This window comes from Chanos chanos, chromosome 3 (genome assembly GCF_902362185.1).
Source record: "Chanos chanos chromosome 3, fChaCha1.1, whole genome shotgun sequence".
NCBI classification, from domain to species: domain Eukaryota; kingdom Metazoa; phylum Chordata; class Actinopteri; order Gonorynchiformes; family Chanidae; genus Chanos; species Chanos chanos.
Genome location: NC_044497.1, coordinates 58,235,965 through 58,348,464, shown reverse-complemented (window position 1 = coordinate 58,348,464; position 112,500 = coordinate 58,235,965). Strand labels below are relative to the sequence as shown.

Genomic DNA, 112,500 nt, shown 5'->3' with positions numbered 1-112,500 from the left:
AGTCATTGGGAAACTTAAGTCACTAAACTGTTTACAGTTCACATCTGTTTCACTTACTCTTCTTCTTCCTCTTCTTTTAGTGTTATAATCCATATTTTACACAAAACTGTCATCTCAGTTTGACACCATGTCTCATACGTACATTTCCCTGTGTTCACCTCTGCCCTACTAACTGTGATCTATTATATTGGCTTGGAGGGAAATGGACAGTCTGGACTGGGGATGTCCTGATCCGATCTCAAAGATCGGTATCGGGGCCGATTAAGGCATTTTTAACTGGTCGGTGTCCGCTTTATTGAGCACTAACCTACGTCCGATCCTTTGTTTTACGTCAGCTGTCACTCAGGTGTCGAAAACGGAGAGAACAATTTGTGGCAGGACGCGGCTAAAATGTCTGTAGTGTAGATATATTTTAAATTGGGAAACAAAAGCTGTCGAACAGCCACTTGTAATTTCTGCAATGAAAGCATTTTGCACAGCGGTAGTTACAGAGCTGTGTTCAGTACTACCAATTTGATAACCAATCAGTCAACGGAACACAGTGAGTTCACTCAGGTATCTCAGGCAAAGGCTGCACCAACGCAACACACACGAGGAAACTTTTAAAAGGAGAAAGAAATTTCCTCGAGACAGCGACTGGGTCAGAATTCATCGGGTTGGATGACCAGCCAATCGCAGTAACGAATACAGAGGTGCGTTCAAATTCGGCTGAGGCGAACGGGTTTTCTTTGAACTTTTAATTTTGAACGTTTTTGAGGTCAGCATACTCCGACAACATTAATCCTTTAGGCTACTAATAACGACCCAGGTATCGTTTCAAAATTTCAATACCTAACACTTTAGCTGTGTGTGATGTATGCGAGTTAGCCTAAACTAACGACCAGAGAGCAACACAATCACTTGGCTAACCCTAAGGATTGATGACGATAGCACACAACAAAGACACATTCAGAAAAAGTATCTATGTAACTGACAGACAAGTTAGCCACTTGAATCGGCGTAAGAAGACTAAATAAAATCAAACATTTACATATATTCTCTGGGACAATTCCCATCTGGACACGCATCTTCCTTAGTCCAGCATCCACGTTTGTTGTGTGTGTTCGCAAACGTTCGCAGTGAACTCCAAGCAAACGAAAAACTATTTGAAAATGTCTGCGAATGTCTGTTTTTGTTTGCTAATTTGAACGCACCTCAGGTTTTCGCCTCTTTTGGAGCCACGATACGGCCTAACCTATCGACACTACATTTCAGACACTGCCCTACCGGGATTTTACATCGAGGTTTACTTTGTTATTTTGTAAAAAAAAAAAAAAAGAAAAATGAAGGAACAGCTCGGATGCAGGCAATTTTTTTCTTAATGCATTGCAGAGCTATTCAACTGTCAAGCATATGGATTGCTTTTAATAACTTTAATGTACTCGAGGTGTGCATTGTGCAACTGTATCTAGGAAAATACAAGTATCAGATCAGGACTCAGTATCAGCAGATACTCAATATTAAATGACTCGGATTGAGATTGGGGGCAAAAAAACTTGATCGGGACATCCCTAGTTTGGACAGTCATGCCAATGAAGCACTTGAGCAGAAATGAACTTAGAGAGAGAGCAAGAAAGACCAGTGTAAATATTTCACAACACTGACCACACAGCTCACAATAGGGTGTATGATTTGGGTTTGTTTCTTACACTGTGGAGTTCTGCAGCAGTGAGACTGCATTGTGGGCAGATGGATTATTCTGGACCAGGCCAAACCAGCCAGACAGGTCATACCGGACCGGATCCCGACCCATTAGGTGAGCGATCTCGCACTGCAAGGCCTGCTCACACTGCCGAACTGAATCAGGAGGAAGGAAGAAGAATCAGGAGGAGCAGACTCAGCGGAGGAAAAACAGCTTCTCTGATAAGATCTCTCACGTCTTTAAGGAATACAGATCAGATGCATGAATAACACAGTCTTTATTTTTCCACTTCAGTACCTGAATCACTGAAGAACTGACACACTCTCTCCAGAACTGTGCTCTCTGTGGAACCTGGCGTGACCATCTCCTCATCCAAAACCCAGAGCAGCCCGCAGCAGTCACCCTCTGGCCCCCTCACCTGCCAACAGCACCTGGACAGGTTAGCATGCTCTTCCCTTTTGTTTATACATGGTCATGCTTTAGGAATGTTAAGTTCAAACTGTGAATGTAAAGCCCAAGGACTGGATGCACATTTGTTTAGTGATGTAGTGTGGGGGGCACAGAGATGGAAGAAGGACCACTGGCTGGCTTGCTGGCCTGCACCATCAGGCCGCTCCAGCTCGTGCAGAACGCCGCTGCACGCCTGGCCTTCAACCTCCCTAAACACTCTCATGTCACTCCACTGCTTACTGCACTCCACTGGCTTCCGGTAGCAGCCCGCATCCAGTTCAAGACACTGGTGCTGGCCTACCAGGCCACTAGAGGCTCTGCCCCATCATACCTTCAGGCTCTTATAACTCCATACACCCCAACTAGGACCCTCCGCTCTATGACGTCTGGACAACTGACGGTCCCCTCACTTCAGGAACCCGGCAGCCGCTCCTCCCGACCACGCCTCTTCTCCGCCATTACCCCGAGGTGGTGGAATGACCTCCCCCATGCAGTCAAGACTTACCATCTTCCGCAGGAAACTGAAAACCCACCTCTTTAGAACCCACCTGTCCCCCAATGCCTAACCTCCCTTTCCTAAAAAAAAAAAACCCTTTGTCTTGTATCTGCGTTTGTCAAAGTATTCCAGGGGCGCAATACGAAGGGGCAATTTTACGCTCGGTCTTATTGTGATCTCTGCTCACAAGGTATTAGAAATCTGACTCTGACTGATGCACTGATTGTAAGTCGCTTTGGTAAAAAGCGTCTGCCAAATAACAAAATTGTAAATTGTAGAAGGAGGCACCTGAAGCCCAGGCTGGTCAATAGCACACACCACCTCCGCGGGACTGCTTTCTGGAGGCACAAAATCGACTGGGACCTGCTCCTGGAATGAGACCAAACTCAGACTGCATGCACCATCTTTCAGAACAAAACATTTGATCATCATATTTCGGTCTGTATCTGAAGAAAAGTTGTTTGCGGTCATTTTGTTTCATAATGTTCCATGAGTATCATGCAGCACTTCATTCAGAAAACATATAAACACAAAAGAACCCTCTCTATTACCCGTGCATAGCGGTCCAGTGTGTGTGTGAATGTGTGTGTGAAGTAGTATTCCAGAAGTCTCTCCTGTAGGTAGTTGTGACAGAGCTCAGAGAAGCCAGCTGCTCTGTCCTGACCACTGTGCCGGGGATTTCGGAGGCCTGGAGCGTCCACCACCATCACCGATGCCAGGATCAGCTGCTGTGAGCCAAGAGCTCTGGACATACACATTAGGAAAGTCTCAGGCTTCAACACTCAGCAGGCCTCAGGACTCAAGCAGAAACCTCTCTAGCACCATGTGTCCAGTATGAACCTAAATTCACACAAGTACTGACAAGACCCTACCTATTGATGAGGGATACGATGGCAGTGAAGAGCTCTTCATAGAGACCAAAGGCCATGCCGTCCACACACTGAGCAGCACTGAGTCTAGGACCTGAGACACACACACACACACACACACAAATACAGATGTGCACACACACACATACATGCTCACACAAATAAATACACACAGACAGACACACACACACACACACACACAAATACAGATGTGCACACACACACACACACACGCACAAATACAGATGTGCACACACACACATACATGCTCACACAAATAAATACACACAGACAGACACACACACACACAAATACAGATGTGCACACACACACATACATGCTCACACAAATAAATACACACAGACAGACACACACACACACATACAAATACAGATGTGCACACACACACATACATGCTCACACAAATAAATACACACAGACAGACAGACACACGCACACACATACAAATACAGATGTGCACACACACACATACATGCTCACACAAATAAATACACACAGACAGACACACACACGCACACACATACAAATACAGATGCGCACACAAATAAACACACACACACATACATGCTCACACAAATAAACACACACATACAGAGACAGACACACACACATATGAAGACACACATGGACAGATGGACACACATACAGATTTGCAAGTACTGGAGTACACATACAGAGGGGCTCTATGTATATAAAAGCTAACTAACCAAAACTAACACTCCTTCAGACCCAAACAGTGAGGCAAACGATTCATATCTTCCCATGTACACATTCATATTTCCATGTGTGCACAATGTTTCTGCTCTCTGTCTCACTCTGTCCTCACAGTTTACCTTCCTCTGAATCCACGAAGCGCGTCTCTCTGCTGCCCCCAGTGGCTCTCTGCAGTAACTGTCTCAGGTGGTGTTTGAACACAGCGGTGTGGAGCTCATCCCCTTCGCAGCCCAGAACAGCACTGGCCACCTGTGCACTGTCAACACTCAGAAACTGCCTGCGCCCCACTGGCACGGCATAGAGGGCAAGAGTGAGAGATGTGTTCAAAGGCATAACAAATTACACAAAATCGCACCTCATTCAGCTCAGGCCAGCTCTCCTGTTCACATGGATGTCCAAACAGATTAAGCCTTGTCTAGGTCCGAAAAGGATTTGCTCCCATTACCAATTAACAGCAAATTTTACTCATTGCCAATTAACAGTGAATTTTACTTTCATTGAGAGGGTTAGTAGCACCCAGCGACTCATATGAGTAGCACAACCTACAGCTGCCTCACAGTCAATGGCCAAATGAGTGTAAAAGGTTCAGACCTGTGCAGGCCCCAGCAGCGCCCAGGTGGAAGATCCCGGCCAGAACACGCCAAATGGCTCGCTGCTCGTCCGCCGAGAAGCCCAGAGTGTTCATAGCAGCCAAGAGTTTTCCAAAAGCTACAGATGCTCGCTGCCTCTCCTCCACCTGTGAGCCGAAGGAACGGACGTCTGAGTGAACGGCTGTTACACTCAGAGATAGTAGTGGTAGTAGTCTTACCTTGGTAGGGCACACAATCCCAAATGCATTGGCCTCACTCAGCTGGTGGAGCTGGAGCTCTGTTCTGAAAGAGTAACGGCAAGTTTCAGTTTCAGGATCCAGCACAAATTCTGTATTCAACTCCCCTGTAAACCTAACTGTAAACCTAACTGTAAACCTAACTGTAAAACTGTAAACCTAACTGTGAAACTGTAAACCTAACTGTAAAACTGTAAACCTAACTGTGAAACTGTAAACCTAACTGTGAAACTGTAAACCTAACTGTAAACCTAACTGTAAAACTGTAAACCTAACTGTGAAACTGTAAACCTAACTGTGAAACTGTAAACCTAACTGTAAACCTAACTGTAAAACTGTAAACCTAACTGTAAAACTGTAACCGCAGTAACGGTACGTTTCCACAGCAGCCAATTTTGCATCTCTGTCACTCAGGTTGAATGGATGTGAAATTCACACTAATTATGTGAAATCAGGGCGAATTTGCAGAAGCATGGAAAATTGAGATGGCGAATTTTCAACTTTATGCAAATGAGAGCCACGTGAGAACCAAACAGTTCAGCTTGTGATGTGTCTGGTATGTGACGTTCTCTTGAGAGGCAGGAGTAACAAAAAAAGTCTGACCAAGATGGCGGAGGCTAAAGGCCACATGTAGCATGAAAACATGTATATGATTAAAAGATGTATGGGCAACCATTTGTGTCTACATCAACATAGGTTGTTGTTTACATGTTACGTGAACTTAGTCGGGGCCAGAGCGGTACAAAAAACCTCTCTCAACGGTTCTGGTCGGGGCAAATAAACCACTATAGACCTTCATTTAAGTACTCAAACTTTTGACATTAGTGACTTGCTTGCTGTTTTCATGACCACGCCCCCAGAGGGAAATTTGCAAGGTGTTTTGCTGTGTGGAAACCAAGCAGAACCCTTAATCCCAACCATAACCATGACTAAGAGAACTCTCTGCCTTCACTGACCTCAGCTCTGCACTCAGACCTGCCAGCATCTGAGAGAAGATCAGAAAGTTACTCTCTCCCTCCAGTCTGTGGCAAACTCTCCATTTCTCCAGCATCACTGTCTGGTCCAGGCAGCAGGCGATCAAACAGAGATTCAGTTAGACTGACACAGTCACAGCTGACACTGTCATAGCTAACACAGTCACTGCTTTGTGTAGAGGTATTCCAATTTCAGTTATTATGATAAAGAATGACAGGGAGATAGAAAAGAGAACAAACAAAACAAAAGAAAAAGGAGATGGAAAGAATGAGAGAGAGATGGTCAGAGAGAAAGCGAGAAAGAGAGAGTGAGACAGAGGGGTACCTGCAGATGCCCTGCTGCGGCCACTCCTGCGTGATTGAAGTCCAGAGAGAGCACCATAGCAAACCGGGATGAGGCTTCACTGTGAGGCGAGCTCACACAGCCAAAGGAACGCAGGACAGTGAACACTGCCTGAAGTCGCTCCACTACGGTACCACACACAGGAAAAAACACTATCACTCTGTCTGCTCTAAGCACACACATCCAAAACAATGGCTGGGTTTTCAAAAGTCTTTTCGTTGTATGGGGATTTCTCTAATGGAGTATGTTTACTGTTATTAATATTTAATACAAATATACAGTAGAAAATATTCCTAATTATATAGACATAAACATTACACTGCCACTGAAATACTACACAGACCAGCTGAACTGTATTTTTTCCCAAATAATTCCATAACTGCTCCTGTACAAGTATTTTGTTTTATGAATACAAGTGAAATATTAATGTAATCGTGAATGACACAGAGCATTCATGGTCTGATACTCACAGGTCAGACTGTCTCCGGCAGTGCCTGCCTGTTTCAGCAGCTCCTGAGCAAACGACTGGCATGACGTGGTCTTTCCTGTACCGCTACGGCCCAGCGCCAGTAAGCACTGGTCTCGCCGCTCTGTTACCATGGAGACATACACCTGTCTCACCAGAGCCTGCACCTGAGGAGACGCCTCCAAAGTACCCTCCCACCGTCGAGTCCGGTGACTCTGAAACAGAGAGGGAGAGAGAGACAGAAAAAACAAATGTAACTGTGAGCAAATCACTCTAAAGATCCAAGCCATTCATTGGTGGAAAATACCGTATGACTGTTGGTGGAAAACACTTTGTGATTATTGGTTGAAAACACTTTGTAACTATTGGTTAAAAACACTTTGTGACTATTGGTTAAAAACACTTTGTGATTATTGGTTGAAAACACTGTGTGACTATTGATTGAAAACACTGTGTGACTATCTCTAAATTAACATCTGGGTCACACCTTGCCTGGCAGAGGAAGAGGAGGCCAGAGTGCAAACAGGTTGGGTCCAGCACGTGTGAGGGGCAGATGGGCCTTGGCCCGGCTCAACAGTGTGTGGAGGACACTGGACTCATTTACGCTGATCAGCTCACAGATATCCTCACAGAGGTCCAGCTCAGCTGGATTCACCTGAGCCCACAAAAACAGTCAGACATCAGGACATGCAGAGATGACACAGGAAATCACACTAAAATCCCATCTCTGCATTTGGGACAATATGCAATTCTAGCAAAAACATAACAAATTTGATATGTAAAGATGAGCCTTGGAAACATCACCTTTTCCACGTCATACTGGGAAACGTCATGGACAGATCCATCAGTCTCCAGTCGAACTCGCACTTGGCTGTCAGGGAGGTCGGGCGTGCCTTCATCTGGCTTCAGCTGAGTGGCTGAGAATCCAACCAATCAGATGATGAGCTTATATGAATTGGCAAAGGCACACTATCATCCAAGCCTTCATTTATGTAATGATTTTAAAAGTGCCTGAGAGGGTCAAAAGAGGGGTGAGGATTTGACCTGTGACCCTTGGGAAATCCCCTGGAAATAATAATAGTCCCCTCCAAAGGGGCCCACTATTAATAACAAGTAATTCAACACTGCCCAGTGTCTGTGGCTCAAAACTTGGACTCTGTAGCACTGGATATATTTATGACAAACTGACAGTGTTTAATGAGGAGTGATATGGGGAGTGAGAGAGCTCTTATGGATGACAGTCTTACCAAGAGTGAATCCATCTTTATGGATATACCAAACCGGGCCAGCTTCAAACCACACATCCCTCTGCAGGATGCACACACACAAAAGATTGTGAGGGAGGAAAAAAGAGGCGGAACAGACAGCACTGCTGGGATTGAGAAGAACAAAGTAAAAACAGTTCTTAAGGTGCGTCTGCATTGATCGATGCTGCTCTGATTGAACAGAGACGGTCCTGAGTCAGACCATGGGTCTGCGGGTCAGGATATGACTCGCATCTTCGATCAACACACACTGACAACCAGAACACACAGGATCCGCTATGGAGGTACCAGACACATACTGTTGCTATGGAGGCACCACATACGTACTGTTGCTATGGAGGCACCAGACACATACTGTTGCCCAGCAAGCTCAATGTTCGGGCTTTAGAAACAAGGGCCTTGACTGAGAGTCAAAGCCTACTGTTAGTGTGAGAGTTTCTGTTTGAGTCAAGTTTTTCTGTTACAGTCAGGGTTTTAAAGACCAGGTTTTCAGTTAAAGTCAGTTAGTGTGTTGGGTGTTGTTGGACTGAAGTCCCAGTGGGTTTTTCCATATACTGCAGAGGTGAGTATACAACACACTTAAACAGCCCATTGCTTCATGGCTTCATTTTTTCTCTAGCATTGAAAGGGAATTGAGAGTGTGACTGACCTCTGGTTTTCTGGGCTCCTCTTTAACAGTGGTCTCAGCGAGCTCACCCTCTGGTTCCTGCCTCACCTCCTTCACCTGCTTCACCTCCTCTTCTAACATCTTAATCTCCTCTCGTTTCCTCCCTCTCTCCTCTGCTGACTCTGGCTCCTTCCCTTTGTCAAACCCATTCTCACTGCCCGAGTTCTGATGCTGTCTCTGGCTGCTGATGTCTGGGGTGGTTGGTTTGGAGCTGCTGGTGTCTGGGGTGCTTGATTTGGAGCTGCTGGTGGGATGGGGAGATGTTATCCTCTTGGGTGAAGTTTTCTTCTCTGTCAGTGCTGTGACTCTGCCTCGCTCTCCATTCACCAGCTGCTCCGTACGCAGGGCCATTTCTGCCTCCAGGATGGGCGGCGTCTCGTCGGGAAGGAGGAACTGCTGGACCAGGTTGTCACTTAACTTGTTGGGCTGAGGAGGAAATCAAGAGCACCAATGAGGTAATGTGTTCAAACGTCAGCAAAAAGAAACTATTCACATTACCCACAATGCCCTCTCACCGCCTTCTCCTCTTTGGGCTCTGGCTCCTTCTGCCGCGTTTCTCTCTCTGTCTCTCGCACGAGCTGTTTGAGGAATCCCCCGGGCACGGCGGACAGCGGCGGAGGAGGCTGTGTGACTGCAGCTGGTGGTTTTTTTTCCTCCTTTATCTGATCAGATGGGACATTCACGTCACAGCTATTGTTTGGGCTGTAATCACACTGACATGAGCAAAAGCAAACCATACAGACCAGTTTTCAAAAATCTGAATATCTGAGATCTGAATATCTGAGATCTGAATATCTGGTCAAGACATACAACATGCAACAGTGTTCACTCTGCTGTTGTTTTATTGGCAAGAGGTTGAGTCCCTTTCCGCTGGTGTCCATAGTAGTCTGTTCACGACAGGTATGACCAGACACTGACTCTTCATTACTGGCTATGAGCAGCAGTTTCTGCATGGTTGTAAATAAAGAGAAGCTTTCTGTCTTGTCTCAGTCTGAAGCCAAACAGTGTTCTGTATCACTGACAGTGCCTGTAAAGGTACTGCTGACAGACTCTCTTCAATAGATTAGTTGTGCGGCCAGAATATATTTATGTGGCTGATTTGCCAACCAGCAGACAGAGTCTATTTCAAATCTACACAAAAAGCAGTCCTGTGGTGCACACACTGGCATGAACACTTCCACAACTTCACTCTTTAGCAGATGCTACAACATGGACACGTGGAGTAAACAGTGGAAGCCGATGCAGCGACACTCCTGTTCAGACTGACTGTGAATGGACCAACGCGTAACTCTCCACAGACAGCGACGCTGCTCATAATGTCTGCCTGAAATATTACATTCACTCCAAATTTGATGACCGCTAGTAAATACAGGTATGATCATGCATTGTTAAACATTAGCTAAAGTGACACACCAAACAAAGCGGCTTTTTATTTCACAGCCGAGACGTAGAGCGTCAGTTTACCGGGCTGAGCCGCGAGCACTCTGGCATTAGTGCACAAGCGGGTCAGGCAACATCGCTGTTTTGTGAATGCACAGACAACATGGTACTGCCTCATAGCTAGACGCGGCTGTGAGTTGAAATGGAGGTGAGGTGAAAACACGGCATGCAGACGTATTGGGCCTGCCTTCTGTTCCCACAGCTTTAAGCGAGAGGATAACGCCATGATGAAATATGAAAACACTCAGCCGTGTGTGTGGTGCAGGTGGACGAGAAACAACAGTCAGACACAGTGACACTGTGGCCCTGTCAGGGAAAGGACAGAGGGAACAGCGGAGAGAGAGAGAGAGAGAGAGAGAGAGAGAGAGAGAGGGAGAGAGAGAACTTGGCTGAGGGAGAGAAGACCAGAATTAGGAAAAATCTTCAAAAAATCAAGATGGAAGATTTAACATAGTAGTAACATCAGTTATAAGAGACAACACACCTTTCTGTCAAAGTCAGAAGAAACTCATCTTGACTCACAAAGTGATTTCAGTCTGAATCAGCTCAATCAGTGTTTATGTTAAAAGTTGCTATGTTAATTTGACCTTTTATTTTTGAGTTGCACGTGGAGGAACGTTGTAGAAAACCTGGTGACACTCATAAAATTAGAACCAATCAGGACCCAGAGATCTCACCAGGAAGGGCAAACAGTCTTTTAATTAGAACCAATCAGGACCCAGAGATCTCACCGGGGAGGGCAAACAGTCTTTTAATTAGAACCAATCAGGACTCAGAGATCTCACCGGGAAGGGCAAACAGTCTTTTAATTAGAACCAATCAGGACCCAGAGATCTCACCGGGGAGGGCAAACAGTCTTTTAATTAGAACCAATCAGGACCCAGAGATCTCACCGGGGAGGGCAAACAGTCTTTTAATTAGAACCAATCAGGACTCAGAGATCTCACCGGGGAGGGCAAACAGTCTTTTAATTAGAACCAATCAGGACCCAGAGATCTCACCGGGGAGGGCAAACAGTCTTTTAATTAGAACCAATCAGGACCCAGAGATCTCACCGGGAAGGGCAAACAGTCTTTTAAGCAGCTGAGCAGTGCCATACGAAATTCTGTCACAGCTGTGATGTGAACTGTTCACACACTGGTAGACACACGAGGGAAACGGTCTGGCGCTGTTCTACATACAGTAAAAGCCATTTAAACCCATCGAGACATCGAGAAAACTGCAAAGCAAATCAAACATCTAACATGCAGGGATGTGCCTGAAGGATCAATTAGAGGACTTCACAGAGAACAACACAGGTATCATGTGTACACAATGACAGAGTGGACTGTGGTGTTATGACTCAGCGTAGAGTGTGAGCCATGACGCCAGAGGTTTAGCATGTTGTTGAGAAGTCAGATTTCAATATAGACACTTGACCCAGTCTGTCATAAAAATGGGGACACTGTACGGAATGTTTCACACAGAAACCAGTTTATAATATTATCCAAAGGTACACTGTACACTGTATACTGTACACTGTATCTATTTTTCTTGGAGTGTAATTCAAAGGAAGGATCTAGAACTTCTCTGTTTTAGACACTGAATCTGTGGTTTAGGACTCGCCATCCACGTGAAACACAGAGAAAAAGACATTTTTGTCATTGAAACATTACAACAACAGTGTCCTCCAACCGATTTCTTGAACTTAAGGGACAACATAAGAAATTAGAGCTTGACTCAGGCTCTTGTCCACTGTTCTCACATTACCACCCAAGTCAGCTCCAAGTTTGGCTGGGAAGAATTCTCTAAAGAGAACCCCTGGTTTTTCCACCAGGACAGGGCCTTCCAACAGGTCCCAGAACACCAACCAATGTCAAACCACCAGCTTGTCTGAGCAAGGTTGAGCAAACTTTACTCGACACTGTAAATATAGATATGTTCTATAATCTATAAATAAGTGTTAAGTATCAAAATTCTCACATTATTTCTCAGATAGTTGAAAAAATTTCAGGTTTGCCTTCAAAAACAAAGAACCTAGGACATACCTTGTGATGGCTCCCTCTGTAGTTTAAGGTCCAAATGAAGTTTGTTTTTAAAAACTTGTAACTTGACCAAACTCAAGGAACAGTCTCACTGTGAGTCAGTAGGAGAGACTCGGCTACAGTCTGAGACAGAGTGAAACAGACAGTCCTGCACACTCACACAGCACAAACCACCACACACACACACACACACACACACACACACACAGATAAGCATGGCAGCTGAGTTAACAGAAGACCTTGCTATAAATATCCTGCAGCAAGAGGAGGTGGTGGGAATAACTGCCCTGTTTGGGAAAGAAGACAGAGAGAGGAGAAGACAGAGAGAAGGGACAGAACACAAGCAGAGGAAAAATAATCAGTACTGATCTGACTCCTGTTAAATGATCTATTTCAGTCCTGGAGTGATTGATCAAACTAACACAGACACAGGAGCTGTGTGGGCGACAGACAGAGTCGGGGGTGGAGGTCACAGAGGGTCACAGAAAGTTAAAAAAACAAACTACTGAATAGACAGTGACATCGTGTTTAACATCTTCACCAAACTTTTCTTAAACATAAACTCCAGATTTACAGACTGATATGTTCACCGACCAATCCCAAGGCAACAGCCATTTGAAGAGCACCTCCCATGTGTCTGTAAACTGCCACATGGCTGCTAGCCTCCTTTGACAGACAAAACCAGCTGTAGGAGTAAGAGGAGGAGCTTCCCATGGTGAGATGGTGAGATGGGGTAGGGTGGGGGGCAGAGGGAGAGAAATAAAGATAACACTGAGGGGCACACATGCTACAGAGACATGGAAAGAAAACAGCCAGAGAAAACCTACGCTGTACATTGGTAATGTTGTTTTCCAGGTTGACCCATTGTTCTAGACCTGAATCTATCTGATGATCCTTGGAGGAATCAACTGAACATGTAGTAGCAGGTGTGAGACCCAAGATTCAATCACCCAAATACTATTCAATCCGACTCAAACTCAACAAATCTGTCCTAACCACCTCAGTGCTGCAGCGTGGACGACAGGACAGAGGAGTGAAATGCATCTGTCTGCTCTCTGGTTTCAGCTGGAACAGGAGCGCTCCTCTAACATGCACTTGACTGTAGCAACCTGGAGCACCTCAGCAAAGCAGTACAGTTAGTGTGAATGTGGTAGTTGGCATGTGTGTTAGCCTGAATGTGGTAGTTTGTGTGGTAGTTGATGTGTATTAAAGTGAATGTGGTAGTTGGCATGTGTTAAGGTGAATGTGGTCGCTAATGTGTGTTAGTGTGAATATGGTAGCTGGCATGTGTTAAGGTGAATGTGGTAGTTGGCATGCGTTAAGGTGAATGTGGTAGTTGTCATGCGTTAAGGTGAATGTGGTCGCTAATGTGTGTTAGTGTGAATGTGGTAGCTGGCATGTGTTAAGGTGAATGTGGTAGTTGGTGTGCATTAAGGTGAATATGGTAGTTGGTGCGTGTTAGTGTGAATGTGGTAGTTAATGTGTGTTAGTGTGAATGTGGTAGCTGGCATGTGTTAAGGTGAATGTGGTAGTTGGTGTGTATTAAGGTGAATATGGTAGCTGGCATGTGTTAAGGTGAATGTGGTAGTTGGTGTGTATTAAGGTGAATATGGTAGCTGGCATGTGTTAAGGTGAATGTGGTAGTTGGTGTGTATTAAGGTGAATATGGTAGCTGGCATGTGTTAAGGTGAATGTGGTAGTTAGTGTGTTAGTGTGAATGTGGTAGTTAATGTGTGTTAGTGTGAATGTGGTAGTTAATGTGTGTTAGTGTGAATATGATAGCTGGCATGTGTTAAGGTGAATGTGGTAGTTGATGTGTGTTAATGTGTGTTAGTGTGAATGTGGTAGTTGATGTGTGTTAGTGTGAATGTGGTAGTTAATGTGTGTTAGTGTGAATGTGGTAGTTGATGTGTGTTAGTGTGAATGTGGCACTAACAAACATCTCTTTTCAGTGAAGTAAACAAAGCATGGACACGACAGACAAGACAACACGAAAAAAGGGACTTTTATTTCAGACTGTTTTTATGAGCAGTCCAACACATATGTTCCTAGCTGTTCTGGAAAAAGAAATAAAATAACTTTTTATAACAATCATTCATTGAGTAATATTATCAATAATAATCATTATAACCTCTATGGTGATAAGCCCAAAGACAGTAGTATTTGCGTTTGTTTGTGGCACATGAAAGAAAAACAAAAAAAACAAAATCGTGGTGAGGGTAGACAGGAATTCTGTGGGCACAGAGGGCTCCTGCAGAACACAATAAATATGAAAGAGAGAGGAGCCCAGTATGAAACCCACCAAAATAATCATCTGCAACCTGGAGATACAATAGTCAAACTTTTATGTGCAAGATCTGAGCTGATCCATCACCACAAATATTAGAACTCACATCAAACCCAATCCCACCCCCCGCTCATTTTCTGTTTTCTACACTTTTAAAATATTTTAAATAAACCTAGTTCATTTTGTCATTTCAAATACATACATATATATACTTATATTTCATTTTCCGATAGTTTGTTTATTTTCCTATTTACTGTCTTGTCTCTGACTTTTTGAAATCTGTTTTTGCCAGACGATCACATTTCTACCGCAGACACATGAGCCACTGAATCAAGCAAAACACAGACAGAGAAGAAAAAGCTCCTATTAGAATCAAATGAAAAACCAAAACAAAACACACAGACAAACCCTGAAGAGGAGACGCAGTTGGGAATGATGGGAGTATCACCACAGTGGAGAAATGGGGCAGATCACTCTTCTAATTGCTCAGTGCCAGGGCAGGAGCACCGTGTGGGCTGGTCTGACGTCTCCTCACGGGTCGGCATGTTTCTGTACTCTTTCAGAACCCTCTGCTCACCTCACAAACGTACCGGTTCTGCTGTGGGTTGAAAACAGATGGCTGGACACTTGTTTGGCACATGTTTGTTTGTTGGTGAAGTCTTGGGGTAAAAGTGCAGTGAAATCATTCAAATAAATCATTTTGGTTTTAAAGTGAGACCCCTGAAGGGTAACACATCCTGTCCAAGGATCAAGGATGGCACTTCCCCTGGCAAACACAACACAAACCAAAAGACCAAACCCTACAATTTTTCAAAAACTCAAGGTCACAACAAATCAAATGATCCATTCAAAACAAGAGGCATTACAAAAAAACTTACTGCATGAAAAAAAAAAATTAAAATTAAATAGAAAAAGCCGCGCTCTCAACCCTTTCCCTCTTTCAAACAGCTCCTTATTCAGGTGTGTGCTTTTCTCCTCCAATCAGAAAAGACAAAAACATTGACCAAAATTAATGCACATAAAGATACTCCAAAAAATATGTCATCTATAGAAATCTGTATTCCATGTCACATTCAAAAACAATATAAAAATGAAAACTGAAATCAAGCCTTTTACAACAAATGGTTTAGAGTCGTCCTCCCAAAAGTGGCTCACATTCCCTCCTCACTCAGCACACACGCACACACACACACACACGGATTCACACGCATGCACACCTGTGTGTGAGTAACAGTCTGTCTGCCAGTGTGAGGTGGTGGTGATGCAGGGTGACAGTAGACACTCTCTCCTTCGCAGGGACAAAAAGCCTGACAGACACCACTCACCACACTTCACCAGGAGAGAAATCCTGAAATCCACACACCTACCCCCCCCCCACCCGGCGCCGAGACATGGGGACAGAAACACAGACAGGCAGACAGATCATTCCCCAAATATGCAAACATTTTTCAACAAGAGTATACGGTGGATGCACAGAGAAAAGATTGTTTCTTTATATACAGTCAAATCAAGACAATTTTTGCTGATATCTTTCCAAGTGGTCCCTCAACCAGTGTGCCCATTGAGAGAGGACTTCTGTGCAGGCAGAGACGGTCGGTTTAGAAGCGCGGGCGTCCGCTGACCTAACACGTCCTGCCGAGGAGACGGCCATTCACCTTCTCGTGTGGCCTCTGAACGCATCCCAGTGTGCAGTGCAGGTCCTCAGCAGTCTGAACACATGCGAGTGTGCAGTGCAGGTCCTCAGTCTGAAGTCACATGTTTCTGTTGGCACTTCATGCACTTAAGTTAGGGGGAGGGGGCGTGTCTGGCTGTAGGAGGCAGAGTCAGGGAGGGGGCGTGTCTGGCTGTAGGAGGCAGGGTCAGGGAGGGGGCGTGTCTGGCTGTAGGAGGCAGGGCCAGGGATAGTGGGCGGGATGTTAAAGTAAACGTCCAACTACCATCAAGCAGCGTAATTTCTCTCCTCAGACAAAAACAAGCAAACAGAAAAAAAATACATTCTAGGTAAGAACAAGGGAGTGCGTCCTGTTGATCCTCCCGCTGACGACCACCGTAAGCCTTCTCACGACAGTACACACACTACACACACATCAGCACAAACCAGCATTCACAGAGTAACCAATCACATCTGGTCTCTCAAGCAGGTTCAGCACCAACACATTCCTTACTTAACTCTTCTGTATGTGAGACAAGGAAGGAAACCAAGCTTAAAGATCCCAGTAACATACCAGTAACATAAATCCCCAAACCCTCTCACTAAAGTCCACTCCTCTCCAACCGGCCTTTTCAGGAAGAGGGAGGAACCTTCATTGAAGGAGGTGGAGAGGACAGTGAGGAGGTGGAGAGGAGAATGAGGAGGTGAAGAGGAGAATGAGGAGGTGGAGAGGAGAATAAGGAGGTGGGGAGGACAGTGAGGAGGTGGAGAGGAGAATGGGGTGGTGAAGAGGAAAATGAGGAGGTGAAGAGGAGAATGAGGAGGTGGTGAGGACAGTGAGGAGGTGGAGAGGAGAACGAGGAGGTGGAGAGGAGAATGAGGAGGTCGTGTCTCAGTCCAACAGCCTCCTTCCTTTGTCTTTTGTTTGAAGATATTTGGGAAAAAAATCATGAGATTAAGTTACACTGAGAGCCAGTGAGACTGACAAGTGGTTAAGATTGTGTACAGTTAATTAATGGCACAGTCACTGAGGTGGGCACGGCTCTCCCAAAAACAGCATCCCCTGAGAGATGTTTTCCTTTGACTGAAACTCCAGATAAGCATGGTTCTAGTTTAAGTGGGACAGAGGGGTGGACTTGCTGACTGTGCCTAGAGAGAGGAGCAGTTTCATTGACACAGGCTTCACACGCAGAGGAGGAGACACACACACGCTGAGCACAGAGGGTCATCAGCGCCGACTCCTGCCTCAGTCTGCCGCGGCCACATACACACCAGTCTCTGTACACGTGCGGAGGGCCGGTCCGGGCGGAGTCCTGCTGGATGAGAATGGAGGGAATGACCGGGAGCTTCACAGAAGGAAAGGAAATGGCGGTCAGGAAAGGTCAGAGGTCAGGGCAGGTCAGAGGCCCACTGCTTGTCCTTTTTTCTTCTGAGTCAACAACCTTGAGACCGGGACTGAAAGCTGGACCACTAACATTACCCTGGGATGCCACCTGACCCAGTGTGTCAGGCTGTGTGTGCGTCAGTGTGAGCGTGTGTGTGAGCGGGTGTGCGCATGTGTTTGTGTGTGCGCGTGTGTTTGTGTGTGTGTAGCAGAGAGAGAATTGGAGGGAGCAGGAGCACAGGCCTTGGTCCAGCAGCACCATCCAGATTGATGACAAGGGTGAGATGTGACTTGTGTCCCTGGGTGCTGGGGTGGAGTTGGGGAGGGGCAAGCGTGGGTCTGTGTGGGGAAGGGGGAGGGGGGGGGCACAGTGAGTGGGGGTCTCACAGGCCGTTGCTATTGCGGTGGGTGAGTGGGGGTTTGGACAGCTCCACCACACTTGCACGGCCTTTGCCGATCACTTTGGGAGCTCGACGCAGAAGTTTCTGGGCCTCGGTGAAGGCCTCTGTCAGCTCTTTTTTCCACTGCACAAACTCCGGATCACTCTGTGGACAGATCAGGAGAGAGTTCAGGGACTAAACTAAAAAACTGAACTTAATCAGTGGATTTTCAGCTCAGCAGAAATCTGGATAAAGCCTGTGACAATGACAGACAGAAATCAAAGCCAACAGACAGGAAATGCCCTACCTCACACTGCAGGACGAACTGTTTGCCTCCTTTAATCCTTAAGAGGATGCACTTTTTCTCCTTAATCTGCGTCTCCTCCACAGTCACAATCTGCTCCATCGTCAACAGGTTTTGCTGAGGATTAAAGAGGACAATTAATCAAGCCTTCTCAACACCACCATCCGCACAAACACTCCACGACTCCACCATCTCCACAAACGCTCCACAACTCCACCATCTCCACAAACACTCCACCATCTGCACAAACACTCCACCATCTCCACCATCTCCACAAACACTCCACAACTCCACCATCTCCACAAACACTCCACCATCTCCACCATCTGCACGAACACTCCACAACTCCACCATCTCCACAAACGCTCCACAACTCCACCATCTGCACGAACACTCCACAACTCCACCATCTCCACAAACGCTCCACAACTCCTCCATCTCCACAAACGCTCCACCATCTGCACAAACACTCCACCATCTCCACCATCTCCACAAACACTCCACAACTCCACCATCTGCACGAACACTCCACAACTCCACCATCTGCACAAACACTCCACCATCTGCACGAACACTCCACAACTCCACCAACGCTCCACAACTCCACCATCTCCACAAACGCTCCACAACTCCACCATCTCCACAAACGCTCCACAACTCCACCATCCCCACAAACGCTCCACAACTCCACCATCCGCACAAACGCTCCACAACTCCACCATCTCCACAAACGCTCCACAACTCCACCATCTCCACAAACGCTCCACAACTCCACCATCTCCACAAACGCTCCACAACTCCACCATCTCCACAAACGCTCCACAACTCCACCATCTCCACAAACACTCCATACCTCCACCATTTCCACAAACACTCCATAACTCCACCATCTCCACCATCTCCACAAACACTCCATATCTCCACCATCTCCACAAACATTCGAGGGAACAAGTATTGCTAGAACAGGGGTAGAACACATTGGTGTCTGCTTAAATTTTTCCAAACTCAACGCACTACAGCACAGAAACAGAAACATGACTTTGGTCTATGGTGGGTGTGTGTCTAGCCCTGCTGTGTCTGATGGGGGAGGGACACAGGGAGCTAGGGTCACTGAGGAACTCACCAGGCTCTCATCGGCAGGGCCGTGAAATATCGCTTCATTATAAAGACATTTCTACTTTGTGAGCAGAAAACAAATGGAATCAAACAGATGACATCTGTCAACTTGTTTTATGTCCGCTCTCTAGTCAGTCACCCTCACGCTTTTCCAACCTGCGTGTCATAACACTGTACAGGAAGAGCCCTCCTTCCACCACCATAAAGAACGGCTTTAAGTGGAAGTCCAGGTTGCTGCCGAAATTTGTGTTATTTTGTCTTCTAAGGTCTAGGTCCTGACAATGTCATCATGACTCCAGTTCCGCTCTCTTGTCTAATGCATTTTTCCCCCGAAGCAAACACTGGGCCGCTGGCCAGGTGCTACGCAGCTCCCGGGCCAGGAAACACCAGCCCGAAGTGGCCAATAAAGCAGATTTTCTGGGCTTCTGAGATGATGATCTAGGCAGGGGAAGCTGGGCTACTGCTGGTCTCTACCATTTGCTACAGCACTGGGGGCGTCCCCTGCACTACTGCTTCTGCAAAGCAGGTCCTCTGTCACGGCTGGACACAGCTCAACTTACCACCATTCTCTGTTTTTTAAACACTTTTTTCCAGCCATCCTACAGAGTAAGGACAGATGGCATTCACTTTCAGACATGAACAAGAACACACACATACACACGCTCACCCGCACACACACACTCATTCACGTACGCTCACGCACATATGCACGCGTGCACACACTGATTGATGCACGCACACACACACACACAAACTCACCCTGGACTCTCCCTCTCCTCTCCACTCTACACGGTTGGGAAACAGGTAGAAATATCGGCGTTGCCACTGTGTCAGGAAAGGGTTTCCCAGCTTCAGCATGTATCCATGCATAATACAGTCCTTCCCCAGCGCATAGTCTACACATCACAAAACAACCACAGCTTACAGCACCAGTCAGCAAACCTGCTAGGCCATATTCAAAAGTAGCCTTCTTTACTCAAAGAAATTTAGTGCATCTGAGAGACAGAGGGACGGATGAGTGTGTGTGTGTGTGTATCAGTGTATAGTGGGACTGGTGTGTGTGTGTGTGTGTGTGTGTGTATATCAGCGTATAGAGGGACTGGTGAGTGTGTGTGTGTATCAGTGTATAGAGGGACTGGTGAGTGTGTATGTGTGTGTATCAGCGTATAGAGGGACTGGTGAGTGTGTGTGTGTATATCAGTGTATAGAGGGACTGGTGAGTGTGTGTGTGTGTGTGTGTGTGTGTATCAGTGTATAGAGGGACTGGTGAGTGTGTGTGTGTGTGTGTGTGTGTATCAGTGTATAGAGGGACTGGTGTGTGTGTGTGTGTGTGTGTGTATATCAGCGTATAGAGGGACTGGTGAGTGTGTGTGTGTATATCAGCGTATAGAGGGGCTGGTGAGTGTGTGTGTGTGTGTATCAGTGTATAGAGGGACTGGTGAGTGTGTGTGTGCGTGTGTGTGTGTGCGCGTGTATATCAGTGTATAGAGGGACTGGTGAGTGTGTGTGTGTGTGTGTGTGTATATCAGTGTATAGAGGGACTGGTGAGTGTGTGTGTGTGTGTGTATATCAGCGTATAGAGGGACTGGTGAGTGTGTGTGTGTGTGTGTGTGTGTGTGTGTGTATCAGCGTATAGAGGGACTGGTGTGTGTGTGTGTGTGTGTATCAGCGTATAGAGGGACTGGTGAGTGTGTGTGTGTGTGTGTATCAGTGTATAGAGGGACTGGTGAGTGTGTGTGTGTGTGTGTGTGTGTGTGTGTGTATGTATATCAGTGTATAGAGGGACTGGTGTGTGTGTGTGTGTGTGTATATCAGTATAAAGAGGGACCGGTGAGTGAGTGAGTGTGTGTATCAGTATAAAGAGGGACTGGTGAGTGTGTGTGTGTGTGTGTGTGTGTGTGTGTGTGTGTGTGTGTGTGTGTGTGTGTGTGTGTGTATCAGTGTATAGAGGGACTGGTGTGTGTGTGTGTATATCAGTATAAAGAGGGACCGGTGAGTGAGTGAGTGTGTGTATCAGTGTATAGTGTATACAGTGTGTAATAGACTGCATCACTCATCACTGGTCACCCATGTGAATTATCTCTACTGCCGGACAAAAGAGCTTTTCTCTGTAATCTTAAATTCTAAATAAACCTAACACTCCCAGTTGAATGTAAAAGATCTGAGTTTTGCATCAGGATACGGACTGGGCTTTTCATGTTTTTTAAAGGGAGGTGTTTTGGGGGGGGCTGCTGGTTAATGTTTTGTTAGAGGGAGGTGTTTTTGGGAGGCTGCTGGTTAACGTTTTGTTAGAGGGAGGTGTTTTTGGGGGGCTGCTGGTTAACATTTGTTAGAGGGAGGTGTTTTTGGGGGGCTGCTGGTTAACGTTTTGTTAGAGGGAGGTGTTTTGGGGGGCTGCTGGTTAATGTTTTGTTAGAGGGAGGTGTTTTGGGGGGGGCTGCTGGTTAACGTTTTGTTAGAGGGAGGTGTTTTTGGGAGGCTGCTAGTTAACGTTTTGTTAGAGGGAGGTGTTTTTGGGAGGCTGCTGGTTAATGTTTTGTTAGAGGGAGGTGTTTTTGGGGGGCTGCTGGTTAACATTTGTTAGAGGGAGGTGTTTTGGGGGGCTGCTGGTTAATGTTTTGTTAGAGGGAGGTGTTTTGGGGGGGCTGCTCACCCTCCTCGTGACCCTGTTGCTTGTTCTTCGCTCTCTTGCGCGCCTCGATTTTGTCTGTGTCGCTGTTTACAGCTTCGTAAACCGTCTCAGCCACCTCCTGCTGCCAGCGCTCCGATATCACCAAGGGGAAGTTCTTATACAGCTCCTGGTCACTGTCCAGCAGCTGGGAGAGGGAGAGAGAGAGAGAGAGAGAGAGAGAGAGAGAGTGAGTCTTGGTGAGTCATGATTCATTCACATGACGTGCGAAGCCTCGAACATCCGTATTACACAGGCATGTTGGCCCATCACATCTGGGCTGCAGTGTGATCTCTCTTTCACAAACAATACCAAACAACTCTTGTCTTGTGCCCTAGTTGAGCCTGTTTAAACAGACTTAGACAGACTGAAGACCAGTAAGGCCTGCAGTGGAATACAAGATGCAGGTATTACGGAGGTCGGCGCATAGAGCCACCAGACCAAGACCCACGTCTGAGTCCACACACTGAGAACATATGGCGGGAGACCTACCTTAATGCCCTTGGTATCCTCTTCATCAAAAGAGCCGATGTCAAAGGCATCTGCAGCATTGACCTCCCCCCTTGGAGGAATTAAGGGTGGAGGGTACTAAACAAAGAAAGAAAGGGTAAATACAACATGCCAACTACAACAAAGCTGCTCATTGGCTTAAACAACACACTTTACTGTAGTATTATTTTATTGTATAAAACTCAGTGGTGATGAACTGTCCTACAGTGTCACTGCTATGTTACTGGGCAAGTAAAAATCAGTCCCCTGATTTTCCACAGAGCTGACAGCAGGGGGCACTGCGCTGGGTTAGAGACACAGCTGGGACCTGTGCTGATGGGTCTCACCTTCTGCAGGTACACCTGCTGCCAATCAATGCCTCTGAAGAACTGGTGCTCTTTCACCTCCGTCGCTCTGTTTACGGAAGAAAAAAACCCCATTGAACTACTATCTCTGACCAGCAGGGGGCTCTCTTTAAGAGAGAGCAGGAATCTCCTTAATCACAGAGCGTCTCTGACAAATATAAAAGATTGCTTAACAGTGTGTGCTAGACTCTAGTCCCGTTAAAGACAGTCAGAGATTAACAGTCTATACCACAGACTACTACACACATCTTAGACTGTGCACAGACAGACTAGTACACCCTTTTGACTGTCTGTACACAGATTAGTACACCCTTTTGACTGTGTGAACACAGACTAGTACACCCTTTTGACTGTCTGAACACAGACTAGTACACCCTTTTGACTGTGTGAACACAGACTAGTACACCCTTTTGGCTGTGTGAACACAGACTAGTACACCCTTTTGTCTGTACAGACTAGTACACAGTCTACAGTCAGGACAGTTTATGAAAAGCATACCCCTGGCCACGGCATCCCAGCCTCTTGGCCACGTCTCTCTGTAAGAGTCCTTCCAACAGGTCTTTCAGCTCGGCAGAGAAGGAGTCCGGCAGCTCCACATTCTGGTGCAGGAAGGAAAGCAAAGGAGACAATTACACAATCAATCAATCAATAAAACTCATCTACCTGACAGAAAGGCTATAATTCAGTCCACTGTTACACTACCCTGTGCCCCTGACTGATTCTAAACCATAGCAAACATTAGAGTTTGTCATGTTGTAACAGAAACATATTAGGATACAGTCCGAGATGTGCTGCAGCCTTAGTCTGGGCCATGCAGATACTAAACATTCTGCACTCATACAGGCAATCTGGATTCATAGTCACATCCGATCACAGCTGAGTGGGAAGGGATGCAGGGTGCCTGTCCCAGGGAAGCAGGGACTGAATGAGTGCCTGTAGTGGAGGTTATTGGTTCACACCTGACAGAATCAGAGGCCTCTCTTTATCTGAACTGAGGAAAAAGTGATTAACTAAAGAAGCTGAACTATAACACTGCCCTTTCTGTCAGGGTCACAGAAAGTTCCGGTAAGTGACTGTTTCCCGTCATTAAACTTGGTGCAATTTGAGGGAAAAAAAAAAAACTTCTGCCAAACTGACAGTGCTGGTGACCTTCAGGAGAGTTGAGATAATTCAACACTACTCCATCTATTACTTTCCCCTTGACAACCTCCGCTGTCCAACGCTAACAGAGCCAAACAGACAGTAAAATGCAAAAGCTTGAGTGCAAATTCCTGCTAACAATGTGTCTTTATCATCCACAGATTTAACACATGATATAAGCACATACACACCCTTCCAATAAGACAAGACAGAACATTTTCCCCAAACCCCATATCAGAGCTGTACGCCGTGTCTGAAGTTGCTAAAACCAGTGCACAGACATATTATCCTGTTTAGAGAATAGGTAACAGTGTGGGCTATGGGATATATGAATGTGTCACATGGCACCAGTATGTTTACCATAGTAAGGGTCATGCGGTCGATCTCATGTTTGTCTTTGGTCTTGTGCTGCCGGAATGGACTGTGCCTGAGGAGAGACGAGTCACAGTTAGTCTCACTGCAGTCACAGATGGTCTCACTGCAGTCACAGATAGTCTCACTGCAGTCACAGATGGTCTCACTGCAGTCACAGATGGTCTCACTGCAGTCACAGATGGTCTCACTGCAGTCACAGTTAGTCTCACTGCAGTCACAGTTAGTCTCACTGCAGTCACAGATGGTCTCACTGCAGTCACAGATAGTCTCACTGCAGTCACAGATAGTCTCACTGCAGTCACAGTTAGTCTCACTGCAGTCACGCTGACGAACAGCCTCCCCTTTCGCTGGGGCAAGTGGGCAGGACGTCCACACACACACACACACACACACACACACACACACACACACACAGACACACACACACAGACAGACACACGCACAGACACACACAGACACACACACACAGACACACACAGACACACACAGACACACAGACACACACACGCACAGACACACACACACACACACACAGACACACACACGCACGCACAGACACACACACGCACGCACAGACCCACACACACAGACACACACACACACAGACACACACACAGACACGCACACACAGACACGTGCACACACACAGACAGACACACAGACAGACACACACAGACACACGCACGCACACGCACACACACAGAGACGCGCACACACACAGAGACACAGAGACGTGCACACACAGAGACACACACAGATACACACACACAGAGACGCATACACACAGACACACACACACAGACACGCACACACAGAGACAGACACACACACAGACACACACACACACAGAGACGCATACACACAGACGCGTACACACAGAGACGCGTACACACACACACACACACACACAGAGACACGTACACACACAGACAGAGACGCGTACACACACAGACAGAGACGCGTACACACACAGACACAGACGCACACACACAGACACAGACGCACACACACAGACACAGACGCACACACACAGACACAGACGCACACACACACACACACACAGAGACGCGTACACACACACAGAGACGCGTACACACACACAGAGACGCGTACACACACACAGAGAGGCGCACACACACACAGAGGCGCACACACACACAGAGGCGCACACACACACAGAGGCGCACACACACACACACAGAGATGCGTACACACAGAGACGCGTACACACACAGACACACACACACACAGAGACGCGTACACACAGACACACACACACACACAGACACACACACACACAGAGACGCGTACACAGAGACGCGTACACACAGAGGCGCGCGCACACACACACAGAGGCGCGCGCACACACACACAGAGGCGCGCGCACACACACACACAGAGGCGCGCGCACACACACACACAGAGGCGCGCACACACACACAGAGGCGCACACACACACACACAGAGGCGCGCACACACACACACACAGAGGCGCGCACACACACACACAGAGGCGCGCACACACACACACACAGAGGCGCGCACACACACACACACAGAGGCGCGCACACAGAGACACACACAGAGGCGCGCACACAGAGACACACACAGAGGCGCGCACACAGAGACACACACAGAGGCGCGCGCACACACACACACACACAGAGGCGCGCACACAGAGACACACACAGAGGCGCGCACACACACACAGGCGCGCGCACACACACACACACAGAGGCGCGCACACAGAGACACACACAGAGGCGCGCGCACACACACACACAGAGGCGCGCGCACACACACACACAGAGGCGCGCACACACACACACACACAGAGGCGCGCACACAGAGACACACACAGAGGCGCGCGCACACACACACACAGAGGCGCGCGCACACACACACACACAGAGGCGCGCACACAGAGACACACACAGAGGCGCGCGCACACACACACAGAGGCGCGCACACACACACACAGGCGCGCGCACACACACACACACACACAGAGGCGCGCACACAGAGACACACACAGAGGCGCGCGCACACACACACACAGAGGCGCGCGCACACACACACACAGAGGCGCGCACACACACACACACAGAGGCGCGCACACACACACACAGAGGCGCGCACACACACACACACAGAGGCGCGCGCACACACACAGAGGCGCGCACACACACACAGAGGCGCGCACACAGAGACACACACAGAGGCGCGCACACAGAGACACACACAGAGGCGCGCGCACACACACACACAGAGGCGCGCGCACACACACACACAGAGGCGCGCGCACACACACACACAGAGGCGCGCGCACACACACACACAGAGGCGCGCACACACACACACACAGAGGCGCGCACACACACACACAGAGGCGCGCACACACACACACACAGAGGCGCGCGCACACACACACAGAGGCGCGCACACACACACAGAGGCGCGCACACACACACAGAGGCGCGCACACACACACAGAGGCGCGCACACACACACACAGAGGCGCGCACACAGAGACACACACAGAGGCGCGCGCACACACACACACAGAGGCGCGCGCACACACACACAGAGGCGCGCGCACACACACACAGAGGCGCGCGCACACACACACAGAGGCGCGCGCGCACACACACACAGAGGCGCGCGCGCACACACACACAGAGGCGCGCGCACACACACACAGAGGCGTGCACACAGAGACACACACACAGACAGAGACAACAGAGAGATGCTGAGAGATGTGGCCATTACTGCCTCCCCGCCTAGCAACAGCCATGCGCCCCCGACTCCACCTCCCACACACACACACACACACACACACACTCACACACACACACACACACACATCAATGCCCTGTGATGTCTGGGAGATGACCTCCTGGGTTCGCACCTCTGACATTTAAACATTACACTCCACATCAAACAGACGCAAGACACACAGAGACACACACATGCGCGCGCGCACACACACACACACATATACAGAGACACAGAGAGAGAGAGAGACATGCACTGAGGGAGAGATAGAAAGGCAAACTATGAAAGGGAGTCAGGGGAGAAGGGTATGAGGGTGGCAGACTTACCCTCTCAGGAGTTTGAAGAGCATACAGCCCAAAGAGAACCAGTCCGCGCTGCTGTCATACGCCGTGCCCTTCTGCAGAACCTCAGGTGCCATATAGCCATGTGTACCTCTGCAGAGACAGACAGTCACATTAAATCACATCCAATCAACAGCATGCAACACACAACGGCAATTTAACCACACCCACTGCAGCCCTACAAAGCAATCTAAACATTTAACCACACCCACTGCAGCCCTACACAGCAATCTAAAGATTTAACCACACCCACTGCAGCCCTACACAGCAATTTAAACATTTAACCACACCCACTGCAGCCCTACGCAGCAATCTAAAGATTTAACCACACCCACTGCAGCCCTACACAGCAATCTAAAGATTTAACCACACCCACTGCAGCCCTACACAGCAATCTAAAGATTTAACCACACCCACTGCAGCCCTACACAGCAATCTAAAGATTTAACCACACCCACTGCAGCCCTACACAGCAATCTAAAGATTTAACCACACCCACTTCAGCCCTACAAAGCAATCTAAACATTTAACCACACCCACTGCAGCCCTACACAGCAATCTAAACATTTAACCACACCCACTGCAGCCCTACGCAGCAATCTAAACATTTAACCACACCCACTGCAGCCCTACACAGCAATCTAAAGATTTAACCACACCCACTGCAGCCCTACACAGCAATCTAAAGATTTAAGAAAACAAACTAAAGAGCATTGTCATAACACAATAATGATCAGAAAAACCTAGTGAACATAATGTAAGAGCTCTAGTTCCAGATGAGACATTCCTACAGTGACGGTCAGGCCCAACGTGGAGACAGGGCGCCCTGGGTGGGGAACTCCACGACTACGGCTCTGACATCTGACCCTCAAGGTCAAAGGTATGGACGGCAGGAAAGAGACGACTCAAAGGACACGGCCATTTTTTTCCATCTATAATGAATATTTCTATAAAGCAACTCCAAACACAAGAACTCTGCAGTACAGAGTAACCTAATATGGGCTACACACAGCCTACAAGAGTACACACACACACACACACCCCCTACAAGAGTACATACAAACAGGTACACACACACACAGAGAGCCTACAAGAGTACATACAAACAGCTATACACGTACACACAGCCTACAAGAGTACACACAAACGGGTACACACACACACACACACACACAGAGCCTACAACAGTACATACAAACAGGTACACACGCACACACACACACAGCCTACAAGAGTACATACAAACAGGGACACACACACACAGAGCCTACAAGAGTACATACAAACAGGGACACACACACACAGAGCCTACAAGAGTACATACAAACAGGTACACACACACACACAGCCTACAAGAGTACATACAAACAGGTACACACACAGCCTACAAGAGTACATACAAACAGGTACACACATACACGGGCACAGAGACACAAACATACACAAGCACACACGGGCACATAGACATGAATGTACACACACAGACACACACACAGACACAAACATACACACACAGGCACACCGACACAAATGTACACACACACACACACACAGGCACACCGACACAAACGTACACACACACACAGACACACACACAGGCACACCGCCACAAACGTACACACACACACACACACACAAACAGGCACACACACACAGGCAAACAAACACAGACACAAACGTACACACACAGGGGCACATAGACACAAAAGTACACACACACACGCACAGGTAAACACTAGGCTTGGGACTGACTGCCTTTTCATGCATTGATAATCAGAAATTTTTCCTGATGATTATCGATATATATCCGAATTTTTCTGACAGAAATAAATAGGTACCAGCTGCATATCTCCCACTCTAAATTTCCCTGCACCACCTGTCCCCTGCACCACCTGTCCCCTGCACCACCTGTTCCCTACACCACCGGTCCCCTGCACCACCGGTCCCCTGCACCGCCGGTCCCCTGCACCACCGGTCCCCTGCACCACCTGTCCCCTGCACCACCTGTCCCCTGCACCACCTGTCCCCTACACAATCCGTTTGCTTTTAGGCCTGTGCTGAATAAGTTGGTAAGTTCTTCCTCGTGATCAAATTTTCTGCAGTTGCAGTTTGGACCGATGCGCTGCCTTTCACTGTGTGTCTCTGCCATTCGCTATGACATTTGTTCATATGTGATATTGGAGTGGTTGCGTTGCTGGAGAATGGCAATTCTGCCTTGCACCTTCTGCACACAGCTCCATTAACCCCGAATCCAAAACCAGTCCAAATCTGCCTTGCACCTTCTGCACACAGCTCCATTAACCCCGAATCCAAAACCAGTCCAAATGTTGCTTCGTTTCCTCTTTCCCCAAAACTGTCCAAATTTTTTTGGTCTGTGGTAACATTAGCCTTGCCTGGTGTACATACAGCGGCAGCACAAAAGTAGGGACAAGAAAGATGAGCGAGGTAAGGTAATAATAACTATACATATAACAAGGCCAAGAGATTTTATATCGCCCCCTTGTGGTCTCCAAAAGCATTCCAGACTACATTAAATGGAAGGCAAACTGAATGAACATACATATTAGGCGTCTAATTTAAATCTCAGCTCATTTTAATCCGTCAGTGCCTCAAAAACACGTCGATAAAATAACGCGCCGGTCAATAATCGATATTTTATGACATACCCAGTAAACATACACATGTAGACATATGGGTACACAAATCTGCATGTGCACACACGGGTACATGCACAGCAACACATAACGGCACGGGAATGCACACACACACACACACACACACACACACGCACACACACACACGCACACACACACACACGCACACACACACACACGCACACACACACACACGCACACACACACACACACACACACACACACACACGCACACACACACAGAGACAAAGTGAACTGGCGGTTGAATCCATGGTCTTACACGCTAGCATGTGGTTTTTTCTTGGAGAAATCGCAGGCCAAGCCCAGGTCAGAGATGCGAACATGTCCGTGTTCATCTAAGAGAATGTTTGCCGGCTGAGCAAACAGAGAGAGAAAGAGGTGTGTCACATGACACAGCACGGCCAATCTCATTTAAGTATAATGACAAAAATAAAGCGAAGATCTGGAAACCAAATTTTACTTTAAAATGCTGTTTGTTAAAAGGGCAAATTTGTACAAATCAAAACAGCAACACACAGCTCTGAAAGTAAAATTGAATTTCTCACTAAAATACGGGCAAAAATCAAAGCAGTGCCAATGGTAAGTCAGTGAGGGAAGGACAAAATGACGTGCCCATTGTCCAGCCTTTACCTTAAGGTCTCTGTAGACAACAAACCGGTTGTGCATGTGCTCCAGGCCCAGGATGATCTCGGCTGCGTAGAAACGCATTTCCTTCTCACTGAAGACACCATGCTGGGAGAGGTGATAGTGAAGGTCACCACCTAAAACAATCAGAAAGTCAGACAATGGCCGTCATACGGCGTAACAGAGTCAAGCACTGACCATCATACGGCATAACAGAGTCAAGCGCCAACTGTAACAAGGCGTAGCAGAGTCAGGCGCTGACCGTCATATGGTGTAGCAGAGTCAGGCGCTGACCGTCATATGGCGTAACAGAATCAGGCCCTGACCGTCAGACACTGTAACAGAGTCGGGCACTGACTGTCATATGCTGTAACAGAGCCATAGAGTGTCAGAAACTGACTGTCATATGCTAGGGGTGCTCCGATCAAGGTTTTTGTGACCGATCGCCGGTAACTGGAATCAGAATCAGCCAATACCGATCACCGATCGTAGGGTGGGCGGGGCGGCAGGGGTGGGCACATCCATTTAAAGTGTTCTATTTATTGTGTAGTGTTATTTATTTATTTACTATCTATAGCAATAAAAGTAACTATTCTTAACATTACTGCAGAAATATTACAATTAGGAGCTAAGAAAGCATCATAAATTGTCAATTGTTTCTCTGTTTCTAGGAAGGCAACAGAAGCAACATATTCCATTTTCTCACTAGGTCATGTAGGCCTAGGTTATGAAGAAACTGAAACCAATATAATAGCCTATGCTTGGCTAAAGACCAGTTTAGCCAATATTTGAGACTTCCTATGGAATACAAGCTAAATGTGCTCAGCACTATGCACTGTTTCAAAACATAAGAAACCATTATAGCCTATAGAAGGCAATACAAATCACTTCCCATAGATGGAACAAAATACAGGGCCTTTCTAAATTTAGGCCTACTACAATTGTAGACAATATAAAACGGCAACAAAGAAAGGGCATCCCCAAATACTGTATAAAGCATTCCACAACATCACTGCTTTAGGGTTCCTGCCGTTTAAATGTCTCCCTGATAGGGATGGGAATCACCAGGGACGGACCGATACTCTATTTGTATTGCGATTCTGTAAGTATCACAATTCTATAAATATCCTGATTCAATATATTTTTTCCCAATTTTTCATTACAATTTTAAAACCTTGAACCATGTAAGAAAAAAAAAAGTTGAGTCATACCTCTAAAGCTTTATACCTTGAAAGCTTTACTCAACAGCTGCACAACTGAACATGAGTAATTGATTGCAACGTATTCCTTATAACATTATTTTTTTACCCCTCTAAAACCATGGGCAGCATTTACTCACTCACTATCTAAGCCGCTTATCCTGATTAGGGTCGCGGGGGGGTGCTGGAGCCTATCCCAGCGCTCATAGGGCGAAAGGCGGGGAAACACCCTGGACAGGTCGCCAGTCCATCGCAGGGCAGACACACTCACGCACACATTCATACCTAGGGGCAATTTAGTGTCCAAGTCACCTGACCTGCATGTCTTTGGACAGTGGACATAGCTCCCGGAGGAAACCCATGCAGACACGGGGAGAACATGCAAACTCCACACAGAAAGGACCCTGGCCACCCAGCCGGGAATCGAACCCGAGACATTCTTGCTGTGAGGCGACAGCGCTACCCACTGCACCACCGCACCACGCCGGGCAGCATTTAAGCAATACAAAATAACTTCAAATACAACAGTATAAAATTTAACTTCAAATCAGAAGTAAACAAAAAAAAAAATGACATTTGCTGCTGCCATAACATAGGCTACATCTAGTTAGTGTTTAGGTATGGTTAAGCTTTTACGCAAAAACAAGAGCTGGTCGACATGCTCTCGGGCAAGACTGCTCCTCTGGGCAAGACTGCTCCTCTGGGCAAGACTGCTCCTCTGGGCAGTAATTATATCATATAACACATGTTCAGCAGCAGCACTTGTCTCTGGCACACACAAATAGGCGCTGGGCCAGTTTAGCAAGGAAAGGGTAGTGAGAGTGACATCCTCTCCACCCATCCACAGGATTTTCCCACAATGGCAAAGGAGCAGCATCCTTGTATTTTATTTTATTTTTTTTTACATCTTTGTATTCTCTGCTTTGTCAATAGGGGACTTTTCTGGTGCCTTCTTGACATCCCCAAAAGTGTTACCAATGTCTCTTTTCCACTACAACGGTGCTGGTGCCCGTGCCGGTGCGGAGCCAGTGCTGCCTTGGTGCCTTTTGAGAACCGGCCCGCATTTCCACTGGTTTGGGAACCGAACGCTACATAGCGAAAGTTTGGGTAATTTCCGTGGGGAAAAAATAATGTCGGACAGAACGCATTGCTTGCTCTTTATAAATTTACTTTTACGCTAGGCTTCCACACAGCAAAACACCTCACGAATTTTGCTCCAGAACTTTTCGCTCTGGGGGCAAAATTCATGAAAATAGTAAGTCTGTCACCTAGCTCAAAAGTTAAGACGAGTGTTTAAATGAAGGTCTGCATAAAGTGGTTTAATTGCACCAGCCAGAGCCGAGAGAGAGAGTGTCTTTTTCTACCACTCTGGGTCCGACTACGTTCATGTAACATGTAAACAACAGCCCGTATTGATGTAGACACAAATTGTTACTCATGCATCTTTTAATCATACACATATTTTCATGCTACAAATATCCTTTAGCCTACCGCTACTTGGTCAGACGCTTTTTGTTACTCCCGCCTCTCTAAAGAACGTCACGTATCAAACGCTGAACTGATTGGTTCTCGCGTGGTTTTTATTTGCATAGCCTCTGACATCAGCGGTTCCAACTTTTGGGACCAGCAACTCTGCGGTGCCGTGCCGGTGCCAGCTTTTCGGCTCCGGCACCAGTATTTTGTCAGTGGAAAAGCGCGGGTGCCGGTGCTCGATCGAGCACCGGCACCGGCAACGCGGCAGTGGAAAAGGGGTACAAAGGAATTAGCCAGGGCACAGCGTCTCTTTGCATGTGGGGGACCCTGTGGCACCTACTCCTCTTCTGAAGACTCATATTCCCTGAGCTCCTCTTTATGCAAATGAGAACCAATCGGTTCAGTGTGTGATGTGTTTGGTATATGATGTTCTCTAGAGCAGTGGTTCTCAATCCTGCTCCTGGGGGGATCCCTGCTCTGCATATCTTCTATCTATCCTTGCTCCAAACACAACTGATTAGTGCGATTAACATGCTCTTGATTAAATCAGAGAGGCAGGAGTAACAAAAGTCTGACCAAGATGGTGGAGAATAAATGCTACATGTAGCATGAAAACGTGTGCGATTAAAAGATGTATGGGCAACCATTTATGTCGACATCAACACAGGTTGTTGCTTGCATGTTACGTGAGCTTAATCGGGGCCAGAGCGGTACAAAAACTCTCCACGGCTCTGGTTGGAGCAAACAGACCTCTGTGGACCTTGATGTAGGTACTTGTACTTTGGAGCTAGGTGCTTTTGCAACCACGCCCCCAGTGTGAAATTTCACAGTGCAAAATTCACAAGGTGTTTTGCTGTGCGGAAATTTTGCGTGAGTGACAGACGACTGAGGTGCTAAAGGGTAGAGATGAAACGGTATGAAAATTTAATACCACAATTATAATGACCAAAATTATCATGGTTATCAGTATTATCACAATATTCTCAAAATGTGCTGAAAATGTTCAAAAAGTACTGATGGACAAACTGAAATCATTTCACCAAGTTTTATATTGAAAATCACAAAGAAAGTTAGCAGCTCCATGCACTTTTTCTTCATCAAAATCACCAACTTGCGTACTAGATCCCTTACCTACACGTTTCCTTAAGCAGATACTGCCAGTAGTCATCGAACCGCTTTTAAAAATAATCAATTCCTCCCTTAGTACTGGCTATGTACCTAAATCTTTTAAACTAGCAGTTATCAAACCCCTAATTAAAAAACCTGACCTTGACCCCTGTTCATTGTCCAACTACAGGCCAATATCTAACCTCCCCTTTATTTCCAAGATCCTAGAAAGGGCTGTAGCACAGCAGTTATGCTCATACTTACATAAGAATAACATCCATGAACTGTATCAGTCAGGATTTAGGCCTCATCACAGCACAGAGACAGCACTGGTTAAAGTTGCAAATGACCTCTTACTGGCCTCTGATCAGGGTTGTGTCTCCTTGCTTGTGCTACTTGACCTCAGTGCAGCCTTTGACACCATTGATCATACCATTCTCCTTGATAGACTAGAAAATGTTGTTGGAGTTAAGGGAACGGCCCTCTTATGGCTTAGGTCCTACTTAACTGATCGTTATCAGTTTGTTGATGTAAATGGTGAGTCCTCTGCACATACTGAGGTAAAGTCCCGCAAGGTTCTGTTTTAGGCCCACTGCTTTTCTCTTTATATATGCTACCTCTAGGTAATGTTATTCGTAAACACGGTATTAGCTTCCACTGCTATGCTGATGACACACAGTTGTATGTCTCAGCGAAGCCAGACGAGAGACACCAACTTAACAAAATTGAGGAATGTCTAAAGGATATTAGGCACTGGATGCTTACGAATTTCCTCTCACTCAACACTGAAAAAACAGAAGTACTTGTACTAGGATCACATGCAGCTAGGAGTAAGCTTTCCGACCACATAGTTACTCTGGATGGCCTTTCTCTTTCATCAGGTGCGGCAGTAAAAGATCTTGGTGTAATTATTGACTCCAGTCTTTCATTTGAAGCTCATGTAGATAATATTACCAGGATAGCCTTCTTTCATCTTAGAAATATTAACAAGATAAGAAATGCATTGTCATTTCAAGATGCTGAAAAATTGGTTCATGCTTTCATTACCTCTAGATTAGACTACTGTAATGCCTTACTGTCTGGATGCTCTATTAGGTGTATAAATAAGCTACAGTTAGTTCAGAATGCAGCGGCCAGAGTTCTTACTAGAACCAAAAAATATGATCACATCACCCCTATCTTATCCACACTGCACTGGCTCCCAGTCAAATCTCGTATTGATTATAAAATCTTACTATTAACATATAGAGCATTAAATGGTCTTGCGCCACAGTACCTGCGCGAACTCCTGGTCTTTTATGATCCACCACGCCTACTTAGATCAAAAGGTGCAGGCTATTTGTTGGTACCTCGAGTTATGATGGCTACAGCAGGGGGCAGAGCCTTCTCTTACAGAGCCCCACAGTTATGGAATAGCCTCCCAATTAATGTTCGAGACTCAGACACAGTCTCTATGTTTAAGTCAAGGCTGAAAACTTATCTGTTTAGCCAAGCCTTTTGCTAATAGCTCTTTACTAGGCAAAGGAGCAGATCTGGAGGGTTCTCGGGCATAGATTGTTTGGTGAACTGGGATGTTTGGATGCTGTCGCCCCCCCTTTAACATGTTCACTCAGGTTTGTTGACTGTGGAGTGGGTGGCCGCCTTGTGTCCCAGAGTGCCATCATGTTCATATTACCTTCTAGCTCTCCCTTTTAGCTATGCTGTACTAGTTAGTCTTGCTGGAGTCCCTGCCTGCACTCGGCACACGATGTATATTTACCTTAACCATTATGTGGAAATGAACATCTAACAATGTGCCTCTCTCTCTCGCTCTCTCTCTCTCTCTCTCTCCCTCTCTCTCTCTCTCTGTCGAGCCACACATGTTACTCCTGAGACACCAGTGATCCTGACTCCTCCCGCCCTGTGGACTGACCCATCCTGGTGTTATCATCTTCCATCCCCCGTCAGCCTCCTGTCTACATCACCATCCCCTTTGTTCATGCCCCAATTTACTTTCAGCTGTAACTGCCCACATGGTCGGCACCTATTGCACACCTGTCTGACTAAGGAGGGGTCTCCTCTCTCTGTGGTCCTCCTCAAGATTTCTCCCATTTTCCCATTTCCCTCTTGGGTTTTTGGGGGGTTTTTTCTTGCCCGCCATGAGGATTAAGTCAGGGGGTGCCGTCATATTTTGATTTGACTGTTGTGGCCTGTAAAGCCCTTTGAGACTGTAAACAGTGATATTGGGCTCTAAATAAACTTGAACTTGAACTTTTTGTTTGCATAAACATTAAAATAAAAACATAACTTCTGAACCGTTTGTCCTAGGGTTCTGATCTTTCTTCCCCTGAATCCTTGGGTCATCTCGATTCAAATGCATTGCGCTGAAAGTCCGCCATATTGGCTGTTTTTTGAAAAACCTACTATTGCAAACTAGTTCTAGATCACTGATCCTATCACCGCCAGATGTGGTACATATCATCTACAGAGGGTTCTGACCACAAGTTATTCAAAGAACTTGCTAGGGCAAACTATATGGCTGCTGTTGTCCAATGAAATTCGATGGAGGAGACACCAAAACAGGAAGTGGGCCATATGTCAGCAATGCTTGGTTGGAGTTGCGCCAAACTTGGTATACTTTGTCGGGGGAATATTGAGTGCCCAACAAGTCTCGTGAAATCTGACCACATGGGGGCGCTATACCAGAAAAACAGAGAAGAAAGTTCAAATGCCTATCACTTTGGAACCAAAGCAGATGTTTCAACCAAATTTCTTGTGCATCATCACAGTAAAGGCACCTCACAGAGCACAGACCAAGGTATCCAGGCACCACATTTGGGGTCAATCTATCATTCCCTGTAGCACCACCAAAAGGCCAAGTTCGGAGTACATTTTTGCTTATAACTTTTGAACCATTTGTCCTACAGTTGTGATTCTTATTTCCCCTGAAACCCTGAGTCACGGTGAACTGAATAGACTGTATTGGAGGGGGGTGGTATGAATTTTTCAAAAAACCTACTTATGTAAACTTGTCCTAAGCCGTTGAAAGTACAACCATCATATTTGGCATGAATCATTAAGAGAGGGTTCCAACAGTGGGTGTGAATGTGTCTGGTCACCCTACGACAGACCAGTGTCTTGTTCAGGGGTTGTTCTGATTAGTTGTTGACCTGGCCCCTTCATCGCTGCTTGCAGCTACATTTATTATTGTTACTGTTACTATTATTATTATTATCATCATTTTTCTTATCAGGCCTATTACTGTTATTGTTGCTAAATATCCACGTCAACAGGAGATAGGGTAGCCTACATATATTTTGCCCATTGAAATGAATTAACATCCAGTAGTCTACTAGGTCTTTTATAGGTGACATTACTTACTCAGGCTACAAAAACACATGAAGCGCAGATATGCATTTTTAAATGCAAAAGTTAAGCTATCTGGTTCAACATTCCCACGCATGGCTCTACCTGGTCCAACATTCCCATGCATGGCTCTACCTGGTCCAGCATTCCCATGCATGGCTCTACCTGGTCCAGCATTCCCATGCATGGCTCTACCTGGTCCAACATTCCCATGCATGGCTCTTCCTGGTCCAGCATTCCCACGCATGGCTCTACCTGGTCCAACATTCCCATGCATGGCTCTACCTGGTCCAACATTCCCATGCATGGCCCCAACATTCTCCAGTTGCTTAAATGAGCTTGTAAGGAGGACACGAATTTCCAAGTGAGGACGCTGATGATGTGTTATTCATCACAAATCAAGCGCAAAGGGAGGAGTTCAGTCTGCTTGTGCGTTTTTCTAAAAGTCTTGGTTTAATATAGGCTAATTTGTCGGTCATTTCAGAATATCATGGTCATGCTGAAGAGGACAAATTAAGTAACAGTTTTCCGATGCTCAGTTCCCCCTAACAGCAAAGTGCTAATTCACTGAAGACTTCGTAAGAGTTCAACGATTTGTGAGAAATGTCTCACATATTTTGCGTCATCTGATCAGCCTTTATAGAGAGCTCTGATCAAACTATTTAGAACGAATATCAGCCGATCGACAGCCAAATGATCAGGGCATCCCTGTCACATGTATCAGACCCATAGACTCAGGCGCTGACTGTCATATACCCTAACAGACCCACAGAGTCGAGTCAGGCACTGACTGTCATATACCCTAACAGACCCACAGAGTCGAGTCAGGCACTGACTGTCATATACCCTAACAGACCCATAGAGTCGAGTCAGGCACTGACTGTCATATACCCTAACAGACCCACAGAGTCGAGTCAGGCACTGACTGTCATATACCCTAACAGACCCATAGAGTCAGGCACTGACTGTCATATACCCTAACAGACCCATAGAGTCAGGCACTGATTGTCACATACAATAACATGACATGTATGGCTGTGTGTGGGGTGTGTGAGCTCAGAGTATTTGAAGAGCAGAGCCAGAGCTGCAGTGTCTTACCATTCATCAGGTCCAGGATAAAACACAGCTTATCAGGGGTGTGAAACGCATAGGTCATGCATACAATGAACGGGCAGTCCTGGGTGGAGAGACAGAGAGACAGAGAGAGAGAGAGAGTGAGACCCCTGAGGAGAATACCACACTGATGGCGGTTATTGTGTGTTAGTGAAGACTCACCCCTGTGCTGACCAGTGACAGCATAATTCTCTCATTAAGTGCCAATGTCTCCCCCTGCTTCATTTTAATCCTTTTTTTGTCCAAACACTTCATGGCATACCTAAGAAACACATCACACAACTCTTTTCAACTTCTCAACTGTAGATATTGACATTTTCAATTCTACATTCATTCATACGGTTTGTCGTATCTGTAACGTCCCCTGACCATCTGACCATACTTACATTTTCCCTGTATCTGCCTTTCGACATCCGTACACTTCCCCAAACCCGCCCCTGCCAATGATCCGATGGACACTGAAATCGTTCATCGTCAACTGCACAAATATAACAAAACATAAACGTGGAAATGCTTTAAACAATTAACAGGAAAAATTCAGTCATTAACACATGACAACTTTCAATCTTTTCTGGAAACTACATTAAAAGATTCCAGACACGTAGATCGGTTTAACGGACATTGCCATGTGTCAGTCAACAGTTTGGACATACTTCACACATATCACACACACCTACAGGTGTAGTCGTTCTTCACACACATACAGGCACAGGCACACAGACACACACACACAGACTGACAGACCCACTTACATGGATGTTGAGTTCTACATTCTTCCACTGACAGAATCGCGTGAACTTGTCGCTGAAAGGGAGAATGAAAACCTGTGAGAAGGGAGCAGGGAACAAAACCCATTCTGTAAGTTACAAAGATCTGTCTCTGGCTGAGCTATGCTAACCCCTCTTACCTTTCAATGAACTTCTGAAATATTTTCCCACGAAGACTGTCGCAGATTTCCACTATGTACGGCTGTACCAAAAGACCAGATAAACACACATCAGGAAAAAAACCACCTTTTTTGCCTTTAAAGTACATGTCATCCACTCTGTGGCTCTATATGAGACGACAGACACGTGGCCATTTAGTGCACACCTGAAAGAGACTGGGCGGGACCTGCTTCTTGGACAGGTGAGTCTGGACGTGGTCCACGGCCTTCTTTGAGAAGGGCTGCAAGGAACACAGGTAGAAATATGATCAGTGATGTCTCAGGGGACCACAACTGTGGAAACACCAACATGACGGACTTTTTCACTGACAAAATGGGGTGTGTTAGAGTTATTATAATAACAGAGTCATAGTGTAACGTGGTGCATTAGAGCTATTCTAATACTGTAGTCATAGTGTAATGTGGTGTATTAGAGTTATTATAATAATGTAGTCAGTGTAACGGGGTGTATTAGAGTTATTATGATAACGTAGTCATAGTATAACGGGGTGTATTAGAGTTATTATGATAACGTAGTCATAGTATAACGGGGTGTATTAGAGTTATTATGATAACGTAGTCATAGTATAACGGGGTGTATTAGAGTTATTATAATAATGTAGTCATAGTGTAATGTGGTATATCAGAGCTATTATAATAACGTAGTCATAGTGTAATGTAGTGTATTAGAGTTATTATAATAATGTAGTCATAGTGTAACGGGGTGTATTAGAGTTATTATAATAATGTAGTCATAGTGTAATGTGGTATATCAGAGCTATTATAATAATGTAGTCATAGTGTAATGTGGTGTATTAGAGTTATTATAATAATGTAGTCATAGTGTAATGTGGTATATCAGAGTTATTATAATAATGTAGTCATAGTGTAACAGGGTGTATTAGAGTTATTACAATACTGTAGTCATAGTATTACGGGGTGTATTAGAGTTATTATAATAATGTAGTCATAGTGTAATGTGGTGTATTAGAGTTATTATAATAACGTAGTCATAGTGTAACGGGGTGTATTAGAGTTATTATAATAATGTAGTCATAGTGTAATGTGGTATATCAGAGTTATTATAATAATGTAGTCATAGTGTAACGGGGTGTATTAGAGTTATTATAACAATGTAGTCATAGTGTAATGTGGTATATCAGAGCTATTATAATAATGTAGTCATAGTGTAACGGGGTGTATTAGAGTTATTATAATAATGTAGTCATAGTGTAATGTGGTATATCAGAGCTATTATAATAACGTAGTCATAGTGTAACAAGGTGTATTAGAGTTATTATGATAACGTAGTCATAGTGTAACGGGGTGTATTAGAGTTATTATAATAATGTAGTCATAGTGTAATGTGGTATATCAGAGCTATTATAATAATGTAGTCATATACCACATTACACTATCAGAGTTATTATAATAATGTAGTCATAGTGTAACAGGGTGTATTAGAGTTATTATGATAACGTAGTCATAGTGTAACAGGGTGTATTAGAGTTATTATAATAACGTAGTCATAGTATAACGGGGTGTATTAGAGTTATTATAATAATGTAGTCATAGTGTAACGTGGTATATCAGAGCTATTATAATAATGTAGTCATAGTGTAACGTGGTGTATTACAGTTATTATAATAATGTAGTCATAGTGTAACAGGGTGTATTACAGTTATTATAATAATGTAGTCATAGTGTAATGTGGTATATTAGAGCTATTATAATAACGTAGTCATAGTTTAATGTGGTGTATTAGAGCTATTATAATACTGTAGTCATAGTGTAACAGGGTGTATTAGAGTTATTATAATAATGTAGTCATAGTGTAACAGGGTGTATTACAGTTATTCTAATAATGTAGTCAAAGTGTAATGTGGTATATTAGAGCTATTATAATAACGTAGTCATAGTTTAATGTGGTGTAGTAGAGTTATTATAATACTGTAGTCATAGTGTAATGTGGTGTATTAGAGTTATTATAATAACGTAGTCATAGTATAACGGGGTGTATTAGAGTTATTATAATAATGTAGTCATAGTGTAACGTGGTATATCAGAGCTATTATAATAACGTAGTCATAGTTTAATGTGGTGTAGTAGAGTTATTATAATACTGTAGTCATAGTGTAATGTGGTGTATTACAGTTATTATAATAATGTAGTCATAGTATAACGGGGTGTATTAGAGTTATTAGAGTAAGGCAGTCACTGTGTGATGGAACCTCACTATTTAAAGGGTAAAGAACTGGGGGGGGGGGGGGGGGGGGGGGAGCATGTCACAGAGGTCCTGACTCAGTTTCACTGTATTGACAAGAGGGTCCTTGTCATACAACTTCCCTAGCCATGTCCCAAAACCAGAAATAATTCTCATCTGATATATTTGCTGGACCACTAACATGGGCATTAAGAGACTTAAGCAATTATTACCCAATATCTGTAAAATTCAATGAAAAGTCATAACTTAAAGTCACTAGCTGAGTGGCTGTTTAATGGTAAAGGGTGAATGGTGATTAACTGGATTAGAGTGAGTGGTGATTTCATTGTGATAGTATAAATGGTGATTTAACAGTCAATGAAAATAGCAGTTTCTTTTTTATTTTAATGGTGACTGAGAGGTGATTTAATGGTTATTGTGTGAGAAGTGATTTAATGGTGATTGTGTGAGGTGATTTAATGGTGACTGTGAGTGGTGATTTTTTTATTTTATTTTTTTATTTATTTATTTTTTATTTTAATGGTGACTGTGTGAGTGGTGATTTAATGGTGATTGTGAGAGGTGATTTAATGGTGACTGTGAGAGGTGATTTAATGGTGATTGTGTGAGGTGATTTAATGGTGATTGTGTGAGGTGATTTAATGGTGATTGTGAGACTGGTGATTTAATGGTGATTGTGTGAGAGGTGATGTAATGGTTATTGTGTGAGTGGTGATTTAATGGTGATTGTGTGAGAGGTGATTTAATGGTGATAGTGTGAGAGGTGATTTAATGGTGACTGTGAGGTGATTTAATGGTGACTGTGTGAGTGGTGATTTAATGGTGATTGTGTGAGAGGTGATTTAATGGTGATAGTGTGAGTGGTGATTTTTTAATTTTATTTATTTTCATTTCAATGGTGATTGTGTGAGGTGATTTAATGGTGATTGTGTGAGGTGATTTAATGGTGACTGTGTAAGGTGATTTAATGGTGACTGTGTAAGGTTTATTTAATTGTGATTGTGTGAGTGGTGATTTAATGGTGATTGTGTGAGAGGTGATTTAATGGTGACTGTGAGTGGTGATTTAATGGTGATTGTGCAAGCTGATTTATTGGTGATTGTGCAAGGTGATTTATTGGTGATTGTGTGAGGTTATTGTGAGAGAGGTGATTTGGTGACCGAGCAGTGAATTAACAGTGACACTGTGAGTTGTCACCATGGGTCTTACATGCGAACAGGACAGAAGTTCCTTCATGATGTAGCCATCGTATATCTGTCGACTCCGGGTCAACCTCTCCTCCTCGCAGTCCAACTTCTCATACTCCTTTATCTGCACGAAGAGGATTAATGAAATCTGAGAGACAATCACGCAACCTTTCCTCTGACACGCACACACGCACACACACCCATTTCTCATTTAACATAGAAATATTTGTACATCTGAGGCATTGTCATGTCAGAGCAGAGAAAATTGAACTTGGGCTTGGTGTTAGGCCAGCCCAGACAAATCACTCCAAGGCAAAGCATCAGAGTCAACTGTTTCTCACCTCCTCATAGAACTTCAGCTGGGGCACTGCTTCATCGATCTCATTCATACAGAAATCCTTAAACAGAAGGAATCCTGGACAAGACAGAAAGAGAGACCAGACAAATTATTTGTAGAAATGTTTTAAGAAATGCTGACAGGCTCTTGTATTTGGTTTTCAGCAATGCACTGAGATTGAATGTGTTCTGAAATTTTCAAAACAAAATCTCAAGTCATTGCTCCAGAGTGCGACCATTTTGGTCGCACCATGTGACCAAAAATCTGTCAAGTGCGACTAAACATTTTCACTGGTTGCACTGGTGCGCCCGACATTTAGCAGGTCTGTCTCTGTGTATGTGTGTGTGTGTCTCTGTATGTATGTGTGTGTGTGTGTCTTTGTGTATATGTGTGTGTGTGTATGTGTGTGTGTGTGTCTTTGTGTATATGTGTGTGTGTGTGTGTGTGTGTCTTTGTGTATGTGTGTGTGTGTGTCTTTGTGTATATGTGTGTGTGTGTGTGTGTGTGTGTGTGTGTGTCTTTGTGTATGTGTGTGTGTGTGTCTTTGTGTGTATGTGTGTGTGTGTGTGTGTATGTCTTTGTGTATGTGTGTGTGTGTGTGTGTGTGTGTGTGTATATCTTTGTGTGTGTGTGTGTACGTGTGTGTGTGCGTGTGTGCGTGCATGCAGCGTTTTTTCTTTTTTTCCCCACCTGCTCTCTGCAAAGACCCACCCTACACTGCCTCTGATTGGCTCTGACCCTGATATTCTTCTTTGCCGAATGCGGGTGGTGAAAAAAATAAGGCATGTGTGTATGTGTGAAAGCGCGCGCTGTGCTCCTGCTCAAAACATCACAACCTTAAAACATAACAGTAATTGAAAATGAAGAGAACTATTTATTGTTTTTTCATCAAGAGAAATGCTGCGGTGACCGTTACACCTGTCCCCGGCCCTGAAGGGCCCAGCCCAGACCCCACATCATAGGTACCACTCCACCACCTGTGCCCACTGTCCCCGGTAAGATGCCTAATCCTGACCCAACGTCTTCAGCGGAGATGGCCCCTTCTGACTCCGAGCCAGAGCTTACTACATACAAAAAGGCCAGAATATCTGCCTTTTGTAAAGAACAGCTTGTCCAACTTCAGTGGCTCAGATATGATATAATGGCCAACATTATTCTTTGCGTTTATTGTAAAGAGTGCAGCCAAAGCATGGCTGGGAACAGCGCTTTAGCTATCGGTGCATCGGCGTTCCGAATCAAAATGTTAAAACATCTCCGAGAAACACGTCCTGCAGTGGTGTAGCCGGAGATTTATTTTCGGACAGGCCTCGGCAAAAGTGAGCGGGAATGACTTTCACTCACGGTCCATCACTGGCCTACACATTCTATATAACCTACTGCTGAACTGAATGACAGGTCAGACACCCCCAGTCGCAACTGCAGCGTACTCAATAACCAAGCCAGTCCAATGTTCCGTTCTTTGTTTACACTGAAACTGAATATGTGGTAAACCACAAAATACTGCCGCATTTTTAGGCTATTCACCAAGCCCACTGTCACCAAGCCCACTGTCACCAAGCCCACTTTAACCAAGCTCACTGTCACCAAGCCCACTGTCACCAAGCCCACTGTCACCAAGCCCACAGTCACCAAGCCCACTTTAACCAGAAGTAGCGTAAAACGCATGCCCCGTCACAACAAACGCACAATATAACGCTGTCACAACACTGGCTGAGTTTCCACCCAACTGTTTCATACAAATTTAACACTTAAACTTCTCATCAAATCTTTTAAGTGGCATAAGAAATGCATTGGCTGGAAAGAGGTGATTAGCGTAGGGTACAATGATACTGGTCTAGGGAAACAGATTTAGTCACATCAGCAAGGGCTTTGTTGCGATTTTATCACGAATTTCCCTTAAATTTGCCTTCAAGCTGTAAACCCATAGTTATTCACAATTCCTCCTGTGATGAGGAGGGTGTACATTTATAATCCGCATAACACAGCTGATGGAAACATGCACAGACCTTTCCTTAGCCGAATTTTCACGAATGCGCTTAAAACATGCGAACGTGTTGGATGGAAAACCAGCCGCTATCTCCTGTTGAAGGTCGCTGGAACCACAAAGTCGAAACCAAACTTGTTAATTGGCTAATACAGCTGTCAGTCAAACCCATCAAGCATTATACAAATAAAAAATTAGATCACGTCTTCTTTATTTCAGGAGGATTTGTGATATTTTAGTTAGGCCTACATTATCAACCAGTTTAACAAACAACATTTTTGTTTTTTAGTATTAAATTAAATAATTCCATCCTAACTCGGGGGCCTATCTATCTTTTGGGCGGGGCCTAGGCCCGTCAGGCCCGTCCATTGGCTCCGCGCCTGCCGTCCTGTGCCGTGACAGGTGCGTGACCGGCAGAGCAGTCCCCCTCCCCTGAACCTTTATTCCTGTTTACAATCATTTACTTAAGAAATTAGCAATGTGTATGGGAACTGACACAAAAGGTAACACTTACAATGTTTTATTGCGGCGACAAAAGGCACAGTGAAAAATTTTATCATTCATAAACCACAGTCAGCAAACCCTGGGAACCTCCATCAATCAGCTTTAGAATGTAAACCCCACTACAGTTATTCCTCCATCAATCAGCTTTAGAATGTAAACCCCACTACAGTTATTCCTCCATCAATCAGCTTTAGAATGTAAACACCACTACAGTTATCTCACCTGACACCAAAATCACAACCTGACAACTCTGATGTAACAGTGTTTGGGTTCTGGTGTTAAAAAAAAGAAAAACAGTGTTAATCTGGATCAGCCCCACTCAGCGTCTCAGACTCGCTTTCTACGTAGGAATGCAAAGCAATAAGGGAGAAGAGCTGAATGGAAGAGGACAACAATGACAACGACAGTTAACCTGACAAGCCCAGATTAGTCAGATTGTTGAGAGGATTAGCTCTAATCACGAGAGAGATGCGACATGTCCAATTCAAGCAATCCGTCACTGCGCGGCCTCCCCCGCCAAACCTGCTACAACCAAATGGCCTCTTCCTCAAAGTCCGGACCACCACACAACACCCAAACAGAGAGCAAAGACTCTGCAGAGGTCCCAGTGCTAAAGGACTTCTGCCTTCACAGGCTCGTGAGGTGGTGCTCACTGGAAGGGAAGGAGAAGAAGCAGAAGGAAGAAACAAAGAAAAAAATTTTGATCAAAAACAGTCAGCAGAGATGAGCCATGTTGTTCCCATAGCAACACTGGGCCCCAGTCACTGTGAGAGGAGGGGGAGGGGAAGAGGAAGAGGGAGAGAGAGAGAGAGGAGTGAGTGAGTGTGCACACTCCGGTGTGTGTGTGTGTGTGTGTGTGTGTGTGTGCGCATGTACCCATGTGTGCATACTCAGGTTCACAACAGAGCGCTTAACATGCACAAAGAGGCATTTTGTAGTGTGACTTTTATAGTTCCAAACTTTTTTTGCTATTATACTGAGTACATGGTACAGTGAGCTTTTATAGTGAGTACATGGTACAGTGAGCTTTTATACTGAGTACATGGTACAGTGAGCTTTTATACTGAGTACATGGTACAGTGAGCTTTTATACTGAGTACATGGTACAGTGAGCTTTTATAGTGAGTACATGGTACAGTGAGCGTGCGAGAGTACAGTGCAGCGAGCATGCGATGCAGTGAGTGTGAGAGTGCCTGGTGCAGTGAGCGCGTGGTGCAGTGAGCGCGTGGTGCAGTGAGCGCGTGGTGCAGTGAGTGCGTGGTGCAGTGAGCGTGAGAGTGCGCGGTGCAGTGAGCGTGCGGTGCAGTGAGAGTGCGCGTGGTGCAGTGAGAGTGCGCGTGGTGCAGTGAGAGTGCGCGTGGTGCAGTGAGAGTGCGCGTGGTGCAGTGAGCGTGAGAGCGTGTGGTGCAGTGAGCGTGAGAGCGTGTGGTGCAGTGAGCGTGAGAGCGTGTGGTGCAGTGAGCGCGTGGTGCAGTGAGCGCGTGGTGCAGTGAGTGCGTAGTGCAGTGAGCGTGAGAGTGCGTGGTGCAGTGAGTGTGTGGTGCAGTGAGCATGAGAGTGTGTGGTGCAGTGAGCGCGTGGTGCAGTGAGCGCGTGGTGCAGTGAGCGCGTGGTGCAGTGAGCGCGTGGTGCAGTGAGCGTGAGAGTGCGTGGTGCAGTGAGAGTGCGCGTGGTGCAGTGAGAGTGCGGTGCAGTGAGAGTGCGGTGCAGTGAGAGTGCGGTGCAGTGAGAGTGCGCGGTGCAGTGAGAGTGTGGTGCAGTGAGTACGTGGTGCAGTGAGCGTGAGAGTGTGTGGTGCAGTGAGTGTGAGAGTGCGCGGTGCAGTGAGTGTGTGGTGCAGTGAGCGTGAGAGTGTGTGGTGCAGTGAGCGTGAGAGTGTGTGGTGCAGTGAGTGTGTGGTGCAGTGAGCGTGAGAGCGTGTGGTGCAGTGAGCGCGTGGTGCAGTGAGCGTGAGAGCGTGTGGTGCAGTGAGTGTGTGGTGCAGTGAGCGTGTGGTGCAGTGAGCGCGTGGTGCAGTGAGCGTGTGGTGCAGTGAGCGTGTGGTGCAGTGAGCGTGAGAGTGCGTGGTGCAGTGAGTGTGAGAGTGCGTGGTGCAGTGAGTGCACGGTGTAGTGAGTGCACGGTGTAGTGAGTGTGTGGTGCAGTGAGTGTGTGGTGCAGTGAGTGTGTGGTGCAGTGAGTGTGAGGTGCAGTGAGTGTGAGAGTGCGTGGTGCAGTGAGTGCACGGTGTAGTGAGTGTGTGGTGCAGTGAGTGTGAGAGTGCGTGGTGCAGTGAGCGCGTGGTGCAGTGAGCGCGTGGTGCAGTGAGCGTGTGGTGCAGTGAGCGTGTGGTGCAGTGAGCGTGAGAGTGCGTGGTGCAGTGAGTGTGAGAGTGCGTGGTGCAGTGAGTGCACGGTGTAGTGAGTGCACGGTGTAGTGAGTGTGTGGTGCAGTGAGTGTGTGGTGCAGTGAGTGTGAGGTGCAGTGAGTGTGAGGTGCAGTGAGTGTGAGAGTGCGTGGTGCAGTGAGTGCACGGTGTAGTGAGTGTGTGGTGCAGTGAGTGTGAGAGTGCGTGGTGCAGTGAGTGTGTGGTGCAGTGAGTGTGAGAGTGCGTGGTGCAGTGAGTGCACGGTGTAGTGAGTGTGTGGTGCAGTGAGTGTGAGAGTGTGTGGTGCAGTGAGTGTGAGAGTGCGTGGTGCAGTGAGTGCACGGTGTAGTGAGTGTGTGGTGCAGTGAGTGTGAGAATGCGTGGTGCAGTGAGTGTGTGGTGCAGTGAGTGTGAGAGTGCGTGGTGCAGTGAGTGCACGGTGTAGTGAGAGTGTGGTGCAGTGAGTGTGAGAGTGTGTGGTGCAGTGAGTGTGAGAGTGCGTGGTGCAGTGAGTGCACGGTGTAGTGAGTGTGTGGTGCAGTGAGTGTGAGAGTGCGTGGTGCAGTGAGTGTGTGGTGCAGTGAGTGTGAGAGTGTGTGGTGCAGTGAGTGCACGGTGTAGTGAGTGTGTGGTGCAGTGAGTGTGTGGTGCAGTGAGTGTGTGGTGCAGTGAGTGTGCCCTGTAATGACAGCCCACTGAGTGCACGGTGCAGTGATTTGAGATGGAGACAGTGTCAGAGGCTGTTACGTGTGCTTGGCCAGTTATAATACCAGGGCTGGAACTGTTTTCACCTCTTCCGCACTACATCACCTGTGGCATTAACACAAGCTGATTACTGTTGTTAAAATAGGTGGGCAATGTAAGGACTAATTGGATCACAGCAGAATTATCTTTCTGGGGATTAAGAACAGACTGATGCTGACACACAGACGCAGCAGTGAACAGCGATCAGAGAGCGAGGGCAGGCAGCACTAAGGCTAAACCTGCACATCACACAATCAAAGGCAAGTGTTCTCATATTTGCCAACAACTTTTATTCTGAAGATTTCCTTTAGATCAATGACACACAGACACACACAACACAAACACACACACACACACACACACACACACACACAAATAAACAAGCAAGGCCTTCTCTCCCAACTTTTTTCTGTCCTATCTTCCTGTGTCCCTGTCTTCCTTTTCAGTCTTATCTCTCCTGCAGTCTTCTCCTCTAGTCCTCCACACTTCCGGACCATTGCTCTACACAGACACCAATCCCTGATACAAACCATGTTTGTCAACTTGTTTGGATACAGATGGTGTCCGCTTCATGCAACACATCAATAAATGCAATACATCAAAAACAAGAGAGGCCTGTTTAGACTGTTCATTGGCTGTTAGACTCTTTACATATAAAGCCAGGCCACACATGTTCTCCCAGTGGTGGGGTGTTTGTACGTGAAACATCTCTGAGTGTTCCCCCTGTGTGCATGTGTGTATGTATGTGACACATCTCTCTGAGCATTCCTCCTGTGTGTGTGTGTGTGTGTGTACGGTGAATCTCAAAGTGTTTCCTGAGTGTGTGTGTATTCCCAGCCTAAATATGCCAGAACAAGCTGTATTCACTGAATCACTGGACCATGCTTATGATGTCTCAGCATACATAAACAACAAACCACAAAAGCAAAAAGGTGCCAACTCACAAGTACACAGCCACATACAAACATTACTACAAACACAAGTACACAGCCGCATACAAACATTACCGCTCACACAAGTACACAGCCACATACAAACATTACCGCTCGCACAAGTACACAGGCACATACAAACATTACCGCTCACACAAGTACACAGCCACATACAAACATTACCGCTCGCACAAGTACACAGGCACGTACTAACATTACTACTAACACAAGTATACAGCCACATACAAACATTACCGCTCACACAAGTACACAGCCACATACAAACATTACCGCTCGCACAAGTACACAGGCACATACAAACATTACCGCTCACACAAGTACACAGCCACATACAAACATTACCGCTCGCACAAGTACACAGCCACATACAAACATTACCGCTCGCACAAGTACACAGGCACATACAAACATTACCGCTCACACAAGTACACAGCCACATACAAACATTACCGCTCGCACAAGTACACAGGCACGTACTAACATTACTACTAACACAAGTATACAGCCACGTACTAACATTACTACTAACACAAGTATACAGCCACGTACTAACATTACTACTAACAAAAGGACAGAAGCCACATACTAACATTACCGCTCACACAAGTACACAGGCACGTACTAACATAACCACTAACACAAGTACAGAAGCACGTACTAACACTACCACTAACACAGGTACACAGGCATGTACTAACTGTCCCCACACACGCCACCAGCCACATGTTGAGTGAGAGGAAGTGTATGAGCAGGCCAAACATGCCTCATTTATCACACCAGCACACTTCCTGTGCTCCCAAGGGCCCTTACCCAGAACAAGACAAACAGACAGGACAGCAGAACCCTGCTACAGCACTCAAAATACTCAACTACACACAAATACAATCAACTACACACACAACCCCCCTCACACCACCTCAACTACACACACACACAAACCCCTTCACACCACCTCAACTACACACACAACCCCCTTCACACCACCTCAACTACACACACACAAACCCCCCCTCACACCACCTCAACTACACACACAACCCCCTTCACACCACCTCAACTACACACACAAACCCCCCCTCACACCACCTCAACTACACACACACACACAACCCCCTTCACACCACCTCAACTACACACACACACACACACACACACAAACCCCCCTCACATCACCTCAACTACACAAACACAAACCCCCTCACACCACCTCAACTACACACACAACCCCCTTCACACCACCTCAACTACACACACACAAACCCCCCTCACATCACCTCAACTACACACACACAAACCCCCCTCACACCACCTCAACTACACACACACACAAACCCCCCTCACACCACCTCAACTACACACACACACACCCCCCTCACACCACCTCAACTACACACACACACACCCTCACACCACCTCAACTACACACACACAAACCCCCTTCACACCACCTCAACTACACACACAAACCCCTTCACACCACCTCAACTACACACACACAAACCCCCCTCACACCACCTCAACTACACACACACACAAACCCCCCTCACACCACCTCAACTACACACACACACAAACCCCTTCACACCACCTCAACTACACACACAACCCCCTTCACACCACCTCAACTACGCACACAACCCCCCTCACACCACCTCAACTACGCACACAACCCCCTTCACACCACCTCAACTACACACACAAACCCCCTTCACACCACCTCAACTACACACACACAAACCCCCTTCACACCACCTCAACTACACACACAACCCCCTTCACACCACCTCAACTACACACACAACCCCCTTCACACCACCTCAACTACACACACACAAACCCCCCTCACACCACCTCAACTACACACACAAACCCCCCTCACACCACCTCAACTACACACACACAAACCCCCCTCACACCACCTCAACTACACACACAAACCCCCTTCACACCACCTCAACTACACACACACAAACCCCCTTCACACCACCTCAACTACACACACACACACCCTCACACCACCTCAACTACACACACACAAACCCCCCTCACACCACCTCAACTACACACACAAACCCCCCTCACACCACCTCAACTACACACACACAAACCCCCCTCACACCACCTCAACTACACACACACAAACCCCTTCACACCACCTCAACTACACACACACACACCCTCACACCACCTCAACTACACACACAACCCCCTTCACACCACCTCAACTACACACACATACAATCAACTACACACACAACCCCCTTCACACCACCTCAACTACACACACAACCCCCCTCACACCACCTCAACTACACACACACACAAACCCCTTCACACCACCTCAACTACACACACAACCCCCTTCACACCACCTCAACTACGCACACAACCCCCCTCACACCACCTCAACTACACACACAAACCCCCTTCACACCACCTCAACTACACACACACAAACCCCCTTCACACCACCTCAACTACACACACAACCCCCTTCACACCACCTCAACTACACACACAACCCCCTTCACACCACCTCAACTACACACACACAAACCCCCCTCACACCACCTCAACTACACACACAAACCCCCCTCACACCACCTCAACTACACACACACAAACCCCCCTCACACCACCTCAACTACACACACAAACCCCCTTCACACCACCTCAACTACACACACACAAACCCCCTTCACACCACCTCAACTACACACACACACACCCTCACACCACCTCAACTACACACACACAAACCCCCCTCACACCACCTCAACTACACACACAAACCCCCCTCACACCACCTCAACTACACACACACAAACCCCCCTCACACCACCTCAACTACACACACACAAACCCCTTCACACCACCTCAACTACACACACACACACCCTCACACCACCTCAACTACACACACAACCCCCTTCACACCACCTCAACTACACACACATACAATCAACTACACACACAACCCCCTTCACACCACCTCAACTACACACACAACCCCCTTCACACCACCTCAACTACACACACATACAATCAACTACACACACAACCCCCTTCACACCACCTCAACTACACACACAACCCCCTTCACACCACCTCAACTACACACACATACAATCAACTACACACACAACCCCCTTCACACCACCTCAACTACACACACAACCCCCTTCACACCACCTCAACTACACACACAACCACACACCTCTGTGTAAGCACACATAGGCTCCTACACCCCCAATCAAATACGTACAAACACCCACACCTGTTCTGAAGTCTCTCACTTAAACAACACGCCCCCTCTGACACCCCCTCCCCAAAAAATTCAGCTTTATTCACCCTAAGTCAACTACACACATGCTCAGAGCACACACACAGTGAACTCTGCCAACAGTCTCAGTTTATTTTAGGTCTAATTGTCATCACTCCAACCCACACACAGCTCGCTCTCTCAAACACTGCTCTTACAGCAGTTTCACTCCTAATCATTCACAGCAAAGACAGGAGAAAACGCACACAGACTCTGATCTCAGGTCCCCACATCACCACACACAGGCTGAGCAGAACATGAGCTCTGAGGCGCTGAAGTCATGTTCAGAAAGAAAGGCTGCTGATCTGACTCTTCTCACAGGCTGACGAAATGGCATCAGTCCAACTACATACACACACACACACACACAGACTGACTCCCTCCATCAGTCCAACTACATACACACACACACTGACTGACTCCCTCCATCAGTCCAACTACATACACATACAGACTGACTCCCTCCATCAGTCCAACTACATACACACACAGACTGACTCCCTCCATCAGTCCAACTACATACACACACAGACTGACTCCCTCCATCAGTCCAACTACATACACACACAGACTGACTCCCTCCATCAGTCCAACTACACACACACACACAGACTGACTCCCTCCATCAGTCCAACTACACACACACACACTGACTCCCTCCATCAGTCCAACTACACACACACACACACTGACTGACTGACTCCATCAGTCCAACTACATACACACACACTGACTGACTCCCTCCATCAGTCCAACTACATACACACACACACTGACTGACTGACTCCCTCCATCAGTCCAACTACATACACACACACACAGACTGACTCCCTCCATCAGTCCAACTACATACACACACACACAGACTGACTCCCTCCATCAGTCCAACTACATACACACACACAGACTGACTCCCTCCATCAGTCCAACTACATACACACACACAGACTGACTCCCTCCATCAGTCCAACTACATACACACACACACTGACTGACTGACTCCCTCCATCAGTCCAACTACATACACACACACACAGACTGACTCCCTCCATCAGTCCAACTACATACACACACAGACTGACTCCCTCCATCAGTCCAACTACATACACACACACACAGACTGACTCCCTCCATCAGTCCAACTACATACACACTGACCCCCTCCTTTAGGCCTAAAGATGGACCCACTGTCCTCTGCTGTGTGGTGAACAAATGCCTCAGCAGAACAAAGTTACGTATTCTCCATGACAAAGGAGAGAAATGACAAGTTGTATATTATCCATCAAAAACAACTATTAAGCATACAGTCCTTTCCTATTCAATCTGAAACCTACCACACCCACAGGGTAACTGCTCCACCTACAGTCTCCACCCTCAAAACCAATTTTAACCCCATACAGCACAAACTTGCACCCAACCCCCTCTCTCACCTCACGGTTTGACAAGCAATACAGCCACCATCAAATAACATGATTAGTGGTAGGAAATAGTCGCAATCCACAAATGTAGTCATTTCCAGTGGCTGATTCGAGCGCCTACAGTAAACTGTACCCAGAGAGCAGCACGCTCTGTTCCAGGAAACTGCTGGTAGGTCTGGGCTGTCTGACAAAGGATGGTGGACAAAGCCATTACTGAACACTCGCAGGTTCCAGATAAATAAACAAACTTAAATCAACCTAACTCACAACTGTGAAGCAAATACAGAAGTTCCACTTTGGCCAGTATTACTCTTGCTTTTCTAGAATGACAAATTACAGAGAACAATGGGTGAAAGTCTGTGTTTTTAGAGAACCCCTCAGAATGGTATATTTTTCACCTCATCCAAAAAGTTTCACGATCTGTCCTCAAAAATGCAGCAATGTATCGTGGGCAGCATGTGTATGTGGCTGTGTCTGCATTACATTCATAAAAATGAGCTTCTAAGACCAAGACTTATCTGCATGTCTAGATGAGCTTTGCTGAGTGAGAGTTTAACATGTTAATGGCTACCATTATCAGGTTAACATGTTAATGACCCTGAGACTGCCTGAGGAGCAAACAGTCCAATGAGAGAGAGAACTCAAACACACCTGGGCCTAAAGCCAACGACACAACCAACCCACAGAGTAAGTGAGGGAGGGGAGAAGGCGGCACTGACAGAAACAGAGCGAATCAGAGAGAGACAAGACACAGAGACTGGCATGGGCACAAGTGTTCTGGATGAAAGAGCCTGTCCAATGATGGGTCCACCGGGATGTTTATAGGGACCGGGTCCAAATGGAGTCATTTGGATGTGAAGCTCCCTCCCCTCCCAGGTCCAGGCTGCCAGTGTGACTGGGTCTTGTAAGCCACTCCCACGGGTCCGGGCTGCCAGTGTGACTGGGTCTTGTAAGCCACTCCCACGGGTCCAGGCTGCCAGTGTGACTGGGTCTTGTAAGCCACTCCCACGGGTCCAGGCTGCCAGTGTGACTGGGTCTTGTAAGCCACTCCCACGGGTCCAGGCTGCCAGTGTGACTGGGTCTTGTAAGCCACTCCCACGGGTCCAGGCTGCCAGTGTGACTGGGTCTTGTAAGCCACTCCCACGGGTCCAGGCGGCTCTGGGAATTGAAGAGTAGTCTCTCAGAGTAGCAGGCCAGGCGGTTTGTTCCCACTGTTGTTTATATAACTGACTCTGGTCAACACAGAGGCAATGTGAGGGCCACGGGGGGGGGGGGGGGGGGGGGGGGGGGGGCAGTGGAGTGGAAATAATGACATTGACTGGCTAATTAATCCTCCCAATCCCAGGGCAATTAAGGGTTCTGGTGGATCAAAGCACCGTCAATTAACGTGACATTACAATGCATACGCATACACACACGTGCATTCATATCACAATCACCAGTCATAACAGAAACACACACACACCCTGATTTCTGATGAGGACAAACACCTTTTGTTTTTTTCAAATTCAAGCACAATATCCGGAAAAAAACAGCACTCATTTAACGTGCAGGAAGCAAAACTGAACACTGACTCGGGTCGGGCTTTAGGTCAAGCCTGACAACGAATGTCATTTATAAAGCAGATAACAGGCTTTATCTGTGAGTCTAATGTAAGGACTATTTCCCTTGCTATATCTCCTTTTCCATCAACTTTTTATTCATACTTTAATTAATTTCATTTTCCCAGTTGCAAAGCAAACATGGGATTTCTTCAAGGTTCCCATGGCAACAGCAGTTGCTAAGCAACACAAAACTCTCCAATATCCATTCCAGAACTCTAACAGATGGAAAAGGAGAGAGATGTGGAGGAGGGAGGGAGGAGGAGTGGGAGAGAATGAGACAGGAGTTGGACTTTCCCAAAACCTGTGACACTTCCAAACCATTCTCTGCTCCCGATTCCCAAAACCTGTGACACTTCCAAACCGTTCTCTGCTCCCGATTCCCAAAACCTGTGACACCTCCAAACCGTTCTCTGCTCCCGATTCCCAAAACCTGTGACACTTCCAAACCGTTCTCTGCACCCGATTCCCAAAACCTGTGACACTTCCAAACCGTTCTCTGCACCCGATTCCCAAAACCTGTGACACTTCCAAACCGTTCTCTGCTCCCGATTCCCAAAACCTGTGACACTTCCAAACCGTTCTCTGCTCCCGATTCCCAAAACCTGTGACACTTCCAAACCGTTCTCTGCTCCCGATTCCCAAAACCTGTGACACTTCCTGATTCTTGCTGCAGGAGAGTATTTAAAAGCACTGTGCTAATTAGTGTGTGACCTCTATCTAGCATGTAAGAAAATCTGCCCAAACCAAGAGAGGAACATGAAGCCAAACGATGCTGACAGTACGTCTGTGTGTGTGTGTGTGTGTGTGTGTGTGTGTGTGGACATGGGCTGTCTTATGGCTACTGAAGATACATGAGTAAATACAGGGGGAGGGGTAAGAGGAGGGCAGAGACAGGAGTAGAGAAAGGAGGGACACAGTGAGGTAAACAGCAGAGAGAGGAAGGCGAAAAGCAGACAACAGCTGTATGCTCCTACTGCTTGCACTGCCAGTCATTTGATGTGTAAAATGCAGGCTGTGATTGTCACTAAGAGAACACACAGCGTTAACCCGGTGAGTGACTGCAGCTAGAGTATTATGACTGACTAGGCCTTACTCATGTCACCCATATGTAGGGCTGGGTACCTGACTAAACTGCTTAGATACAATCGAGTATCGAAAAACGCCTTGTCATTTGGTACCAAATTTCAATACCTAAGGAGTAAATCTTATCAGCGTCAGTGCGCCAATAAGCATGCAGCATGCTTGCATCAAGATCTAATAATGCTGGTGATTGACTGTCACTGTAACGTTACATGAGCATGTCAGAGAGGCACGCAGGAAAAACACTACGTTACGCCCAGAGATGGGGCTTGTGTGTGTTTTTGCATTTTGGGAGGCTTGACTACATTGTGCGTCGCATAGTAGGTATAAAAATGTCTAAGGGTGTGTTCACATGTAGCGACCTTTTGTGATGAAAAACGCTGGCCAGAGCAATTTGTTCAGGTAGAGAAAAAACACTGGCATGGTTTGTTCCAAAAAGCAGTTCAGAGTGTCTTTTGTTGCCAGAACAACAACAGCTAACAGGCTAGTTTTGCTACGACAAGCAGTAAACACAAACTCTTACCAGAAACTCCAAATTTGGGATCCAATTTGACTCCAAACAGCCTCTTTATGGTGAATATTATCATACAGTTTAACTGTCATGTCATACAGTTCATTGTGCCCAGAAACTAGTACAATTAACTTTTCCACTGCTACCCCCTCCATTTTTGGTGGTTGTTATGGGAAACAACAAGTCTCACTACTCTGCATGTGATTGGTCAGCTGTCAAAAAAGCGCTCAGCTTGGAGCGCTTTGTACTCTAATACTTTTTGTTGGGGCAGCAGTGGTTAAGGGGGTACAGCAGTCGTCTGGTAATCTGATGGTTCCCAGTTTGATTCTGGCTTTCATACATTTTTATTTATTGATATTACGGTAATAGACAACTTCAAGTTGTGGTAAACAGGTTTATATTTTTTATGTTATGAAACTGCTTTGAGGGTGTAAAAATGCTAAGGAGCTGAAAAATAAAACTAAAGATTTGTACTGTAATGTGTCATGTAATTGTCTTTTTGTTAAAATGGTTTTCATAAAATTGGTATCGCAAGAAGTATCGTTAAGGAAACAGCATCGAAGTCAAGGTATCAGTTCTGGTATCGAAAATATTTCAGTGATACCCACTCCTACACATATGAACTGTTCAACATCACTGACAATGCCATCAGCCACCCCTGCATTATGCTTTCAGTGTTCAGTGACCAGTTATTTTGGTCTGGTAGTTTTCCAATAAGGCAACACTACTCCCCCCACAGCTGCCCAGCACACCCTGCCCCCCCCCCCCCCCCCCCCCCCCCCCCCCTTTCCCAAGGAGTGAGGTGTGAGGCCAGTGTAACAAATCAATTGAACGAAAAGTTCAATGAGGTATCCTGGGATAAGAAAAGCGAGACTGAATTTGGATTTGAAAGCCAGAGCCAACAACAGCAATAATGTCCACCCTTGTCCATAAAACATCTTAGCTCTTTAAAGCAACGTTCCTTAAAATCCTCTTAATATGTCACTCACACTGGATAAGACAGAATGTGAATGAGCTTGACACTGCAGAGCTTTGCCCATGTACATGTTCACTGAGCATTAACACAGACGCGCTGGATCCTGCAACCTGCTCATCTCCTTCCAGTATTCCTTCTGTGTGAAGGGGAGTACAAGGCCAGGCTGGCTGGCTGCTTCATCAGAGTTGTCAGAGTATCACAGTGCGTAAGAATACAGAAAAACCATAGAGAACTGACAGAAAGGCCTGGGAGGTCTACAGACGTTAACTCTGCAAATGCAGAGTTCTTCAGGGATGTTCCAGCAGAACCAAAGTCCAGTCACGTTTGGACCGAGCGCCAGAATGGGCAAAACCAGTGATCTAAACGATTCTGACCATTCTTTCAGAAAACCGCCTTCTCCCTAAGCACCTCAGGTAGGACAGTCAGGGCTTACAGAAAGCTGAATACACTTACAGAGAGCTGAATACACTTACAGAAAGCCGAATACACTTACAGAAAGCCGAATACACTTACAGAAAGCCGAATACACTTACAGAAAGCCGAATACACTTACAGAAAGCCGAATACACTTACAGAAAGCCGAATAGGCCTACACTTACAGAAAGCTGAATAGGCCTACACTTACAGAAAGCCGAATACACTTACAGAAAGCCGAATACACTTACAGAAAGCCGAATACACTTACAGAAAGCCGAATAGGCCTACACTTACAGAAAGCTGAATACACTTACAGAAAGCCGAATACACTTACAGAAAGCCGAATACGCTGCAGGGAACTACAACTCATTTGTATCAAGGAGATTGCCGAGTTTCAGTAGTTTTCATAAGTAGGGACACGACAAGCAGACTGTTACACAGCCCAAACTGTGCTGACCTGAAAAATGCTTAAGATGTGCATGGCAGTGCTTCTTATCAATGCCACTGTGATCTATCAGAGAGAAGGAAAGAAGGGCCCACGTGCCTGTTAATCTCTCATTAAAACGTCAGGTAATCACAGCCGTGCAATTGCCTCAAAATATTTAAAATGGCTTCTCCAGGCTCCCATAATCTTCTTGTGAAGAAGATCAAGTGGAGAATCATACATACAGCGTAGAATCTGGTGCATAGTTTTTATAAAATTTCCCACTGTACCTTAGTTTGTCTCTTTAGAAACAAAATCGTGTCCTGTGTGAACAGCTTCTTGTTCTGTTTAAACAGGTTTCAGGTGAGCAGGGAGGAATTATAGGTGGCAATGATAACTAAACTTTCTGCAGGTCCTTGGTATGAACGACCACAGTAACTCAGGACGACTATATGGTAACAAGCAAAAGACCTGGGCATGTATATGACCAACTGCTCAACATGACCCTTTAATGAGCTCCTCTACAATATACACATCTGGAGTTTGTTCACTAAAACGGGCAAACAACTACACTGCAAAGTGAGTGCAGGGTTTGGGCCTGCTGTTGTGTATCGAGCTGTTTGAAGTAATAGTGCTTACAGTCTGAGCATTATGGCTCTTTGATCCACTGTGTGAATTGCTGTGATGTCAGTTCCTCTTGACAAAGACTGTGTGCACCAGTGTACGCAACAGGCCAGGCTCTGCATCCACTGCCCTATGGGTCGTCCCTGCGCTCGCCCTACTGGTCGTCCCTGCGCTCGCCTGGAAACACCTCCACAGTGCTAAGAAAACATGGCCTATGAGTCACACTTTAACCATTACAATTAAAGCACTGTTCATCTGGAATGATTAAAATCGACTCAAAAGCAGGACTCTGAAGAAGAGCAGCCGTGAAACACGATACAAAGAACAGTGCTGCTGAGCCAGAAAAATACACCCACTTCAATAAGAAAAGCAGAGAAAGATAACAGGGAAAGTGTCCTTATCACTCCTTACTGGTCACATGCAAAACCTGGACATTTGGCATTCAAATTCACACACGCTATACAGTAGTGCAGCGGGCAGTTTGGCTTTTCATCTTCATGCTCCATTAGCATAAGTCACTTACCAAAGAGAGTTTAAACTGTACCACAAGAAAAGGGAGTGTCATTCTTCACATTTAGTAGTACGGCTGGGCGATATGGCATATAAATAATATTGTGATATTTTTAGGCTATATCGCGATACATGATATATCTCTTGATATTTTGAAATCTCCTCTAAAGCACTTCATAAATGCTCAATTTAACCCTTTGATGCATACAGTCACACCTGTATGATGATTCTGCTAGTTCCAGCAACATGTGTTTGCATCAAACCACTCTTGTTTATATTCGTTAGTGGTTTCTACTGAAACAATTTTAAACTTGCATGCAAAAAGGGGAAAATCACAACCAAGTCCGCCTCCATCGTCTATTACCGTTTCTGAACTCAGCGCACATAAACTCGCTTTGGCGCTTTACTTCTTTTGCTCTCTCCAGGCTCTTTCCCTGTTCCCTCCAGATACAAAAACACACGTCTCACCTATAAACATCACACACACTCGCCCAGGAGGGTGGTCTGGCTGGGCGGGCGAGTGTGTGTGATGTACGTATGTGAGTTTTTTTCTTTTTGTGTCTGTGAGAGGGAGAGGGCGAGTGAGGTGATGAAAAAGCAAGGCTCATGCCGGTGGCTTAAAACAATTCTGTGACAGTTTGTACTCGATGTTCACGATATCGTCATTTACTACATCCCACGTGGAACAGGCTGCAATACATCAAGTATAATCGAAACATCGCCCACCCCTATTTAGTAGTGGTCGAATTTCCAGTCAACAAACTCTGAAACTGAGGATTTTGAGATCATAACTGTCCATGCAATGAAGTACCTAATTTCAATACTAGAATGTTACACAACTTAAAACCGTACCATACTCCACAGTAGTCACAGAGCGTGCGTACATGTATACGGTTCCATTTCATATTGTCTCAACTGACCAAAGACTGCGGGTTCCCGGTTTGGACTCTCTCACTCAAGTGCCTTTCTGTGAGGGCTGTGAGGAGTTTAGACTACAGCAATTCAGAGCTGTCAAAAAAGGGGGCCTGTCAGTTCTATGACAGTTGTGTCCCTGTTAATGTCTAAAATATGACATTTATGAAAAATGATCTTGCAGAATCAGATATATTAAAAAAAAAATACCAGATGTTGAAAATACATTGTTTAGCTATGTTAGAGCAAAGAAAACCCTTTACAATGCAGTAACTCATGAGACACAAATTCATCTACAATTAATCTCAGATTTGTGGGCGATTCTATTTTTTAAATGAACAGAAGCTTGACCCTTGACCCTCCCAAAAGGACTCTGTTTCACGCTACGTCCAGCTCCTGCAGAAATGTCTTCAGTAAAATAAATTCTTCTATGTAAAAGTGAAGACAGAGTGAGGGAGACGGTGGTGGAGACACAGAGCGAGAGAGAGGAGAGCATGCTACAGCAGACTGTTCTCCACTGGGACTTGCGACCTAGAAGTAAGTAAAGTTAATCAAGGCCTGCAGGGCCGCTGGGCTCCCATGGTGCACTGTGAGTCAGTATTTGAATGACTACAACTTCTGCTATAGGCCTTAGAGGTGGTTCAGACAGGATGCATTCTAGGTCTACGGTACGCTGCTTTCTCCTGGGGACACGTTTTCAGGTGATTATCTCCTAACTATTTTCATTTCCCTCTGCATGTTTCTTCCATTACCCTGAAAACTCAAAGTAATTCTATCTAAAGCTACGTAACCACTACCTAGTGGTGATGTGCCATTCGTGAACGATTCGTTCATTTTGAACTCATTTTTTGTATGACTCGGGAGTAACGAGTCATCTCAGTGAGTGATTTGTTCATTTTTCCCTGGGCCACACACGCGTGCCACTCATTTCGCTTCGTTCGTCTGAAACAGCTACAGGCTCGTTCGCGATTCGTTCACGAACAGGTCTTTCGGCTCTGAGTCTTCCCTTCACTTGTCACATGACTGCTGCTTATTCATTCACAAATCATAACTACGGGTCGCCGGGCCTGAGTCTTTCGTTCATTATTCACGTGGTTACAGCAGTAACATGACCAATGCCACTATTACTGGTGAGGAGAGCTTGCTAACGTTAGCTGGTCGACCAGAACATTTCCGTAGCTAGCTGTGTGTAATGTAGCTGCTGAATGGATATTTAATTTGCCTTTCCATTGGAACGAGTTCATACACTACAGGTCTTCAATGATCAGGTAGGCTAAAGTGAATAGGTATCGTAGGATAAACAGAAAGATATTTTTTATCGATAGGTGCAATGTTCCTGTCCGGGTAACTGAAGCAGTCATTTTAGCTGGATAACTCAGCAGGCTATGGTCCAAAAGGCTGCATAAGAGCTTAACAAAACTGAGCTTGTGTGCTATACTTTACCACGTGAAGCAAACCATGTTTCTCTTAGTGTTTGAGAACCATGCTCTTCCTGTCGTCACTCAAAGGACAGCTACAGGGCCACACTAGCTCAAATGAACGAAATGAATGGATGATTTGAAAAAAAGATTCATTCATTTTACTGAACGAGATTCAAAGATCTGTGTCAGTAAAAAGATTTGAACTTCCCATCACTACTACCTAGCACTGCTGGTGTCCATAGCGAAAGATCAAGCATGAGGTAAAATTCATTCAACACTACTAAACGGACATCATAAATGCCATTATTACGTTTTCGCTGTTGCCTTGTCCTTCACAGGCAGGTTATGGTAGTCAGGACACCAGATTTGGGCAGTCAAGAAAAACCCAAATCAATTATTTTTGGGAGCATTGCAATAAACTGTCATTTTCATTGAGACATTAACTGCCATTTAGTCCTGCCTTTCTCCTCCTGTGATTGGTCCCTTTCTCCCTCTCTGACTACTCACCGCCCTAACAGTTGCTCTGACTGGCTGCACTACTCCACAGCAGCTAAACACTCTGTGACGGGAAGCAACGGGAGAGTTTCGTTCTTGAAAAATGGAGGCTTCTATACAACAGCCTGTCTGACGTGTCCCCACATTTAAAAACAACTGAAAGGAGGCACAAGTAGGTCACGGAGCATGTTCCTGAGCCAACAGTCACAAAACGTCATAAACCAAGACATGGGCTGGTGCATGCCGCTTCACAAAAACAGAACTGAGTGTGCTGATACGCCCACCCAGGTCTCCCAAAATCCATCAGGAGGAAGGTATAAACATTTCATCGCTTCTTTTCTTTTTTTTTTTTTTACAATACGCGTCTTCGTTGAATGTTTTCTGAAACTGTCATGGCAATGAATAGAATTTACAGTTTATAGTAGTAGTGATCATCTACTAAAATCTTTCATTTCACACTTTACATACAAACATGACATGTGATGGAAGAAACAACAGTGTCCATGTGAAATGAAGACGGTAAGGGCTTTACCCCTCCCAAGACTCTCTGCACACATTACTCTCCTTAAGGGTAAAGGCATTACTGATACACATTACTCTCCTTAAGGGTAAAGGCATTACTGATACACATTACTCTCCTTAAGGGTAAAGGCATTACTGATACGCATTACTCTCCTTAAGGGTAAAAGGCATTACTGATCTAAATGTAAACTCAACAGCGTAGCTTTGTTACGGAGTGCTACAGAAAGCTGAGGGAACTTGGGAGAATACGGTAGTTTTTTGTCACACTCAGTGACAAACAATGGACAGTTAGACAAATGACGATCAAACTGCTCCTGTGAGAGGCTCAGTGACACTCAATGTTGGAGTTTACAGACAGTGCTCATCTTACTTCACCTAGACGCTGGTTTGAGGACAAAGCACACATGCATATACTGTACCACTCCGTGACAGAAGGTCTCAGGTCAGACTCTGTAACTCTGTCAGTAAGCATGTGTTATATGAGTTTTTTAAGGTCGGAGTTATGTATTGTATTTATCTGAAGGTTTAAGGTTGTGTGTTGTGTTAATATGCTGAGGCTATTTCATGGTTTAACAACTATTAGTGGACAACAGCGAATTAAAGATGAAAAAGGATAAAACTCACCGATCTTCTGATTGAAGATTTTGTCAAAGGTCAGCTCATCTCTCTCCTCCAGGTATTTCTGCATCACACTCCGAATACTGAACAAGAGACACAGAAAGGACATCAATTACAACTTCATCCTACATCAGACATTTACCTCATCCATGAGAAACACAGACATGGCACTGACAGTGTGTTGGTCATGGCACTGACAGTCTGTTTGTCTTGGTACTGGACAGTCTGTTTGTCTTGGTATTGGACAGTGTGTTTGTCATGGCACTGACAGTCTGTTTGTCTTGGTATTGGACAGTGTGTTTGTCTTGGCACTGACAGTGTGTTTGTCTTGGTATTGGACAGTGTGTTTGTCATGGTATTGGACAGTCTGTTTGTCATGGCACTGACAGTGTGTTTGTCTTGGTATTGGACAGTGTGTTTGTCTTGGTATTGGACAGTGTGTTTGTCATGGCACTGACAGTGTGTTTGTCTTGGTATTGGACAGTGTGTTTGTCATGGTATTGGACAGTGTGTTTGTCATGGCACTGACAGTGTGTTTGTCATGGCACTGACAGTGTGTTTGTCATGGCACTGACAGTGTGTTTGTCTTGGTATTGGACAGTCTGTTTGTCTTGGTATTGGACAGTCTGTTTGTCTTGGTATTGGACAGTGTGTTTGTCTTGGTATTGGACAGTGTGTTTGTCTTGGTACTGGACAGTGTGTTTGTCTTGGTACTGACAGTGTGTTTGTCTTGGTACTGGACAGTCTGTTTGTCTTGGTACTGGACAGTGTGTTTGTCTTGGTATTGGACAGTGTGTTTGTCTTGGTATTGGACAGTGTGTTTGTCATGGTACTGACAGTGTGTTTGTCTTGGTATTGGACAGTGTTTGTCTTGGTACTGACAGTGTGTTTGTCTTGGTATTGGACAGTGTGTTTGTCTTGGTATTGGACAGTCTGTTTGTCTTGGTACTGACAGTGTGTTTGTCTTGGTACTGACAGTGTGTCTGTCTTGGTATTGGACAGTGTGTCTGTCTTGGTATTGGACAGTGTGTTTGTCTTGGTACTGGACAGTCTGTTTGTCTTGGTACTGGACAGTCTGTTTGTCTTGGTACTGGACAGTGTGTTTGTCTTGGTACTGGACAGTGTGTTTGTCTTGGTACTGACAGTGTGTTTGTCTTGGTATTGGACAGTCTGTTTGTCTTGGTACTGGACAGTCTGTTTGTCTTGGTACTGGACAGTGTGTTTGTCTTGGTATTGGACAGTGTGTTTGTCTTGGCACTGACAGTGTGTTTGTCTTGGTATTGGACAGTGTGTTTGTCATGGTACTGACAGTGTGTTTGTCTTGGTACTGGACAGTCTGTTTGTCTTGGTACTGACAGTGTGTTTGTCTTGGTACTGACAGTGTGTTTGTCTTGGTACTGACAGTCTGTTTGTCTTGTTACTGACAGTCTGTTTGTCTTGGTATTGGACAGTGTGTTTGTCACGGTACTGACAGTGTGTTTGTCACAGTACTGACAGTGTGTTTGTCTTGGTATTGGACAGTGTGTTTGTCTTGGTATTGGACAGTGTGTTTGTCATGGTACTGACAGTGTGTTTGTCTTGGTATTGGACAGTGTGTTTGTCTTGGTACTGACAGTGTGTTTGTCATGGTATTGGACAGTCTGTTTGTCTTGGTACTGACAGTCTGTTTGTCTTGGTATTGGACAGTGTGTTTGTCTTGGTACTGACAGTCTGTTTGTCTTGGTATTGGACAGTGTGTTTGTCTTGGTATTGGACAGTGTGTTTGTCATGGTACTGACAGTGTGTTTGTCTTGGTATTGGACAGTCTGTTTGTCTTGGTATTGGACAGTCTGTTTGTCTTGGTACTGACAGTGTGTTTGTCTTGGTACTGACAGTGTGTTTGTCTTGGTACTGACAGTCTGTTTGTCTTGTTACTGACAGTGTGTTTGTCTTGGTATTGGACAGTGTGTTTGTCTTGGTATTGGACAGTGTGTTTGTCATGGTACTGACAGTGTGTTTGTCTTGGTATTGGACAGTCTGTTTGTCTTGGTATTGGACAGTCTGTTTGTCTTGGTACTGACAGTGTGTTTGTCTTGGTACTGGACAGTGTGTTTGTCTTGGTACTGACAGTGTGTTTGTCTTGGTACTGACAGTGTGTTTGTCTTGGTACTGACAGTGTGTTTGTCTTGGTACTGACAGTCTGTTTGTCTTGTTACTGACAGTCTGTTTGTCTTGGTATTGGACAGTGTGTTTGTCACGGTACTGACAGTGTGTTTGTCACAGTACTGACAGTGTGTTTGTCTTGGTATTGGACAGTGTGTTTGTCTTGGTATTGGACAGTGTGTTTGTCATGGTACTGACAGTGTGTTTGTCTTGGTATTGGACAGTGTGTTTGTCTTGGTACTGACAGTGTGTTTGTCATGGTATTGGACAGTGTGTTTGTCTTGGTACTGACAGTCTGTTTGTCTTGGTATTGGACAGTGTGTTTGTCTTGGTATTGGACAGTGTGTTTGTCATGGTACTGACAGTGTGTTTGTCTTGGTATTGGACAGTCTGTTTGTCTTGGTATTGGACAGTGTGTTTGTCTTGGTATTGGACAGTGTGTTTGTCACGGTACTGACAGTGTGTTTGTCACGGTACTGACAGTGTGTTTGTCTTGGTATTGGACAGTGTGTTTGTCTTGGTATTGGACAGTGTGTTTGTCATGGTACTGACAGTGTGTTTGTCTTGGTATTGGACAGTCTGTTTGTCTTGGTATTGGACAGTCTGTTTGTCTTGGTACTGACAGTGTGTTTGTCTTGGTACTGACAGTGTGTTTGTCTTGGTATTGGACAGTGTGTTTGTCTTGGTATTGGACAGTGTGTTTGTCTTGGTATTGGACAGTGTGTTTGTCTTGGTACTGACAGTGTGTTTGTCATGGTACTGACAGTGTGTTTGTCATGGCACTGACAGTCTGTTTGTCTTGCTATTGGACACTGCATGCTGCCCCTCCACATCACTCCCTGGCCTACTTTCACATTTTCCTCTGCCACCTGCTCCACCTGCTCCATCAGCCCATCCCTGCACCTCTCCTCCCCAAAGAGGGCACTGCCACGCCACCCGGGGAGAGAGTGTTAATGAGAAACACGTTTGGGAGAATGAATCAATTAGCACTCCCCGACGGGCTCATTATCACACAAGCATGGGCCTGCAGAGGACAACCTCCCACCACAGACGCTAACACAGCTGCGGACTTCAACAGGTAACAGCAAACACTGAAACCCATGTAGCAAATGACAAATCAAAGCCTTATAGCAGCAAAGGCTATGTGTAGTTTGTGTGTGTGGTAAATAGTTCTGCACCAGTCTTCTTCAAGTCTAATCCCAGTCTACAATGAGATTAATCTCCAACTAGTGCATAATTTAGTCTAATCCCAGTCTACAATGAGATTAATCTCCAACTAGTACATAATTTAGTCCAGGAAGCAAGTCTGTAGCATGGTGTTTAAATCCTGACAATTTACTGAAACAGGCTTGTACTGGGTATGTACAGGTTCTTTATCAACCGGCCACATTCAAAGGTCCTCCATTAACACCACAACCTCTCTCACTCCTCTCCTCCCATCCACTCCACAACTCTTCTCAAACAGTCCACTGTTCCTTCCACTCACTCCTCTGTCAAACAATACAGGCCGCTCCCCTCTACGCCATGCCGTCAAAATCTCACCTCTCTGTGAGCAGGGCCTCCACTCAGGCTGGAGAGAATGTAACAGAGCCACGCTATCTCCAGCGTTACACATTTGACTGATGACAACGCTTTCTATTTAGTAACATCCCTCTTTTCTCAAAGAAGGACTGTCAACATATAGCTGTCTTATTTTATTTTCCCCTTCCTCATTCTTTCTCCAGTCAGATCCGTGTCAGTACAGCGGAACCAGAGCATCTCACATTTACAAAGCAGCCCTTTCATGAATCCTTAAATTACAAATATCAACACTGCATTTCAAAAACGACAGCATCTCAAACATACCAAGCATATGATTCCAGAATTCAGTGGCGGTGAGTCAACTGTATGTTTGCTTCAGACAGGCTTTATGCAAAGGACAATGCAGAGCCTGATGCTGCTGGTGCTTTGAGTCAGCCTGCATTAATACTGTGTGGTAAGGTAATCCCTCAGCACAAGCACAGGCACTAAAGCCATCTAATCACAATGAGAGATGATGTAGGTTATAGCTTACTGTTTTACCCTATGATCAACTCTATTCAGACAGAACATTGACTTGTGGTAATGTGGAGATAAGACTATGTCTTCCAGCTGATTAGGAATCAAATTCAAATCTGTCCTAAGCTTATTGCATGAACATGCACCACATAAACACAGGCTTATGGAATCATCTAAAGTCCTGCTGAGGTAATTACAGGGCAGCTGGGATTAGCCTCTGATACTTTCACTGAACATGTAAATGCTGCCTTATAATCAGGAATAGGGTGATAAGAAAGACATAAAAGACAGAAAGAAAGAAAGAAAGAAAGAAGGAAAAACAGAACTTAAAGACAAACCAAAACAGAAATCATCAGAATCTAAGGTATGTTCACCTCACTATTTTCAGTTTAGCTGCATGTTATCACACTACAGAGACGGGGATTTGGCCTTAAGACACAACCAGTGCACAGAAGAGCATTTAAAACCTTAAACTACTACTCATTAAACGACAGACAATAAAGATCCAATATACTGTGGCAGGCAGCGCATGTGTAAAGAACTGAAACCTTGCAGACGTGGACGCAGACTTCACATCATTGCGTTTATACAGCCTTTAAGGTTGTTTTTTAGATGTAGTGACACTGGTAATTGTCCACATCACTTTTTTGATGCCCTCTGAGGGCCATTTGGAAAGTCTAACGTATGTTACTATTTTGCTTCAAGGTGTGTGGAACAATTCATCTGGTGACAATCAAATTTTGATCTTGTTGAAGCGTCATTGTTATACACCACATCAAACTCTGAAGAGCTCTGACAAACAAACACCTATATCAGTGATGATGGAACCATAAAGCTTCGCGAGTGTCTAGGCCATAGCACATTCAAGGTGCACCTTAAAGAGCCCGCGAGTGACTCTCATGAGGGTACCATGATTTCCAAATGTGAAATTCTGTTACATAGGCTGTAAAACCTGTTATTACTAACTGAATATTGCTGGGTGTGGGTGGAGTTCGCGTGTATGTCAGCGTGCTGCAAAAGTATGACGCCAAATTCATAAACATAACGACTACTTTTTTTTCTTGATCCATTTTGTTAAGCTCCAGAGCACTTCAGAGGGTCAAAACGAAGCAGCACGAGCCTAAGGCCTCCACGTTTAACCATGTCACATTAAAAAAACAGACATTTCAGAATATGTCATCTATCGAACACAAGACTGTGCCTTCTGAGAAAGACTGATTTCAGAGATATTTCGTTGGTTCTGTTGCTCGCGAGAGACCAGTCAGTCAACACGAACCGTATCTAGAGCCTAAAATGTATTCATTAGTTTAAGGTCTAGGTAATTTCATTTAAAGTCTCGAAAGTCTTTGAGATACCATCCACTTGTCCTGCAGCGGTGCACTTGTCAAGCGTGAAAACAAAACGGTAAATGTCTGATGAAAACTGGGTAGACCATATCTAATGGATATCTTCTACATCTGAGTAACTTAAACGTCGATGTTGACAAAAAATGAACCTATAATTACTCCCGCGATCTATGCACTTCAATTTGGGCACAAACGATTTTTGTTGGTTTTCTTCACCCAGCAGCTATTAGATTGCAGTTTTATAAAGGAAGCAGATAAATAACACAGGAAGATAGCTAACACTGGCTAGCTATCATCTCTGGCTGGGACAAGTCACCATGAGCACAGAACACACTGACACATGATAAATCCAGTAAAAACGGAAATAAGCAGCTCTTGGTTACCTGGGTTCAGGGAGGATGATTTTTTTACTCGCCCTGGCTGCTGGAGTAGATTTACTCTTCTCCATCGCCATCAAATAGCTTACATCGGCGAGAACTGCTTCTAGGTCCGCCATCTTCAACCCCGGGTCGACCGAATCGATACAGAACCAGCCGTGGGAATGTTCGGAGGGACAGATGACAATGTCCAGTGAAAAAAAATTACTTTGAATCAACAGCAAAATTGTATAAGTGAGAGTTTGTGGAAGTCAAAGATGAGCATCGAGTCTGGCGTGTCTTTTTCTTCGTCTAGATTTGCGAGACTCAAAAAACAGCCATTGTGACAGATAACACAAGATTCAAGCGGAGCAATCGATACAACTTCGTCAGATTCAGATTTGTCTCTCCTTGGACAATCTCTTTTGGTCTGATGAAAACGACAGAAGACGATTTGGTCACAGGCCAACAGTTTCAAAATAACCGTTGTAATGATTACGTTAATATTGATAAGGAATACAGTTTTGGCCCCCCACCCCCTTCCAGTAAGCTTATTATGATAACCCACCTGCTGGTCTAAACCAATGGCTAGTTAACGAATTGGGTAAACGTAAATTCATAAAAATAGGAATACTGGCGTTGCCTTCAAAAGCAGACTGCTCTGATAAAGAATTTGTATAAATGCATTAACAATAACGCATCTCAGTATCTCGCAACACACGTCCTACAAATGCATACTCTAAAATGACATCTTAATAGCAAAAGGTGATTTTAAAATGCTCGCTAAAATGGGATTAAATTACAAGCAAGACAGCTCACTCCTTGAAACCAGAAAAGCGTGAAAATGGACGAATCATGCATCAATATGCTGTTTCATTTTCCAGTGAATTGTTCTCAGGTTCGTAGAGCACATTTATCGAGCTAATCTGTGGTAACTAAAACAGCTGTGCTGTAATTCTTTGAACAGTGCTTTCCTTGCCGCAGTTATTCGATGTGTATTCCAATTATGCTGTTGGAAATACATAAATAATTTGTCTTCTCCGCACAGGTTGATTAATTAGCTGACTAAATATAGTTGTTCATGAACACTTATCGTTCGAAAACCCAAGCGACTGTATCCTCGTATCTAATCGTCAAACATCGTAAATATATTATCTGAAAATTCTGGCTAGCAACGGCACCACCGTCAAACTATGGCTTCTCCATTTTCTTGGTTGACAACGGCGAGGGGTGTCACAACTAATAGTTCCCCAGCTTGCTAGCTAGCAAGTTAGCCAGCACCGGAACAAAGTAGCTTAGCTTCCTCGCTACAGCTGGCCAGCCAGTTAAACTTCGGTTCTCAAACAACCGAAGCTAGACAGCTCTCTACCGAAAGCTCAGTCTAAATCTCAATGAGTGGTGTATTTGGAGCGCCCAGCAATAATCAGATATCTGATTAAAAACTAAGTCCATTCACCCACTAATTCAATTCATTAAAAACACAGCGCCAACATATACACTTCCTCCATTCTTCCTTGTCATCTACAATGTACTATCGTATTTATATTATTTCTCTCACTAAAACGGTGGAGGGGGAGGGGGCGCTCGAAAAGGAAATTAGCAAATGTTAGCTTACTAGCTGAACTTCATAAAGTCTCGTTGACGGTTTTTCTACAGAAACCTCGCCCGCGTTGCGTTTAACTTACTCTACTTTTACAACGTCCAGTCTCCGTGAATATGCATTTATGATTTTAACTAAAGCACGACAAAACAGCAGTTTGCAGCGAACAAAACTCAGGCTATATTAAGATAGACTAGCTCTTGCGGAACTTCATGCTTTCTGCCTTAAACGATACCCGCCACTCAATTTACATATGACTTCTTAATATTGATTTTTAGGAACGATAAATTAATGACTAAGTATCTGTAAAACTGGTCAGAAACGAAGCACATCCGGATGCTGATTATACAGCAATTATCGGCACAATCATTCGAAACTGCTGCTTTTCCTCCTTTCGACAAGACCGTGTCTTTCCTCTGGTTAGCCAGCTAAGTTAACTCTAAACATCCGCATTTGAATCGCTGTAGAAGTCCTAATCTGAATTGCGATGCTTTCCCAACATCATTTGTCAACAACATCCGACAGTCCTAAAGATCTCTTGCACTCCTCCGTGAGTTGTTAATCTCCCGGGAAATAAATTTCAATATTTAAGTCCTATTAGTCCGTTTAAAGCACACGTCTCTGCCGTGCATTTGCGCCTGGTTACTTCAGTACTCTGAAGTGAAATTTAGAATTCTCATAGGCAGGCAAATTCGAAGCCCCACTTCCTCCCCATGCCAGTAAAATGTAAAACATGGAACTGGAGCATCGTGAGTGGAGGGAGGCGCCATGTTAGCTGACATTTCATGAATAAAAAGATTGCGAGTATCGCTGAGATTTCATATGATATTAAGAGTAGTTCAGTACTACCACTAGTGTCAGTACTAATATCAGTTAAAAAAATAATGATGCCATATACACATACGTTTATATTTATTTCCTGTTATGTCCAAAAATACGTACAGTATTCGCGTGTTTCAGTTATTTCGTATTTTGGGCAGTCTGAGTTTTGCCAGCTTTTTTTTTAGTAAACGTCCTGCGCTCCCTGGCGGAGACCTAACGTAAATGCTGGTGTCTGGGTGTGAAGTATCAACTGAGTTACGCTGTTCCCCTATCCTTGCATGTCACAGCCCCTTATATCAACTACCCTACAGATGTGATAAGTAAAAGAACCTCAGAATCTCCCCAGAAGTAATTGCATGGAGACAAAATAGCAGAGATGAATAACAGCAGGTCAGTGAAGTTTAAGAAAGACAGTTTATTCAGCACTGGGCAGCAGGGTGTGAGAGTTTTTGAGGGGTGGGGCAGAGGGTTGGTAGAGGCAGGGTTACTGCTGAATACGGCGGATGGACTGGATCTGAGGGGTTTGAGAGTGGGAGCCAAACTCCCTGAAATGTTTGTACTCCCCACAGTGGCGGTCACACTCCATGATGTACTGGTATCCACGGTAACCAGGGTACTGGTAGCACACAAACCTGTTGCAGGTAGAATGAGGAGTCAGTAAGAGATTTGAAAGAGTTTTGAAAGATTTGAAAATCTTAGAGATGCAGAGGATGAGAGATATCTGAAAAGAAACACTTGAAGGTGGGCAGAGAGAAACAGAACAGTTTGACAGTAATAGAAAAATGTTGTCAGTACATTGACCTGTTAAAGGTAATGGTTGGGTAAGGTGACAGGGGAGATACTCACGCTCCTGATTGGACACGCAGGGAACCCACTTCATTGTTGCACCATCCCATGGCCTGCAGTGAGGGGTAGTCATCACTGAGCTCTCCCTTACGGCCCAGGAAATTTTCACGCTCATAGATGGTCATCCTGCATTCCCTGTGATTCTGTGGAGAGAGTTGAGAGATATCTTAAAACAATACCACTCTTTATTTATTGGCATTTCCTTATATAACTCAGAAAAACACACACATTACCAGCTGGACACAGTGGTGTGATGTCTGCTGTTTTGTGTTTTTTTAAGTTGTTCCATCTTTAATGAAGCTTGAGCCTCTGCGTTTCAGTTGTATTCACTGGGAATAACCAACTTTTGAATGAGAAAATCAGAGACTGTGGATTGCTTCATGTCTGGTGAATATGACTGTGGAAAACGCAGAAATCTGCAGAAGAGGCTTTGAGGACTCACCGCGCAGGCAATGGGCCTGAAGGAGGTCATCCGCTCAATGTGGTAGGCATTGCTTCCCCCAAAGGCATCACATTGAGGGTACTCTCCACGTTCCAGCACAAACTGCTGGCCCTGGTAAGAGGCGTGTTCATAGCCCACCCACCTAAAGACACCAACAGTCAACAGTCACTCCTAGTTCCATAGCAAGTCCTGTTTCAGTAGTCTGTCCTAGCTAGATGGATGATATATTTCTCTCTTCACTGGATGGTGCAGAAAAAAAGCAATATATTAGGCATCATTAAGTATTTAGGAAATGTGCAATGAGATGACCTTCATCAATAGAGTTTCTGAGAGTGGGTGTGATGTTGTATAGAGGGGAAGAGGTTGTGTCATACTCACGCTCCACTTTCTACTCTCAGAGAGCGGACAGTCTCAAAGCCAAACTCCATCACGTTGCAACACTCAGATGTGAACTCATGGCGCCGACCCTGGAAGCACTCCTCATCGTATATGATGATCTGGAAGACAGAGTTTGGGCACCTTTTTGAGAGTTCCCGAGGATGTCTTAAAAATTTCAAGGAGGAAATTAAAGATTGACAAGTAGTTATTAGTCAGCCTGGGTTTGAATGTAAGTTTGAAACGATGGAGGGATAATCCACCTCTGTGAGGTCAAAAACACTTGTCCATTATTCTCCTTATCCTGTATCCTGAACTTCTCAGTCAGTGCTGATACAACAGAACAAAGAAAATCACACCAACGTCATCTATCTAAAACACTCCCCTAAGACTGATACCATGCTGGAGTCTTAAACACTCCTCTAAGACTGATACTGTGCTGGAGTCTAAAACACTCCCCTAAGACTGATACTGTGCTGGAGTCTAAAACACTCCTCTAAGACTGATACTGTGCTGAAGTCTAAAACACTCCTCTAAAACTGATACCATGCTGGAGTCTAAAACACTCCTCTAAAACTGATACTGTGCTGAAGTCTAAAACACTCCTCTAAGACTGATACTGTGCTGGAGTCTAAAACACTCCCCTAAGACTGATACTGTGCTGGAGTCTAAAACACTCCTCTAAGACTGATACTGTGCTGGAGTCTAAAACACTCCCCTAAGACTGATACTGTGCTGGAGTCTAAAACACTCCTCTAAGACTGATACTGTGCTGGAGTCTAAAACACTCCTCTAAGACTGATACTGTGCTGGAGTCTAAAACACTCCTCTAAGACTGATACTGTGCTGGAGTCTAAAACACTCCCCTAAGACTGATACTGTGCTGGAGTCTAAAACACTCCCCTAAGACTGATACTGTGCTGGAGTCTAAAACACTCCTCTAAGACTGATACTGTGCTGGAGTCTAAAACACTCCTCTAAGACTGATACCATGCTGGGGTAAGACTTATTAAGACAGAGAGGTTCCAGCTCTCATACAGTGACAAAGCTGATGTTAGTTTGTGGGCTTCTCCCAAACAATTGTGTAGCTCAGAATTCTGTCTGTTGGATATGTATCAGTCAGCACACTGTCGCTCTTTCCAACTTACCTTCCAATGGCCAGAGAACTTGGTGCAATGGTGAGTCATCTTGTCTGCAACAAAAACAGGAGTTAGATGTGCTAAGGAAGCCATTGGTCTAATGCGCATTTGGATGAATATCTGTGAATGAACTCAGCCTGCCAGTGATCTGTGTACTAGTGCAGATAATGGTCATGACAAGACAAGCTCTAAAAAACCAATGGCCACAAACAACATAAACTCACACAGTTACACAGAGACACAGATACAAGTCAGAATTCTCCCATCACACAGTTACACAGACACACAGATACACATCAGAATTCTCCCATCACACAGTTACACAGAGACACAGATACACATCAGAATTCCCCCATCACACAGTTACACAGAGACACAGATACACATCAGAATTCCCCCATCACACAGTTACACAGACACACAGATACACATCAGAATTCCCCCATCACACAATTACACAGACACAGATACACATCAGAATTCCCCCATCACACAGTTACACAGAGACACAGATACACATCAGAATTCCCCCATCACACAGTTACACAGAGACACAGATACACATCAGAATTCCCCCATCACACAGTTACACAGACACAGATACACATCAGAATTCTCCCATCACACAGTTACACAGACACACAGATACACATCAGAATTCCCCCATCACACAGTTACACAGACACACAGATACACATCAGAATTCCCCCCTCACCTTTCCAAAGGCCCTGACTCACTACAGACCAAAGTATCTGTCACAATCTTAAAACTGTGGCATGTTAGAGACATATAGATGCAAACATAATAAACAGTGACACTGGAGAATGTAAATGTACCGACACAGCCTAAGGCTGAACGCGCAGTCAGCTGACCTCAGTAGAAAGAATTCATGTTTGCATGGCAAGGCCTGGGCAGAGCAGAAATTCAGCCTGTGTAGTGCTTTCATCTTTGTTGAAAAGAGTCACAGGCACAGAGCAAGCTGAAGGCCTTATTAAAAGCATTCATAAGCTATTTAAAGGTCTGGACTAGAATGTATAGAGTCACAATAAGTCACAATAAGCCAGAGGGCATGAGAAGCTGTTGCCTGTTCACTCGATGTCTTCTCTGGCCCCTGGGAGCCACACAGTTCATGCGTGTGAGGGAGGTGGGGACAGAGAAGGGGACCATTGGCTGCTGTGGACCAGGGGAGGGGAGCCGCAGAGAGAGCGGAGAGAAACTCACCTCGCTCCGATGCCCGTGGGACGTCCTGGTGTGAGAGTGAGAGCTGGCACATGCCTGTACCCTTTTAAAGCCTCCCCTGGCAAAGGGCCCAGCTAAAAGCTCAGGATCAGCAGGGAGGGAGGGGCTCACCATTGTCCAGTTGACAAAGGAGGGGTTAAATCTATAGAGCAGCAGAAGTGCAGACACCACATTATCCCTGGGCCAGAGTCCCCATCACAGCCTGAACCAGGGCACACAGACCTTAAGCTGTCACTGCCTCTAGGAGCTCAGAGTCTAAAAGACCAGGAGCAGAAGGTTGGGAGGGTTGTTAGGACAGGTCCACGGACCCTGGTCTTCACTTCCCTGCCCTCTCTCCAGTTCCGCCATTTCTCTCATGTTTTGTTTGTGTTGAAACACTTTGAGTGTGTGTGTGTGTGTGTGTGTGTGTGTGCATGTGAATAATTGTGGGCAGTACCATTGCATGAAAAGGTTTTAGGTTAAATCAGAACACAGCTGGAGTTGAAATTCTACCCAGAAAACTCTCTGTTAAGAAGCCAGTTAACCATGACAGAGAAATCTTTCATGGTGACTTTTTATCAACAGGTGTTGTTCAGTATTCCCTCTCCTCTAAGTTTGAACAGTTTAGAGATTCCCCCATACCCAACCCCAAACCGCAGCAGGAATTATAATAAAAACCCTGCCGGATAAGACATTAATGAACACTGCAAAGAAAATGCCTCTAAATACAAAAGAATGAAAAACATCTCTTGTGGAGTTAGGCATGCTGTAATCTGGAGAGAGTGATGCAATACTACATAGCAATCCTATGCTTAGCTACACAATGCTTACAAACAGTCTACACGTTTTCACTTTTCTTTAATTGTAAAATAATGCACAGAGTTAATACATAATTAAAAAGAGGGCTTTTTAAAGTACACTGAGAGCTGGGGTCAATGTTTGCATGGAAGGCTAAAAGTAATAAACACTTATTGCCTTTGAACAATCCTAAGAGTAGATGAACTCAAATATATCTCAAATTCAAATTCTATTTATTAGTAGTGAACTGAATTCCAGTGGTTAATTAAATACTGGTCGTTTTTGACTCCTCTGTAAGAAGGAGTCCATGAGATCACTACACTGCTCATCAGCTCTGCACTACAGATCTAGAGTTTTACACGAACGATCGACACTACAGATCTACACTACAGATCTACACTAGAGTTTTACACGAACGATCGACACTACAGATCTACACTAGAGTTTTACACTTTAGATCAGCACCGGAGACCAAGAGTTCTATATTTGAGTTTTACACTAGACTTTGAACTGTTGTGAAAAGACAATATTCTATTAATTATAAAGCCAAGGCTTATATGATTACTATATAAACATGCATCCACCAGATACAGACCCAGGGTGGCTGTGAGGCTCCTAATAACCAGAGCTCTGCAGGTAAAAATGATAAAGCAGATCCTCTGTATTAGACATGACTTTCATATAGCACTGTGTTTCTGAATCAGGGTATGGTGTGAGATGATAGATGGAGAAAAAACACCTCAATGAAAATACAATCCCCTCTTACTGATAAAATGACTGTTTCATTGTTTCTCTGACTCAACAGATGTTAATCTTTCAGAGCTCAGAGGAAACAAATGATTGAATGTGATCCAGTGCCAAAACTTGAGGCAAATAGTTTGTTACATTATTTGTGCTATGTAATAATCAAAATATCAATAACTAACTGTATAATAACAAAACTAATCAATATATCAAGTGAAGATCAATAAACAGTACAGTTAAAAATTTGACCATAGGAGATCATAGGTGTTGCACTGGACAACTGCATTTCATTCCAAATTTCAAACAAACAAGGGAACACAGCTCTGGTTTCTCTGTGCTCTGGTTTCTCTGTGCTGTGAGCTGACTGTGCTCTGGTTACTCTGTGCTGTGAGCTGACTGTGCTCTGGTTTCTCTGTGCTCTGGGTTCTCTGTGCTGTGAGCTGACTGTGCTCTGGTTTCTCTGTGCTCTGGGTTCTCTGTGCTGTGAGCTGACTGTGCTCTGGTTTCTCTGTGCTCTGGGTTCTCTGTGCTCTGGTTTCTCTGTGCTGTGAGCTGACTGTGCTCTGGTTTCTCTGTGCTCAGGGTAAAAGTAATTTGTTAAACAGTAAGTAAGAAGTGCTTTTGCTCCACTCACCAAACTGGAGGATTTAAATCTATGACACACTCCCATGACTTAATGCCAAAACATAAACTACACGTGAAGTAAAGACCATAAAGAATGCAGTACACATGTAAGTTATGTTTATATTGTATATAGTATATATATAAAATTAAGATTATATTGTATATAATATATGTAAATTAAAGACATAGTTTAAGTAGTATATATGTAAATTAAGGTTATATTGTATGCAGTGGTATGTATGTCGTATGTGAGTTATACGTACATTACCAGATGTTGGAATCTTGTCTAGTAAATTTTGCACAATGCACATAAATGTGAGTCAGTGAAGTAAAATATAGTAAAAGGACAATGAAAGATAAAAGTATATTTATGACCAGACCATATAAGGAAATGAATTGTGTGCACACAGTGTTTTGGAGAGATTTCAATATATTTAATTTCTGTATGACAAAAAATAACACGCTCTCACGCACAGATACATGCAGACACCCACAGTCACACACGCGTAGACACAGACACTCAAACAGGGACGGACAGACAGACAGACATGCGCGCGCACACACACACACACAAACACACACAGCCCAGCATTCAGCCCTGACTTGGACAACAGGCTCCTCAGATCCTGAAGATAGATGGTAACAGGAAGAGACAAATTGCTTGTTTTCTGCATTTGCAGTGCTCAGACACAGTAAACACAGTAAACACAGTACAAATGGAAACAGAAATTCTCATGACTTCACTGTGAATGCAGTCCAAGTTAAAGAGAATGATAAAAACATGAGCGTCACATAGACTACTCCCAAAACACAATCCCCTTATATTTACATTTTGTTTAATAAAAAGTTTATCCTCATCGCTTGCTTATGGTTTTGTATTTTGTTAAAATTATTTTTGATATTGCATATTTCCTTCTTTTTTTTTTTAGAAGTGAATCAAGTTACTGTCCTCATTTGACGACTTGTTCACAGGAATAATATTGGTGTCTGCATAACTGCAAGTCCCTGTCAGAGAGAGGAGGAGAGAGTCCAAAAGACAGGATTATCATGACATGACCCCTAGCCTACACATTCCTCAGATCTATATGCCTTCTATAGCCTACAGCGGCAGCATACAGGGGAAAGTGCCTTTGTCAGGGCTTTCCATTGACTGTAAAGTGCTTACGGGCACTGAGGGGAGAGCTTTCTGGACGATGCGATGACCCTGCGGCTTTGGAACAGACCAACTCTGATGACGGGGGTGCTTCTATTGTGAGTCAAGCCCCTCCACACTCCCTTTGCCAGGGTATAAAAGGGGGCGGCAGGCAGAGGGGGCCAGCACGAGCCAGCCAACCCCGCACGGTACTGCAAGCTGTACTCAAGCAGGTAAGAGCCCATCAGTGAGAACATGACCTAAATAAGGAGACCACAGAAAAGCGCAGTGTTCTCACTACTCTCGGGCAAGTCCGCTCATCACCTACCTTGATCTTGAAAGCTTTCACAAGTCATGGAAGCTAAAGGACACTAAACTACTGAGGATTACTTGGGGAATGAGGAATTTACTAATAGATGTATAAAGCCCAAATCCCTTCACTAGTCATCTCCAATTCCCCACAAATCTGCTGGAGCTTCACAGGGATCAACTTTGTTGACCTTAAATGGAAATTTTATAAATACCCACAAAAGTCCTTTCCTCACGTAGTCTTTGCTCTCTCCCACAGACTCTCCTGAACTCCCTCACCATGTCTCAGACTGCCAAGTCCGCCACCAACCAGGGCACTGACGCCAAGGAGAAGGGAACTCCTGCCCCCCCCGCCTCCAGCAAGGCCACCAAGACCGGAGACCCTGGAATGGGAAACTACAGAGTAAGTGCAGAGGACAAAATATTCACAGCTTACTTTAATTCTGTATGGAAACAACATGAAATACAGGAGCTCAGATGTCATACCACAAGTCATAATGAAGAGGGTGAACGAAATAATGCTCAGATGTCTGCTTTGAAAACTTCAAAACTCCCTAGTGTACAGCAGCTATTCACTGTCTACAGTTTTGCCCTGTTTCTTTGTAAGTAACATCTCTGGCAGATACTGCGGACTGTTTCCTCAACAAATCATCTCTGACAAATTTGAAGGATAGCGAATGTGAATGCCTTGGTGATAGTGATATCCATATTACCATATAATAAACCGATTCATAATCAATCTTCTCCCCCCTTCAGATCATGCTGTTTGATCAGGAGAACTTCCAGGGCAGGATGATGGAGGTTCAGAATGAGTGCATGAACGTTTGTGAGCGCGGGATGGACAGAGTTCGCAGTATCATTGTGGAGTGCGGCCCGTAAGTGATGATCTATCGCTATAATTCCAACACTCTTTGCGTGCAGGCAGAAACTGTCTCGCCTATAGGTTCAGGAGAGTAAACTGAGCTGCTTTAGTGGGAGAAGATGTCAGCTGTATCTGTTTTCATCTTTGTTTGGTTTCTTCACTCGCTTCCGCTGTACTGATGCTATTCCTCCTCACCATTTTTCCCATGATCCTCCCTGTCTGATGTCACTCCTCCCCCAAACACCCCTCTCCTTGCCCTCCAGCTTTGTTGCGTTCGAGCAGACGAACTTCCGTGGGGAGATGTTCATCCTGGAGAAGGGAGAGTATCCTCGCTGGGACACCTGGTCAAACAGCTACCGCAGTGACTGCCTCATGTCTCTCCGGCCCATCCGCATGGTGAGGAACATTGTTTGAGTTTGAATTATTTAAGTTTGCACACAAACACAAAACGTACCAGACTCAAAGCACAGACACATCACACTCACAAACACAAAACGTACCAGACTCAAAGCACAGACACATCACACTCACAAACACAAAACGTACCAGACTCAAAGCACAGACACATCACACTCACAAACACAAAATGAGACTCTTCTTGCTTTTCTTATGTGACCCGTGCAGGACAGCATGGAGCACAAGATCTGCCTGTTTGAGCTGTCCGACTTCAAGGGCAACAAGATGGAGATCCAGGAGGATGACGTGCCCACCCTCTGGGCGCACGGCTTCTGTGACAGAGTGGGCAGCGTGAGAGTGCCTGGCGGAGCGTGAGTACTGTCCTATCAAACATCACAGCAGCATAAATGTAGACAAGATTCAATTCACAGACCAAATTCACAGAATATGTTATTGTTTTTAGTAAAAAATTATAATGATGCCCATGCAGAGAACAACAAAAAAACATAGGAGTGAAAGCCATTCACTGACCCAGTGAACTGTAAAACAAACAACAACAACAAGAAGAGGTTCTTCACTACATGTTTTGACAGCACAGACGAAATGACTGAACTACACATCAACACAACTGATCTGTCTCTCTCTCTCTTACCACCCAAACAACTGAACTCTCTCTCTCTCTCTCTCTCATCACCCAGGTGGGTGGGATACCAGTATCCTGGATACAGAGGCTACCAGTATCTGTTTGAGTGTGGTGACTACAGACACTACAACGAGTTTTGTGCCTTCCAACCTCAGATTCAGTCCATTCGTCGCGTGAGAGACATGCAGTTCCATCAGCGCGGCTGCTTCAACCTGACTGCTGCTACCAAGTGAACTCGGCCTTTGGGATAGCAACAAGCCTTCACACGGCGCTTTTTATCCCCCGAACCCTGACCTTTCTCAGAGCATAGAATGACATCATTGTACTGGACATCTAGCTGACTTTTTATGATGCCAATAATAAACGTTTTGGAAAACTGACAACTCCTCTGTTGCTTCCCCTTTTCCATCCGTTCTATGAACTGGTCTCATGATTAAGAATCACTTACTCTGAGGTGTAATACAAAGGATTCAGACCATGTACAGGGCTACAGCTGAACCTCCACAAAGTAAGACAAATTATCTCATTAGATAATACCAAACAAAACATGTGCACAGAAAAACTATCAATGCTTCATAAATTAGTCATATTGTGAATGTCACAGTTTTTGTCTTTGTCTTTACATAGATTAGTTCAATAATCAATGATCTATTGGAAATTAAAATTAATCTAGCAATATCTTTCATGTTCTCTTGTATTTTTCAACTCTGTGGGGGAGAAAGATTGCGCGAGCGAGCGTGAGAGGGGAGAGAGAGAGAGAGAGAGACAGAGAGAGAGAGAAATTTAGGAAACGGAATTGGCGGCAAACGCCTGCCTTGAAGACAAACCTCGAGGAGCAAAACAGGGCAAGCATCAGCACACTGATAATGACGCAGCTCTAACCACGTGACAAACCCTTATGGTTGCACAAGAGGAAAGAATAGAGCAGAGATGGCAGCACTTTTAAAAGCGCGGAGAGGTCAGTAAAGAGTTATTTAACAGTGTGTCCCGTTAACTGGTTTAGGCGTTAATAGGAGATAATTAAGCAACAAATTATAGTCAGTCCTAAGTTATTAAGGAACATTTACAGCACGAGCGACATTCTGTCATTCAGAGAATAAGCCAGCATTAGCTTAGCCGGTTAGCTTTGGTTGTAGACTGAAAAGTAGAGATTGCTATAGTTCTGTAAGTTTTGACAGTCTGTGTAACTAACCAGTGTTTTGCAGTGTGACAGAACTACGCTCCAAAACTAATACTGTTTACACAACAGACATCGCGTCCCGGACATGTCAAAAACATTCACAGTAAACAGGTTAGCTCTGGTTGGTTCATTTGCCTAACACGGTAAGATATCGTTGATACAAAATACTGCGAGTATTTCCGAGATTAGGTGATTAAATCGCTATTAACACTGCAACAGAGGCGTGCGCTACCTCAAACTGCGTCGCCATTCACACATTTTCAGCTAAGATATATTAGAAAACGTCGGGCTCTGCATCAGGAATCTGACGGGTAAAATGAGGACGTAGTTACGTCATTGATTCATCGATCAGCTAAACGCTGTGCGTTTTATATGTAGTTTGTGTTTAGTTTTTTCTTGTACAGTTGTTTGTACAGTTTATCAGCTTATGACTGCCAGGCAACTTAGCAAAATGGCTCAGTTGTCCGCACTGGGACGAAGGTGAGACCGGCAGGCTTACTTCTCGTAACCTTTCACCTAGTTTTTGTCCGGGCGCATCATAACACCAGAATTACATTAAGCCCGTGGACTTGATAACTATTGCATAATGCACGCTGTTTTTAACGTGCGCCAAGAACGTCAAGTCTGACACTTAAGCACAAGCATGTGCGCAGGAAACTGCTCAAAATAAGTAGTTGTACCAAAAGTTGATAAGACACTCTAGACTTTACAGAGAAAATCACTTTCTCTCTGCTGTCTGGTCATCTCTCTCTCAGCTCTTGGTGTGGCTGTTGGGTGTACCACACGCCGTCTGTCCCAGCTGGCAGAGTTGCCAGAGATCCACCAGATGCTGCGGCAGACGTGCCGTGACTATGCAGACAGGGAATTGGCTCCAGTCGCTGCCCAACTTGACCGGAATCACTCCTATCCCGCTAAGCAGGTGAGGATACTGCTGTGAGGCAGAGATGACTATGAAACGCAGCATAATGAGCTGTCAGGTAAAAGAGACAGGAACTGAACAGAGCTTACCTGTGCAGGTGCAGGAGCTGGGAGCTCTGGGCGTCATGGCAGTGGAGGTCCCAGAGAGCCTGGGGGGGGCGGGGCTGGACTACCTCGCCTACAGCTTGGCCGTGGAGGAGCTGAGCAGGGGATGCGCTTCCACAGGCGTCATCGTTAGTGTCAATAATGTAAGCTTATCAAAGTTTAACTCTATTCATTTAACTGTTAATTAAGCTTATCAAAGTTTAACTCTATTCATTTAACTGTTAATTAAGCTTATCAAAGTTTAACTCTATTCATTTAACTGTTAATTAAGCTTATCAAAGTTTAACTCTATTCATTTAACTGTTAATTAAGCTTATCAAAGTTTAACTCTATTCATTTAACTGTTAATTAAGCTTATCAAAGTTTAACTCTATTCATTTAACTGTTAATTAAGCTTATCAAAGTTTAACTCTATTCATTTAACTGTTAATTAAGCTTATCAAAGTTTAACTCTATTCATTTAACTGTTAATTAAGCTTATCAAAGTTTAACTCTATTCATTTAACTGTTAATTAAGCTTATCAAAGTTTAACTCTATTCATTTAACTGTTAATTAAGCTTATCAAAGTTTAACTCTATTCATTTTATTTTATGGGCCAGTACATTTTAAGTTGAAATATTGGAAAATTTTGTATCCCTCTAAATGGTGACAACATATTATGGAGTGAAAACCATATGACTCTGTACACTTTTAAAGTGACCTCGACAGAAGTTTTATGAAATGAAGAAATTCTGTGATTGGCTAAAAAAATCCCATTCTACACACAATAGATCATGACGGGTGGAATGAAAGTTTCGACACACACAGACACACACACACACTCACACACACACACACACTCACACACACACTCACACTCACACACACACTCACACTCACATAAACACACTCACACTCACACACGTGTCACCTTATGCAACAGAAAATGCCAAAGGGGAAAGATTTGCACTATTTCTCTTTGCACATAAGGTTTTTTTTGTGCATGTCTGTGGCCATCACAGCCTCAGAGATGAGTTTGACAGCGGTGAGTGGAAACAGGAAGTGTTCACATGAGAGGAGGTGCTGAGTAAGGCGCCGTTTTTCTGTTCAGGGAGCAGATGTTTTCTCCGGAGGGGGATTTTTTGATTTTTTGTTTTATTGGTGGTGAGGCACACAGTCTGCTGGTCTGATTTTAGATTTTTGGATCAGATCAGTTTCTGGATGCCTTCAGTGCTCTGATCCTGTCTGTTTCAGTGACAGAGGATGGGTTTGGATTGACAGGGGCCTTTAAGGGTCTGCAACAGTGTCTTCTGTTTTATGAACAGATTTGTTATGCAGATGCAAGAGAGATACTGTAAATCTGAACAGTTTGGAAATAAACGGCTTATGTGCTCTCCAGTCGCTGTATTTGGGGCCAATCCTGAAATTTGGCACCGAGGAACAGAAAGAACAGTGGATTCCTCCTTTCACCACGGGAGAAAAAGTTGGCTGCTTCGCTTTGAGTGAGCCAGGTATGACAGCCGTCTTTCATTGCTCTGAATCGTAAGACATGCTTTAGACATGCATCAGAAGAACAGAACAGTGTGACGGGGATCAGGGCACTGCCAGTGTGAGAGACTGTTTTCCATACAGTCCCACACATGGTTGGTAAATACAGTGTCATTCAACACAGGCCCAGGTTTTATGACTTTGCCCTCATGCATGTAGCGAAAAAATCTTTTTTCTCTGAAACCTGCTGTAAGGGAACGGCAGTGATGCGGGTGCGGCGTCGACGCTGGCCCAGCAGGACGGTGAGGAGTGGGTGCTGAACGGGACAAAGGCCTGGATCACCAACAGCTGGGACGCTTCTGCTACCGTTGTTTTTGCCACTACTGACAGGAGCCTTAAACATAAGGTATTGTCAGAACTCAGAACCCGACAAAGCCATGTCCTGTACTCAGCTACATCAGGAACAGATCAAACTACACTCTCTGGACAGCAGAAAAACTTTGGTGAAACGTTTTCATCTAATTTGTCTTGTATCCAGTAACTAAAGATCCTGAGAAGGTGGTCAGTGCGCTGGACAGAGGCAGGGGCCAGTGGAGGGTTGTGACTGGAGTTTGACACTGGATGGTTTCATTCTATGATCGATTTGTCATTTTTCTCTTCTTCTCTCCCTTTCAGGGAATCAGTGCCTTCCTGGTGCCGATGCCACATCCAGGTTTGTCTCTGGGGAAGAAGGAGGACAAGCTGGGAATCCGCGCCTCCTCCACAGCCAACCTGATCCTGGAGGACTGTCGCATTCCCCTGGGCAACATGTTAGGGCAGCGTGGAATGGGCTTTAAGATTGCAATGGTAGGCGCTGAGTGACACCGACACGTAGCGCAGAGTGACACCGACACGTAACGCTGAGTGACACGGACACGTAACACTGAGTGACACGGACACGTAACACTGAGTGACACCGACACGTAGCGCTGAGTGACACCGACACGTAGCGCTGAGTGACACCGACACGTAACGCTGAGTGACACCGACACGTAGCGCTGAGTGACACCGACACGTAACGCTGAGTGACACCGACACGTAGCGCTGAGTGACACCGACACGTAGCGCTGAGTGACACCGACACGTAACACTGAGTGACACCGACACGTAACACTGAGTGACACCGACACGTAGCGCTGAGTGACACCGACACGTAGCGCTGAGTGACACCGACACGTAGCGCAGAGTGACACCGACACGTAGCGCAGAGTGACACCGACACGTAGCGCTGAGTGACACCGACACGTAGCGCAGAGTGACACCGACACGTAACACTGAGTGACACCGACACGTAGCGCAGAGTGACACGGACACGTAGCGCAGAGTGACACGGACACGTAACACTGAGTGACACGGACACGTAGCGCAGAGTGACACCGACACGTAGCGCAGAGTGACACGGACACGTAACACTGAGTGACACCGACACGTAACACTGAGTGACACCGACACGTAACACTGAGTGACACCGACACGTAGCGCTGAGTGACACCGACACGTAGCGCTGAGTGACACCGACACGTAGCGCAGAGTGACACGGACACGTAGCGCAGAGTGACACGGACACGTAGCGCAGAGTGACACGGACACGTAGCGCAGAGTGACACGGACACGTAGCGCAGAGTGACACGGACACGTAGCGCTGAGTGACACGGACACGTAGCGCAGAGTGACACGGACACGTAGCGCAGAGTGACACGGACACGTAGCGCAGAGTGACACGGACACGTAACACTGAGTGACACCGACACGTAACGCTGAGTGACACCGACACGTAGCGCTGAGTGACACGGACACGTAGCGCTGAGTGACACGGACACGTAGCGCTGAGTGACACGGACACGTAGCGCAGAGTGACACGGACACGTAGCGCAGAGTGACACGGACACGTAGCGCAGAGTGACACGGACACGTAGCGCTGAGTGACACGGACACGTAGCGCAGAGTGACACGGACACGTAGCGCAGAGTGACACCGACACGTAGCGCTGAGTGACACCCACACGTAACGCTGAGTGACACCGACACGTAGCGCTGAGTGACACCGACACGTAGCGCTGAGTGACACCGACACGTAACGCTGAGTGACACCGACACGTAGCGCTGAGTGACACCGACACGTAGCGCAGAGTGACACCGACACGAAACGCTGAGTGACACCGACACGTAGCGCTGAGTGACACCCACACGTAACGCTGAGTGACACCGACACGTAGCGCTGAGCGACACCGACATGTAGCGCTGAAAGACTCTAAAACGTTACACTGAATTAGCGTAACGGTGCTGTGATTTTCACTTACGCTAATGCTGGACTGAACGACAGTAAGACACTTCCTCCTGACTGTGTGTTCTTTGTCTACTGTAATCTCAGCCATGGCTCTCATGCAGAGGACACGCTGCTCAGAGGGAGAGGAGATTGTGTAGAGTAATGGTCATCTAATCTTTACTTTAACTGTCAGCCACTCTCTGTTTTTAACAGCAAACCTTGGACAGTGGGCGGATAGGTATAGCTGCACAAGCCTTAGGAATCGCGCAGGCTGCCCTGGACTGCGCAGCCGATTACGCACACAAACGGACGGCATTCGGAGCCCCTATAGGGAAAATGCAGGCCATACAGGTACAGTAATCAGCAATGGGGGTTAGGAGCTGTAACAGTTGGGGAGTTGGCCTAGAAACTAGGGAGGTGTGCGTTCAGGCACATAAAACACTTAAAAACAGCAGGCTATTCCAGAGGCATGTGACCTCCAGACTGTAGGGTAGTAATTAGCAGTAATATTATTTATTACCCGTAATCTTAATGACTCCATCATCTTAAACTGCATGTCCAAGCTTAGTAGCTTTTTAATGAACTCACTAGTTTAAGGTCAAATGATGTCTGGTTATTGCCCAATGTAAAGTTATTTTGTGTGTTTTTGATCCTCTGTTTTCTGAACTGTTCAGACAAGGGTCATAAAAAGATGTAAAAGGTGTGAAAATGTGTTGGTGTTGTAGTTTAAGTTGGCGGACATGGCTGTGGCGTTGGAAAGCGCTCGTCTCCTTACCTGGAAAGCTGCCCTGCTACGAGATGCAAAGAAGCCTTTCTCTAAGGTTGGTCCATGTGAATGAGAATAATACCACTTCCTTTATGCTCAATACAGTCTTCATGTCACACCACTGGAGTCTGCAGCCGTGCAGGACTGCAGGCCTTCTCTCTGTTAACCACAGCTGAACCTGACTGCTCTGGTCTGATAGTTTAGATAAGCTGGTTTAGATATCTGCTGTTTCTGAATTTGAGCTAGAATCGTGTGAGAATTTTCACAGTGATGTGATGGGTAAACAAAGCACGGTAAACAATGGTTAAGAAATCACTATCGTAATTAAAACAAAGAGCGATGCATCAGACATCTGTCTTTAAAACATGAAGAGTTTGTGTTTAACTAATAGCAGTGCAGAGTCATTGTCATTCGGTAGTCTCTGTGAGGAATATGGTGTCTGCAGTCAGGTCATAGGATTGTCTGGCCATATTCTGCTGCCAAACGCAGACTCACTCCTCAGTGCCACTGTCTGGTGTCTGCTCTGTCCTGCAGGAGGCAGCAATGGCCAAACTGGCTGCGTCTGAAGCCGCCACCTTCATCTCACACCAGGTTTGATGAGCTTTACTCGCACACGCCACATGCTCACCGTTCTGTGTTGAATGCTCTTATGCAGAATATGTTGTGTGGCTTAACTGAGCTGGTCTTTTGATGTTGTGAATGTGAAGGCGATTCAGGTGCTGGGGGGAATGGGCTTCGTGACAGACATGCCCGCGGAGAGACACTACAGAGACGCCCGCATCACCGAGATCTACGAGGGAACCAGTGAAATCCAGAGACTGGTCATCGCCAGTCACGTCTTAAAGGAGTATCAGCCGTAGGTCCCTGAGGCAGAGAAGCTAAAAAAATGTTTACTCCTGCAAAACAAACTGCCTTAGTGCCTTGGATGTCTGGTTCAGTCATCAAGAGTTCTTTTCATTATGAATAGCAAAACCACATGATTCCTGCAGTTGTCAGCAGGAATTTGGAATTGGAGCAGCTCTAAGGTGAAGTTTGGCTCTGGTGACTTTCACTCTCATCTGGAAGCAGTCATCCTCATGGTCCGTGTGGCGCTGGATTGACTGGGTCACATCATCACTTCCGTTTCTTACCACAAGAGTGCAGTAGAGCGTCGGAGTTTTGGAAGAGAAACGGCCTAGATTACCTCCCACAATTCAAAATAAAATACTCACAAACTGAGACAGCCAAGTGCTTTTGCTCTGAATGATAATATATTGTTTGATTGTAAATAATCGTGTGACAGAACACTTTTGAATAAACACTTGAGTAATGTCAATTTAAGTCTTTATTTAGTTAACCTCATGTAACCTCAATATATCCAGTTTTCTCAATTTTTGCGGTCCAGATGTTTACGTGTATGCAATGCTTCGTTATGTAGTTAATGGGGTTGGTAGCAGAATAGTGCAGAATAATCTTTACAATGTTTTTAAATTTTGCCTTGGAATCCAAAAGTCTAAATTGCGCTCAAGGTGATGTTCTGTGATGTTCATGGCCACTGTTATGCGCCTTCTTAAGATATGTTAGTATTTTGTTGCCTTATACCACACAGCACAAACAGAGATATGCTGCAGTTAAAGTCGGCTGCGGTTTAGAGAACCATTAATGCTGCAGTTAAAGTCGGCTGCGGTTTAGAGAACCATTACCATGATCACCCTGTACTTGCTGAGAATGCGCTGACCCGCACTGAAAGCACAACGCTGAGGCCTGGCCTTCCCTCGTCGCAAAACCCAAAAAGGATGGGCTCCGAAACTGATCGTGCTGAACTCCCATTGGTGATGAACTCTAATCTAATTACTGCATCTGGAGTTGAGGCGACATAATTTGTTTACCATCCCTCTGCAAATACGAACAGAGCCGGTGGGACGAAAGCAAGGCCCATTGTGTTCGCTCCGCTCTAGGGGCGCGAAAGTAGGGCAAGCTTCCTGATTGTTGATGATCTGGACCGCGGTGCTTTGTTTCGGTCTAATTTGTACATTGTAGTTCTAGTTATGTCTTTTCAAGGCAGAGCCGTTAGAGTGGGAAATAACAGACGGAGCTCTGGAGAGGTGTTGGTAAGTACCTGCGTGATGTGGGTGACTCTCTGCGGAAGAACTGTGATGTATGGTTAACCCATCTGTCATGCCCTACATGCCACCGTGAACTGTACGGGGGGAAACACGGCATCCACGATGCTAACACCTGCACGTGGTCAATATAGCTTACATCACCCTTGTGTTCAAGAAACATGCTACATCCGTTTACTACAAGCCTTTTAATACAAAATAAGCAGTCGGTAAACCCAGGCTTAACACATTTACAGACATATACGCTCAAGAGAAAATAAATGCAAATGAAGTTTCCATTGTTTATGTACATGAATGAATGCGTATTTGAGTGAACGCAGTGTATGGCTGTGAATCCCTGATAAAGTATTTAAGCAGTGATAGGACAGTGAAGTGACCAAACATTATAGCAGAACAACAGACACTACTCACAGGACGGTATGGGCATTATTGTGGGCCACAGACCGTACCTAATCGGTGGTGCGTAAACAAGGCGAAAAAAAATGAAATATCACGTGACTCTTGGTAAAATAAAATGAATGCGGCAATAACTGTAATATACACCCCAGTCTTTTCCAGAAATAGAAAAAGAATTAGTGAAGACGGGAGAGATTCAATCTGAAAATGTAGGGTAGCATAAATAACAGATACTAAAAGTTTAACTACGGTCAAACATCTTTCTTCCTTTGACTAAACTCTTCTACATGAGCTTAATTTGTCAGAACAGCATGCTTTTCTCATGACCTGAATTTCTTCATTTTGGCAATAATTTGCACTCAACATATTTGGTTTTGGTCGCCAAAATGTCCAAGTGATTGCTTGTAAATTAAGTCCTGCCACTGTCACACGTAATTTCGTTTGCCATAGTCTCCGTTTTGAATTGGACTTTTTGACGGTTCATATTTGACTGGAAATGAGGATTTCAAATGTTGTGGACAGGAACAGCAAAGAATTGTGCCTCCAGCGAACAGGAGCGCGGCTGCGCCCCATCCAATGTAAAGCGCGGCTCCAATCTCCCGCTTTTGCGACGGCAGGATTTGAGGATTGTAGAAGTCTGAGATGATGTTGTTTGCGATCCAACACAGGGGTATTAAAACAAACAAACCACTGATGATGAAGGTTACTCCGCCGGCGTTGACGACCCTGGCTTTGACTGCTTCGGTTTTGATACAATTGGTGCACTGAGCGCCAGCAATGGTCACCGTCAGTCCCATCACACCCATAACGGCAGAAATCACAGTGAGGGCACGAGCGGTCTGCAAATCCGTGGTAAGCGCAAGCACGGAGTCGTGCACTTTACACTGCATCTGGCCCGTGCTCTGGACAACACAGGACATCCACAGTCCATCCCATATGTTTTGAGCCACAACGATGTTGCCTTCAATAAAAGCCGACACTTTCCACATCGGCAAACCGCATGCCACCATTACCAGAAATGTCCCAGAGATGCTCAGCCCCATTCCAAGGAACTCAAGGCAAGCGGAAATCATTTTTGCAGAACCGTTTTCACGCAATGAAAACCTTGAATCTATAACTTATAAGTTCTGTTAACTCGTCAAATTTTGTGCTGTATTCGTTTTCGTCGCACGCATGAAAATGAAAGCACTCTACATTGCTTTCCAGGCTCACGTGTAAGGCAGTATCGTGCAGATACGACTATCTGACAAAAGAACACAAGTTTTCGGAGCCCACTAAATGAGAGCAACTAGTTATACGCTTATTCAACAAAGGCGCTCAAGTTTAGCCAATGGGAGACCACCGCATCTCTCAACGGCCAATCAAAGGCAAGAGTTTGAGGAAAACAGACAACGGGAAACTCTACGGTGACGAAGATTATTTATCATCAGATGAAGAGTGATAATGGCAAGAGACAATAGACGTGTGATTGAACACTCTTCCTGGTATTCATTCTTAAAAAAAATACATAGGTCAGGGAAGCCTGCGGATGCACCTTCTACGTGAAAACGCAATAAATGTGGAAATCTAAATGTGAGTTTACGCCTTCGCTTTGCGACAGATAAAATGCAACAGGCATCTAACTTCGAGTAGTTCAGCGTCACGCATGTGAAAAGTTTCCGAATTGTTTCCTGCATTTTTTAAACTCTGAAATCGCCAGATACCCGCAAAATATTCTGTTTATTTGTTGATACTTCTCCCACAAGTGACTTAAACAAACCAGATGTTGGTATCGGATCAAACATTTAAAGACGTTAAGAGGTCTGTGAATAGCGTGTACTTGTCCAGCAGTTTAGTTTTTGACGGCACTGCTGTTTCCAGTGATGTAGTGCAGTGCACTTATTAATAAATATTTAATAAAGGCACCATGACGTTTTCTTCTGATTTGAGCTTCACATACTCATACCTTGCCCCGCGCTCACAGTGAAGAAGGTAACGGAGTTCCCCTCAGTGTCGGCGATTTCTCCTCCTATGTGGGTCAGAAAAACAGGAAAAGGGGCAAGACGTGCACTGCAGCTGTTAAACCAACGGGGGAAAGAAAGTCCAGACAAAGAACTGGACCAGAAGAGGTTTCATTTCCAGTCGAATTCTTTACAGCTTCATGTTGAGTAGAGAAATGTGTTTAAGAATCAAACGCATACTAACGTTTGCCAAGTCACGGTTAGTCTTTTCCTCACCCGCTCTCTCTCCCTCAGCAGCTCAAAAACACTCATTCGATCTCAGCGGACTCTCAGAATCTGAAAAAGGTTGGAATTAACCTCATATATCAGCGTACCATTCAGATTATTTCTGTGTCATGAGAAGAGTGAGATTAGACTCAAACTCGTCTGTGCTGGAAAAACAGTGAGTCTGTCCATGAGCAGGAGAAATGGCTGATCTGTGAGTGACACGGTTCACAGAACCGATCAGCCTCGACAAAGCCTTACACCGCCTGCGTCTCATTCAGCCCAGTAAGGACCGAGTCTGACAGAGAATATGTGATGGGAATTGAATGAGTTCGTTACAGTAACTGTTGACTGAATGCAGTTTGGAGAAATATTATAAAACTGACCAAACGACTCTGATTTGACTGACTTGGAAAATTTGAAGTGGAAGAGGACTGACTTGGCATTTTGAAAGTTTGTCAGAACACGTTGAGGAAAAGCAAACATGTTCAGTATTATCAGTGAGTAAGAAAAAGCTAGCAGACACATTTTAAACTAAAATATTTTTCTCAAAATTGGTTTGAAGAGTCTGTTACTGAAACGTTTCTTAAGTACGGTTCCCATCCCTCCTGCCTGCGTTTACGATCGAGGGATGTGGTGCGTGTTGATAATTAGGGGACCACGCCAAATCACTGTGGGATGTGGGAAATTCTACCTCCCCATAGGACACCATAAACAACCAGTTCTCTCTCCATCTCTCCTGCAATCTCTCCACCCTGCGTGTATGCCTGGAATAATAACAGTAATCACCCAGCCCAGTTTCTCCCCGTGACCTGGCTTGATTGGAGAATGTCTGATAAGACAATTAAGAATGGGAAGGAAATGCTGTTCACAGATAGCCGAGTATCCAATCAGAAATCAGGGCAACAGAAAACAAGACATACTGTTTGTCTGTTTATTTAGAGATTTAAAATTTGGATGGTGGGCCTGTCCGATAAGGCAAACCTTAGATCAAACACATCACACTGTGTTTAGACTCCATTGGGCTCTAAACAAACACACATTCACCTCAAGATGCAGATGCACAGTCATGTCATGTGTCGTTAAATGTGAGATTATTCTGAATCATCCCAGGAATGTTAGGACACAACATGTCAAACCCCATAACACTCTTCATCATATGTTCTGAAATCATATTATTTTCCTTCTCTTTGCTGAGAAACATTTCAGCTTAAACCCTCAGCAGCTTAAACCAAATCCTCAAACAGCCTGTGCTTGTGCCGTGAAATACTTTTTCTAAAGTGTGAGGGGACATGGTGCAAACTAGCAGCTTGTTAGCTAAAGAGAACAAACTCCCCTGTTCCCAGAGAACAATATCCCCCATAATCCCATGGAAATGTGATCAGACCCCTGAGTGAGGAGAACACAGCGAGACCCATCATCTCCTCTGCCAGCCCAATCGAACCGGCAACCCTCCGGTCACGAGCCCGGTTCTCTAACCTTTAGACCACGGCTGCCCCTAGTTGTGCATGTGTTAGTGCATGTGTGTTAGTGTGTATGTGTGTGGGTGTGTAGTTGTGTTAGTGTGTATGCGTGTAGCTGTGTACGTGTGTTAGTGTGTATGTGTGTAGTTGTGTTAGTGTGTATGTGTGTTGGTGTGTAGTTGTGTTAGTGTGTATGTGTGTAGCTGTGTAAGTGTGTTAGTGTGTAAGTGTGTAGGCGTGTGGATGTGTATGTGTGTTAGTGTGTATGTGTGTAGGTGTGTAGTTGTGTTAGTGTGTATGTGTGTAGCTGTGCATGTGTATTAGTGTGTATGTGTGTAGTTGTGTTAGTGTGTATGTGTGTGGGTGTGTAGTTGTGTTAGTGTGTATGTTTGTAGCTGTGTAAGTGTGTTGGTGTGTAAGTGTGTAGGCGTGTGGATGTGTATGTGTGTTAGTGTGTATGTGTGTAGGTGTGTAGTTGTGTTAGTGTGTATGTGTGTAGCTGTGCATGTGTGTTAGTGTGTATGTGTGTAGTTGTGTTAGTGTGTATGTGTGTGGGTGTGTAGTTGTGTTAGTGTGTATGTTTGTAGCTGTGTAAGTGTGTTGGTGTGTAAGTGTGTAGGCGTGTGGATGTGTATGTGTGTTAGTGTGTATGTGTGTGGGTATTTCCTCCCTGACACCTGTTCTGGACATGACAGTGATATGATACAAGCCACAAGCACACTTATACTTACACTATATACACACTCACACTACATACACACTTATACTTACACTATATACACACTTATACTATATACACACTCATACTTACACTATATACACACTTATACTATATACACACTCATACTTACACTATATACACACTTATACTTACACTATATACACACTTATACTACATACACACTTATACTTACACTATATACACACTTACACTATATACACACTTATACTTACACTATATACACACTTATACTTACACTATATACACACGTATACTGTATACACACTTATACTTACACTATATACACACTCACACTACATACACACTTATACTTACACTATATACACACTCACACTACATACACACTTATACTTACACTATATACACACTTATACTATATACACACTCATACTTACACTACATACACACTTATACTTACACTATATACACACTTATACTATATACACACTCATACTTACACTATATACACACTTATACTTACACTATATACACACGTATACTGTATACACACTTATACTTACACTATATACACACTTATACTACATACACACTTATACTTACACTATATACACACTTATACTGTATACACACTTACACTACATACACACTTATACTACATACACACTTATACTTACACTATATACACACCTATACTATATACACACTTATACTATGTACACACTTACACTACATACACACTTATACTATATACACACTTATACTCACACTATATACACACTCATACTTACACTACATACACACTTACACTACATACACACTTATACTATATACACACTTATACTTACACTATATACACACTTACACTATATACACACTTATACTTACACTACATACACACTTACACTACATACACACTTATACTATATACACACTTACACTATATACACACTTATACTTACACTACATACACACTTACACTACATACACACTTACACTATATACACACTTACACTATATACACACTTATACTTACACTACATACACACTTACACTACATACACACTTATACTTACACTATATACACACTTATACGATATACACACTTATACTATATACACACTTATACTTACACTATATACACACTTACACTACATACACACTTATACTTACACTATATACACACCTACACTACATACACACTTATACTTACGCTATGTGTGTAGGACAGAGTTAAGGCTGTCTGCAGTGTGTGTGTGTGTCTGTGTGTGTGTGTGTGTGTGTGTGTGTGTAGGACGGAGTTAATGCTGTCTGCAGTGTGGGTGTGTGTGTGTGTGTGTGTGTATGTAGGACGGAGTTAATGCTGTCTGTGGTGTGTGTGTGTGTATGTGTGTATGTGTGTGTGTAGGACAGAGTTAATGCTGTGTATATACACACTTACACTATATACACACTTATACTTACACTATATACACACTTACACTACATACACACTTACACTACATACACACTTATACTATATACACACTTATACTTACACTATATACACACTCATACTATATACACACTTATACTATATACACACTTATACTTACACTATATACACACTTACACTACATACACACTTATACTATATACACACTTATACTTACACTACATACACACTTATACTTACACTATATACACACTTACACTACATACACACTTATATTATATACACACTTATACTTACACTATATACACACTTATACTATATACACACTTATACTTACACTATATACACACTTACACTACATACACACTTATACTATATACACACTTATACTTACACTATATACACACTTACACTACATACACACTTATACTATATACACACTTATACTTACACTATATACACACTTACACTACATACACACTTACACTTACACTATATACACACTTACACTACATACACATTTATACTATATACACACTTATACTTACACTATATACACACTTACACTATATACACACTTATACTACATACACACTTATACTTACACTATATACACACTTACACTACATACACACTTATACTTACGCTATGTGTGTAGGACAGAGTTAAGGCTGTCTGCAGTGTGTGTGTGTGTCTGTGTGTGTGTGTGTGTGTGTGTGTGTGTGTAGGACGGAGTTAATGCTGTCTGCAGTGTGTGTGTGTGTGTGTGTGTATGTAGGACGGAGTTAATGCTGTCTGTGGTGTGTGTGTGTGTATGTGTGTATGTGTGTGTGTAGGACAGAGTTAATGCTGTGTGAAGTGTGTGTGTGTGTTTGTGTGTGTAGGACGGAGTTAATGCTGTGTGCAGTGTGTGTGCGTGTGTGCGTGTGTGTGTGTAGGACAGAGTTAATGCTGTCTGTTGTCTGTGTGTGTGTCTGTGTGTGTGTAGGACGGAGTTAATGCTGTGTGCAGTGTGTGTGTGTGTGTGTAGGACAGAGTTAATGCTGTCTGTTGTCTGTGGTGTGTGTGTGTGTGTGTGTGTGTGTGTGTGTGTATGGAGAGGATATCCTCTTGTGTCCTCTTTATTTTCCTGTGGACTGCTTTTCCTGTCGGACATGCAGCGCTTCTGTTCCGTTCCAGTAAAGTTGATTTAAGCCCCAGGGTTCTGTGGAGGATCCATAATAATTATTATACTCATATCACCATGGCCACTTCAGAGTCTTGCTTTAGACAGAGTTCACCATTTACTGTTTTTTATCATGACACTTGTATTATCAGGCTGTTTCCTTTAAGTGAATACATATTGGAGTGAAGTAATAATAGGATGAAGGGTGTCTGATTACAAAGATCTATATGTTTTCATGCTCTGAGAACTATTTTACCCCAAAAACACTAAGGACAGTTAAAGTCCGTGTACACTAATGCTTTAAGTCCTATCAGTTGGTTTATGACACATATCCTCAGTGATCTCAGTGTAATTATGAATGATAATGAAACTTTCCTGGCATGACTCCTCTGCTACACTCTGATAGTCCCAGAGCTGTTTTAGTATGTAATGGATGTCTCCTGTTGTCGTTATGAACTAACCGTCCAATCCACTGTAAACTCACTCCTCATCTCAGCAGTGTGCAGCCTCGTGCCTGTGTAGCCTGTGGTTTAACTCATTTCCCATCTGGGCTATCAACAGGAGGCAGATGGAGTCAGGTGACTCATTGTTGTGTTTGGTCATTTTACTGATTGCCTGGACCACGTGTAAAATGTGACTAAGACACAATGCCTCCGTGTAAGATTCTGGTCAGCAGATAAGATGGTGTAGTCATTGTGAAGTTATGAATTCTGACCATTTGAAGGCCCAGTCATAAGTCTGTTTTGGGACTAACTGAGCAGTGTGTTGATTCAGACGGAGTGGTGCACTGGTAATAGCATTTTCAAAGACTCCACTAAACACACAGCCCCAGCTCCTGAACATCCGTTTTTTTCTCTTCATTTCCGGAGCCATTTTCTCTCTTAATCTGCAGATCAGTGCATTCCATTTGGAACAAAACCATTTCCTGTGATCATTAGACCTAATCAGAAAGACACCCTCTCTCCTTAGAAGGGTAATGCCTTACTACTTTTATGAAGAATTAAAAAAGAAATGATAGACCTTTTCCTAATGTCTGTAAACGGGTGTTCAAATGTAAACTCTTTCCTATAACAGTCTCAGACCTTTACCGATATGTTTATGTGGGCCTCAGAACTCAGTATGAACCACCAAACAACAGGGCCTATTTACTACAGAGTTACATATTTAAATATTTTAAATACATAAGACAACGGGTCATCACACCCCTCTGGACAAGAAGAGCCAGGAGCACTGGTCGTTCTCAGTCTTCAGAACCTCAACTCTGTGTTTAACCTCTCTGTGTCTGTTTACCCATTCTGTGTTTGACCTCTCTGTGTTTACTAACCCTGTGTTTACTAACTCTGTTTACAAACTCTGTGTTTACCCACTCTGTGTTTACTAACTCTGTGTTTATCAACTCTGTGTTTAACCTCTCTGTGTTTACAAACTCTGTGTTTACCCACTCTGTGCTTACTAACTCTGTGTTTACTAACTCTGTGTTTAGTCACTCTGTGTTTACTCACTCTATGTTTACCCACTCTGTGTTTACCCACTCTGTGTTTACTAACTCTTTGTTTACTAACTCTGTGTTTACTCACTCTGTGTTTACTGACTCTGTGTTTACTCACTCTGCGTTCAATCTCTCTGTGTTTACTCACTCTGTGTTTAACCTCTCTGTGTTTACTCATTCTGTGTTTAATCTCTCTGTGTTTACTAACTCTGTGTTCACTAACTCTGTGTTTACCCACTCTGTGTTTACTAACTCTGTGTTTACTAACTCTGTGTTTAATGTCTCTGTGTTTACTAACTCTGTGTTTACCTATTCTGTGTTTAACCTCTGTGTTTACTCACTCTGTGTTTACTAACTCTGCGTTTACTCACTCTGTGTTTACTAACTCTATGTTTAACCTCTCTGTGTTTACTCACTCTGTGTTTACCTATTCTGTGTTTAACCTGTGTGTTTACTAACTCTGTGTTTACCTACTCTGTGTTCAACCTCTCTGTGTTTACCCACTCTGTGTTTAACCTCTCTGTGTTTACCCTCTCTGTGTTTACTCACTCTGTGTTCAGTCTCTCTGTGTTTACTAACTCTGTGTTTAACCTCTCTGTGTTTACTCATTCTGTGATTAATCTCTCTGTGTTTACCCACTCTGTGTTTACTAACTCTGTGTTTACTCACTCTGTGTTTAACCTCTCTGTGTTTACTAACTACTAACTTTATAGGTAAACACAGTGTATAGTGTTTACCTATTCTGTGTTTAACCTCTATGTTTACTAATTCTGTGTTTAACCTCTCTGTGTTTACTAACTCTGTGTTTACTCACTCTGTGTTTAACCTCTCTGTGTTTACCTATTCTGTGTTTAACCTCTGTGTTTACTAATTCTGTGTTTAACCTCTCTGTGTTTACTAACTCTGTGTTTACTCACTCTGTGTTTACTAACTCTGTGTTTACTCACTCTGTGTTTAACCTCTCTGTGTTTACTAACTCTGTGTTTACCCACTCTGTGTTCAATCTCTCTGTGTTCAATCTCTCTGTGTTTACTCACTCTGTGTTTACTAACTCTGTGTTTAACCTCTCTGTGTTTACTAACTCTGTGTTTACGTATTCTGTGTTTAACCTCTGTGTTTACTAATTCTGTGTTTAACCTCTCTGTGTTTACTAACTCTGTGTTTACTCACTCTGTGTTCAATCTCTCTGTGTTTACTCACTCTGTGTTTAACCTCTCCGTTTTTACTCATACTGTGTTTAATCTCTCTGTGTTTACTAACTCTGTGTTCACTAACTCTGTGTTTACCCACTCTGTGTCTACTAACTCTGTGTTTACTAACTCTGTGTTTAACCTCTCTGTGTTTACTAACTCTGTGTTTACCTATTCTGTGTCTGCTAACTCTGTGTTTACTAACTCTGTGTTTACCCACTCTGTGTTTACTAACTCTGTGTTTACTAACTCTGTGTTTAATCTCTCTGTGTTCAATCTCTCTGTGTTTACCCACTCTGTGTTCAATCTCTCTGTGTTTACCCACTCTGTGTTCAATCTCTCTGTGTTCAATCTCTCTGTGTTTACTCACTCTGTGTTTACTAACTCTGTGTTTAACCTCTCTGTTTACTAACTCTGTGTTTACGTATTCTGTGTTTAACCTCTGTGTTTACTAATTCTGTGTTTAACCTCTCTGTGTTTACTAACTCTGTGTTTACTCACTCTGTGTTCAATCTCTCTGTGTTTACTCACTCTGTGTTTAACCTCTCTGTGTTTACTCATTCTGTGTTTAATCTCTCTGTGTTTACTAACTCTGTGTTCACTAACTCTGTGTTTACCCACTCTGTGTCTACTAACTCTGTGTTTACTCACTCTGTGTTTAACCTCTCTGTGTTTACTAACTCTGTGTTTACCCACTCTGTGTTCAATCTCTCTGTGTTCAATCTCTCTGTGTTTACTCACTCTGTGTTTAACCTCTCTGTGTTTACTAATTCTTTGTTTACCTATTCTGTGTTTAACCTCTGTATTTACTAATTCTGTGTTTAACCTCTCTGTGTTTACTAACTCTGTGTTTACTCACTCTGTGTTTACTAACTCTGTGTTTAACCTCTCTGTGTTTACCTATTCTGTGTTTAACCTCTCTGTGTTTACTAACTCTGTGTTTACTCACTCTGTGTTTACTAACTCTGTGTTTACTCACTCTGTGTTCAATCTCTCTGTGTTTACTCACTCTGTGTTTAACCTCTCTGTGTTTACTCATTCTGTGTTTAATCTCTCTGTGTTTACTAACTCTGTGTTCACTAACTCTGTGTTTACCCACTCTGTGTCTACTAACTCTGTGTTTACTAACTCTGTGTTTACCCACTCTGTGTTTACTAACTCTGTGTTTACTAACTCTGTGTTTAATCTCTCTGTGTTTACTAACTCTGTGTTTACCTATTCTGTGTTTAACTTCTGTGTTTACTAACTCTGTGTTTACTCACTCTGTGTTTACTAACTCTATGTTTAACCTCTCTGTGCTTACTCACTCTGTGTTTACCTATTCTGTGTTTAACCTGTGTGTTTACTAACTCTGTGTTTACCTACTCTGTGTTCAACCTCTCTGTGTTTACCCACTCTGTGTTTAACCTCTCTGTGTTTACCCACTCTGTGTTTACTCACTCTGTGTTCAGTCTCTCTGTGTTTACTAAGTCTGTGTCTAACCTCTCTGCGTTTACTCATTCTGTGATTAATCTCTCTGTGTTTACCCACTCTGTGTTTACTCACTCTGTGTTCAATCTCTCTGTGTTTACTAACTCTGTGTTTAACCTCTCTGCGTTTACTCATTCTGTGATTAATCTCTCTGTGTTTACCCACCCTGTGTTTACCCACTCTGTGTTTAACCTCTCTGTGTTTACCCTCTCTGTGTTTACTAACTCTGTGTTTAACCTCTCTGTGTTTACCCTCTCTGTGTTTACTAACTCTGTGTTTACCCTCTCTGTGTTTACCCTCTCTGTGTTTACTAACTCTGTGTTTAACCTCTCTGCGTTTACTCATTCTGTGATTAATCTCTCTGTGTTTACCAGACCGTGTCCTTAAGTGATTAGGGCGCATCAGCTGGAGCTCACCCTAACCCTAACCCTAACCCTAACCCTAGTCTGTTCTTCCACATACTGTACCTCATGTATTCAAAAATAGCCTTACATCTACACACATATGTTCCTCTGTTGGCACGCATGGGAGCAAAGAGGTGTGTATTCGCCATGTTATAACATTTATCTTTCACACTTATGTATACTTATGAGAAATGTTCTGTGAGGTTATGGTTGGGTTGGGAGCAGTGTTACACTGATGAGAAGTGTTCTGTGAGGTTAGGGTTGGGTTGGGAGCAGTGTTACACTGATGAGAAGTGTTCTGTGAGGTTAGGGTTGGGTTGGGAGCAGTGTTACACTGATGAGAAGTGTTCTGTGAGGTTAGGGTTGGGTTGGGAGCAGTGTTACACTGATGAGAAGTGTTCTGTGAGGTTAGGGTTGGGTTGGGAGCAGTGTTACACTGATGAGAAGTGTTCTGTGAGGTTAGGGTTGGGTTGGGAGCAGTGTTACACTGATGAGAAGTGTTCTGTGAGGTTAGGGTTGGGTTAGGAGCAGTGTTGCATGCTGACTAACATTCTGTTTGTTAGTCTCGTTTTGACAGAACAAATCTTCCTAACGAATATCTTCTCCAGAGAACTGTTTTCTGCCATGTTGTGTCTCAACCTGTCGTTCACCAAACTAAAAAAGAAAAACTATGTCTCAAACCCCCCACTTCTTCTTCTCCAATTGTTCCGTAGCAGTTGGGAAAAAGGGAAACAGCTTGTAGAGAACAATAAACGTTTCCTGCAATGTGTTTGGTTAGTCCACAGAGACGGCACGAGACTGCACTGTGGAGCTTTAATGAGCCATTGTATGGCTGTATAGTCCAAACCTCTTCTTTTCCTGAGATGCCTGGTTTCCCATCATAACCCTGCCAGCCTGGGCGGCATTTCTGTCCTCTGACGGAAGCACTCAAACGTTTTCCCCTTTTCACTCTGTGACCGTGATGTATCCTGCGCCACACTTTCCTTGAGTGCCCCTGGAAGGTGGAGCCGACTCCCAAGCAAAGAAAAAGCCGCCACAATATCACCACAGCTGGCAAAGAAACACCACTTTTGTCCAGTGTTTACATTATTTCCACCAACAGTTCATAGTAGACTGTGGGATGGACCGAAAACCCAAATCTGTCATTAATTAATCACAAATGACTCTGCTGAAACAACAAAACCTTAGTAAAGAACATGTTATTGTATCTTTGTCAGAACTCATGTGAAATAATTATAAGAGTGAATGAAAACATTTGGCCTTACACTTCTGTTTATTATTTAGTAACTCACGTAGTGACTGACTGTGATGGAGTAGAGACCTATTCCATTAGAAGAAAAATGTTTCACCGTAGGCTGAAGAGGATTGCTCAGAATATCTCTAATGACCAAGTGAAGCATGCATCCATATTTTACATATTTTACATACAAACACATCTGATATTTTGGTGACTTATTTTCTGAGCTGAAATCTAAACAAGCCCTGTAAGATTGAGCCGGTTCTGAACCGCCTCACTGGCTGGAAAGGAACACGGGGCAAAGTCTCATGATATCAGAAGCACTCAAATCAGTTTACAAATGGCACTGTAAATTAGCAGAACCCTTTGAAAAGGAAAAGGCAACAATCGTGGGAGTATGTGCAGCACTGTTACTTGGGGGAAGAGATCGTTTTGTGACTGCCACAGACTGGAGTCAGAGGAGAGGTGCAGAGGCTGCCTGTTTCCGTGTGGAGCAGAGATTGTTCAGCCTCAGCCTGATAGGCCGTGTGGAGCACAGGAAGGTGGCTGAGGACTGCAGCTGGGCCACTGCACCGTGTCTCAACAGGATTTTCCCATCATTGTTTCCCTCCTGTTTGCTCATGGGGAACATGTCAACACTGATGAGTGTGTCTGTTCAGCTGGGCTTCTGGGCTGTGTTGTTGTTTAGTTATGTTAATGTTTACAATCATTGGTTTTCTGCAGGAACCACACAACAACACCGGATCTGCCAAGAATGGGCCGGTGACCGTTAGTGGACTGAGATTCAGTGCATTTATTTCATTAGTGCTATAGTCCTTCTGCTGGACCTGCTGGCTAATCTTAACCATTACTGACACACAGAGCATTGAAAGATCGGCTTGTCTGGTGTTTCGTGGTGGAGAAACATCATTGATGGGTTTGAGTCTCTGAGCCGTCGTTTCTCTCACCTGACTCCTCAGATACACTCTAGTCTATAAAGAGTTTTGGCAGCTGACAGTTGCTATAGAAACAATTAACTATGTCCCTCCAGACTGGCTCAATCCAGCCTGATGAACCAATTCCCCCAGTGAAGAGTGTTTCTGACACCGCACAGCTCTCCCCCACGAGAGAATACAGCATAACGCTCTCGCTCCCCCAGTGTGTGTAAGAGTTTCAAACAAGAGGACAAATAAACATTTGAGAATGGATGTCCATGATTAAATCTCCCGCTGTCTTTGTTCTGGCCTCACTGAAAGACAGAATACAAGTTGGAAAATGCCACTGTGACCTCATCTCAGTCACCTCATTAAAATGTTTGTGATAAGCATTTTGTGTACCCCTATAATGTGAAAAAACTCACCCTGGTACTCACCCTTCTTTAAACTCCCCCAAAATGGGCTTGTTCTTAAATAAAAACAAACCGATTGATTGGCCTTTGATGTGCCTGAAAAATAAGAAACATGGAACAAGAACCACTCCACACAGTCTGCCTTTGGCATCTGTCATGTGACTTCCTGTACAGAGCTCTGGCCACGGTTTGCAAACCACTCTCCCACCACTCTCCCACCACTGTCCCCTCCACTGACCCATCCCACCACTGTCCCCTCCACTGACCCCTCCCACCACTGTCCCCTCCTCTGTCCCCTCCACTGTCCCCTCCCACCACTGTCCCCTCCACTGACCCCTCCCACCACTGTCCCCTCCCACCACTGTCCCCTCCCACCACTGTCCCCTCCTCTGTCCCCTCCACTGTCCCCTCCCACCACTGTCCCCTCCACTGACCCCTCCCACCACTGTCCCCTCCCACCACTGTCCCCTCCCACCGCTGTCCCCTCCTCTGTCCCCTCCACTGTCCCCTCCCACCACTGTCCCCACCACTGTCCCCTCCACTGTCCCCTCCCACCACTGTCCCCTCCACTGACCCCTCCCACCACTGTCCCCTCCACTGACCCCTCCCACCACTGTCCCCTCCTCTGTCCCCTCCACTGACCCCTCCCACTGTCCCCTCCACTGTCCCCTCCACTGTCCCCTCCTACCACTTTCCCCACCACTGTCCCCTCCACTGACCCCTCCCACCACTGTCCTCACCACTTTCCCCTCCCACCACTGTCCCCTCCACTGACCCCTCCCACCACTGTCCCCACCACTGTCCTCACCACTGTCCCCTCCCACCACTGTCCCCACCACTGTCCCCACCCACCACTGTCCCCTACACTGTCCCCTCCACTGTCCCCTCCCACCACTGTCCCCTCCACTGACCCCTCCCACCACTGTCCCCACCACTGTCCTCACCACTGTCCCCTCCCACCACTGTCCCCACCACTGTCCTCACCACTTTCCCCTCCCACCACTGTCCCCTCCACTGACCCCTCCCACCACTGTCCCCTCCACTGACCCCTCCACTGTCCCCTCCCACCACTGTCCCCTACACTGTCCCCTACACTGTCCCCTCCCACCACTGTCCCCTCCACTGACCCCTCCCACCACTGTCCCCTCCACTGTCCTCACCACTGTCCCCTCCACTGTCCCCTCCCACCACTGTCCCCTCCACTGACCCCTCCCACCACTGTCCCCTCCACTGCCCCCTCCACTGTCCCCTCCCACCACTGTCCCCTCCACTGACCCCTCCACTGACCCCTCCACTGTCCCCTCCACTGTCCCCTCCCACCACTGTCCCCTCCACTGACCCCTCCCACCACTGTCCCCTCCCACCACTGTCCCCTCCACTGACCCCTCCCACCACTGTCCCCTCCACTGTCCTCACCACTGTCCCCTACACTGTCCCCTCCCACCACTGTCCCCTCCACTGACCCCTCCCACCACTGTCCCCTCCACTGTCCCCTCCACTGTCCCCTCCCACCACTGTCCCCTCCACTGTCCCCTCCACTGACCCCTCCCACCACTGTCCCCTCCACTGTCCCCTCCACTGTCCCCTCCCACCACTGTCCCCTCCACTGACCCCTCCCACCACTGTCCCCTCCCACCACTGTCCCCTCCCACCACTGTCCCCTCCTCTGTCCCCTCCACTGACCCATCCCACTGTCCCCTCCTCTGTCCCCTCCCACCACTGTCCCCTCCCACCACTGTCCCCTCCACTGTCCCCTCCACTGTCCCCTCCCACCACTGTCCCCACCACTGTCCCCTCCACTGACCCCTCCCACCACTGTCCTCACCACTTTCCCCTCCCACCACTGTCCCCTCCACTGACCCCTCCCACCACTGTCCCCTCCACTGTCCCCTCCCACCACTGTCCCCACCACTGTCCTCACCACTGTCCCCTCCCACCACTGTCCCCACCACTGTCCCCACCCACCACTGTCCTCACCACTGTCCCCTCCACTGTCCCCTCCCACCACTGTTCCCTCCACTGTCCTCACCACTGTTCCCTCCACTGTCCTCACCACTGTCCCCTCCCACCACTGTCCCCACCACTGTCCTCACCACTTTCCCCTCCCACCACTGTCCCCTCCACTGACCCCTCCCACCACTGACCCCTCCACTGTCCCCTCCCACCACTGTCCCCTACACTGTCCCCTACACTGTCCCCTCCCACCACTGTCCCCTCCACTGACCCCTCCCACCACTGTCCCCTCCACTGTCCTCACCACTGTCCCCTACACTGTCCCCTCCCACCACTGTCCCCTCCACTGACCCCTCCCACCACTGTCCCCTCCACTGACCCCTCCCACCACTGTCCCCTCCACTGTCCCCTCCACTGTCCCCTCCCACCACTGTCCCCTCCACTGACCCCTCCACTGACCCCTCCCACCACTGTCCCCTCCACTGTCCCCTCCCACCACTGTCCCCTCCCACCACTGTCCCCTCCACTGACCCCTCCACTGACCCCTCCCACCACTGTCCCCTCCACTGTCCCCTCCCACCACTGTCCCCTCCCACCACTGTCCCCTCCACTGACCCCTCCACTGACCCCTCCCACCACTGTCCCCTCCACTGTCCCCTCCCACCACTGTCCCCTCCACTGACCCCTCCCACCACTGTCCCCTCCCACCACTGTCCCCTCCACTGTCCCCTCCACTGTCCCCTCCACTGTCCCCTCCCACCACTGTCCCTTCCACTGTCCTCACCACTGTCCCCTCCCACCACTGTCCCCTCCCACCACTGTTCCCTCCACTGTCCTCACCACTGTCCCCTCCACTGTCCCCTCCCACCACTGTTCCCTCCACTGTCCTCACCACTGTTCCCTCCACTGTCCTCACCACTGACCCCTCCCACCACTGTCCCCTCCACTGACCCCTCCCACCACTGTCCCCTCCACTGTCCCCTCCACTGTCCCCTCCCACCACTGTCCCCTCCACTGACCCCTCCACTGACCCCTCCCACCACTGTCCCCTCCACTGTCCCCTCCCACCACTGTCCCCTCCCACCACTGTCCCCTCCACTGACCCCTCCACTGACCCCTCCCACCACTGTCCCCTCCACTGTCCCCTCCCACCACTGTCCCCTCCCACCACTGTCCCCTCCACTGACCCCTCCACTGACCCCTCCCACCACTGTCCCCTCCACTGTCCCCTCCCACCACTGTCCCCTCCACTGACCCCTCCCACCACTGTCCCCTCCCACCACTGTCCCCTCCACTGTCCCCTCCACTGTCCCCTCCACTGTCCCCTCCCACCACTGTCCCTTCCACTGTCCTCACCACTGTCCCCTCCCACCGCTGTCCCCTCCCACCACTGTTCCCTCCACTGTCCTCACCACTGTCCCCTCCACTGTCCCCTCCCACCACTGTTCCCTCCACTGTCCTCACCACTGTTCCCTCCACTGTCCTCACCACTGTCCCCTCCCACCGCTGTCCCCACCACTGTCCCCTCCCACTCTCCCCACCACTGTCCCCTCCACTGACCCCTCCCACTGTCCCCACCACTGTCCTCACCACTGTCCCCTACACTGTCCCCTCCACTGTCCCCTCCCACCACTGTCCCTTCCCACCACTGTCCCCTCCACTGTCCCCTCCCACCGCTGTCCCCACCACTGTCCCCTCCCACTGTCCCCACCACTGTCCTCACCACTGTCCCCTACACTGTCCCCTCCCACCACTGTCCCCTCCCACCACTGTCCCCTCCACTGTCCCCTCCCACTGTCCCTTCCCACCACTGCCCCCTCCCACTGTCCCCTCCCACCACTGTCCCCTCCACTGTCCCCTCCCACCACTGTCCCCTCCACTGTCCCCACCCACTGCCCCCTCCCACTGTCCCCTCCCACCACTGTCCCCTCCACTGTCCCCTCCACTGTCCCCACCCACTGCCCCCTCCCACTGTCCCCTCCCACCACTGTCCCCTCCACTGTCCCCTCCCACCACTGTCCCCTCCCACCACTGTCCCCTCCATTCTCCCCACCACTGCTCTCTAGGGGTAAACAGTTTGGTCTGATTTTTCTCTGTTCCTCTATGGGGATGACATCCTCCTCACTTTAAATGACTATACTGACGTCTAATGACATCCTCCTCACTTTAAATAACTCTACTGATGTCTAATGACATCCTCCTCACTGTAAATGACTATACTGACGTCTAATGACATCCCCCTCACTGTAAATGACTATACTGACGTCTAATGACATCCTCCTCACTGTAAATGACTATACTGACGTCTAATGACATCCTCCTCACTGTAAATGACTATACTGACGTCTAATGACATCCTCCTCACTGTAAATGACTATACTGGTGTCCAGTGACATCCCCCTCACTGTAAATGACTATACTGGTGTCCAGTGACATCCCCCTCACTGTAAATGACTATACTGACGTCTAATGACATCCTCCTCACTGTAAATGACTATACTGACGTCTAATGACATCCCCCTCACTGTAAATGACTATACTGACGTCTAATGACATCCTCCTCACTGTAAATAACTATACTGGTGTCCAATGACATCCCCCTCACTGTAAATGACTATACTGGTGTCCAGTGACATCCCCCTCACTGTAAATGACTATACTGGTGTCCAGCGACATCCCCCTCACTGTAAATGACTATACTGACGTCTAATGACATCCTCCTCACTGTAAATGACTATACTGGTGTCCAGTGACATCCCCCTCACTGTAAATGACTATACTGGTGTCCAGTGACATCCCCCTCACTGTAAATGACTATACTGGTGTCCAGTGACATCCCCCTCACTGTAAATGACTATACTGGTGTCCAGTGACATCCCCCTCACTGTAAATGACTATACTGGTGTCCAGTGACATCCCCCTCACTGTAAATGACTGTACTGGTATCCAATGACACCCCCCTCACTGTAAATGACTATACTGGTGTCCAGTGACATCCCCCTCACTGTAAATGACTATACTGGTGTCCAGTGACATCCCCCTCACTGTAAATGACTATACTGGTATCCAATGACACCCCCCTCACTGTAAATGACTATACTGGTGTCCAGTGACATCCCCCTCACTGTAAATAACTATACTGGTGTCCAGTGACATCCCCCTCACTGTAAATGACTATACTGGTGTCCAGTGACATCCCCCTCACTGTAAATGACTATACTGGTGTCCAGTGACATCCCCCTCACTGTAAATAACTATACTGGTGTCCAGTGACATCCCCTCACTGTAAATGACTATACTGGTGTCCAGTGACATCCCCCTCACTGTAAATGACTATACTGGTGTCCAGTGACATCCCCCTCACTGTAAATGACTATACTGGTGTCCAGTGACATCCCCCTCACTGTAAATCACTTGAATGACTTTCTGTGTAAATTCTGACACAGCTTTATCAGTGAGAGCCATCTGCTTCCAAATGTTCATTTTTATGCCATGTAGGTATTTTTATGTGTGAATGCAGGTGAATGAAAGAATACATGTACAGCATATTGTTCATTTGTTTGTTTGGTTGGTTGATTTCTATTTATTTATCTGTTTATCTATTTACTTATTTATTTTTCAACCATGTCTCATATTTATTCCGTCAACCCAAAAACTGTAGTTTCCATAGCGAGGCCCAATTTACATACCGAGGCCCAATTATGCGACAATACATCAAATATAGCGAAATATCGCGATCCATGTGTTTTTATTAGTAAACAAGCGACTCAACACGAGGATGTTAGTGAAAGGCTGGACCACAAATGTCAAGCAGGACTTAACGTAAGAAACGCTACTACTGATGATTAGCTCGTGTGAGATACACAGTTTAAACAGCTGGAGTTACACTGCCATCCAGCGTCTGTGTATCGAACAACAAAAATCGAAACTGATCAGACATATGAATATTCGTTGGGAGACGTGCTTTTATGCTAATATCATCTCCCGTGATACACGATTTATTAGTCGGCATACATTTTCATCTGGTTATATTAGTATTTAAGTGGTTATCTGTGGATGTTTTACACGAGTGATTTCAAATACACAGCCAAATGTTGGCTTAATGTGTGACACAATACCATAAACGTTACAAAATATATTTTTTTAAAACTGTATCTATTATACATACAGAAATGTCTCAACTGCAGTCAAGGCTCTGAAGTAACCACATGATTTTTCGTGTGTAACAAAAGGACATGTAACGCGCTTTAGATCCACCCACTGCTTGACTCGACCCGCCGTAAACCG

At 45.4% G+C, this 112,500-nt stretch overlaps 6 protein-coding genes across 6 annotated transcripts in view; 2 read left to right on the top strand and 4 right to left on the bottom strand.

Moving 5' to 3' along the window:
- myo18b (myosin XVIIIB) overlaps window positions 1–10,438 on the bottom strand; it is a 48,751-nt gene extending 38,313 nt beyond the window's left edge. The window contains exons 1-17 of the mRNA XM_030769488.1: window positions 10,400–10,438; window positions 9,288–9,434; window positions 8,755–9,198; window positions 8,088–8,148; window positions 7,645–7,757; window positions 7,328–7,495; window positions 6,845–7,055; window positions 6,357–6,499; window positions 6,014–6,114; window positions 5,040–5,103; window positions 4,823–4,967; window positions 4,351–4,518; window positions 3,500–3,590; window positions 3,179–3,371; window positions 2,916–2,996; window positions 1,979–2,099; window positions 1,689–1,836 (exon numbers count right to left, since the gene is read on the bottom strand). Coding sequence (XP_030625348.1) covers window positions 1,689–1,836; window positions 1,979–2,099; window positions 2,916–2,996; window positions 3,179–3,371; window positions 3,500–3,590; window positions 4,351–4,518; window positions 4,823–4,967; window positions 5,040–5,103; window positions 6,014–6,114; window positions 6,357–6,499; window positions 6,845–7,055; window positions 7,328–7,495; window positions 7,645–7,757; window positions 8,088–8,148; window positions 8,755–9,198; window positions 9,288–9,434; window positions 10,400–10,438 — 2,438 coding nt within the window. The remainder of the gene's footprint in view (window positions 1–1,688; window positions 1,837–1,978; window positions 2,100–2,915; window positions 2,997–3,178; window positions 3,372–3,499; window positions 3,591–4,350; window positions 4,519–4,822; window positions 4,968–5,039; window positions 5,104–6,013; window positions 6,115–6,356; window positions 6,500–6,844; window positions 7,056–7,327; window positions 7,496–7,644; window positions 7,758–8,087; window positions 8,149–8,754; window positions 9,199–9,287; window positions 9,435–10,399) is intronic.
- A 7,326-nt stretch (window positions 10,439–17,764) lies between these two features.
- On the bottom strand, window positions 17,765–72,430 carry grk3 (G protein-coupled receptor kinase 3). The gene is made up of 21 exons (XM_030768356.1): window positions 71,015–72,430; window positions 65,113–65,189; window positions 43,725–43,798; window positions 43,406–43,507; window positions 40,140–40,214; window positions 39,955–40,016; window positions 39,800–39,851; window positions 39,434–39,525; window positions 39,210–39,309; window positions 39,033–39,111; window positions 30,817–30,947; window positions 30,446–30,540; window positions 27,497–27,604; window positions 24,381–24,447; window positions 23,379–23,479; window positions 22,863–22,929; window positions 22,519–22,614; window positions 22,012–22,174; window positions 20,118–20,254; window positions 18,246–18,359; window positions 17,765–18,103 (listed from the first exon to the last, which is right to left on the bottom strand). Exons 1-21 carry the CDS (start codon window positions 71,125–71,127, stop codon window positions 17,942–17,944), a joined length of 2,067 nt encoding a protein of 688 aa, XP_030624216.1. The 5' UTR covers window positions 71,128–72,430; the 3' UTR covers window positions 17,765–17,941.
- Window positions 72,431–73,893: 1,463 nt separating this feature from the next.
- On the bottom strand, window positions 73,894–76,259 carry cryba4 (crystallin, beta A4). The gene is made up of 5 exons (XM_030767308.1): window positions 76,221–76,259; window positions 75,076–75,194; window positions 74,698–74,839; window positions 74,256–74,398; window positions 73,894–74,041 (listed from the first exon to the last, which is right to left on the bottom strand). Exons 1-5 carry the CDS (start codon window positions 76,257–76,259, stop codon window positions 73,894–73,896), a joined length of 591 nt encoding a protein of 196 aa, XP_030623168.1.
- Window positions 76,260–81,316: 5,057 nt separating this feature from the next.
- Window positions 81,317–83,170, top strand: crybb1 (crystallin, beta B1). Its single transcript, XM_030767307.1, has 5 exons — window positions 81,317–81,439; window positions 81,793–81,911; window positions 82,162–82,294; window positions 82,523–82,665; window positions 82,993–83,170. The coding sequence occupies exons 1-5, from the start codon at window positions 81,317–81,319 to the stop codon at window positions 83,168–83,170; spliced, it is 696 nt and encodes a 231-aa protein (XP_030623167.1).
- Window positions 83,171–83,850: 680 nt separating this feature from the next.
- acads (acyl-CoA dehydrogenase short chain) lies at window positions 83,851–90,972 on the top strand. Its single transcript, XM_030767306.1, has 10 exons — window positions 83,851–83,895; window positions 84,873–85,036; window positions 85,134–85,283; window positions 86,520–86,631; window positions 86,863–87,014; window positions 87,284–87,454; window positions 89,126–89,263; window positions 89,638–89,733; window positions 90,213–90,269; window positions 90,386–90,972. Exons 1-10 carry the CDS (start codon window positions 83,868–83,870, stop codon window positions 90,536–90,538), a joined length of 1,221 nt encoding a protein of 406 aa, XP_030623166.1. The 5' UTR covers window positions 83,851–83,867; the 3' UTR covers window positions 90,539–90,972.
- Window positions 90,973–92,053: 1,081 nt separating this feature from the next.
- cldn5b (claudin 5b) lies at window positions 92,054–93,423 on the bottom strand. The gene has a single exon (XM_030767314.1). The coding sequence runs from the start codon at window positions 93,247–93,249 to the stop codon at window positions 92,602–92,604; it is 648 nt and encodes a 215-aa protein (XP_030623174.1). The 5' UTR covers window positions 93,250–93,423; the 3' UTR covers window positions 92,054–92,601.
- Between the last annotated feature and the right edge of the window lie 19,077 nt (window positions 93,424–112,500).

Excerpts from the sequence above, each read along its gene's own strand:
- cryba4 (XM_030767308.1), bottom strand. The coding sequence starts at position 76,259 with ATGACTCACCATTGCACCAAGTTCTCTGGCCATTGGAAG. Across the intron at positions 74,399-74,697 it reads TCAGGCCCATTGCCTGCGCG|AATCACAGGGAATGCAGGAT; the intron begins GTGAGTCCTCAA and ends CTCTCTCCACAG. Across the intron at positions 74,042-74,255 it reads CTGCGTGTCCAATCAGGAGC|GTTTGTGTGCTACCAGTACC; the intron begins GTGAGTATCTCC and ends TACCTGCAACAG.
- crybb1 (XM_030767307.1), top strand. The coding sequence starts at position 81,317 with ATGTCTCAGACTGCCAAGTCCGCCACCAACCAGGGCACTGACGCCAAG. Across the intron at positions 81,912-82,161 it reads ATCATTGTGGAGTGCGGCCC|CTTTGTTGCGTTCGAGCAGA; the intron begins GTAAGTGATGAT and ends CTTGCCCTCCAG. Across the intron at positions 82,295-82,522 it reads CTCTCCGGCCCATCCGCATG|GACAGCATGGAGCACAAGAT; the intron begins GTGAGGAACATT and ends TGACCCGTGCAG.
- grk3 (XM_030768356.1), bottom strand. The coding sequence starts at position 71,127 with ATGGCGGACCTAGAAGCAGTTCTCGCCGATGTAAGCTATTTGATGGCG. Across the intron at positions 43,508-43,724 it reads AGCTGAAGTTCTATGAGGAG|ATAAAGGAGTATGAGAAGTT; the intron begins GTGAGAAACAGT and ends CTCTTCGTGCAG. Across the intron at positions 27,605-30,445 it reads AAAAAACCACATGCTAGCGT|AGGTACACATGGCTATATGG; the intron begins GTAAGACCATGG and ends CTGTCTCTGCAG.
- acads (XM_030767306.1), top strand. The coding sequence starts at position 83,868 with ATGGCAGCACTTTTAAAAGCGCGGAGAG. Across the intron at positions 87,455-89,125 it reads TGGGCTTTAAGATTGCAATG|CAAACCTTGGACAGTGGGCG; the intron begins GTAGGCGCTGAG and ends TGTTTTTAACAG. Across the intron at positions 90,270-90,385 it reads CCACCTTCATCTCACACCAG|GCGATTCAGGTGCTGGGGGG; the intron begins GTTTGATGAGCT and ends GTGAATGTGAAG.
- cldn5b (XM_030767314.1), bottom strand. The coding sequence starts at position 93,249 with ATGATTTCCGCTTGCCTTGAGTTCCTTGGAATGGGGCTGAGCATCTCT.